General features: G+C 47.7%; 3 protein-coding genes across 6 annotated transcripts; all 3 read left to right on the plus strand.

Annotated features, from left to right (window-relative positions):
• Positions 1-34,152: 34,152 nt before the first annotated feature.
• Positions 34,153-36,983, plus strand: SLC18A3 (solute carrier family 18 member A3). Its single transcript, XM_013983446.3, has one exon. The coding sequence runs from the start codon at positions 35,009-35,011 to the stop codon at positions 36,593-36,595; it is 1,587 nt and encodes a 528-aa protein (XP_013838900.2). The 5' UTR covers positions 34,153-35,008; the 3' UTR covers positions 36,596-36,983.
• A 330-nt stretch (positions 36,984-37,313) lies between these two features.
• On the plus strand, positions 37,314-100,243 carry CHAT (choline O-acetyltransferase). Of its 4 annotated transcripts, XM_084993112.1 has the most exons (17): positions 37,314-37,797; positions 38,538-38,715; positions 40,856-40,958; positions 43,842-44,033; positions 44,721-44,839; positions 46,950-47,003; positions 49,302-49,482; positions 51,353-51,530; positions 78,802-78,971; positions 81,690-81,790; positions 82,925-83,053; positions 86,056-86,178; positions 89,310-89,451; positions 89,601-89,663; positions 94,864-95,001; positions 96,754-96,964; positions 98,392-100,243. In XM_084993112.1, the coding sequence occupies exons 3-17, from the start codon at positions 40,893-40,895 to the stop codon at positions 98,403-98,405; spliced, it is 1,881 nt and encodes a 626-aa protein (XP_084849238.1). In that variant the 5' UTR covers positions 37,314-37,797; positions 38,538-38,715; positions 40,856-40,892; the 3' UTR covers positions 98,406-100,243. The 4 variants fall into 4 exon arrangements, with proteins under 4 accessions (XP_084849238.1, XP_084849237.1, NP_001001541.1 ...); XM_084993111.1 differs by lacking the exon at positions 98,392-100,243 and having other exon boundaries at positions 37,323-37,797; positions 96,754-98,220; NM_001001541.1 differs by lacking the exons at positions 37,314-37,797; positions 98,392-100,243 and having other exon boundaries at positions 38,629-38,715; positions 96,754-97,095.
• A 6,662-nt stretch (positions 100,244-106,905) lies between these two features.
• C14H10orf53 (chromosome 14 C10orf53 homolog) lies at positions 106,906-116,489 on the plus strand. The gene is made up of 3 exons (XM_001926271.4): positions 106,906-107,028; positions 115,054-115,173; positions 116,129-116,489. The coding sequence occupies exons 1-3, from the start codon at positions 106,932-106,934 to the stop codon at positions 116,191-116,193; spliced, it is 282 nt and encodes a 93-aa protein (XP_001926306.1). The 5' UTR covers positions 106,906-106,931; the 3' UTR covers positions 116,194-116,489.
• Positions 116,490-117,196: the final 707 nt, after the last annotated feature.

Genomic DNA, 117,196 nt, shown 5'->3' on the forward strand with positions numbered 1-117,196 from the left:
TACTCACTTAGTCCTCATTGGTTCTGCGTCAGTAGCCTACACCCCTACTCCACCTTCTCCAACCCCTCTATTGAAATGGGTCTTCTCCCTCTTGTTCCTTACGCATGTGTTTGCATGCATTTGCGAGAGAGATTTAAGACACTGCTCTGACCCTGTCTGTCCTCTGCCTCAGACCCATTCCCATAGAATAAAATCCAAGCTGTTTAACATATTATCCGAGCCATTTTATTAACCTGTCCAGCCTGAGTTTTTGCATCATTTCTGTTCCTCTCTCCCTGGATATGCTCAAGGTTTAAGGAACTACTTACTATTCTGTCTGTGGTGTGCTTCTGTGGGCTCCTACTGGCGGGCAAGCCTATTGTGTGCATCTTTTCTCAACTATTTTAGTCTGCTCAGGCAGCCATAACAAAAGAGAGGAGACAAACAATAGATAATAATTTTCTCACAGTTCTAGAAGCTGGGGATGTCCACGATTAAGGTGCAGCTAATTTATTCCTGGTAAGGACTCTCTTGCTGACTTGCAGACAGCCACCTTCTTGGTGGAGAGTTCTGGTGTCTCCCTTCTGTTCTTATAAGGGCATCAGCTCCATCAGATTAGGACCCACGCCACTCTCTTAAAGCCTCATTTAACCTTAAGTACATCCTAAAGGCCGTGTCTCCAAATACAGTCACAGTAGGGAGTTAGGGCTTCGACATGTGAGACAACGGGGGGGAGACACAGTTCAGTCCAAGCCAACTCTGCCTTCAGTGACTTCATATTAGTAGCTTGAAATTGGCCACATAGGAGTATTTACCTTCAGAAATAGACAAATTATGAATCAGGGCTCTTTGGTGGGAGGGGAAAGTCAGTCTTTTCCTAGCATACCCCTGCTTCTTATTCTCAGGCCTTTGTGACTTTGCACATGGAATTCTCTCACCTGTTCCAAACTCAGCCTAGACGTTTTGTGAAGCTTTCCTTGATCTTCTCAGCAGAATTAGGCCCTTGCATCTCCTCCACAGCCCCAAACCAACATTTCCAAAATCTCTGGTATAGGACTTGTTTTGGATTTTATTGCATTCTATTTAACAAGTACTCATATGACCCTGACTGTGGGCCAGGTTTTGTCCTGAGTGCTGTGCAAATACCAGCTCATTTAAATGTGACCAGAATACCTTTAATTTCTATTTAGTATTCAGTGTAAGACACTCTCCCCCTACCCTTACAAAGCAGAAGGACTAAGTTGACTCTCACTGTTAAAAACTTCGGGGCAATACCAATGCATCAGTCTTGTTCTCTATTCCCCATAAACATGAAATTTTACATTCCCCCTAAACATATATTAGAATGTGTTGAATACTGTACAAATTTGATAAATCAATAAATAAAGGTAAGAACATATTGTTTAGGATTATCTTGGCAACCACTGGAAAAACTAATGTTCAATATCTGTTTAATAAATGAGCAAATGATTTTAAGAGCAATGAACAAGAAATGTTATTGATCTATTCTTCATAGTAATGGAAATGAGAGTATGAGCATAAAGAAGAATTTAGCAATTGTAAGAGTAACATGAGGACGTGAAGATGTTTACAGGATACCTAATTCCAGCTAAAATTCATAGAAAGAAAGTGAATTCATGTGATCTTAGTGTGCTGTACACTATGGGGAAGTTTCATTTGTTCATTGTCAGTGCAGCTCCCCAAGCAGGCAACTCTCAAGAATGCTATTAAACCAGTGGCCACTAGAGGAAGCAGAGCACCAGCTAATGGGTTTGAGTAATATCATTTCATCAGATGCATTTTATTGAGTGGCTACTATGAGCCAAATACTCTTTGGATGTGGGGGACACAGGGGAACAAGGCAAAGTCCTTGTTCTCTTGGGACTTACATTATATTAGAAGGAGAAAACCACAGATGCTTTAAATAAAACATTAAGTAATAAGTCTGCTAAGGCAAATAAAATAGAGCAACATCTTAGAGATTGCCTAGGATGCCCCTGTAGTGGCTGTGAAGTAGTATCTGAATAGGAGGCTTTCGAGTTGCAGCCTTAATGATAGGAAGGAGATACCCATGCGGGGATTAGGCTGAAGAGGATTCTTGGCACGAAGTAGTAGTACAAAGAGGACTCGACAACATCAACTTGGCAAATTTAAAGACTAGGAATTGGGGAATTCTCTTGTGGCATAGGAGTTTGAGGCTCAGGTGTTGTCTCTGCTGTGGCAAGGATTCAGCCCCTGGCCTGGGAACTTCCACGTGCCATGGGTGTGGCAAGATAAATGAATAAATAAACTTAAAAAAAAAAAAGACTAGAAATTGGGCCACTGGCTAAAGCCAAGAGGCCAGATATTGAGAGCTCTGTAAACTAGCTATGGAATTTAGATTTTATTCCAAGTGCAAATCAAATCCATTGGATGGTTTAAAATAAGGAAGTTACATGATAAATTATATTTAAAAATTTTTTTGCATAAATATAGTCACATAAATCAAATAGAATTGAGAGTCCAGAAATAAACCCACATATCTATGCTCAATTGATTTTCAGTACTAGTGTAGCAACACCATTCAATGGGGAAAGAATAGTTTCTTCAACAAATAGTGCTGGGAGTTCCCTTCATAGCTCAGTGGTTAACGAACCAATCTAGGATCCGTGAAGACAATCCCTGACCTCTCTCAGTGGGTTAAGGATCCAGTGTTGCTGTGCGCAGTGGTATAGGTTGCAGATGAGGCTTGGATCCTGCGTTGCTGGCTGTGGCATTGGCCAGTGGCTACAGCTCTGATTGGACCCCTAGCCTGGGAACCTCCATATGCCATGGGTGCGGCCCTCAAAAAGACAAAAAAAAAAAAAAAAAAAAGGTGCTGGGACACTGGATAGTCACATGTAAAAGAATCAAGTTGGGATCTACCTCACATCGCATACAAAAATCAACTCAATATGGATCATAGACCTAAATTTAAGTGCAAAGCACTAAAACTATTAGAAGAAAATATAGAGGTAAATCTTCATGACCTTGGATTTGGCAATGGATTCTTAGATATGACACCAAAAGCACAGCAACAAGAGAAAAAAAATAGATCAATTGTACCTTATCAAAATTAGAAACCTTTGTGCATCCAAGAAAACTATCTAGAAAGGGAAAAGACAACACACAGAATGGGAAGAAATATTTGCAAGTCATTTATCTGATAAGGGCCTAGTATCCAGAATATGTAAAGAACTCTTCCAACTCAACAACAAAATGAAAAAAAAATAAGCAAAGTACTTGAATAAATATTTCTCAAAAAATATTTATAAATAGCCAATAAGCACATAAAAAGATACTCAACATCATTAGTCCTTAAGGAAATTTAAATCAAAACCATAATGAGGTACCATTTAGCACCCACTAGGATGAGCTGTGGTCAAAAAATGGAAATAACAGGTGTTCATTGTTGAAGGTAGCATAAAATGTTACGGCTGCTTAGAAAGCAATTTGGCATTCCTCCAAAGTTGAACATAGGGTTAACATATGACCCAGAAATTCCATGCTAAGCATATAACCAAGAGAATTGAAAACATAGGTCCACATAAAAAAATATGTACACAAATTTTCATTTTAATAAGCAAAAGTTCAAAAAATCCAAAAGTCCATCAACTGATAGACAAAACATCCGATAACGATTCAATGGAAAATTATTCAGCGATAAAAAGAACGCAGGAGTTTCCATTGTGGCTTAGTGGTAATAAACCCAACTAGTATCCATGAGGATATGGGTTTGATCCCTGGCCTCGCTCAGTGGGTTAAGAATCTGGCATTGCCATGAGCTGTGGTGTAGGTCAGACACAGCTCAGATCTGGTGTTGCTGTGGCTGTGGTGTAGGCCAGCAGCTACAGTTCCAATTCAACCACCAGCCTGGGAACTTCCATATGCTGTGAGTGCAGCCTTAGGAAGACAAAAAAAAAAAAAAAAAAAAAAAAGTAGTACCTACGTGCTACAACATAGGTGAACCTTGACAACATGATGCTGTGTGAAAGAAGTCAAGGACAAAGAACCACATACTCTGTGATTCCATTTATATGCCATGTCCAGAATAGGCAAATGCATAGAGACAAAAACGAGATTACCGGGTACCAGGGCCCGGGAGAAAAGAGAGTTGGAGAGTGACTGCCAGAGCTTGGGGTTCATTTTGGAGCTGATGAGAGTGTCTGGAATTAGATAGTGGCAGTAGTTGCACAAATCTGCAAATACTGTAAAAACCACTGAATTTTACACTTTAAACGTGCATCTTGAGATGTGTGAATTATATCTCAATAAAACATTTTTTTTAAAGCTCTAGTGACTTGGGACTTGAACCCTTGTCTGTCTTGGAAACAACCATCATATAAATGAGCCAAATGGACATCAGGTCAACTCAAGACCTATAAGTGGGCCCATCTTAGACCATCCATCCCCAAGTGAGAACTGACCTGAACTTCAAGATCAACACAGCTGACCCAGGCCAGAGGAATTCCTAGCTGACCCATAGAACTGTGAAAACTAGTAAGTATTGGTGGTCCATGTGTTTTTTTTCTGTGGAAGGGAGAACACACTTGTGGTTGCCAAGGGGGTAGGGAAGGGAGTGGGACGGACTGTGAATCTGGGGTTCATAGATGCAAACTATTGCCTTTGGACTGGATTAGCAATGAGATCCTGCTCTATAGCACTGGGAACTATGTCTAGTCACTTATGATGGAGCATGATGGAGGATAATGTGAGAAGAAGAATGTATATGTGTATGTGTGACTGGGTCATTTTGCTGTACAGTTGAAAATTGACAGAACGCTGTAAACCAATTATAATGGAAAAAATAAAAATCATTTTAAAATAAATAATAAATAAATAAATATTGCTTGTATTGAGCACTGTGTTTTGGGGTACTTTGTTATGCAGCAAGAGCTAACTGATATGAAATGTGACCCAGAAGGCTGTCACCAGGCTCAGTGCCAGAGATGTGGTAAACCAGATGGCTTCTTTTCGAGGGTTCATGGTACCAGAGGGGAACTTGCCATTTACACAAAGGCACAAACAGCCAGCAGGTCACTGTACTGTCATTTGTGGAGCAAACAGATCCACAGGAACTCTGCAGGCTGCACAGACTGCCAGTATTTAAAGGAGAGGCAGGAATGAGCAAGCTGAAAGAGAGCCACTTCTGCTTCCCTGAGAGCAAGTGGTCTCTAGGTGGGACCCTTCCTCACACAGCCCCAGAGCACTGCACACAGATGAGGAGGAGAGACAGGGAGGAAGGGCAGGCCATATGCTTTCCTCTGCTTCTGGAGCCCTGGGCAGAGGATGCTAACTTTCAAATAAGCTCACTTACACATCTTGAGAATATTTACCTGAAGGGATGCAAAGATTTCAACCCCATATTAGAATACTGGCTAAACTTAGCAGATATAACCTGTTTGATGTTGTCTAACAAGAGACCGAGTGTTCATTCCTCCCCACATTCTGGAACAAAAAAAGGGACCTGAAAAAGCAATGCTGACAGTAGAGGTTTTTAGAGCAGGAAAACTTGTGCATGCACAGTGCAAGATTAAACTCCCCAGTTCAGCCTGTTACATCCTCATTCATTTTTCTCTTCCTCAGATTTGGGGCTAGCAATGCATCTGGCCCCAGGCAAGTGGAATATAAATGTCTGCACGTCTTTGCTCATGTTCTTCTTCTCCCTGGGTTGTCTGTGCCATGGTGTTCTCTGAATCCTCCATGATTTACCTCAAATTCCAGCCCTTTCATAAACCCTTCCCAGGCTGCAGGACATCCTCCTCACTCTCTCAGTCCAGCACAGCACTCACCAGACTGTTTTGTAACTGGCTGGGTCAGCATCCATCTCCCCCACCAATGAGGAAATGGGATCTCTGCTACCCCACTACCTCCCCCTTCCTTCTAGGGATACAGAGTGCCACCCCTAGCCCTGGCCCCTCTCCCAGAACACAAGAACTGTCCAACTGCTGTCTCTCAATGCATCGGCCCCTTGGGGACCACAGATCTCAGAGCCATCGGCTCTTCTAAGGTTGTACCGAGTGGTGACACTTTAAACACTCTCCTGCTCCATCCTGGCCTAAGCCTCTACCCACCACCCACCTCATTTCTGTGAGGGTTTTGTTTAGAGACTCACAGTTTCCTCAAGATGGCTTTTAAGACTTCCTGCTCTTTGCTGGCAAATTGTTAATCAGTTTGTAGCAGCATAAATAAAATTAGAGGGTTTAATTAAAACTAATGAATGAGTGAGTGGAGACCAGCCCAGCCGCTTTGCTCTCTGAGCCTCAGAGCAGTAAATAATGAAAATGTCACAGAGCGCGTGATATGTTTTAGCAGAAGTGAAGGGCCAGCCAAGATGAGGCCACAGAGAGCACCTCTACCAGGGTGCAGTTTGCAAGTAGGTGGAACCCCCATTCCCATGTATCTTATTAGCTAATTCTGTAGGAACTCCTCTGATTTTCTGGCCTTTTCAAAAAGGGGGTGGGGGGTAGCACACAAGATGCCCGTTCTCTGTATAGACTGGGCATGCTTTAATGTCCTAGTCTTCCAGAAGGGAGCAGTGGCAGAGTGATGGGGCCACACTGTAGGCAGTGGACTAGGGTCTGGAAATCTGACTTTCTCAAGGTGGAGAGGGGAGAAGTGTCCCACGTCCCACCTGCCCTTCTGCTGCTTTCCCAGACATTCATGTAGGTATAAACCTGTGCGTCATTGTTTGGACTCAGGCCTGAACTCCATGTAAACATAAAGTCCTTTTCGTACAGCTTTACTAAGGAATTTGCTAGATATGCAACTACCATCTGAGCAAGAGAAGCTGGGACTTGATTTGGCAATATTTTGAAAGTCACATCCCCAATGGCAGCCCTTCTCCCTGTACCCACTTCTCTGGTCTAAGACCTGCATCAGCCTGCTCATCATTTTCAAGGTGATTCTACCCACAGGGGCAGGGTAGAGGCAGGACTCCAAGATGACCTCATGATTTCTGCCCCGCCCCCACTGCTGGACTCACTCTACATTGTCCCCAGGGCTGTGAGTGTGATGGATTTTACCCCTGTGAACTGGTTATGTTATATGGCACAAATGACCTTAAGAAAGGGAGTTTCCTGGGAGTTCCCATCATGGTTCAGTGGTAATGAACCTGACTAGCATCCATGAGGTTGGGGGTTTGATCCCTGGCCTCACTCAGTGGGTTAAAGATCCGGCATTGCCATGAGCTTCGGTGTAGGTCACAGATATGGCTGGGATCTCACGTTACTGCGGCTGTGGTGTAGGCTGGAAGTTGCAGCTCCAATTCAATCCCTAGCCTGGGAACTTCCACACGCCACAGGTGCAGGCCTGAAAAAGCAAAAAAGAAAAAAAAGATAGGGAGGTTTTCCACATGAGCCTGACTTAATCACCTGTACCCTTTAAGAGCAGAGAGTTTTCTCTAGCTGGTGACACAAAAGAAAGGTAGCAATTCCCAATGAGCTGCTGCCACACTGAAGAGGGAGGAGGCCACAGGGCGAGGAGGGCAGGCAGCCTCCAGGAGCAGAGAGCGGCCCCAGCAGACTGCTGGCCGGGACACAGGCGATGGTTCTACAGCTGCAAGGAAGTGAATCCCACAACTGATAAGAATGACCTCTCATAGCCACCAGCTGAGAACTCGGATGCTGACCCTCGCTTTCATCCCATGACGGATGCTCTGCACAGTCATGCTCCCTAGTGGTCAGGCTATGCCAGACTTCTGACCTACAGAACCAGGAACTAATAAATGCTGTTTTCAGCTGCTAGGTTTGGAGGAATTTGTTGTGCAGCAATAGAAAATGAATACAGACTGGCACTATTTTCCTGGGTGAGGTATTTGCAGGGTGATCTGAGGAGCAGTAACTGTAAGGAGATGAAGCCCAGGCCTGAAAGAGGGAAAAGTGAGGCACGGGGGCGCAGACAGAGCCAGAGGCTGGGGAAGATGGACGGTCCAAACAGGGGATAGGAGTTAGCCTTGGTGTCACCAAGTACAAGTAGCAGTGGTGAGTTCTCTTTATTATACAATATAGTAAATCAGCTATTCTTCAATAAAGTAAAATGTTTTTTAAAAAACAAATACAGAGTTCCAGTAGTGGAAATGAATCGGACTAGGGAACCATGAGGTTGCTGGTTCAATCCTTGGCCTTGCTTAGTGGGTTAACGATCTGGCATTTTGCCTTGAGCTGTGGTGTGGGTTGCAGATGAGGCTTGGATCCTGCATTGCTGTGGCTGGGGCATAGGCCAGCAGTTGTAGCTGCATTGGCCCCCTAGCCTGGGAACCTTCATATGCCACAGGGGCAGCCCTAAAAAGCAAATAAAGTAAAATAAAATAAAAAAGAAAAACGATATTTTATTTGTAGCTGGCTATTCTAGGCTGAGTCAATATGGAAGTGATACAGGTAGGGAATGAGGAACAAAGGCTCAGTAATCAGCAAAGGTCCCAGGAAAAAATCCCCAATTAACAAAACAATATTCAAGAAAAGAAGGCAAAATCCCCTCAAACAATTAATGGGTTGGGATCACAGCTTTAATTTTAAAAATGGTAAATCCTTACTGGGGATGAGGGTTGGGAATCATAGGCGGTGTGGTGTGTGTTGTTTTCCGACTGATAACAATTGAGGCCTTTGGTCCAGGAGAGAAAACGCAAGGCTCAGCAAGATTCCAAAGGGGAAGCAATTTGGAAATGATTTGGAGGAGATCAATTCCCTGCCCAAAAGGGCTAAACAAAGCCAAACCAGAGCTTTTTACACAAATGATTAGAAATGAAAGCAAAAATTTCATCCAAGCAAAGGTGTGCGCGTGCACCACATTGGCCCCTTGGTGTCATTTGAAGGAAATTAATGGGGAGGGCCAAAGAGATGGAGCCTGCATTATGCAATGCTCCAGAGACCTGCCTGTGATTTTGTTCCTAGTGTAGCAGAAATAAATGCTCCCAGCAAGCCTTCAGGGAGAAATAAGACGTGTGCATAAGTAAGATTAATCAGTAAAGCTAGCGTCAACCTAATGAGTCATCTTTGACATCATAAAATTTGAAAACTACAAGGTTGTGGCCTGTCAGATCTGTGCATTTTCAGATGCAGCAAAATAGGGCCGCCCAAGTGTACAGCGTGGGCGGCTTTTTATCAGGCCTGGCAGAGAGGAAGTGATAGAAAAATGGTTGCTTTGGAGTTTATTGACCTAGCGTGGGATTGCTCCTGTGAAGACCTGGGGTCAGGGGCTGGGGTGGAGAAAAATGAAGTTATGGGGGCTCATGCACTTTCTCCCCTCAGGAAACCCCATCCTTCTTGTCAAATAAAGCTCCCAGGGAGGCTGTGTTTCCATCCGAACAAACTTTGCACCAAGATTTCCTGGGTGCAGCAAAAGTTGGAAAAGGAGAGGCACAGAGAACAGCCAGGACAAGACATCCATGGGGCTAGACTTCCAGAAGTTTCCAGGCCTGGCAGAAGAGTGTTTGGAGTGGTCTTGTGTTCACCCTTGCTGCCAGTTCTCCATTCCCATTTGTCACCAGATCCTGTGGGCCAGCCCTCACCTAGAATCAGTCCCTCATTTTTTCAGTGAGTCTACACCTGCTCGCACACAGCTTTTACTTCCTTTGAGCCTGGAAATCTCTCCATGGCTCTCCCTTCCCAGTTCTTATTATCCCAAGACTCAATCAAGGACAAGCTGAGGACCATGGTGCTGCAAAGACAAAATTTCATTTTTTATGGCTAAGTAGTATTCCACTGTATATGTATATACCACAGCTTCTTTATATGTTGATGGACACTTAAGTTGCTTCCATATGTTGGCAAATGTAAATAATGATATTTTAAACATTGTGGGACATGTGTCCTTTCAAATTAGTGTTTTTGGTTGTTTTTAAAAATATGTATACACTCAGGAGTGGAATTGCTAGGTGATACAGTAGTTCTATTTTTAGTTTTTTAGAAACCCTTATCCTGTTTTCCACAGTGGATGCACCAATTTATATTCACACCAACAGCGTAGGAGGGTTCCTCTTTCTCCACATCCTCACCAACATTTGTTATTTGTGTTCTTTTTGAGGATAGCTGATCCTGGCAGCTCAGATGGACCACATTCTATCTTTAGCCATCCAGTTACTCACAAGCCTATAAACAATACACCAAGCCCAACCAATAAGCATTTATTGTTTACTTGCTCTATTCCAGGTTCTGTGCTTGATGCTCAGAAGTCAGAAATAATGAGAAATTCAGAATAAAACAAAATCAGATTTTGAGAGGAAATGATAAGGCCAATATTTACTCTCCCACGTGGAAGAATCAAAAATCTTGTCAAAATACATGAAACAATGGATTTCATCACATCAGACACCAGACAGTGAAACATGGAGATTCTCAAGAAATACTTTAAAAATTGAGATGAGCCCTACAATTGCCTTGCCTTACTACCTGGAATTTCCAGTCCACAGTACCCAGAGGACCCAAATAGGGCCAGAAGACTCTGATTTGAGAACATGGAGCTGAGAGTCTGGGACAACCAGGACAGCTAGAGTTGTAAGGTCAGAGCACCAGAGAGGAGAGAGAACTACAGAGACTTAGAAGGAGTCTCTCTTAAGGATTTGGCAGAGTATCGACCAGCACACTTGTGTAAGGAAAGTACCCAGGTCTGGGAAAGGAGCCATTCAAGACTATTAGCGCGAACAATGCCCAGTGCTCGCACAGTGGTTGGAATAGTGCCTGTTCTTACCAGGCAGACTGAAAAACCTCATAATCCGCAATAGAAATACTCAAGAAAATCTTGCTTCAACAAAGCAAAATGATTAACCCAGGACTGGGCACAGCTCCAGACTCACCAAACAAATCATAAATCAAAACTTAAAAGGATCAAACTGTCTCCAAGTGAATTAACTTCATCCCAGAACAAAGCTCCAGAAGATTTGTAATAATAAAAAAATATTCAGCACCTAACAAGGTAAACTCACGATGTCTGACATTGGATCAAAGATTACCAGGCATTCAGAGAGGCAGGAAAACATGATCCATAATGAAGGTAAGAAAGTTATTTTTAGTAAGACCTAAGTTAAATCCCCGAGATTAAAACTACAATGTATGAAATGAAATACATCCTGGATGGGATTAATGGAGGAGTAGGACATTGCATAAAAGATTAATGAATTTTTAAACATTGTAATAAAAATTGTACAAAATGAAAACAAGGGGTGAAAATGAATTTTAAAATGAAAAGATCGTCAGTTATTTGAAGGACGACTTCAGGCAGTCTAACATGTGTGTGATTGGAGTCCCTGAAAAGGACGAGTAGAAAATATTTAAGAAATAATAGCTGAAATTTTTCCAAGCCTGATGAAAACAATGAACCCACAATTCTATGAAACTTAGCAAACACAAGCCACAAGAAACATGAAAGAGGAGTTCCCATTGTGGGTCAGAGGTTAACAACCCGACTAGGATCTGGGAGGAGGAGGGTTCGATCCCTGGCCTTGTTCAGTGGATGAAGGATCCAGCATTGCCGTGAGCTGTGGTATAGGTCATAGATGTGGCTTGGATCCTGCATTGCTGTGGCTGTGGCATAGGCTGGCAGCTACAGCTCTGATTTGACTCCTAGCCTGGGAACTTCCATATGCTGTAGGTGCAGCCTTACAAAAAAAAAGGAAACATGAAGGAAAGTACACCAAGCCATATAATAATCAAATTGCTTAAAAGCAGCAACAAAAAGAAAATCTTAAAAGCAATCAGAGAAAAGGGGCATGTTATTATATACAGAGAAACAAAAGATAAGGATGACTATAGATTTCTCTCCAAAAATGGTGCAACCAGGAACGCAGTGGAGTAATATCTTTCAAGCACAGATAGAAGAAAACCTATCTAGATGTCTATACCCAACAAAAACATCTTTCAAAAACAAAGGTGAAACTTTTCCTGATGTATGAAAGCTGAAAGAATTTATCACAAGCAGACCAGAAATACAAAACATGTTCAAGGAAATCCATCATACAAAGTAAGATGATACCACATAGAAATCTGAATCTATGCAAAGAAACAAAGAGCTCTAGGAATGATGACTATAGGGGTAAGTGTCTAAAACTTTTTTAAAAAATTATTTAAGTTGACTTAAACGATAACAATTTAGGAGCTTCCTGGTGGCTCAATGGGTTAAGGATCTGGCATTTTCACTGCTGTGGCTTGGGTTGCTGCTGTGGTGTGGGTTCGATCCCTGACCCCGGAACTTCCACATGGGGTGGATGAGTATGGCGAAAATAAAATAATAATAGTTTAACCAAAAATGATAATGATATGTTATATTCCATAGGCTACCAGGCGAGGGGATTTGGGAGCAGAGGACAGAGGAACAATAAGAGTGTAAATCTAGGTGGATCTAAAGAAACTGGTCTTGTAGGTTGTCCCCAGGCTGAGACTGAAGAACACATCAGAATCCATATAAGTGGGGTCTATGAGAAGAAGCAAGCCATGCCTGCCTCCTGGTAAAGAGCAGAGAGAAGCATCAGGGGAAGTCCTAGAGGGAATGGCTGCCCAGGATGTCCATGCAGAGGGGAGCTCAGGCAGCTTCTCAACAGAATGATTCCTGAGAGCCAAGAGCATTACCAGAGGCAGGACGGAAGTAGACCTTAAGAAACCATCCAGCAGGGATGAAGGGTGCTCCTCTCCCCACCCCCACGACCTGCACAAGTACATGACCCCAAGGACCAGAAGACCTCTGATCCACAAAAACTGCTACCAAGATTTACTTTTTGCTTCTTTTCCCACATTTCCTTGACTCTCATGACCCAACAGCAAATCAATAGATAAATTCAGTGAAATAAAGCACATCCCTGGCTAGTCCTTCCCTAGGTAGCAGGGTGTGGAGCTGCTGATTCTGCCTGCCACCACCAGGGGGAGAGTCACGGCGGGGGAGGGGGGAGGGGGTGTGGTAATTGAAAGATGAGCCTTGAAAGATGCTTATGGTTTCACAGACCAGAGAGGGTAGGGTGAGTGATTCATCACCAAGACGCTTGAGAAAAGGCTCTTGGGGTGTTCCCTTGTGGTTCAGTGGAAACGAATCCAACTAGTAACCGTGAGGTTGCGGGTTTGATCCCTGGCCTCACTCAGTGGGTTAAGGATCCAGTGTTACCCTGAACTATGGTGTAGGCTGCAGGCACAGCTTGAATCTGGCATTGCTGTGGCTGTGGTGTAGGCCAGAAGCTGTAGCTCTGATTCAGTCCCTAGCATGGGAAGTTACATATGCTGCAGGTGTGGCTCTAGAAAGGAAGGAAAGAAGAAAGAGAGAGAGAGAAAGAAAGAAAGAAAAGAAAAGAAAGAAAGAAAGAAAAGGCTCTTGGTTTGGAACCCCAAGAGTAGAAGCCATGGCTGTTTTCCCCTGTGTTCCCGTTACCCAGCAGAGAAACTGATCCAAGGATACATAGACAGAAAGGTGGATGGGTAGATGAGTCTGTGGATGAATGACTATTTCAAGCCAGGTAAAGGAGACTCAGGGAACCTAAAAGGAGTGAAATAAAATAAGCAGCAAATTCAAGTGTCTCATACAGTCAGGCTCCAACTCATCCTTATTTCATGTTGTTCCCTCTGCTAGGAATGCCACTATTCATACTTTGGTGACAAGCTCCAGTCCAGGCTGAGAGCTGGCGAGGTGTGATGAATGCCCAGTGTCCCTCCATCCTCTCTTACCACCCAACATTCACACTACAACCCTGCCCAACTCCATGCTGGTCTCCAGTGGCATGCTCCCCCTCACATGGCTGTTCCTTTCTGGGCCTGATTAACACTGATTTGTCCTTAGGTCCATTTGAGGGCCCAGAGAGGGGTCTCCACTCTCTTGCATGAGTTTTCTCTCCCGACCACTGCCGGATGGTTGGGGGTTGGTCCCCTCAATTGTACTTCATATCTCCCCTCCTCCAAAACATATGGGGTTATTTTATTCCTTCTGGGATATTCCAAACACCAAAGGAACAATCCCAACTACCTGTCATCCAGCCAAGAGCAGCAGCAGCACCTAAAACCAAAGCGTTAAATGTAACAAAAGGATGAGTTCATAGATCAGCTGAAAAAGAGGTAGCAGGGGTTTGTTCCTTCCTCTCCACACACCTCACAGAAGGCCCTCTTCTGTCCTGGAGTTTGGCCATCAGAAGCCCAGCACATGGCTCTCACATAGCCCAGAAGCAGAATCCAGGGATCTGTTATGTAATTTATATGATCTACAGACCTAAGCTTCCTGATACTAGGCCAGGTTCACCACTTCTGCAGACCTGGGCCACTGGTCCCCTAAATGCCCTCTGGCCCTCACACAGATGCTCCTTCAGTCCCTCAGTGTGGGGAGGGTCAGGGTCACAGACCTCAGCCAGAGCTGGGGAATGGGCCGAGTTTGGGCCAGCTGCTGCCTGGCCTGTGTGGTGTCACAGACACCACAGGACATGCAGGGAGGTCCCAGGGAACTGAGTGTGGCAACCAAGCACAGGGACAGGACAGTAGAGCAAACATGGCCTGGAACCTTATAGGACTAGGAATAGGGATGGTTCTTTTTGCAGAGGCTACTGTCTAGTTATGGGGCAAAGGGCAGGGGCATATCAAAATAGATTTCCAAGGGAAAATGGCAGCCTTAATGTGTGTAGGAACGTGTGTGTGCTTGTCTGTGTGTGCCATGAGTGTCCATAATGACACACACACACACACACACACACACACACACACACACACACACACACACACACACACAGTAAGTATTTACTGCAGGCCTCGGGACTGCACCAGTTCTGTACTTGGCTTAGATCTCATTCCTCAGGGAAACCATCCCTGACTCCCCCAGTGCAGTAGCTTCCTCTTCCTAGTGCTCAAAGAATAACCTCTGCTTCCCCCATGGAGAACCCATCCCACACCTTCTGGCCAGAACCTTGACCATGATAGATCCAATAAGAGACGGAGGGCTCTCAGTCAGTGAGTGACAGTGCTTCCTGTCAATATCCAAGGACCAGCAGAAAGAAAGGTTTGCACTGTCACCTCCCATCACAGCTCTTCTGCATATAAACAATCCCAGCTCAGCAACTTACAGCAAAAAAGCATTTATTTCTCTCTATGGGTGGTGGGCAACTCAAATGGGATTGGCTAAGGTTGGCTCCGGGCCAGGACCAGCAGCCCTGGAGCATGACTTTCTCAAGGTAGGGAAAAGAAGCACAAGATTCTAAATCACATCAGGCAAGGACACAAAAGCCTCTGATCACAGTTCCATCGGCCAAAGTAAGTCACATAGCCAAACCTACTCCAGAGGGGGCAAGAAATTTCACTCTCCCAACAGCAATCTGGGCAAGAATGGGCAGAGGGAAGGTAGTCGGTAGACTGTACCATCCATGCTGTCGTGCCCCCCAGATGGTGGACTGTGTGAAGAGACAGCGTATCTCGCACTTGTGCTGAACTTCACCCTCGCCCCCAGCACCCAGCTCAGTGCCTCCTCACAGTGTGCTAGTGAAGGTCAAAGATATTTTCAGGCAAAGACAAATAAAGCCCCGTCTCCATGCTCCAACCTGACCACCACATTTGGGAGACTCTCTTCCTCATGGCTCCTTGCGAATGGTTAATATTATGTATCAACTTGGCTAGACTATGATGCCCTGATGTGTGGTCAAACAGCTGTCTAGATGTTGCTTTGAAGGTATTTTTAAGATGAGATTAGCATTCAGATCAGCAGGCTTTGCTAAAGTGGATCACCCTCCATTCCGTGGGTGGCTCTCATCAATCGGTTGAAGGTCTTCAGAGAAAAGGATCAAGGTCCCCCAGGGAAGAAAGAATTCCACCTCCAGCCTTTGGACTCAACATGTCTTCCCTTCGTCTTCAACCTACCAGCCTGCCCTGCAGATTTTGGACTTGCCAGTTGATCTTCTCAAGGTGAAGAGCAGGAGCAGGAGACCCTAAGCCACAGCATCACAATCACACAAGCAAATTCCTTAAAATAATCTCTCTTTCCCTCTCTGTATAAATGCACATCCTATTGGTTCTATCTTTCTGGAGAATCCTGATTAATACACCCATCATGCACATTGGTCCTCTGGGGCCCAACCTCTGACCTCCTCCCGCAAGGTCAGATCTTCCTGAGGGCTCTGTGACCTGGGTAGGGGATGATCTATGAATGGTCATGGGTCAGAGTGGAAAAGGTCAGGTCCCCTTCCAGAAACCTCAGAGCACAGAAGGGTCCCTGAGCAAATCCTCAATGAGACGGCCGGCTTGCTCTCTGCTTTGCTCCCATGCCATTTTTTAACCTGACAGCACCTCTGAAGCATTTAATCCCTTAAGATGATCCTCAGGAGGGGTACACATGCTGAGTGGTCACATAAATTTGAAAGACAATAGGTAAGCTTATGACAGGTTCCAACAAGTCCTTCACTAAAATACAACACAACACAACACAGCAATAATAACCAACACCTCCAAAGCCAAAACTGTTTTCCTTTGTTTAACATAGCACAGACCCAGCCCTTCATCCCCAATCTGAAATGCCTGCAGAAAAATGATGTGTCCCCTGCCAGAACTCAAAGAGCTTGCGGGAATTAGAAGTTAGGCAAACCAAAATTAAATTTCCGTCACTAAATAGCTTGACATTGGCTGTCAGCATTCCCCAAGCCCAGATAAAATAATGATGCCTCTTGCTGTGAGAGAACCCAGGGAAATGCCTCGGATATGGCTGGTGCCCATAACACAGCTGGGAAGTGATTCTCCTTTTCCTGGGGACAGATGGACTGTCCCCTTGGCCTTCAGAAAGCATGGCAAGGCCACTATATGTCTTCCAAAAGAAAAGTGGTCTAGGAATCTGCTCTGAGAAAGGAGGACATGTCTCAAGCAGATGTTTGAAAGTCTCTTGCTTGAAAATGACTGCTTTGGAGTTCCTGTCATGATTAATGAACCCTACTAGTACCCATGATGACACGGGTTCAATCCCTGGCCTTGCTCAGTGGTTTAAGGATCCGATGTTGCTGTGACTGTGGTGTAGGCCGGCAGCTCTAGTTCGGATTTGACTCCTAGCCTGGGAACTTCCATATGCCATGGGTGAGGCCCTAAAAAGATGAAAGAAAGAAAGAAAAGAAAGAAAGAGAGAGAGAGAGAGAGAAAGAGAAAGAAAGAAAGAAAGGAAGAAAGAGAAAGAAAGAAACAAACAAAGAAAGAAAGAAACAAAGAAACAAAGAAAGAAACAAAGAAACAAAGAAAGAAAGAGAAAGAAAGAAAGAGGGAGTTCCCGTTGTGGCACAGTGGTTAACGAATCCGACTAGGAACCATGAGGTTGCAGGTTCGATCCCTGCCCTTGCTCAGTGGGTTAAGGATCCGGCATTGCCGTGAGCTGTGGTGTAGGTTGCAGACACGGCTGGCATCCTGAGTTGCTGTGGCTCTGGCGTAGGCTGGCGGCTACAGCTCCGATTAGACCCCTAGCCTGGGAACCTCCATATGCCGCGGGAGTGGCCCAAGAAATGGCAAAAAAAAAAAAAAGAAAGAAAGGAAGGAAGGAGGAAAGAAGGAAGGGAAAGAAAGAAAGAAAGAAAGAAAGAAAGAAAGAAAGAAAGAAAGAAAGAAAGAAAAGAAAAGAAAAGAAATGAAAAGAGAAAATGGTTGCTTGGGTTTCCCCGGTGGGTCAAGGGGTGAAGGATCTGGCATTGTCACTGCTGTGGCTCGAATCTCTTCTGTGGTCACGTTTGATCCCTGGCCCTGGAACTTCCAAATGCTGTGGGCATGGCCAAAAATAAATAGATACATAATAAAAAATTTAAAAATTGAAATACTGCTTGTTTTTTTATGGACCAGTTTGAATAAATTATATATAATAAAGACATGTGTAAGTCATTTTGAAAATCCTGCTGGCTTGCTCTTTTGATATATGCCTTAAAAAATAAACTGGGGGAGCTCAAGTTACTGCTGTGGTGTGGGTTCTATTCCTGGCCCCGGGGAACTTCCACATGCCATGGGTGCTGCCAACAAAAAAGGAGGGGGGATAAAAATAAATTAATTAACCAATAAATTGGGGGGGTTGTCTCCTTATGCCCCATATAGGACTGAGGAAATGTTTTATAGCTGTCACTGTGGATACATGATGTTGTCCCAAAGAAGGTGACAGAGCTCAGAACACTCCTACCTTTTATTGAAACAGTTGCCCCACTGTCCTCATAGGGTTTGACTGAGGCTACAGGAAAATGCAGAGTCCTCCCATCCCACCTCATTACCAAGCGAGCCCCACAAGCTCTGCAGACCAGGGCCACGTGAACCCTGAATCACAGCAGTCCCTGCCGAAAACACATGGGTGCTGCATAGTGCTGTATACAACTGGGCAGAATAAAGGAGGTGTGACACCCTCAGACTGCATTCCTTCTCTAGGGGCCCACTAGTTCCGGTTCAGGGTGAATGAAGCATCAGAGGACAGTCTAGCCTGGAAAAGGGATGCAGTCCAGGTCTTTGCACGCCCTTAAACACCTACGATGTGCCAGGGCCTTTACAGACATTATCTCACTGAATCCTCAGGGAATAGAATATCAGAAACTCACCCAAGATCACACCAGCAAGTGATGCATCCTGAATTCAAATCTAGGTCTTTCAACTGTGAGAATTTCAGATTTCTTGGCTCTGCTTACATAGAGATCAGTTCATAATCCTCAAGTGCCAGGGACAAAGTGGGACATTTTGACCCTGCCATTAAACTCCAGGACTTTGTTCACAAAATTGCCTGAGGGGAAAATAGAAATTTGTTAAAAATTCAACACAAAGTACAGCATAAATAAAAATTTAATTTGCTAAAAAATGAATAAATTCATAACAATGACCCCCTAAAGGAAACACACAGAGGTAGAAGTTATACTGGTGAAACTGGATATGGATTTTTAGCCCAAGGAATAAATCTTCATGGAGAAATTTACAAGGGAAAAAAATGTATCCCAGCGAAGACTCTTTTCATGAAATAAAAAATTAAAGTGAAAATGAATGTCGAAGGCACCAGAGGGAGAGCATGTCATTCTCAAGAGTGACCAGACAGTGGCAGCAAAGACCAGTAATGGACTCCTTCAGGCCCACATAGTCTCTGGACCAGTAAGGAACCAGTAACCAATTTCAGGCCAGAGCAAAGCCCTGCTGAGAACTTGTTAGAAATACAAATCTCAAACCCCACTGAATCAGAAACTGCTGGGGGGGGCGCCTAGGACTCTGCATTTTACCGAGCCCTCCACCTCAGTGCTTCTCACACTGATCATCTGCAAGTAGCATTTTCCCCATTTGCCTTGGTTCTCCTCTGGGAAGGAAGGCCTTTCTGTGCAGGTTAAAGCCTGTTGGAACCAAAGAGCCTGCCCCTGAGCCCCAGCTCTGCCACTTCCTAACTCTGCCATCACTTTACTTTTCCAAACCTCAGTTGGGAGACAAATAGAGACCCACAGTTCCTAACAGGCAATTTAAAAATCAAAAAAGCACTAAGTGCCAAAAGATAATAACTCATGCGGCTGCAAAATCTGTCTTGATCTAACACATTGGGTGGCAAAACCTGCCTGAACTGACTTGAGTCTTTGTATGTTTCTTGGGGTCTCTACTGATGTTGCAAAGTGGAAATATTCATATATTTCACTGCAGAAAATACAGATGCATTTGATTAGCGGGTGCTTCCCCAGACCATGCTGGGAAGTTACAAAAGATACCGCATATGCATTATCTGATTTTTTACTAAAATATGAAAAAATTTCAATTCCAAACCCCTAAAGCCTCAGGGTTTCCGATGAAGATTTGGGGCTCTTTGGTAGCGAGCTGACAGGGTGGCTGAAGATTACATATAGAGCCATGTGGCAAACAGCTCACTAACTTGGCTGGGAGAATCACAGATGCATATGCTGGTGGCACCCTCCTCCCCAGCCCCAGGCTCCCCTTCTCTGGGTCTCACCTCCTTCTGCAGGGGCCCTGGGTACTTTGCCCTCTCCCCAGCCTCAACACCTCCTGTGGGCCTTGCCAGTTCTGTGGTTGTCCTCACAGGATGAGCCCCCCACCCCTGTCAGGGCAGACTAGGTATGGCCCTCCCGCCCACCAAGACACCCCCAGAGTCCCTCCTTCATCTCACCTTGAGCCCTCAGCCAGGCCTTCCAAATTCAGAGCAAAGCCAAACCACCTATGCCTGGCAGCTTTCTCCCTCCACCCCCTTGCTGCACCCTACTTCTAATGATGAAGAACCGATCAAAAGGGAGTGTCTTTCAAAGGTTGTGCTATGTTACTGGTCTCTGTCAGCCAGTCAAGGGCAGAACCTGCTTGTTCAGTTCCACAGCACGTGATGTCTGGTTACTCAGAAGGCTGGGAGGCATGGAGGCTTCTTGGGGGGATTCTCAGTAGCTCCTCTTGTTTTCCAGGGTTTCCAGGTCCCCTGAACAAGTCATTCAAAGACCTTCCGGGCTCCTCCACTGCTTGAGGACCTGGGCCTGCTTGGGGACCTGGACCTGCCCCGTGAATAAAGCTGGAATGTGCATCTCCCAACAAGGGCCAGCTGCTGTGGGTGATGGGTTTCACCATGACATGAGGTTTGATTTTCACCAAGACAGGGCCCCTCAGCCCTCACCCGGGCAGCTCTCAGTTCTGCCAGAGCCCAGTCCCAACCTATTCCCTTCTAAGGGGCTGCAGCCAGCTCTCTGCTGCTGCAGGCTTGCAGCCCCAGGGGTCTTGAGTAGGGTAGGGAGAGCTCAGGAGACAAGGGGTGAGAGCCACAGGCTCTAGGACAGAAGGACTCAGGTTCCCTAGGCAGAGGGCCCCTGGGGACCATCTCAGTGATGGCTTTATTGAGACCCCAGACAAGGTGAAGGGAGCTCTGAAACGCAAATGACTATGGGGTCAGTGGTCAGGCTCCTTGGGCTAAGGTCGCCGTTCAGGACTCTTGGGCTGTGTCTTGGCGGATTCAGGACCAGCAGTAGGTCAGTGCCATTAACCCTCTCTCCTCCTGGCTTCTCTTCTCAAAGTCACACATCATCAGCCCAGTGCATCCCACACATCACCACCTGGCTCCGTGGAAAACGCCTGCATATTACGCTTCCCTCAAACACCCCGTCCACCTCTGGGCTTTCCTGAAGACAGGCTGTCTCTAGGGACACCATTGCCTTCTCACCCTCCCTTTGGATTAACTCAACATCACCTCAAGGGCCTTGGAGTGTCAGCTCCTGTCACCTCCAGTTCCCTCCTGCCCCAGGACACTTCAGGGCCCCTTATCAGAGGGACCGTGTACTCAGGTCTTGCTATGTGTTATGCGTTGTCTCCCAGACGGTCGCTGAGGCAGAGAATGGCTCAGAGATCCCCCCTGCATAAACACGTTGTTGGGGGGCAGTGGTGGGTAAGATGCCCCCTCTCCTCCCAGCCCTCCCCAAAGGGTAGCAGAGGGATTAGATACCACGAGGCCTCCGCATTCTTCCCCCAGTCCCAGCCTCTCTGCCGCTTGGTCTGAGCAGCCAGTGTTGGACCCCCAGGGTGGGAGAGGGCGTGGCTGGCTTCTCCTCTTTCTAGCTAACGTTCAACTCAGCACCACTGCCTTATTTCCCTTTCTATGTGCCTTCCTGGGGCATCCATTCCAGGGAAGGGAGGCAGTAAACAGAGTCTGTGAACTATGCATATGAGGTCAGGCACATTTGAAAAAATAAAGCAGGAGTTCCTATCATGGCTTAGCAGTAACAAACGCGACTAGTATCCATGAGGATGCAGGTTCAATCCCTGGCCTCGCTCAGGCGGTTAAGAATCTGGTATTGCCATGAGCTGTGGTGTAGGTCACAGGTGCTGCTCCGCTGCTCAGATCCTGTGTTGCTGTGGCTGTGGCATAGCCTGGCAGCTTGCATATGCCGAGGGTGTGGTCCTAAAAAAAAAAAAAAAAAAAAAGACAGAAGAATAAAGAAAGAAAAAGGAAAGCATCCAGAGTAGCTAAGAAGCACTGGGGTGGGATTTTAAGTAAGGTGGCCTGGGAAGGCGTTACTCGTATATGTGCCGATAGGAGGAAGATGAGGAAATGAGCCCTGCAGATGGATTACTTTCCAGGAAGAAGGGAGAGCAGGTGCAAAGGACCTGAGGTGGGTGAAGCAGGCATGTTTGGGGAGGGCAGTGTCTAGACCAGAGGGCCTGAAGGCCACTGGGAAGGCAGGATGCTGGCATCTAACCATCAAGGGACAGTAATTACACAAGATGGCATCGTTCTCTGGTTAGCTTGCTGGGTTTTTGGTTTTGTTTTTGTTTTTGTCTTTGTCTTTTTGCCTTTTTTTTCTTTTCTAGGGCCGCACCCGCAGCATATGGAGGTTTCCAGGCTAGGGGTCCCATTGGAGCTGTAGCTGCCAGCCTACACCACAGCCACAGCAATGCCAGATCGGAGCCACGTCTGAGACCTACACCACAGCTCAAGGCAACGCCGGATCCTTAACCCACTGAGTGAGGCCAGGGATCGAACTCGCAACCTCATGGTTCCTAGTCAGATACGCTAACCACCAAGCCACGACGGGAACTCCAGTTTAATGGTTTTTTAAGGTAATAACCGTGGATGCTATGAGGGTGAGAAGAGGCACCTTCCTAGTTAGTAGGAATGGAATCAGCATCGTGCTTTTAGAAAGCTGTTTGGCTTGATGAGTTGAGACATAAAAATGGTCCTACCATTTAGGACAGTCATTCCACCTCTGGGACTATATCCTTGAGAAAAATCCCAAACATGGAGATCTTTATATTACTCTCCTCAATTAGCCATGAAAAACCAATTGGCTTCCTGGGGCCCTGGCATACAGGCCCTCCCCGCCAAGTCCCAGTGTTCTGCACTCCAGCGCCCCACCCTCCCCCCAGCCCCTGGCCCAGCCTCCTACCTAGAACACCTGCCTCAAGGTATGACCTTGGTCTTCTCCCCCACCTCACTGGTCAGGGAGCCTACCTTACCCCCTCCTTCCTGTCACTAGAGGAAGGGCAGGGGCTTTCTGAGCCCATCAACTGTGCAGACTAAATACTCCACAAGGATGGAGGCTGGAAGTTGCTCAATATCTGAGAACATTCCATGTCATACCGTCTGCTACCAGATGGCATCCGAGAAGTTCAAGTGAAGAAATGGCACCTGTCCACCTATCACTTAGTCATTTGCAAGCTCACGGACAGTCCACTCCATGCCAGCCTGGCCAGGCAGGGAGCCTGAGGTTGGTCCAGCCCCCTGCTGGGGCCTCACAGCCCAGAGGAGACAGACACATTCCCTATGAGGGTTGTGCACATGTGCCACCAAGAATTCATTTGAGAGAGTTCCCATCATGGCTCAGCGGTAATGAATGCAACTAGTATCCATGTGTGGACTCGGGTTCAAGACCTGGCCTCGCTTAGTGGGTAAAGGATCTGGCATTGCCCTGAGCTGTAGTATAGGTCACAGACATGGCTTGGATCCCGCATTGCTGTGGCTGTGGCATACGTCGGCCAGCAGCTAGAGCTCCAATTTGACTCCTAGCCTGGGAACTTCTATATGCCACTGGTGCAGCCCTAAAAAGAAAAAAAAAAAAAAAAAAAGGATTCCTTTGAAACTAGTTTAAATGGAGTTTAATTAATAGCATCTCAATTACCTGGGCAAATAGTGCTCTGGTTATTGTTCTTGATTCAAAGTTGGTCATGCTTTCAACTGAGTCAGATGATCTTCTCCACAGCCAACACCCACAGCTGTCTGGTCCCCACACCCATGTGAGGAGAGATCCTTGAACACCTGCCCTCCTGTCTCTGGCTGTGAAGTCTGTGTCCCTGCCCATGTCACCACCTAGAGCTCCAGGGCCATGCAGGGATTCCCCTCCCCCACCCAGACAACCCTGAGTCGGGACTCACTGTAGAATTTGGCTCAGGTGGTCAGTATGGCCACTACACCAGTCAGGGGTTCTGGGCCATATGGCTGTGTGCCCAAAGGGTCAGTTCTTTCCATCAAGATACAATGTTTTCCCCCAGAACCTCCCAGGCCCTCACCAGGAGTTTGGAGGTTGGAATCCTCAACTTAACAGCCTAGACTTTCTTCCTCCCAGGGCCCTGTCTTATCACATGTCCACAATACAGGCCCCCAAATTTCTTCTGTTGTGTTCTAACATCTTTGTGCCTCAACAAGAAAGGGTCAGAACTCAGCTCCCTTTCCTCTCAGCCAATGTCTCCAAAAAAGAGCCACTTTTTATGTGTTTGTTCCATAACCACAGTTCTGGGTGCTGAGGACACAGTGGTGACAAATCTGAGAGGGTCGCAATCTGTGTAGGAGAAGCATTGGCAGTTGTCTGTGCACAATCATAGTCAAGGCCAGGGGTGTTGCTGTCCTAGAGTTAGCTGTCTGTTCTCCAGTCCTGTCCCTCATCCACCAGCCCTCCCTCACACCCTGCTCGGCCTGGCCCCAGATTCAGAGAGGGTCCTGGTACCCACACTTCGGCACAAGCTATCTTCCCCCTCACCCCTGGAGGGTCAAGAGCTGTGCTCTGGGCAGAGACACCCCCAGCTATAACCCAACCCTGGGGCGGGGGAACGTGCCAGCAATTCTTTTCATGCAGGCCATTCCCAAGGGTATGTGGGAAAATGCAGCAGGCTCACTATGGTCTCCATCCCTACCTGCATTCTAAGCCCTGATTAATCATCAAAGCCACATTTGTGAGGGTTGGGAATGTGGCTCTGGGGCCCCGACCTGGGTTCAAACTCTGTCTCTGTTGTTTCCTGGCTGTGTGACCAGAGTGAGTTATTTCATCTCTCTGTGTCTCAGATTCATCAGATAGACATGGGAGAGACTCATAATATCAATCTGATAAGGTTGTTGTGAGGAATCCATGAGCCAGTGCCAAGCTTTTCAAGCTATGGGTCATCAGCCCTGTTTTGGTTACAAACCAGATTAGTGGGTTGTGATAAGAATTTAACATAAATGTAGTGGAAACCAGAGCAAGCTTCATTTTGGAAGAGTCAGTATACATAGCTGTATGTGCTCATTACACCAGCCAGGTCCAGATGTTTTCCTGCCTGCAAAGCTCCACTGTAGGCTTGGGAGATGTTAGATGGATTAAATACAGCCCAAGGTGAAGGAAAGACATTCAATCAAAGCCTAGAATCCATTCTGCAAGTGCTAGATTAGAGGTGTGTGCACGTGGGCAAGGATGCTCTCTACGGTGAGTAACCTATTCTGCTGGGAAAGAAAACATGGATGACAGTGAGACATGGTGTGGCAGGATCAGGTGCACCAGACAGGAAGCCATGCAAGTGTGACAAGTAGAAAAGCAGCATGGGCAGGAGCTGGCATGACACACAGAGGGCCTTGAAAACCAAGGTTAGCTTTTGAATTTGACCCTAAGCAAAGGGAACTTAAAGCAAGATGACCAATTTAACAAATATCTATTGAGTGCCTACTATGGGGAAGAATTATGTTGTAAAAGCTGACTGTGAGAAGAGGTTGAGGGTGGTGTTCAGGAGCTGGTGGCAATACCGAAGGCAGGGAGATCTGTCATGAGGCTACTGCAATGGTCCTAGCATATAATAAGGATGGAGGTCAGAATGTCTGGAGAAGGAAGGGACAAGTACTGCCTCTGTATCTGGGGCTGCGTGGTCCTGGGGAGGATGGCAAATATCACAGAGGTCAGAGGGAAAGAGCAGGGCTTTAGAGGTCACAGAGGAATTCCATAGCCCCGCAAACACGGAAGTCACGTGGCCAAATGGATAAACTCATGGGCATGAGTCAGACGGCCTTGTGACCTTGACACATTACTCAACCCCCTGCATTGCCAATTTTTAAAATAGAGCCCAGAAGAACACTTAGCTCACAGGGGTGTTATGAGATTGAAAGCTAATAAAGGTAAAAGCCTTCCACTGTGTCTGGCACAGGGCCAGGGATCACACCAGGACTCCTTGCTGACCTTTCTTACATCACAGACACGCCTAGAGAAGGTGCTGGTGGGCAGTTTGGGAAAGGGCTGACTTTCAGCCACTCAAACACGAGTCAGGGAGGCTTGGCTGACTTTGCACTGCCAATGCCTTCTCCAGACCATGTTCACAACTCAGACCCATTTGTCCCCAAAAACTTGGAGCCTCGCGGTACATTGTATGCAGGCCCATGCAGGGCCGCCCTTTCACCCAGTGGGGGTTCCTCCTTGCAGCTCCACCATCCACACCTAGGGTCTCTCTGAGAGGGAATCTTTCCAGAGGCTTCAAGACAGATCTTGAACCTGTGGCCGTATTATCTAAACACAGAAGATTTCCCCAGTTCCCCATGAGGATGATCACTGAATAACCATTCGAAGCAATTGGCTCTGAAGCAAGCATCTTCCCTGGATTTCATTTTTTTGTTTTCTTAGGGCTGCACCCATGGCATATGGAAGTTCCCAGGATAAGGATCTAGTCAGAGCTATAGCTGCTGGCCTACACCATAGCCACAGCCACAGCAACACTGGATCCTTAACCCCTAAGCAGGACCAGGGATTGAACTCACATCCTGATGGATACTAGTCAGGCTCATAACACACTGAGCCACCATGGGAACTCCCTCCCTTGGATTTTCACTGAGCCTTTCTATGTGCAGAGAGTGTGCTGGGTACTGGGGATGCACTGACGCAGTGCTGACACAGCCCTGTGCAGCATGCATCTGCAGGGGACACTCTTCCGAGGCAGTCCTCTGCCCTCCCTCAGCACTGGTCTCCACGACTTCCCTGCCTCAAACTTACACTTTTCAGGTCTGAAAAAATCTGAAAATGGATGTGACTCTGAATGATCAGTGCTTGCTTTCTGGATCAAGACAAGACTCCAAAACCAGGAGAAATGGCTAGAAGCCTCCATTCATCTTCTGGATTTTCCCAACAGAGCCAACCCTGAATGTAAAATGCAAAGTTTCTCTTAAACATCTTTTTGCTTGCCTAACTGGTTAATCAGGGGAGTATTTTGGTGAGGTTGCATGTTCAATATGCCTTAAAACAAATCTCTTTCCTGGCTCTCCTCAGGGTATATCTGGAATATTTTTCAGGAACACCTCAGCTTTGCTCTAAGTGCCCCTCTGTCCATCTCAGGCTCAACAGAATCTTGGCATGATGAGGAAGTCTATCCTTTTTAAAATTGATAGGAGTTCCCCTCATGGCTCAGGGGTTAACGAATCTGACTAGAAACCACGAGGTTGCAGGTTCGATCCCTGGCCTTTCTCAGTGGGTTAAGGATCCAATGTTGCCGTGAGCCATGGTGTAGGTTGCAGACGAGGCTCGGATCCCGAGTTGCTGAGGCTCTGGTGTAGGCTGGCAGCTGCGGCTCCGACTAGACCCCTAGCCTGGGAATCTCCATATGCCAAGGGAGCAGCCCTAGAAATGGCAAAAAGACAAAAAAAAAAAAAAAGTAATAGGCTTATTCTTCCATTTCACAGCATCAATCGGGGTGCTGTGTATCAGGTGATGAGCACAATCCAGCCACCCCAGACCCTATCTATAAGGACACACACTCTGGTAAAGGAAACAGACACAGGAACACATTCTCGTGATACAGTGTGACAAATACAGTGATAGACACATTGTACTGGCCCAAGGGAAGGAGAAATAAGTTTTATTTAGAAGACAAAGAAGCTTGATTTTTTTTTATCATAAAAGATGAATAGAAGTCATCCAGGCAGCCAGGGAGAGGTATACATTTTTAAATTTATTTTTCAATAAATTTTATTGAACTATAGTTGACTTAGAAAGTTGTGTTAGTTTCAGGTGTACAACAAAGTAAATCAGCTATACATATACATATAGCCATTCCTTTTCAGAATCTTTTCCCACATAGGTTATTATGCAGTATTGAATAGTTTGCCCTGTGTTATGCTATGCAGTAGGTAAGGAGAAATATATTGGACAACAGCATTAACTTACTTCACAAGAAATCTCACTCCATCAATACCAAACCATGTGATGCATTGTCAATGCACCCATTTCATAGACGTGTAAGTAGGTTTGGAGAGGTTAAGTAACTTGCACAAGATCAGAGAGTTAGAAACCTGAAGAGGAGAGACAACTCTGTACAATTTTTTTTTAAATGACAGAAACCAGATCCAGAACACTTAAGTAAATTTGTTTAAGGCTATACAGGTGATGGAATCAGAAAACCATTCCAGCATCAAATTGAGGCCATAGAGGTAGATGGATTATAGAGGAGCTTCCATGTCAGGCTAAAGAATTTGGACTCTTTCCCACTGATGATGAAAAGGCTCAGAAGGGTGTGGCAAATTCATATCCACTCTAATTTATCCTGCCCAATAAGTATAACCCATAAATTCTAGAAGTGAAGAAGTGACACCAGTTTTAGTCACAATGGACATGTCCAGGGAAAAGATAATTTTATTTAATGATGTTATTCTATTAAATGATCATATTCTATTTAATTAGAATTACTACAACTCTGGAAGAAAAAGACAGAATTTAATAGCAAGCTGGGGAAAGAAAGCACCAGGCAATTTACAAAAAAAAAAAAAAAAAAAAAGGAAAATACAAACGGCCAATAAACATGAAAATGTACTCAGCCAATTAAAACTGTTATATAATTAAAACAATAAGGAATACCATTTTTCACCCATCAGATTGACAAAAGGGAAGAAGAAAAGAGCATGTGTTAGCGAGGGTATTGAGGACTGTATCCTCTGCTTTGTAGGGATATATATTCATACAGCCACTTTGGAGTGAATTTGGAAGTTTCACTCCAAAAAAAGAACACAGATTGCTGGGATCTAAGTTGTTGATGCATCTTAGGGGGGAGCATCCACATACAAGCACAAGCAGATTCATTGCAACATTGTCACACCTAAAAATTAGGCAAAACCCAAATATCCACCTAGGGAAATACTAAAAACACTGGGGTATGTTCATAACAACAAATGCTATGCAACAGTTAAGAAATCGTGCCATTTCTTTATAGACTAAAGTGGACACATTGTTGAGTGGAAAAGGAGAGAACTGCAGAATGATACATACATAACATTTCTGTAAAAATACTTATTTAAACATAAAGAGGCTGTTTATGTTACATTTTCTATGGGTTGAGGTATGCATGGAAAGGGTTTAGAAAGGGCTTGGAAAATACACATAAAAACAGTAATGGTGGTAGTATCTGAGAGGTAACAGAAGGGGCCAGGGTTGGGGGCCAGAACAAAATATTTATAATGCCTTAATTTCTATGAGCAATCTCTAGGAGAAATTTTTATTTATGTACCACTTATGCAATTAATTTTCACTTTAATAAATGTAGAGATGGATTTAAAAACCACTGACTCATCAGCTCCTATGCAAAGTGCAATGGCCAGTGCTCTGTAGATGGCATACCAGGCAAAATCTTGTTATCAGCCATCTAGACACAGATCTTGCCTTCAAGGAGCTCTCAGGCTGGTGTGGGGGAACAGGTCCAACATCATGTGGGATAGATTCCCAAAGAGGAGTGGAAAATGCAATGGGGTTCATAGTGGGGAGGGGCAGGGGAGGTTATTCACATTATTTCAGGAATCAGGGGAGTATTTATGGCAACGAAGAAGAGGCAAACCTGGGCATGGGCCAAGAGAACTTCCGCTCAAAAGTGCAGAGGTAGGAGTTCCTGTGGCCATTAGGGAAGACAGAGAACAGGAAGGCGTGGTGCATGTGTTGTGTAAAGCCGTGAGGCTGGGAGAAGCCCAACCCTAGTCACAGTCAGCAGAGGCCCCTGAAAGCTATTGTCAGTCCCTGAGAACTTGCCTGACACTTTACAAAGAAAAGAAGTTTGGCACCCATGCAGGAATGGGTTGGCTAGGTCAGGAGGCAAAGGACAAGTTGGAAGGTAATCGATTGCCCCTGTGCAGGGTAGATTTGGGGTCTGAGCTGGGGGCAGGTGTGGTCTTGATGGAGGAGGGAGATGAACCTGAGAAACTCATTGAATTGGGCGGGATGTGAGTGGAGGGAGCAGAGACAAGGGGGATTTGAGGCCCTGCTCCCACTCAATGATTCACAACAAGTGTCAGGAGTCAGAAGGAGCGTGGGGAGTTCCCGTCATGGTGCATGGAAACGAATCCGACTAGGAACCATAGGTTTTGTGTTCCATCCCTGGCCTCGCTCAGTGGGTGAAGGATCCAGCATTGCCCCATGAGCTGTGGTGTAGGTCTCAGTCGAGGCTCAGATCTGGAGTAGGCCACCAGTGGTAGCTCTGATTCGACCCCTAGCCTGGGAACCTCCATATGCCATGGGTGCGGCCCTAAAAAAGAAAAAGACCAAAAACAAACAAACAAACAAACAAAACAAAGAAGAAGAAGAAGGAGAGTGGGCGGGGGCAGCCCCTTCTCTGGGAGCTGCACAGAGGAGCTATGAGTTCCACTCAGCGCAGGGGCTGTGGTCCCTTTCTTTCCTCAGTGGAGCACAGCTATGCTGTGCACAAGGCAAGTCTGGCCCCTAAGGACAAGCTGACCAAGGGCAGGCAGGCAGGCACGTAGTCCTTCTGGCTTGCAGCCACCAGACTCACAGGCTTCCGGGAAAGGCTGACAGGGCTGCTCTGTTCCTTTGAATCTGAGAATATGTGGCTGGGGAAGCCTAAATTAATTAAGTGATGCTGAGGCCCTGAGGCCCTCCTAAGGAAGCACACAAGGGAGGGAGTAGTGAGGGCAGGATAAACTGCACCCGCACCCACAGTACTGGAATCCAGAGAGGCTCATGAGCTTCATTGGAACTAAGCCAGCACTTAAATGCTTCCTGGGAGACAAAGAAATAATAAATCAGGAGTGGGTGCCCCACCCACACACTTGCACCACCATCAACCCGCTTCTCCACAGAAACATGGTCATTTCACATCTCTGGGACCAGATGGACCAGATGTCTCCATGAAGCAACAAATGGCAAAGCTCTGGAACTGACTTGGTCCAGGACCATTCTCAGAGCCAGGATGGACTGATGTCTCTCTCCAAAGCATCACTGCCTCCAACATAACTCCCCAAAGACCCTCTCCCCAAACACACACATGCACTAGAACTCACCCAGGCACAGGTGCAGGACGGCCATCCTTCCATCCCCTCCCCAAGCTGCCATATACTAGGACTCCCCAAGTCCCCAACAAGCTTCACTATGGCACTAGTCAAGCATGGAAAGAAATTTGTTCCAGGAGACTGTGGTCACAACTACAGCCAATGGATAAAACGAGAAGAAAGACTGTCAGTCAGAAACCACTAAGCTGTCTCTATTCATACAAAGCAATCATAATGAAGCTTGCACTAAGTGTCAGGCTTTAAGTAGATACTTTCAAATAAGTCATCTCATAATCTTCCTTCATCCTGGAGCAGGACAGCAAGGTGACTAAGACCTGGATGCTGGAGCTAGTCTGCATTTGAATTCTGTCTACACCACTTGTGGGGTCTCTGTGGATAAATCATTATACCTCAGTGTCCTTACCTGTAAAAAGGTTATATGAAGGTTGATAGGAGGATTAAATGAATTAATGTTTGTAAAATGCATAGAACAGTTCCTGGAACCTTATAATCATGTCTATGTGCCTTACAAATAAGTTCCTTCCTTTACTCATTCCACTTACATCAAGTATCAGTTATGCACTCTGTAGCAACGGTTACTATATCTGTTTGAGAAAGGAGAGGGAAAAAATGCTTCCATTTTCTCCAACAGGATTGGAGAGTTCCCCTTTGCCTGGAAGTTATGCTCTGATAGAGGAGTCTCTGGAAAGGAATTTACCAAGAGTTCTGATGAAGAGGAAGCCAGGGGTGCAGGTGGATAGAGAGGCGAGGCCCTTGTTGGAGGCTGTTTAGCAAGATGCAAAGCCAGCGTCAGCACCCTGGACAGCTCTTCACAGGCCAGGGATTCAAAGGTTATTCCCTTGCCAAGGCTCAGGCCTTAGCCTTTTGCTGAGGCAAGGCGTCCTGGTCTCCCTACCAACTCCTATGCCCTAGTCCTTGGGGCTGCTGATGTACAGTGAGGGATGCCTTCTAAGCTGGAAGTTGAAGGATGAGGGAGTTTAGTGTCCCTGGGCTCTCCTTAAGGTGCTGGACCAGGATCCTCTTCCTCTCATGGATCTTTATCTGCTCCTCTCCCTGGCACTGCCAGGGATGGTGTGTTCATGTTGCAGAAAGAGTAGCGGAGGCACAGGAATAGAAAATAAACATGAGGACCATAAGATTGATCCCATGGCCTGGATTTAAAACCAGATCTCTACTGCTAGGAAGTCAGACAAGTGACCTAGCTTCTCCATGCCCAACTTCCTCATCAGTAAGACAGGAGAATATCACCTACCCTGAACCAGGATTGAGTGAGGACTAAAAAACAGCATGGACAACACCTCTGGCACAGATACATGCTTAATAAGTAGGCCCGTTTCCTATCATAGGGGAATGGAAAACTAGAGAGTTAGTCATGAGCCCAAAGATAACTTGCCTTCATACTCAGGAAGAGCCATGAATTCTGTGGGCCAGAGGGCTAGAAGGAATCTGCATCTTGAAGGCCCTGGGAAAGTCTTTCCTCTCTAAGATTCCACTGTTCTTCAGCCACAAGGCAGAAAACTTGTGCCTTAAATTTCAACTACCCTATCATTTAGGTAATATATATATAAAATGGCTCAGCAGGCTGGAAGACTGTCCCTTTAAAAGTCTCATAATGGGAGAGTCAGAAGAGGCCAGAGATCTCAAATCTGAATGACTGGAGAGCAAGGCAGGTGATATGTTTTTAAAACCAGCTGGAGAGGGTGTGTAGTGACTAAAGTCTTCAAATAAAATTTCAAACAGTTCTCTAACCCAACAGAGCCCTTCTACCACAGCCATTTCCCCCTGAGGGTTGCAGTGAGTTAGGAGTCTCCTAACTCCTTACTTAACAGACACCAAGGCTGAAGCCCAGAGAAAGCACGCTGCAGAGCAGCTACTGGCAGTGGAAAAGTTTCTTCTTCTTCCCTTCGGTACCTGGGTGGGTGGAGAGGCGGGGTAATAGGTGGCAAGGCTGCTGCCTCTCATTCTAGCACGCTGGTCTCCATCACCTCATCCCACAGCTATCTCAGGGACAGAAGCCAACTTTCCAATCCCCCCTGGGCCCTCCACCAGCCAGGGCAGAGCCTGGAAACACATTGCCTGCCTAACCAGAAAGTCTAGCCAAGAAGCCAGGGTATTCCTGAGACTTATAAGATTAAAACACCCCCATTTTACAGATGATAATAACCATGGCAAGCACTTACATGGTTCTTACTATGTGTCAGGCATCCTAAGAAATAGATATTATTATCCCATTTTACAGATAAAGAAACAGGGATAAAAGTGACACACGCACACACCCAGGCACCCTAACTAGTGTGTGGCAGAGCTGGGAGTCATCTCATTCCCCTGCCTCTTAAAGCTCAAGTTCTTTGCACAGCATCATGATGCCTCCTTGGGGGTGGGGAGCACCATAAAGGAAGAAGTCAGATTTAACGCTAGCTTACTTTTGAGGCCAGAAAGATGGGCAGAATCCTCTCTGACTCCGGAAGAGAGAAACAATCTACAATCTCAACAGCACCAGTCTCCCAGCCTCCACTGCCTCAGAGCCTCTCTCTGGCCAGTCTGCAGACCAGAACATGGATTCTATGTGCCATCCAGGGTCAGCTCTGGAGATGCATCAGGCCCAGCACACAGCCAGGGCTGATCACCTTGTCTGCTGAGAATGGGGTGTCTCAGCGGGTGTGGCCCTCTTAAGGTGAGCCCCCCTTGAGCCTCTCACGAGGGCAAAGCTGCTGGATCCTTCGGGAAAGTGGTCGCGGCGCCCACACGTAATCTCCTATAGCTCCAAGGGAAGACCCCGCCGCAACACTCCCAGAGCCCACCAGGGACTTGGAGGCAGCTCTGGAGATTGGAGGGGGTGTGGGGTTGGGAAGGAGGCGGGACCTCGCGGGAGCGTAGGGAGGGCTTGGTGGAGCGCAAAGAGGGCCTGGGAGGAGTTACAATGGGGAGGGCACCAGGAGGAGGGAGAGGCGGAGCTGGGGAACCCGGACAGTTAAAACGGAAAGGGGGAGCACTGGTTAGGAGAGGGTGGTGAGGAATTCGGAAGAGTGGGCGGGGCATGGCTGATATTCCGGGGGCCCTGGGCGGGGACAGGCGACTTCTCCCCTAAATCCGCAGATGCTCATAGTCAGGAATTCTCTGCTGTGACATTCTCCCAAAGGGCTGGTAGGTCGGAACCTGTCCAACAGTCTCTTGCCTCCCCCTCCCTTCCCCAGCGTGGAAGGGGCCAGGGGGCGGGGCCAGAGAAAGGGTTGGGGGGAATCATCCCTCCTCGCCCCTCACTGCCTCACCTTCCAGCTGCGAGAACAGATGGACGCAACCACGGCTCACCTCGGGGACTCCTTGCCCGCTGTGCGCCGAGATCCAGGCTGAGGAGGAGATCTGGAGCCCCCTACGCTACCTTTCCCGAGGGTCCGGGGAGGAGCGGCTGCTGTGCGCCCCCTTCCGCGGGGAGAAGAACGGGCGCGGACCCCACGAGTCCTAGAACTGCAGGGGTAGAGAGCCCGCTTGTCGCGAGGCGCACCCTTCCTCAGGGGCTTGGCCAAGACTCTTTCTGCATTGAGACCCTTTACTGGGGCTTCCAGCCGCGGCGCATCTGGGGAGGGGACCCCCTCCCGACAGCGCCCCGCCCCCAGCCCCCGCCCAGCCGACGTCGCATTAGCATGAGCGACGCAAGTGGCCCGGGCACCACTCGGGGGCCGAGACTCACCGCGTCACAGCCCCGAGTGTAAAGGAAAAAAAGAGTAGGCGGCGGAGGAGGAGGCAAGAGCCGACGCGAGGGGAGGGGAGAGCGGCGGGGCGAGCGAGCCGGCGGGCGGGCGGCAGCAGCATGTCCCTCGGCCCGCGCGGGCGGCCTCTCAGCGCTGCGGGGGTGACTCCCGGCGCGCCCAAGGCGCAGCGTGCTCAGTCTCCGGCCCCGGCCCCTCGGCACGCCCTCCTTTCCTGACCGCCCCTGAGCCCAGCGGCGGCGGGTCCGGGGCTCGGTTGCGACAGCGGCCGCGCCTCGCGGGACAGGGCCCTTGCCTTTCCCGGAGCGCAGAGTCCCCCGAAGTACCGCGCCCTCCTCTCGGCACTGCAGGGCGCCCGCTCCCGGCCCAGACCAAAGCGTCTTCGGAAGAGCCACAGGGTGGGGGCAATGGAAGCCGTGGCGCCGGCGGGTCAGGCCCCGGCGGCAGCCAGCAAGCTGTCGGAGGTGGTGGGCGCGGCGCTGCAAGATCCCCGGCGGCAGCGGCGCCTGGTGCTGGTCATCGTGTGCGTGGCGCTGTTCCTGGACAACATGCTGTACATGGTCATTGTGCCCATCGTACCCTACTACATAAGTGCGGCCAACGAAAACCCCACCCCGACTTCCAAAGTGAACGCGCCCATCTTGCTACCGACTACTCCGGCCAATGCCAGTGCCAACATGGCCAACACCTCAGAGTCCTCGACGGCCGCGACGCCAGCGGGTTCTACAGTGAAGCCCCACTATCCCGAAGACAGCGAAGATGTGAAGATCGGGGCGCTGTTTGCCTCCAAGGCCATCCTGCAACTGCTAGTGAACCCTTTGAGCGGGACCTTCATCGACCGCATGAGCTATGACTTGCCGCTGCTTATGGGCTTGGGGGTACTGTTCGCTTCTACCGTGATGTTTGCTTTCGCGGAGGACTACGCGACGCTCTTTGCTGCGCGCAGTCTGCAAGGTCTGGGTTCCGCCTTTGCGGATACGTCTGGCATCGCTATGATCGCCGACAAGTATCCCGAGGAGCCCGAGCGCAGTCGCGCTCTGGGCTTGGCGCTGGCCTTCATCAGCTTCGGAAGCCTAGTGGCGCCGCCCTTCGGGGGGTTCCTCCACAAGTTCGCGGGCAAGCCCGCGCCTTTTCTGGTGCTCGCCACGGTTTCGCTGCTCGACGCCCTGTTGCTGCTGGCGGTAGCTAAGCCCTTCTCGGCTGCAGCACGGGCGCGGGCCAACCTGCCAGTGGGCACGCCTATCCACCGTCTCATGTTGGACCCCTACATAGCCGTGGTTGCAGGCGCGCTCACGACATGCAACATCCCCCTAGCTTTTCTCGAGCCCACCATCGCCACGTGGATGAAGCACACGATGGCGGCGTCTGAGTTGGAGACGGGCATGGCCTGGCTGCCGGCCTTCGTGCCACACTTGCTAGGCGTCTACCTCACAGTGCGACTGGCAGCGCGCTACCCGCACCTGCAATGGCTATACGGGGCGTTCGGGCTGGCAGTGATCGGCGCCAGCTCATGCTTGGTGCCTGCCTGCCGCTCCTTCGCACCATTAGTAGTCTCGCTCTGCGGCCTCTGCTTTGGCATTGCGCTGGTGGACACTGCGCTGCTGCCCACCCTCGCCTTTCTCGTGGACGTGCGCCACGTCTCGGTCTACGGCAGCGTTTACGCCATCGCCGACATCTCCTATTCCGTGGCCTATGCGCTGGGGCCCATAGTGGCGGGCCACATCGTGCATTCTCTTGGCTTTACGCAGCTTAGCCTTGGCATGGGCTTGGCCAACCTCCTCTACGCGCCTGTCCTACTGCTGCTGCGCAACGTGGGCCTCCTGAAGCGCTCTCGCTCCGAACGCGACGTGCTGCTGGATGAGCCGCCGCAGGGTCTGTACGATGCTGTGCGCCTGCGGGAGCGCCCTGTGTCCGACCGGGATGGAGCACCTGGCAGTCCGCCTGGCCCCTTTGATGAGTGTGAGGACGACTATGACTACTATGCCCGCAGTTAGCAGCCCCGCTCCTCCTCCAGGCCACCAACCCACTACCCACCCCCTCCCCAGACCCCACCCTTATCCTTGGGTCAAGGTGGCTGCTCTGTGAGCACCCTGGCCAGCTGAGGCTCAGGACCCGCCCCCTCCAGCGAGTACCCTAGCCCCTCCTCTGTCTTTATTTCCCCTGTCCAAGTCCCTTCTCTTTGAGCTTTTCTGTGTCCAATGGGGCGTGGAGCACCGAGGCACGTGAATTGATGTGCTCCTGGAAGAGATGAGGCGCCCGGGCCGCCACCTCGGGGCTCCCGGGTGTGGAGCTGTGCCTCTGTCTGTCCTTCCTTCCTTATCTCCCAATGCCAACTTGGCCCGCTGCACCTCCGGGCCGAATCAATAAACTATATCTGTATGAGACCGAGTCTCTTTACTGATGGGGGTGGGCGGCCGGGCAAGGGGCTAGGGCAGAGGGGAGGGTGAGCTGGGTCTAGACCCAATCCGGGTCTCAGTCCAGCGGCCACGTAGGAAGCCTGTGGCTCTTTCGCTACCTGGAAAAGGTGATAGGAAATAAGCAAACCCAACAAGGGCTCTCATTCAAGAACACCCTAGTGTACACGGAGCCCTCAGCGCGCAATAGCCCTTCCCCCACCCCAGGCCCGGCGCAGCGCCCCAGGGCGCCACCCGGGGGAGCCTGAGGACCCGCTCCCTCCGGGTGCGCTGGCCCCACCCCTTGAGGACACTCCCTGAATCAGCTACAGAGCTCCAGGGAGCCCAAGCTGGGCTTCCCTTCGAGTCTGGCAGCCTGCCCCGTCCAGGCTTCGAAAGGAAATTGGAACCGAGCTGTTATGGGCAGCGAAAAGAAAAACTAGCCCCATTTTAAAGGGCTCGATTTCTGGAAACGCGCGTGTGTGAAGTGGGTGTGTTCGTTAGAGACCTAGGCTCTATCCTACAGAGCAGTAGGGAAGCAGTTGCCGGTGTTTCCGCTGTGTCCTGGATGTACAGGTTTGAGTGGGGGCTGGAGAGTGTGCGAGTGTGCGAGCTGGTACCAACCCCTACCCTACTCGGTCCTGAGTTGAAGCAGCCCCCTAGGGCTGTCAGAGAAGTCTCCCCACCTTGACAGCGCGTACCCAGAGTCCCAGACTGGCGTTTGTGCACCACTCCCAGACCTGCAACCTGGGTCCAGGCCGCAGAGTCCTCTGATTCCGGCATGGAGAGGCCACTGTGTTGGGGTACGCCTCTGTATTAGACAACGTCTGTAGGGGTCTGCACTGCTCGTGTGTGCACGTCTGTTCTTGGTTTAAGTGTCCGGTTGCGTGTCTGTTTGGGCAGGGTCTGTTTTGGTGGGTCTGTCTGTGTGTGTTCTGGTGTAAGGATCTAAAGGGGGGGAGGGATGCTTTGTCTGGGAGGAGTGTCTGCCTCTGCCTGCATGTCTCTAAGCATCCCCAGATCTTTCTCCCGCATATTCCTCATAATGCCAGACTGGATGAGTGGGAATATAAAAGAGGGACCCGCAGTGATCAACAAACAGGTTTATTACTGTTATTATTATCGTCAGTAATAGGGTTTGAGCCTGCCCTAGACGGTGGGGAGGGCACAGATTTACCCAGACTGAACCCTCCCCAGGGCTCTCCAGACGCAGCCAGGGCTGGGAAAAAGGGGTTGGGGGAGTGCGGGGGAATAGGGAAGGCTGGGCTGAGGGCGATGGGCACCAGCGAAGCAGTGTTCTGCACCCCCTTCTCCGGCCTGGATTCTGATGCCTTTGCGAGAGCTCGAGCTCCTCCGGGAAGCCGTCAGCGGGGGATGGGGGCCGGGAGGTGGGGTCCCGGAAGGCAGAGGGGTGCGGGGAACGGAGGATGGAGAGGGAGAGAGGTAGGGGTGGGGCTGGGGGAGGGAGGAAAAGGAAGAAAGGGGAGGGAGGAGGAACAGGAGGAAAGAGGGGAGGGAACTGGCGCGGCCGTCTCTCTCGCAGCCAGTCGCGAGGCCTCGGGGACCCGGCGACGTCGGAGGCTCTACCTCAAGCAGAGGGAGCAGCCCCTACCCCCGCACTGCTGATGCGCCCCCCGAATCCCTTCCGGCTCACATTCTAGCCCCTAGTTCTGCTTGGTGTGGTGCAGCGGCGGCCGAGGCAGCAGAGCCCAGGAGAGCAGGTGAGAAGGGCTGGCTGGCGGAGCACAGGGCGGGGAGCGGCGCTTAGGAGCAGAGAGCCGCGGAGGGAGGCTCCGTCCGGGGACAGCGCGGGGCCGAGAATCTCCAGAACCCGCGGAATCCTCCCAGTCCTGAACGGCAGAGGCCGTCGGGGGGCACCGCCAGGAGAGTGGGATTCCGTGGCTCCGTTTTTCTACCCAGGGTCTGGACACGGGGAGACGGGGAGCAAGCTGGACAATGAGAAGTTAAAGAGAAAGGGCTTGGACAGGCTTGACTGTCAGGGCTTCAGGGCTTTACGGCTCCACGTGGATGTCCACACTTCTCATGGACCCCCAACTGCTAAACGCCAGGGTCTGCACTTCCTGTGCGTAGTAAGAGGGTCTGCAGGTCTCATGCTGACAGGCTGAGGTAATTGGCTGGAATCCGCCTCTCTCAGACTCTGGTGGAGGCAGGGGGTGGGCTGTCAGCGTGGTCGCAGTGAGTCCCTGGAGCATGCCAACAGCCAATCGCCCCAGGGCTAAGCTGGGTTTGGGCCTCTGGGGCAGAGCAGAGACCCCCTCCAGGCATCCTTCAGAAACTAGGCTGGCAGAAGCATGGACTGGAGGGCACCAAACTGACACAGAAAGACACAAACACATATACACCCTTTAGGTGCCAGCCTGAGAGCCAAAGAGAAAGAACACCTGGCAGGCAGGGATCAGGCCCTTCCCTTTGGTACACACAAAACCATCCTACTCCAATCTTGTGTCTCTCTCTGAGACATGAGGTCTCTGAGGCTTGACTGGTATCTTCCCGCTGTGGCTGGGAGCCAGAGCAAGAGGACACATTAGCCACACTGTCTGTCGGGTCTTTACCAACTTGACCGTGGCCTCGTCACCCCCTCAAAACTCCATTGTGCTGGGATTGACTCTCACCGGGATGCTGCTGCTGCTGCTGCTTTTGCTTTGCAGTGAGTAGCCCCCCACCCCCACCCCTCTGCCGCACTCCAGGGCCAGTGAGGACTCCACATTCTTTGCCCAGTGCTGCCAGGCAACCCTGGGCTCCTCTACCCCTGGGCTAGGATTATCCATCTTTCTGGATGCTCTGTCTTTGGGTCAGCTGTGCTTTGCACCCAGCTCCCACTCTCTCACTTTGCCTGTCCGGGGTTGGGGGTAAGGTGGTGAGGTGGAATGGAGTAAGCTGTAGCTTTAGGCTCTTAGGAAAGAATGGGGATAAATGAGCAGAAACTATGGGTAGGTGTTTATGCCTATGCAGGTGATCTCTGGGAAGAGGTTGGGCCCCACTAGCTTTAAAACTGGCTTTTGGCCCTTTTGGCCTGGCTCACTTCTACCGCACCTTGAAAATTAATCCACCTCTCTCCAGGCCTATTCAAGGGGGCCTAAGGGCCTGAGCAGCTCAGCTTCCCTGTACCACCTCTTTCAGTATTCCCATGCCACCTATACTGGGAGCCTGCAGACCAAAGACTACCTAATTCACAGCCCATCCAACAGGGTCCTCCCTGTTTTGGCCACAGGCCAGTTTCCCATCAGCCTAGAGTGCCTCCTGGAGCCCAGCGCCTTGGAGGACATTGTATTCATTCATGCACACATGCATTCCTTATACTTAGCTACCCAACACTGATTTTACCCCATGCCAGGGAAGGGCTGGGGACCAGAGGTAAAGCACTGAACAGGGCAGGTATAGTCTTGCCCTGAAGAAGCGCACAATCTGGTGGGAAAAAGAGATTTTAATCTGCAAAGCACATATCTATCGGTGCCAGGCAGGAACAACGCAAGTGCTCAGCCAATGACCCCATGGATTTGGAGTGAGCAAGCCCAGCCCTGCTCCCTCCCACATTGCTCTGGTGGTGGTTGTTGGGGGGGAGGGATCAGCTGAGCCTGGATGACAGCAGTCTTGTGGAACAAGGGCCAGGTGAAGGCTCACTTCAGGCCCCACCGTCTCCTAATGGAAGCTCAAAGAGGACACTATGGTCAGGGGAACTGGTCTGGAAGTTAGAAGATTGGAGCCAAGCTCCTGAATACTCCTGCCCAGCTTTGGCCTCCTCATAGGGCAGGGGCAGGGTGCCAGGCGGTGGAAGGTGAAGGGTCCATGGCAGGTCTAGGTGGCTGTCATGTTGATGCTTCTCTGCTTCTTGGTCCTCAGGTCTGCATCTCTGCTTCCCCAATCAGGAGTCATCAAGATGCCCATCCTGGAAAAAACTCCCCCTAAGATGGCAGCAAAAAGTCCCAGCAGTGAGGAGGAGCCTGTGAGTGATGTTTGGAGCTCTCTCTCTCATCCCTGCTCTCCCTACTCAGAAGCCTTTGCTTCCAGAACATTCCTGAGTGAGATCGGCCCCCAACGCTTGCCTGACCCCCAGTCCTGCACTCTCCTGTGCACGAAGTCCACACTGCAGAGCTGCCCCAAGTTTGTTGAGGAGCCCAGGAGGGCCTGGAGGGTCTGGGAGTAGCTTCAGGGGATACTGAGAGAATGCTGACAGCTCACACTTCTAAGCCCCAAAGTCAGGGCAAGCCCTTGACCTGGGCCGGGTATTCTCTTTTCTCTCAGGGCCTCCACTCTCCTTCCAATGGCTTTGAGCCTAATAGAGTTGCCTTAGGATGAGGCTGGATTCTAGAATCTAAGCCTTGTCCCATCCTAGTCCCAGCCTTTAAAGCACCATCTTCTCTGCTGGTTTGGGACAATGCTGCCCCTCCTCCCACCCCAACTCACCTTCCAATGTAGATAGAGCAACATATCTGATCTTCAGGTTGTTGCACATGTTGGTCCCTCTTTTTGACACCTCTTTACTCCAACCCCTGATCAGAACTCTGATCAGGGAGATCAAGGGCATCTCTCCTTGAAGTTGCTCACCACATTGTCCAACAAACACTTCTGTTGTTGCCTCTGGTCTGTCCCTCCTTTTGGACTGTGGCCACCTTGAGAGCAGGCCCTGTCTCTCCATTGTCCCTGGGCTCAGCCCAGGGTGTGGCTCACATGAACTGCCCAGAAATGTTTATTTATCTGAGACCCCAGGGCCCAAAGACCCTGATTTGTAGAAGTCCCTGCCCCTGTACCCAGGCAAAGCCAGAAGTCCATAAGTCTAGGAAGAGCCCTAAGGGGTAAGACATTTGAGCAGAGATTTACTTCCTGCCTCTCTCTTTCTTACCCTTCACTGATTCTCTGGGACAGAGTCAGAGTCAGGCAGGCTGAGTCAGAGTCCCGAAGAAGGGTAGCCTGTTTCTAGCAGGGGCTCCAGCCAGACCTGCCGGCACTCTTAGCCAGACCACCAGCTGGACTGAGCTTTTTGTAGGTGTTTGCCTCCCACTCATCCATCACAAGGACCCCCAGACCTCAAGAGAAGGAAAAAGGAACCAGAGTGGTTAGGTGGGGAGGCTGGTCCTGGCTCTCTAAGAGTGGGCTGGGCAAACTGGACTGCTGCCCAGACCCGTCCTTGAGTGCTCCTCAGGGCAGAGACAGCCCATCCACCACACTGCCATCTGCCTTCCTCCGCCTAGGTCAGTGAACTGTAGATACAGGCTCAGACAGGCGGAGCCCATTCACTCATCAGCGCATGCGCTCCGGCACATGCGCGCTCTGCGTACTCGCACTCGGGGTCCCTTCCGCCCAGGGCGTCTGAGGGTGATGGGGTCTGTCCAGTTCCTGCAGCAGCAGCCGCAGCAGCAGCAGCAGGAGCAAAACACAGGTAAGCCTTCAAAGGACCCCTTCACTCCGCAGCCTGGCCGAGGTGGAAATTCACTGTCTCCACCAGCCCACAGAGGAGAAACCCCTGAAAGAAGGCAGCTCACTGTCCGCCAACTTTGTGAAGTTTAAGTAATAACATGAAAAGCAGCGATTTCTGATTGTGACCAGCTAAGTGAGGAAAAGGAAAAGGAGGGATGGAAATGGAAAAGAGAACAAGGGAGAGAACGGCCAGAGGAAAGAGTAGAAGGGCGGTGGGAGGACCAGACTTCAGGTCCGGCCTCTGCCTTCGAATGGCTGGATGACCTTGGACTACTAGTCTCTCCTCTCTCTGGCCCTCAGCTTCCTCATCTGAAAATAGGACAAAAATCCCTGCGCAGGCAAAGCCATAATTGTTGAACACACACAGGAGAAGCCAGAGTGACCAAGCTGATTAACGGAGAAACCCAAATCAGGAGGACATTGGTGGGGAGTTCTGCTCAGACTCTTGAGACACTCTGGGGGCCCTCAGGTATTATGGGTTTTCTATTAGGAATCCCCCCAGAGGGATAAAGATAGTAACATCACAACATTTTATGATGTGTCTACTTGGGGCTAATAGTTTCCCTTATTTAATTTTCTCTCTGTGCCCCTCTAAGGTGGGAATTGTTATTTATGTTTTATGGATGAGGAAGCTGAAGCTTGGAGGGATTAAGAAAGGAAGGACTTCCATTGCAATCCCCACCCCCACTCCCTCCCCATACCTATGTGGAACTAAATGCCCTTACCTGGGTTTCATAACTGAGAGGGATTTTAACAAGGAGTCTAGGGCATGAGTCACCTTTCTAGAAAATACCATGCAGAATTCTGGCCCTTAGGACAAGCAGCGAACTATACCTCTCACCCTCTTTCACCTGTCCAAACCTCACCCTTTGGATTCAGTCACACCCTTTGGGTTCAGAGATCAATTGGGTTGTGGAGCCCCAGTTGGGAAAAGTTCCTAAATTAAGAATGGCCAGCAGTCAATATGAGTGACAGGACTATTTCATCTTAGACTCATTCTTTATGCTTTATAAGCACATCTATGGTCTCTTTGATGCTGTGAGAGGTATAAATTACTACCCCCATTTTACAGGGGAGGAAACTGAGGCACAGAGATAGGGGTTATTTGTTCAGGATCCCACAGATGGTCCACAGGAGGGTCAGGCCATGAACCCAGGTCTGTCTGGTGTCAGTATCAAGGTCTTTTCCTCTGCACTGTGTCCTCTCCCAGAGGCAGACCTGGGGTGTAGGAGAAAGCAAGTAGGAGCTACCTAAGTCCATAATTCTGCTGAGCTGAGCCCTAGAAACAGATGAGTCCCAGGATAGGGAACAAGGATGGGGCAGATAGAGACAGACACAGGGGATCAATCTGGTGACAGGCACAGACCACACATAAGGGCAAGCATGAAACCCTGTGAACCTTCTCTTCCAGGGGCTGCCCAAACTCCCTGTGCCCCCATTGCAGCAGACCCTGGCCACCTACCTGCGGTGCATGCAGCACCTGGTACCTGAGGAGCAATTTAGGAGGAGCCAGGCCATTGTGCAGCAGTTTGGGGCCCCTGGTGGCCTTGGCGAGACCCTGCAGCAGAAGCTCCTGGAACGGCAGGAGCAGACAGCTAACTGGGTAAGAACTGCTGAGAGGGGCAGACAAGGACTCCATGGGGCGGGGTACAGCAGGCAAATATGGAGACAGAAGGATCTGGATGAGGGGCAGGTTGGTGACAAAGATGGGGCAAATGGACGATAAGGCATGGGGAAGAGCCAGAGGGATAGCAGAGAGCAAGAGTGAAGGACAGACAAGATTGGGGTGGGGGATAGGGTTGGGAACAGAGAGGGAACAGATGGGAATAGAGATGGGATGACAGAGAGACAGGGTGCAGGGATGGAGGACAGGTAGGGATAAGGATGGGGGACAGGGAGGGGCAGATAGGGGGCAGTAATAGGGGGCAGATGAGTAGCAGGAATGGGGGCAGCGGAGGATGGCGATGAGGTCAGGGAAGCAGAGAGGGGTGAAAAACAGGGGCAGGCAGGGGACGTGGGTGAAGCATCAAACAACCAGGAGGAACACTGGGGTGGGAAAAAGGAGATAGTATGGGCCAGAGCTGAAGCACAGGCATGGTGGACCAGGGAGGACAGAGGCCCAAGCACATAACTGAGGCTCGGTGAAATGAATGAATGGAAAAAGTGCATGATCCAGTGAAGAGTCCCTATTTTCCTTTGAGGTCATTAGGACGGGACTGGTGCACTCCACAGGCAAGGCGTGTGTGCGAGCATCACAGGTAATGGCGCCCTTCCCCACCTTCCCTGGCAGGTGTCTGAGTACTGGCTGAACGACATGTATCTCAATAACCGTCTGGCCCTGCCTGTCAACTCCAGCCCAGCTGTGATTTTTGCCCGGCAGCACTTCCAAGACACCAATGACCAGCTAAGGTGAGGCCACCAGGCTCCGGGCTCACAGCTCGGGAGTCTGCCTGAAGGAGGGGGCCTGGCTTCAGCACCAGGAAGGAAAGGCCAGAACTTGTGCCGTCCTGAACTTTCTGAGGCCAAATGACCCTGAGACAGTGGCCCGTCTAGGCCATGGGGTCAGAAAGGAGGTCAGAAAGGTGAGGGGCACATGCGTAACAAATGCAGGATCTGCCTTTGAATGTATATATTTGGGGTGGGCCCTACTGGAAGCCATGGTCCCCTAGGTGTCCCTGTGGCAGTCTGGACCCAGTTGAGGCCCTGGGAGGAAGCCTATACCTTCTGATTGCACCAGTACTTGAGGCTGGGGCTTGTTCCTGAGACACACTGCCCCAGGCTATCTCAGAGGGCTGGGCCTCTACTGTCCTGCAGCCCCCAGCTCTAACCAGAGACTCCGAGGGGGTGGAAATGGTTCTTTCCCACCAGCCGCCGCCACCAGAGTCTCTGCCATCTGCTGCAATTTCAGAGCTCACTGAGCTGCTGGAATGGTCTCAGGAACCACTGATGACTATGGAGGGGCCCTTTTTGCAGCAGGGGTTGTGGGGCAAGGGGTGGGGGTCTCCTTGCTGGAGTCTCTCAGAGACAAACACAGGTCTCTGGCCTCAAGACCAAAGGTGGCACAGCGTGGGCAGAGTTCAGAAGGAGTTAAAAAACAGGAGGCACGGCCCACCTCAGCCTCGGGGCAGGGCTCAACCCTGCCTGCCTCCTTCCTCACCAAAACCAGCCCAACTAACCTGCAGGCCAGGGGCAGCCTTCCCCCTCTGCTGCAGCCTGGCCTTTCCTGGGCAGAAGGAAGTGGGCAGACAGATGAATGACTCCTGGAAACAGTTCTCAAAATTACATAGAAGGGGGGGTGCTTCTCTCCTGATGCAATTAAGCCAGCCAGGCTCATCATCCTTGGGCGATTAGGATGATGCAGTCCCGTGGCATAGTTCTCTGATGCCACCCCCTCCAGCCCTCAGCACCCGCTTTCCTTTTCATTAACAATAACAGGACCAAATTACTGACTTTTCCCAGGAGACTGGATTTCCCAAAACCATGGGGGTCTTGGTCCAGTCCAGCCCTAGCACGCACAGGCTTTCCCCTGGAAGAACTCCACCACCCCTCACTGTCCAGCCCTCTCCTGCCTATTCTGTGGCCTCTCCTGGCTTCCTCTCCGTCCTCCTCCTCATTCACCTTCCAGTTTCCTCTCCTGCTCACAGTTCTCTCCTTAGGACCTTTTTTTTTTTTTAAATTTTTATTATAGGAGTTCCCATCATGGCACAGTGGAAACGAATCCAACTGGGAACCATGAGGTTGTGGGTTCGATCCCTGGCCTCACCCAGTGGGTTAAGGATCTGGCATTGCCGTGAGTTGTGGTGTAGGTAGCAGACATGGCTCAGATCTGGTGTTGCCATGGCTGTGGCATGGACTGGCAGCAACAGCTCCAATTAGACCCCTAGCCTGGGAAACTGCATATGCCATGGGTGCTGCCCTAAAAAGACAAAAAAGGCAAAAAAAAATTTTTATTATAGATGATTTACAGTGTTCTGTCCATTTCTGCTGTACAGCAAAGTAACCCAATCATACACACATATACATTCTTTTTCTGACATTATCTTCTATCATGTTCTGTTACAAGAGATTGGATATAGTTGCCTGTGCTGTAAGGTAGGCTCTCATTGCTTATTCATTCTCAATGTAATGGTTTGCATCTGCCTACCCCAAGCTCCCCTCCCCCTTGGCAACCACGAGAGTCTGCTCTCCACATTCTGTGCCTAGGTTCATCTGTGATCAGGACCATTTTTAATCTAAGGTTTGTGAAGGATTGAGGGCATGGGGGTGGGGGTGGCGCAGCAGGAATCCGATCTGATTAGGGCACCACCAAGCCAGGCATCTGGTGGGTTGTCCATGAATTTGGGAGAGACAGAGGGAGGAGGGAGGAGGGAAGGGAACAGGGGGGTAGAGAGAACAGAAGAAAGAAGGGATGCAGGAAGAAGAAAGGGAAGGAGGGAGGGAGCTGAAGGATGGAGGAAGGGAGGGAGCCTAGGTCAGGAAGAGGAGAAACTAAGGCGTCTTGTCTCATGTCTCTCTGCAGGTTTGCAGCCAACCTTATCTCTGGTGTGCTCAGCTACAAGGCCCTGCTGGACAGGTAGGAGTGAGCCCACTGGGAAGGGCAGTGCTCTGTTCTGGCACAATCTGTTGATTCATCGGTCTCCCTGCCACATCAGACAAAGAGCTCCCAGAGGGCAGGGACCTTGTCTGTGTTCAGCTCTGCGTTCCTGGCTGCGCCCATCACAGAGCAAATAACCTCACGCTCGTGTGCCTGTGTGTGCGCGTGCGTGCGCACGCGTGCACGCACACACACACACACACACACACACACACACACACACACACACTTCCCTAGCATCAGAATGACCTTTCCCCCATCTGGCCCACCATTAACAACTACGTTTCCCGGGGTAAACACATTCCCTCCTTGATCTCTTTAAAATGTTCCCCTCCCTCCATACCTCATATATATACACATGCTATAGATCACTGTGTCAGGAATCTAGAGAGCACATCAAAAGTAGGGAAGGAAAAGTCCTTGGAGCGAAGTGATGGTGAGTTCAGCCTTGCTACTTGTTGCTTGAAGGGAACAGTCTCCCCTTTCTGAGCCTGTTTCCTCAACCTCATCAAGCTTGAGAGCTAACTCAGTGGACACAGGGTGTCCTGATAGCTAGAGAGAGCTGCATAAGCAGAGTGGGTATCACTGATCTTAGGAGGAAAATCCCTCTTTTTTTTTTTTTGTCTTTTTAGGGCTGCACCCATGGCATATGGAGGTTCTCAGGCTAGGGGTCCAATCAGAGCTACAGCTGCCGGCCTACACCAGAGCCACAGCAACACAGGATCTGAGCCGTGTCTGTGACTTATACCACAGCTCACAGCAATGCCAGATCCTTAACCCACTGAGTGAGGCCAGGGAGCGAACCCTCAACCTCGTGGATCCTAGTCGGGTTCGTTAACTGCTGAGCCATGAAGGAAACTCCAGAAGGCCCCGCTTCTGGCCAAGCACCAGGTGCCTGGGAGCAGCAGGAGAGTAAGAAGGTGTGAGGGACCCAGGGACCCCAGAAGCAGGTAATATAAGAGCATCCAGTGCTAGACAGAGAGAAGGGCCCTAAGCAGTGTCCACTGCACAGACAGGAAGCTGAGGCTCAGAGAGGTTAAGGGGGTTGTGCTTGTGGTCATACAGCCCAGAGGTGGCAGAGCAAGGAAGGCACAGGAGCTAACATCACTCACTTTTTAAGTTGGTCCAGTTTAGTCTTACCTAGCCTTAGAGTGGAGGTTCAGACCTGCAGCTCCTTCAGGGTAGGGTGATTCCTCTGGAGAGGAGGGGGCAGAGTGACTCAGGGCTTGGACCCTGGGGTCAGAATTCTGACACCCACAACACAGGATTTTTTTTTTTTGTCTTTTTAGGGCCACACCCATGACATATGGAAGTTCCCAGACCAGAAGTCAAATTGGAGCTATAGCTGCTGGCCTACACCACGGTAATGCCAGATCAGATCCATGTCTTCGACCTATACCACAGCTCATGGCAACACTGATCCTTAACCCCCTGAGCAAGGCCAGGGATAGAACCTGCATCCTCATGCATACTAGTCAGGTTCATTACTGCTGAGCCCTGCCTGTCTCATCCCCCTGTCTCACCACCTGCTTGTTCTCTTTGACCCACCTACATACCCCAGACCTGCTCCCCACTAGAATAGGAAACTAAGGTCTTGTCTGCAGCTATATCACCAGATCCCAGTATGGTGCCTGGCCCAGGAGAATGCTCAGTAACATTTGGTGGCTGAAAGAGTGGCAGGAGGGAAGGAAGGAAGGGAGGAAAGGAGAGAGGGAGGGAGAGAGAAAGAGAAGGGGAGGGTAGGAAGGAAGGAGGAAAAAGACAGAGAAAGAGAATAAAAGGAAGAGGAGGAAGGGGGAAGGAAAGGCAAGAGAGGAGGAGGAAGTGGGGGAAGGAAGGAGGAAGGAGGGACGGACATGAGACATGCTGAGACCACAGGAGAAAGAAAACTTTTGGTCTTGAACTCAGAAGAGGCCTGTAGAAGAGTTGATGAAGGAGTAGACTCTTGAAAGAGTGGAGGGAGTTTTCTAAACACTTGAGTTGAGTGCAGGGGATGGAGGGGGGGAAGCCTTGCCGAGCACACAACACTATAAGCAAAGGCTCAGGGGGCTGAAGTGACCAGATCCATAGCGCATGTGACTGGGTGGAGAAGACTAAGGGAGGCTGGAGAGCACTGGAGGGTCTCCAGGGGCTGTGGAAATGGGGCACTCCACCCCTTTAGAAAGTAGGGGGTTGAGCTCTTTGGCAGCCAACCTAATGCAGTTCTGGCATCCATGCCCTGCTTTGCTTCATCAAATTATGGTAGAACCAACTCTAATTCCCTGCCTCCCCCTCCAGCCACTCCATCCCCATTGACTGTGCCAAGGGCCAGCTGTCAGGACAGCCTCTCTGTATGAAGCAATACTATGGGCTTTTCTCCTCTTACCGGCTCCCTGGCCACACCCAGGACACCCTGGTAGCTCAGAAGAGCAGTGTCATGCCCGAGCCAGAGCACGTCATCGTGGCCTGCTGCAACCAGGTAAGCGGCCCCTGCTGCTGCAACCGCTCAGGCCTGGGGAGGACACACGTGTGCTCATCCATTCCTGCTTCCCCAGGGATGCTCAGCCCCTTCCCAGGGTCACACGCAGAGCTGGGGCAGGGTGGCCCCAAGGTGGGGGGGGGGTCTCTGGATTCCTTGTTAGTTTCATTTCTCTCCACTGGTTGGATTTTAAGAAGGAGGAGAGTCTTCAGTTGAGAATGTCTTCCATGGGCTCCCATTTCAGCCCTGACCAGCCAGGTCAGGCGCAAAGAACCGCCTGGATGGACTGAGGGTCGTTAATGAGACCCATCATGTTTTCAGCCCTTCCACTTGCAGACGCCCAGGCCATCGCCTTCCTGGAGACCACACACAGACAGACAGCTTAACACATGTCGTGACTGTCACGATTTCCATGTCCAGACCGTGGACTTGGCCCCTAATCACATTCATCCCATCTGATCCTATGACGACCCTGCAAAGGGGGCCTTGGACCCTCCACTAGACAGATGAGGAAACGAGACTTAGGTTAAGTGGCTTGTCCGAGTATGAGAAGGATTCCTAAGTCTGCCACTGTCTCTAGCCCATGCTCCATCCCCTGAAGCTCAGGTCCTAAGACCGGGTTCCAGGGAGCAAACGAGAGTCTTTGAGGGCCCAGGGCATAGGCTGAGCGTGAGGACTCTCGACCCTGTACTCGTGCTCACCAGACAGTATATTCTAAATATCGAGGCTCCACGAAAATATTCCATCTGACTAAAAGCTGGGTTCTCTTTTATTAAACCCAAGTTTGACACCTACCACAGGGACCACCCTGGTATTTGTTCTACAGTGCTTCCTTCTTGGGCTCCTCTGACATTTTCAGTCCAAGTCAGGAGCCCTAAGTCTGCCGTCTGAGAGCCCCTATTCCCAGGTTCGAAGCCCACCTTGTGCCTGACTGGCTACAAAAACGAGAACCTTTCTCCCTCTTAATTCAAAAGTCAAACTCAGCATTTCCCAGCCTCCCACATGCCATAGTATCTGTGCCTTCCAGGCATGCTCTCAGGACTCCTGTACCTGCTCAGGGCATGGGACCAGATACTCAGGGCAGCCAGCTGAAAAGGGATCCTGCCTGGGGCTAGGAATAAAACCCTTAACAAGGCCCAAGGCTCTAGCTTCAGAGCTGCTGAATGACAACTCACAGGCCTCACACACAAGGCACATGTTTTTGCCCACATCTGCATAGAGCATTTTGTGTGTTCTTTTTCCATTTTAATCTTCCTCTGCGTGTTACTTGCTGACTTGCTTTTTTTCTCCACTCACCAGCATGTTTGGGATCTGTCCCTGGTTCATTGCTTTTAACTGCTGGACAAATATACCACATTTTCCTTAGCCAGTCCCCTGCTGGAGAAGCTGGGCTCCCTCCACCATTTTGCTGTTGCCCACAAGGCTGGTTTGCACATTCCTTTATATGTTTTCCATGACACAAGAATGTAGGTTTTTCTAAGCCTTGGGCTAAAGTATGTATTAATAAGAGCAATTGCTGAATCACAGAGTATGCACATTTTTGATTTTGATTGACACTGCTCTCCAACAGCAGTTGTACCAATTTCTACTCAATTCCCCACAAACATAATGGTTTGATGTCAACCAGGAACTGCAGAAACGAGCTTTCCTTGGCTAAGTTTAATCTGGCCTTTGATTTGGGGCAGCTTGGAGTCCGGTACATTGGACTACATCGGGCCGGTCCCCACATTGTGACTCTCCCAAACCATCACCTATGCTGGGGACCATGGGCCTGAGCATCCCCCATCCTGCTCCCGTGTGAAGGCTCAGGGAAGGCCTGACGTCTTGGCCAGCTGCCCTGAGTGACGTATTTGACCTGTTTCCCCCACAGTTCTTTGTCTTGGATGTTGTCATTAATTTCCGCCGTCTCAGTGAGGGGGATCTGTTCACTCAGTTGAGAAAGATAGTCAGAATGGCTTCCAACGAGGATGAACGCTTGCCTCCAATCGGCCTGCTGACGTCAGACGGGAGGAGCGAGTGGGCTGAGGCCAGGACGGTCCTCGTGAAAGGTTAGCAGCAGTGCCCAGCGCGAATCCACGCTCATCTCATCCTCCTCATGCCCATCGGCCTCCCTTCCTCCAGGGGCGGGCACCATGCCTCATCCCCATTTGCCACAGCCCAGGGCACTCAGGCCTCCCTCCAGCCCCAGTTGGCCTCGGTGACTTGAAACTGAAGATGACTTTTATACCCTCGTGTTTCACCTGACGATATTCTAGCATTCTGGGTGAGGCTGGCTAGCACTGGAATCGGAGTTATGTCCTGGAATATTGAGAGAGGGAGAGTTTTGAACTGGAGGAAGACCAGCTACAGTGAAGCTGATGTATTTTACTGGTTGGCAGGGATGGTACTCGTTTAGGGGTCCGAGTCACTGGGAGAGCTGTCAGATGGAGACTTGGAATGAAACCCACCTCTGGGAGGGTGACTGGCTGCCTCCTTCGTGTGATGTTTTTGGTCCTAGAACTCTTCATCTTCAAGCTGACCTTCTCCTTCTGCCTGCTGCTCTTATGGACGTTTCTGAGCATTCCCATAAGAAAGCCAGCAGAGGCCTTAAAAGTTTCAAATCATCCTTCTGGAAACACTTTTCAGATCCAAAGTAAGCCCTATTCTCAGGGACTGGATTGAGAGTCTTCCTTTCTTGCCTGCATTAGAGAGTCCTGCATGAGAGGTGAGACTTCTGTAAGCCTCCCTCTGCCGCTCAGGTTTTCGTGCAGCCATGAGTCCATTCAGACTCCCCAAGTGTCTGTAAGCCCGTGACTTGGGCTAGGCCTGGGGAGTGTAAGAGACAGAGAGAATGAAGCCGCTGGCCCTGAGCAGCCCCCTGGATAGGAATTGAAGAGGAGAGTGTATACAGGGGAGCAGATCCAAGTATCTAGGAACGCAGTGTCAACCATGTAAGGCAATAGAGCCAGCAGGTGCCAAATAACAGCCCCAGGACTTCGGATTCAGGGGGGAGCCCTTCCAACTGGGAAGCTTTCAGAAGGCTTTATAGGAAGAGGTGGGACGTGAGCAAAGCTCTCTGATGGGAGTAAGAGGGGCCAGAGGGAGGGACAGCATCCAGGCAGGAGGACCCACTATGGGCAAGGCCATGTCTGCCTGCCCAGCTCCATGAAGAGAGCAGTCTGGCTGGCAAAGATGGCCACGCCAGACGTGCTGGGAGGAAGAGGGGGTAGGGCCGTCAGGGAACAGACCCTTCTCTTTCCCTGGAAAGTTCTTCCCCAGGGCTGGTTAGCTCCTTGTATGATCCAGAGCTCTGCTCAAGTGTCCCACCCTAGACCTTCCTCGAACCCTCCGCACCTACTGCCACCTCTCCCACACACACTCTGTCCCCTTGTCCCGTTTTCTCACCTTGACTGCATTTCTCACTCCCTGAAGTCAGCTTTTCATTTGTTTGATTCATGCCGATTACTGGCCTCTTCACCAGGCTACAAGGTCCAGGAGGATAGGAGCCTTATCTGGTTTAATTTCTGAATATGCTGTGCCAAACACAGTCAGGGCCCCATTATATTTGTTACATAAAACAATGAAGAGCCACTAAGGATACTGGGCTCCAGACTTAGTTCCCACTTCCCAATTAATTTTGCTTTCATTTAGTTATTGAGTACCTTCAAATGCTTGGTTCTCACAGATTTAGGATGCATGGGCCATGGGAAGGTGAAAGAGCCGACTCCATTCTCCCCAACCTCACTGCCAAGTGGGGGAATTAATAACTTATCACTCCAAAGTAAGTTAATTCCCTCAGGAGACCATGGTGTAATCAGATCCCACTCTTCTCCCCCTCTAGGGACAGAGACAGTTCTCAAAAGAATTGCCTCTGTTTCCCACTTTATTAGCAGGCCAGGCCCAAGCCGTCTCCCTGCAGGATTGACCAGGATTGCCCTCGGGTCTAAGTGCTTGGGCTGTGCTAATCGGAATTAATTTGTTAATGACACTTGATCTGGCTTTCTGAATGGAAGTGCTGTTTCTGAGGGAAGCACGGCAGAAAGGAGGAGACACACACACACACACACACACACACACACACACACACGCCTTCCCTTTAGAAATCTAATTAATCCAGTTCGCACTGTCTGTCATCTGCACAGCAGGAAGCCCATCCTTCACAGAGTCCCCTCCTCCCAGGAGGGTCCCTTCCCACCAAAGGGAAACAGGGAAATCACTTAGGAAATGATTTCAGTATGAGAGTGAAAGATTAAGGCAGCTTGGGCTAGAGTTGGGAGTGAAGATGGAAAGACACGGGAGGGGTCTAGGTATATTTCAAAGTAGAAGTGACAGCAAAAGGAATGAGAAAGATTCCTAGGTTTTTGATTTGAGCCACTGAGTAGATGGTGGCACCATTCACCGAGATGAGAACCAGGTTGGAGAAGTGGCCACAGAACGGAGACGGATGTTACGGCTGAGATGCCTTGAGTCATCTAAGTGGAGACATCAAGTTAGATCTATGCGTCTGGGGCTCAAGGGAGAGGTCAGTACAGAGATATAAATTTGAATGCCATCAGCACAGAAGTGATGTTTAAAGTCATGGACCTGCATGAGATCATCTAGAAACAGAAGAAGGGGGCCTCAGAGGTCAGGTAGAGAAAGATGCAAAGGGGATTAAGAAAGAGTAGCCTGTGACGTCAAAAGAAGACCAGGAAATGAATCACAAAGATCCAAGAGGGAAGGAGAGAGCTGCCAACCCCGTGAGATGCTGCTGAGAGCTTGTAGAAGAACAGGACAAAGAGGAGATTCTGGGCTTGGCAACCCTAACTCATCCCCGACCTTCACCAAAGTCAGACTGGAGTGGTGGGAACAGTGAATGGTTATATGCAGATGGGAGCAATTCAACAGCAGGAAGGAAGTGTTGATGAGACGGTCACTGAATGGCAGTCAGTAAAGGTGGATGCTCTTTTTAGACATTTTGGTACTAGAAGTAGCAGGACAGTGGGAGTGGTTTGAAGAGGATGGGAGTCAAAGGAAATGTATTTAGTAGAAGAGGCAAAGGCATGGATGTAATCTAGTTAAGTGAAATTGTTAATGAGAAGTGAGGAGACAAATAGAGGGATGGGATTCTTGCAAAGGCAAAAGGAGATGGAACCCAGAGAGGCAGGTGCTTTTGGTTGGTACAGGGGAAACAGAACCTGGGTCTGAGGTCCCCTGGGTCGTAACTGTGGTGGCAGGAATATGAGGAGGTTCCCAACCGGTGGCTTCTGGCCTCAGATCAGCAGAGCCATGGCCATGTGCCAACAGATGCTGGGATGGGATGCTGGAGACAGAAGAGCATGTATGAAATAGCATCTTGGAAAGTGGGAAAGACAAGCTACTCAGGAAACTTGCTAAGATTCATGGACTATGTTGGGCCCATATTTGAAGGCTTGGGGGTCATGCATTTTAGAAGAAACTAAGTAGCCTTTTAAAAAATAATGATTTTTCTTTTTTTCCACTATAGCTGGTTACAGTGTTTTTCCACTATAGCTGGTTTACTGTCAATTTTCTACTGTACAGCATGGTGACCCAGTCACACATACATATATACATTCTTTTTCTCACATTATCATGCTCCATCATAAGTGACTAGATATAGTTTCCAGTGCTATATGGCAGGATAATTAGCCTTATTTTGCAGTTCCTCCCCCACCCCCCACCACAGTGTTCAGGTTCTGAGGCTCAGGCAAGGAGAAAGTGGGTTGCTGGGTTCAGACAAGATTGCAGAGCATGATGGAAGGAAAGAGGTGTGGCAAGGGAATGGTTATGATGTTGGAGTCTGATCTGAGTTAGGAGGTGTGTGATTCTGCTCAGGCTGCCATAACATGTACTACAGACTGGAGGTACTTAAACAACAGCCTCTCAAGTTCTGGAGGCTAGAAGTCCAAAACCAAGGTGTCCACAGAGTTGGTTTCTTCTGGCACCTCTCTCCTAGGCTCGTAGATGTTGGATTAGGGCCCACCCTAATGACCTCATTTTAATTAATTACCTCTGTAAAGACCCCATCTCTGCTGTACAGTGGGAAAATGAAATAAAATTAAATTAAATTAAAAGACCCCATCTCCAAATACAGCCCCATGCTGAGGTACAGGGGATTAGGGCTTCAATTTAGGAATTTTAGGGAGACACAGTTCAGCCCATAACAGGAGGGAAGTGAAAGACAGCGGTGGGTGATGGAGAGTTGAAATAGGTGGTGGGGCGGATGGGTCTTGGGGGTGTCGATGAGATGTGTTGCCATGGGGATGGGCAACAGAGTGTGTGAGTCAGAAATCAAGAGGGTGATGCTTAAACTGAGACTTCGGGTCGGGGGTTGGTCCCTGGTAGTGATAACTTCCCTGATGTGATTGCAGGAGTGTGGCTAAGTAAAACTGTCAAAGGTGAGGGGCAGGGGGGCTGAGAGTGGAGGATGCTAAGGAGGTTTAAGCTACTAGAAGGATGACCAGAGTGGTGATGGGAAGGAGGTGATCAGGGAGCTCAGGTCCTCGTGGCAGGGAGTTGTGAGGTCACTGGAGCACAGCAATAGGGAGGACAAATGTGATGGGGAGACGAGCGGCTGCCAGCAGCAGTTCCAAAGGGAAAGGGGCAGGGGAGGAGTCATTTAGGAGAAGGAACGGGGGAACGCCACCTACTGATCTGGCCCTAAAGGAAGAGAAGTCTCCTGGAAGGGGGTGCAGGGAAGTGGGCCTGGAGGGGGCCAGGCTCCAGTTAAGGCAGAAGGTGAACAGGTCACTTTCAGAAGAGGTTAGCCGTGTAAGGGGACAGCCAGTCAGGCACCACGAAGCGTCCAGGAAGGAGGAAAGGCGAGGAGGGTGGGTGGGCTGAGTCCGTATGGGGGATACCGGAGCAGCAGTGGGTGGGAGTGTCAGTGAGAGACCTAGGAAGTCATCACTGCAAATGAAGATCCCACATCCCTAACCTCTAGGAAGCCTCTCTCGCCTGGTTCCAGAAGCAGCTGCTGGCTGTGGTTGTGAGGCCGGGGGTCTTTTTGGTTCGCAGTAGAACCACAGTTAACACTACAATGAGTTGAGCTTTCCAGAGTATCTCAGCTGAAATCCCGAGAACTCCACCTCCTTTCCTGGGACCCAGGCAGAGACTAGCGCCCATGGGCACTGGGCCCAGGCTGACACTGTCCAGCAGGAGGCCTCAGCCAAGCTGAGCTCCACTTGTCCTGCTGGGAGTCTGGACCAAGAAGGCGGAGCTCACGGGATCATCTGAGACCCAGAGGAGTAGTTGATTCCATCAACCCTCTCTCGTTAGAGAGATGGTCCCTGACCCTCCCTACGCCCCCCGCCACCGCCATCGTGCTCCATCTCCCAACCAGGATGGCTCCCTCTGTGAGCTCCCAGGCCGCCCATTCCCACCCTCTGCCATGACATTGAGAAGATGTTGCTCTCAGAGGTCCAGTAACCGCCGGCACGGCACAGCCCAGGAGCAGTGAGCCGGCTGTCTGCTGCAAGGCTCATGCTCTTCCTCTGCCCCTTGGGTCCCTCTGCTCCCAGCACAGTGCTTCTCACCAGAGCTCACTGAGATCATGATGCAGGATGAGTGTGTGCATTGTAACCTCTGTCAGCAACCTGACAACCACAGCCAACGCCAAGTGCCCTCTGGGGGTGGGGGTGCCAAGAGCTGCAAGACCTGCTGGATCCCGTCCATCACTGCCCCTAAGGCCTGCCATCTTGCTGGGGAGACTGGGATAAGCAGAATCATTAGAACCAGAGTGGGCAGGAGAAAACCAAAGGAGGGTCTGCAACAAGAGTCTTGCGGGAATTTGGGGGCTGTGAGCCTCTACGGGTCGTAGCCTAGGCCCGCTTCCTGTGCTAAGCGGGACTGGAGGCTAAACCTCAGTGGGTTGAAGTTGATGTGACCCAGGCTGGCTGATGACATCAAGATCATCTAGATTGGAGTTCCCAAGTGGCTCAGCAGTTAACAAACCTGACTAGCATCCATGAGGTCGCGGGTTTGAACCCTGACCTTGATCAGTGGGTTAGGGATCTGGCGTTGCCATGAACTGTGGTGTAAGTTGCAGGTGTGGCTCTGTGGGTTAGGAATCCGGCATTGCTGTGGCTGTTGCATAGGCCGGTGGCTACAGCTCCGATTGGATCCCTAGCCTGGGAACCTCCATGTGCTGTGGGTGTGGCCCTAAAAAGACAAAAAAAAAAAAGAAAAAAAAAAGATCGTCTGGATCATCTAGAGAGCTTCTTAAAAACAAACAAACAAACAAACAAAAAACAGGGGCATTCCCATCATGGCTCAGCAGAAACAAATCTGACTAGCATCCATGAGGATGCAGGTTCAATCCCTGGCCTCACTCAGTGGGTTAGGGATCCTTCATTGCTGTGGCTGTGGTATAGGCCAGCAGCTGTAGCTCCAATTCAACCCCTGGCCTAGGAACCTCCTTATGCCATGGGAGCGAACATAACAAGACCAAGAAACAAAACAAAACAGAGTCCTGGTGATTTTCCAGTGGGACCAGAATGAGACCAAGGTTTGTGTTCTTTTGGGGGGGCATGAGGGGGCCACATCAATAGAATGCAGAAGTTTCCGAGCCAAAGATCCAACCCAGGCCACTGCAGTGACAACACCAGATCCTTAACCTGCTGTGCCACAGGAGAACTCCAAGAATTTGTATTCTTAAAGCACCCTCACATGTAGCCCAGGTTGGGACCCACATATCAGATATTATTGGCTCCTGAGCCTTGTCTTGGGTGCTTTCTGTCCCTTGTGGTTGCAAGTCTTTATCATGGCCTGTGAGGTGGGGATTTTATCCCCATGAAGCAGAGGAGGCTGTGTTTCCCACAGGTTGAAGTAACTCCTCCCTCAAAAGTGGTCATTGGTGGAGTCAGGACTGACTAGGAAGCATCTGTCTCCTAAGCCTGAGGTCTTCAGGGCTGGGCAGGCGGGGGCGGGAGCCCGGCTGTGCACATCCTCTCGGGACCTCCCTCCCTGCTAAACGCGAAGCTGTGGCCTTCCTGAACCCAGGAGGAGCCAACACCGTTATTCTGGGCTGGAAATTTAATTAGACATTCAGTCTTGAGTCTGGAAGACTACAGTGCTTGTCAATTTGTAGGAAAAGGATAGCCTGCTTGGAGAGCCACCCCCTGCCCCCACCCCCGCCCCGCCCCAGCACACTAGCTTTCCTGGGTGCTGCCGTGGAGACCCTGCGAACAGACTTTGGAGGCAGATGCTTCCGTTTATACAGTCCCGTAAATATTTATCCCTAGCAGCCAATTAGAGCTGAGCCACTGCTTTCAAGGAGGGAACTGACAGAAGGTAGCTGCATCTGCAGAAGGCCTCCTTGGTCATGGTTTACAAGAACCACTCGGGATGGGGCATTTTGCTCTTTAAATATTGTCATCCAGAGATAGGCAAGTCTGCTGATTTTAAAACCAATTACACATTAGCAATAACAACCTCTCTGATTTAATTGGCCCAGAAATACCTCCTGGGCTCTCGAGGCGGAATGCTGGTTTTTTTCCTCGGGGCCAGTCTCTCCCGCAGTGGAAGCATCCAGGCTTTTATGGATGAGAGCATCCAGACAGGGAGAGGCATGTGGTCCAAGGTAAGAGACCTGGGCTTGAGCTGCCCCTCTCTGTTGTCCCCTGGAGGCTGGCTTCCTAGGCTAGGGTATGGAGGTGGAAGCCCCACCGTGTGGATAGGACCAAGGCTATGGAGGGGCTGCAAAGCATGAGATCTGGTGCCAGGTGCACAGAGGGTGTTCTCCAAGCTATTGCTCATTTGATTTGGAGAAACACTCTGGGGAGGTTTTTCCCAAGCCCGTAGGCTCTCTGGAAAAAAAATCTGGTGAACTGAAAATGGACACCTGTTGATGGGCACTGCCAGTGCAGTCAGTGACAGTGGCCAGTGACCTCAGACTGAATGACTTGTCCTTGTCCTTGTCCAGCCCTGACGCTCCAGACACCTTTCTGCTTTCTTTTCTGTCTGAGTGCCATCTCTCTGGCTCTCGCTTTCCAACTCATGGGCAGCATGATGATATTTGGTTATAATGCCGCTGTGAGGCATTTTTTTGTTGTTGTTCGTATGTTTGTTTGGTTTTTGTTTGTTTCTCCTGCCTTTCTCCATTCATAGCCCTTCCCTTAATTCAGGAAAGTATGATAGCTCTTTAAATCTGCCTTTGTGGGAAGGGTGGCTAGAACTCAGAGGAAAGAACAATTCTTGGCTCCTGAGTTCTCCTTTAAAAAAATTAAACTTATTTGGAGATAATTGTAGGCGCACATGCAGTTGTCAGAAATAAACCCGCCTGTACCATCTCCCCCACCCCATGGTAACATCTTGCAAATCTTACAACATCACAACCAGGACATTGATGTTGATACAGTCACGATACAGAACATTTCCATCCTCCACAAGGATCCCTTGTGTTGCCTTTACAGCCACACCCACTTCTGCTCCAGCCCCATCCCTCCTTAGCATCTCACAACCACCAATCTCTTCTTCGTTTCTATCATGTTATTTTTTAAGAATGTCATGTAAATAGATTCATGATGCATGTAACCTTCTGAGATTGGCCTTTTCACTCAGTATAATTCTCTGGATTGCTTCTCAGCCTTTTTGGTTAAGACCAAGTATAGTTCTCTGGAGATTCATCCCAGTTGTTGCATGTGTGAAAAGTTCATACGGTATTGTATTCCACGGTATTGATGTATCATAGTGATGGATGAATTCACCACTGAATTCACCCACTGAAAGACATCTGCATTGCTTCTACTTTTTGGCTATTACAAATGAAGATGCTATGAGCTTGTATGTATAGGTTTTAGTGTGATCATAAGTTTTCATTGCAGAAAAAAAAATGCTCAGGAATGAAATTGCTAAGTCATGTGATATCTGCATGTTTTATTTTTTAAAGAAATGGCTAAAACATTTTACAGTGACTGTATGTACCATTTTACATTCCCAACAGCAACGTGTGAGTGATCCAATTCCTCAGCATTCTCACCAGCATTTGGGGTTGTCACTGATTTTTCATTTTTATTTTAACCTTCTGATAGGTAGGCAGTGATCTTATTGTAGTTGTAATTTACATTTTTCTAATGACTAATGGTGTTTAATATCTTTTCATGGGCTAATTCTCCATCTATATCTCATCTTTGGCAAAATACCATTTCATGTTTTCTGCTCATTTTCAAATTGGATTTGTTTGGGTTTGGGGGTTTTGTTTTTGTTCTTGTTTTTTACTATGAGTTCTAAGAATTGTTTATATACTCTTTGCTAACATTTTATTGAATATGTGGTTTTTCTGTTTTCTCCCACTTGTAGCTTTCTTTTCATCTTCTTGACAGGATGTTCCAAAATGTTTTTAGTTTTGATGAATTCCAATTTGTCAATTTTTCTTTTTATGGATCATGCATTTGGTGTCAAATCTGAGTTCTTTGCCCAGCCCTAGATCCCAAAGATGAATTTCTTCTATAGTTTTCCCAAAAGTTTTATAATATTATATTGTACATTTAAGTTGAACATCGCTTTTGAATTGATTTTTTATAATATGTGAGATTTTTATCCAAGATTTTTTTTGGGGGGATGGGGGGAAACTACGGGTATCCAGTTGCTCTGACAGCATTTGTTGAAATAGACCATCTTTTCTCCATTGAATTGCTTTTGTACTTTTGTCAAAATCAGTTGGGCCTATTTATATGGGTCTCTTTTGAGGTTTTCTTTCTTTCTTTCTTTTTTTTTTTTGGCCACACCCAAGGCATATGGAAATTCCCAGGCTAGGGGTTAAATTGGAGCTGCAGGTGCCAGCCTACACCAAAGCCACTGCAACCCAGATCTGAACCACATCTGTGACCTACACCACAGCTCCTGGCAACACTGGATCCTTAACCCACTGAACGAGGCCAGGGATCAAACCCACATCCTCAGTGATACTAGTCAGGTTCGTTTCTGCTGAGCCACAGTGGGAATTCCTCTTTTGGGGTTTTCCGTTCTTTTCCATCGATCTGCCAATACCACAGATCCTTGGCTATGTAGCTATCTAATAACTCTTGAGATTGAATGTAATGATTCCTCTAGCTTTATTCTTTTTCAAATTGTGTCAGTTATTCTAGTTCCTTTGCCTTTTCACATAGATTTTAGATCATCTTGTCATCTACAAAAAGTCTTTCTGGTATTTGATGCTGTGTTAGGCTTGTCTATCAATTTGGGGAGAATTGGCACCTTTACCACACTGAGTCTTCCAATGTGTGAACATAGTTTATCTCTTTATTTACTTAGATCTTTGATTTTTTGCATTAGCGTTTTATAGTTTCAGCATATAAATCCTGTATGTTTTTGTTAGATTTATGCTGGAGTATTTCATTCATTTTACATGATTGCAAATGGTATTGTAGTTTTAATTTGGGTGTTCTGTCTTTGCCATTGGTGTGCAGATTTTTATGTTTACTTCGTATCTTGTGAACTTATAACTCACTTATTTTTTTTTTTTTTTTTTTTTTTTTTTTTTTTTTTTATTAAATTTTATTTTCCCACTGTACAGCAAGGGGGTCAGGTTATCCTTACATGTATACATTACAATTACAGTTTTTCCCCCACCATTTCTTCTGTTGCAACATGAGTATCTAGACATAGCTCTCAATGCTATTCAGCGGGATCTCCTTGTAAATCTATTCTACCTTGTGACTGATAAGCCCAAGCTCCCGATCCCTCCCACTCCCTCCCCCTCCCATCAGGCAACCACAAGTCTCTTCTCCAAGTCCATGATTGATTTTCTTTTCTGAGGAGATGTTCATTTGTGCTGGATATTAGATTCCAGTTATAAGTGATGTCATATGGTATTTGTCTTTGTCTTTCTGGCTCATTTCACTCAGTATGAGATTCTCTAGTTCCATCCATGTTGCTGCAAATGGCATGATGTCATCCTTTTTTATGGCTGAGTAGTATTCCATCGTGTATATATACCACATCTTCCGAATCCAATCCTCTGTCGATGGACATTTGGATTGTTTCCATGTCCTGGCTATTGTGAATAGTGCTGCAATGAACATGCGGGTGCATGTGTCTCTTTTAAGAAGAGCTTTGTCCGGATAGATGCCCAAGAGTGGGATTGCAGGGTCATATGGAAGTTCTATGTATAGATTTCTAAGGTATCTCCAAACTGTTCTCCATAGTGGCTGTACCAGTTTACATTCCCACCAACAGTGCAGGAGGGTTCCCTTTTCTCCACAGCCCCTCCAGCACTTGTTATTTGTGGATTTATTAATGATGGCCATTCTGACTGGTGTGAGGTGGTATCTCATGGTAGTTTTGATTTGCATTTCTCTTATAATCAGCGATGTTGAGCATTTTTTCATGTGTTTGTTGGCCATCTGTATATCTTCCTTGGAGAAATGTCTATTCAGGTCTTTTGCCCATTTTTCCATTGATTGATTGGTTTTTTTGCTGTTGAGTTGTATAAGTTGCTTGTATATTCTAGAGATTAAGCCCTTGTCAGTTGCATCATTTGAAACTATTTTCTCCCATTCTGTAAGTTGTCTTTTTGTTTTCTTTTGGGTTTCCTTTGCTGTGCAAAAGCTTTTCAGTTTGATGAGGTCCCATGGGTTTATTTTTGCTCTAGTTTCTATTGCTTTGGGAGACTGACCTGAGAAAATATTCATGATGTTGATGTCAGAGAGTGTTTTGCCTATGTTTTCTTCTAGGAGTTTGATGGTGTCCTGTCGTATATTTAAGTCTTTCAGCCATTTGGAGTTTATTTTTGTGCATGGTGTGAGGGTGTGTTCTAGTTTCATTGCTTTGCATACAGCTGTCCAGGTTTCCCAGCAATGCTTGCTGAATAGACTTTCCTTTTCCCATTTGATGTTCTTGCCTCCCTTGTCAAAGATTAATTGACCATAGGTGTCAGGGTTAATTTCCAGATTCTCTATTCTGTTCCATTGGTCTGTCTGTCTGTTTTGATACCAGTACCACACTGTTTTGATGACTGTGGCTTTGTAGTATTTCTTGAAGTCTGGGAGAGTTATGCCTCCTGCTTGGTTTTTGTTTCTCAGGATTGCTTTGGCGATTCTGGGTCTTTTGTTGTTCCATATAAATGTTTGGATTGTTTGTTCTAGTTCTGTGAAAAATGTCATGGGTAATTTGATAGGGATGGCATTGAATCTGTAGATTGCTTTGGGTAGGATGGCCATTTTCACAATATTGATTTTTCCAATCCAGGAACATGGAATATCTTTCCATTTTTTTACATCTTCTTTGATTTCTTTGATTAAGGTTTTATAGTTCTCGGCATATAGGTCCTTTACCTCTTTGGTTAGGTGTATTCCGAGGTATTTGATTTTGTGAGGTACAATTTTAAAAGGTATCGTATTTTTGTATTCCTTTTCTAATGCTTCATTGCTGGTATACAGAAATGCAACTGACTTCTGAATGTTAATCTTATATCCTGCCACTTTGCTGAATTTATTAATCAGTTCAAGGAGTTTTGGGGTTGAGTCCTTAGGGTTTTCTAGGTATAGAATCATGTCATCTGCATACAGTGACAGTTTGATCTCTTCTCTTCCTATATGGATGCCTTTGATTTCTTTTGTTTGTCTAATTGCTGTGGCTAAGACTTCCAAAACTATGTTGAAGAGCAGTGGTGAGAGTGGGCATCCCTGTCTTGTTCCAGATTTGAGTGAGAAGGCTTTCAGTTTTTCCCCATTGAGGATTATATTTGCTGTGGGTTTATCATAAATGGCTTTGATTATATTCAGGAATGTTCCCTCTATACCCACTTTGGCGAGGGTCTTGATCATGAATGGATGTTGAACTTTGTCAAATGCTTTTTCTGCATCTATTGAGATGATCATATGATTTTTGACTTTTTTTTTGTTAATGTGGTGTATGATGTTGATTGATTTGCGTATGTTGAACCATCCTTGTGAACCTGGGATGAACCCAACCTGGTCATGGTGTATAATTTTTTTGATATGTTGTTGGATTCGGTTGGCTAAGATTTTGTTGAGAAGTTTTGCATCTATATTCATCAATGATATTGGGCGATAGTTTTCTTTTTTGGTGGTATCTCTGCCTGGTTTTGGAATGAGGGTGATGGTGGCCTCATAGAATGTCTTTGGGAGTATTCCTTCTTCTTCAACCTTTTGAAAGAGTTTAAGGAGGATGGGCACCAATTCCTCTTTATATGTTTGATAGAATTCACCTGTGAAGCCATCTGGTCCTGGGCTTTTATTTGTAGGGAGTGATTTTATGACCTCTTCAATTTCATTTCTAGTGATTGGTCTGTTCAGTTGGTCTGTTTCTGCTTGATTCAGTTTTGGCAGGCTGTAAGATTCTAGAAAATTGTCCATTTCTTCCAGATTGTCAAACTTATTGCCGTATAGTTGTTCATAGTATTCTCTTATGGTTTTTTGTATTTCTGCTGTATCCGTTGTGATTTCTCCTTTTTCATTTATAATTTTGGTGATTTGGGTTCTTTCTCTCCTCTTTTTAGTGAGTCTGGCCAGGGGTTTATCAATTTTGTTCACCTTTTCAAAGAACCAGCTCTTGGTTTTATTAATTTTCTCTATTGTTTTTTGAGTCTCTATTTTATTGATTTCTTCTTTGATCTTTACAATTTCCTTCCTTCTGCTGACTTTAGGACTTCTTTGTTCTTCTTTTTCTAATTCATTTAGGTGGAGGGTTAAGTTGTCAATTTGGGATCTTTCTTCTTTTTTGAGAAAGGCCTGGATTGCTATAAATTTCCCTCTGAGCACTGCTTTCGCAGCATCCCATAGATTTTGAGAGGTTGTGTCTTCATTATCATTTGTTTCAAGATAGTTTTTAATTTCCTTCTTGATTTCCTCATTGACCCATTGGTTTTTTAGTAGCATGTTGTTTAGTCTCCATGGAGTAGGTTTTTTCTCTTTCCTTTTCCCATGGTTGATTTCTAATTTCATGGCATTGTGGTCAGAGAAGATACTTGAGATAATTTCTATGCTCCTAAATTTATTGAGATTCGCTTTATGTCCCAATATGTGGTCGATTCTTGAGAATGTTCCATGAGCATTTGAGAAGAATGTGTATTCTGATTTTTTTGGATGTAGTGTCCTGAAGATATCAATTAAGTCTAACTTTTCTATTGTTTCCTTTAGGATCTCTGTTGCTTTATTGGTTTTCTGTCTAGAGGATCTGTCCATTGATGTGAGGGGAGTATTAAGGTCTCCTACTATGATTGTATTCTCATCAATATCTCCCTTTATGTCTGTTAATATTTGTTGTATGTATCTGGGTGCTCCTATGTTTGGGGCATATATGTTGATGATAGTAACCTCCTCTCCTTGGATGGATCCCTTAATCATTAAATAGTGTCCTTCTTTGTCTTTCTTTATGTCTTTTGTTTTAAAGTCTATTTTGTCTGATATGAGTGTTGCAACTCCTGCTTTTCTGTCATGTCTATTGGCATGAAATACTTTTCCCCAGCCTTTCACTTTCAATCTATATGTATCTTTTGTCCTAAGGTGAGTTTCTTGTAGGCAGCATATTGAAGGTTTTTGCCGTTTTATCCACTCAGCCATTCTGTGTCTTTTGATTGGGGCATTCAGTCCATTGACATTTAAGGTGATAATTGATAGATGATTATTTATTGCCATTTGATCCTCGTGTTCCAGTTGATTCTATGGTTCTCCATTCTTCTTCTTTTTTTTTTTTTTTTTTTTGGTTGGATGGTCTCCTGTTATTATCTGCTTGAGTGTATTTTTTTTTTTCATTTTTTGCAAATGCAATATTTGGTTTTGGCTTGTGGTTGCCCTGTTTTTTAAGTATGCTAACCCCTTCCCATGATTGTGTGTTTTAGCCTGATGGTCCTGTAAGTTCAAACACTTCATTATTATATTAAAATTAAGAAGAGAGACATACATACAAACAAAAAGGATTATTTACCTCCTAACATCCCTTGCCCACATTTTATGGTTTTGATGACTCTTTTATTTTTTTCCTTTTAATTTTATTTTGTTTGAAGCATGTTCATGATTAAATCTGTATGCTGGCTTATTTGAGTGACTGCTCTCTGATTGTATCTTCCTCAGTCCTAGTTCTTCCTCTTCTTCTTCTTCTTCTTTTTTTTTTTTCTTTTCTTTTTTCTTCCCTTTCCTTCCTTTCTTTTTGGTTTAGAGAAGCCCTTTCAATATTTCCTTTAACCTGGGTTTTGTGTTGCTGTATTCTTTAAGTTTTTGTTTGTTGGGAAAAATTTTTATTTCCCCTTCTATTTTAAATGATATTCTTGCTGGATAAAGTATTCTAGGTTGCATATTTTTTCCTTTGAGCACTTTAAATATCTCTTGCCATTCCCTCCTGGCCTGTAGTGTTTCTGTAGAGAAATCAGCTGATATTCTTATGGGGGTTCCCTTGTAGGTAACATTCTGTTTTTCTCTTGCTGCCTTTAGGATCCTCTCTTTATCACTAACTTTTGCCATTTTTATTATGATGTGTCTTGGTGTGGGTCTGTTTGGGTTCAGTTTGTTTGGGGTCCTCTGTGCTTCTTGTATCTTGAATCCAGTATCCTTTAGATTTGGGAAGTTTCCAGCGATAATTTCTTCAAATATATTTTCCATTCCTTTATCTTTTTCTACTCCTTCTGGAATTCCTATTATGCGTAGATTGGCCCGTTTTATATTATCCCATAGGTCTCTTATATTGCTTTCCAGTTTTTTGATTCGGTTTTCTGTCTGTTGACCAGATTGAGTGATTTCCATTATTCTATCTTCCATATCACTGATTCGTTCTTCTGCATTATTCATTCTAGTTTTTACTGCCCCTAGTTCAGTTTGCATCTCTGCAAATGAATGTTCTAGTTTTTCTTGGCTCCTCCTTATATTTTCTAGCTCCTTTCTGAGGGTATCTGCATTGCTGTTCATATCTTCTCTTAATTCCTTCAGTATTTTCACTATTTCTCTTTTGAACTCCAGGTCTGTCAGACTGCAGAGATCAGTTTCATTGTTGACTGTTTTAGGTGAGTTCTCCTGTTGGTTTGACTGGGGGTGGTTTCTCAGCTTCTTCATCTTGCTTGTTGTCTTCTTTCTCCTGAGGGAGTTGTACTCTCCGTTATCGGGTAGTGTTTGCCTTGTCACTGCCCTGGAATATTTCCTGAGGGCTGTCGTTGTTGGTCAATCTTTTTTTGAGGCAGTGTGGCTTTTCTGGAGTGTTGATGGGACTAACAGTGTTTCTTTGAAGCAAAGGAGGACTTCCTGAGGGCAGACAGGACTGGGAGGTCCACCCCACGATGGTAGCAGATTTCACTTGGTTCTCAGCACCCCCTGGGGTCTTGGGCGGGTAGCAGGGCCCTTGGAGACTCAAGAGGTTCCTCCCCAGGGCAGCCCGACTCAGAAAGACCGTCTGAGATCTTTTCCCGATTCGGCCAGGCTTGTTGCAGCTTTTCTGGGCTGCAGGGGGTCCTGCCTGGAGCTGGCAGTCCTATGCAGCTGGTCCACTAGGTCTCAGCACCCCTTGGGGTCTTGGGCGGGTAGCAGGGCCCTTGGAGGCTCAAGAGGCTCCTCCCCAGGGCAGCCCGATTCAGAAAGACCGTTTGAGATCTTTTCCCAAGTCGGCCAGGCTTGTTGCAGCTTTTCTGGGCTGCAGGGTGTCCTGCCTGGAGCTGGCAGTCCTATGCAGCTGGTCCACTAGGTCTCAGCACCCCCTGGGGTCTTGGGCGGGTAGCAGGGCCCTTGGAGACTCAAGAGGCTCCTCCCCAGGACAGCCTGACTCAGAAAGACCGTCTGAGATCTTTTCCCAAGTCGGCCAGGCTTGTTGCAGCTTTTCTGGGCTGCAGGGGGTCCTGCCTGGAGCTGGCAGTCCTATGCAGCTGGTCCACTAGGTCTCAGCACCCCTTGGGGTCTTGGGCGGGTAGCAGGGCCCTTGGAGGCTCAAGAGGCTCCTCCCCAGGGCAGCCCGATTCAGAAAGACCGTTTGAGATCTTTTCCCGATTCGGCCAGGCTTGTTGCAGCTTTTCTGGGCTGCAGGGTGTCCTGCCTGGAGCTGGCAGTCCTATGCAGCTGGTCCACTAGGTCTCAGCACCCCCTGGGGTCTTGGGCGGGTAGCAGGGCCCTTGGAGACTCAAGAGGCTCCTCCCCAGGACAGCCCGACTCAGAAAGACCGTCTGAGATCTTTTCCCGATTCGGCCAGGCTTGTTGCAGCTTTTCTGGGCTGCAGGGGGTCCTGCCTGGAGCTGGCAGTCCTATGCAGCTGGTCCACTAGGTCTCAGCACCCCTTGGGGTCTTGGGCGGGTAGCAGGGCCCTTGGAGACTCAAGAGGCTCCTCCCCAGGACAGCCCAACTCCGAAAGACCGTCTGAGATCTTTTCCCAATTCGGCCAGGCTTGTTGCAGCTTTTCTGGGCTGCAGGGGGTCCTGCCTGGAGCTGGCAGTCCTATGCAGCTGGTCCACTAGGTCTTAGCACCCCCTGGGGTCTTGGGCGTGTAGCAAGGCCCTTGGAGACTCAAGAGGCTCCTCCCCGGGGGAGCCCGTCTCAGAAAAACCGTCGGAGAATTAGGTCGATCTATTCACGGCCTGGCTAGGCTTGTTCTAGCTTTTCTGGGCTGCAGGCCTTTTCTAGGGGGCTGGTGGTGTTTGGTGCTGCTCTGTGGAAGTGTAGCCCCTCCAAAGGGCAAGCAGGCCTGTGCAGGGAGAGCCCCTGCGGTGGTAGGCTTCAGGCAATTGTTGAGGCCAGCCCTCCTGGATGGCAGGCAGCCCCAGGTTCGGCGAGAGCGTAGGGGGTGGCGGGGGTGGGGGGAGGGAATGCACTGGGAAGCACAGCTTTCTGCTAGCTAGCGGGCCTGTAAGCTTGTTGTGGCGTGGGGGGTATTCTATGGGGACCCACCCCTTCTTCTCTCCCCTCCCCAGCACGGGCGCAGACCAGGCTCTTCTCCCAGGTTCCCTCTGAGGCAGCTTTCCACTTCCCCGCCCCTAGAGTATTGCTCCCTTCCTCTGCGACAGCTTTGTTTTCTAGTCTCCCAGGCAGTCTCTGCCCCGTCAAATGGTTTAGAGACCTCCCAAGCAGTTTCCGCTCTTCCCCGCCCCCCTAGCCCGGGGACTAATCTCTGGAGCCGAGGTCTCGGTGCCCAGCCCCCCCCCCCCCAGGCGTCCCCCGGCCCTTTCTTGGGGACTAACCTTTGGAGGCGAGGTCTCGGTGCCCAGCCCCCACCCAGGCGTCCCCCGGCCCCCTCTCGGGGACCAACCTTCAGAGCTGAGGTCTCGGTGCCCAGCCCCCACCCAGGCGTCCCCCGGCCCTTTCCCGGGGACTAACCTCTGGAGCCGAGGATTCGGTGCCCAGCCCCCACCCAGGCGTCTCAATTTTTGGTGACTGTGCCCGTAGTTCAGATGGTCCGTTGGGTTCTTGATCGTTTTTCCGTACTCCGACTTACTGCTACACTCTTCTCTGCATCTGGAGATTCCTCCGGTTCGTTTGATCTTTCCCCCGGTAGGAGACTTTCCAGGGTGCGGGATCCCTTTCTCCTCCGCAGTTCCCTTTCGGGAGCGCCCGTCCCGCTCGGATTCACCTTCTCTCACTCTCCTCTTTTCTCCCGTTCTGCCCAATAATGTCACGAATTTCTTGCCGTTATTGGAGTTTAGGTTCCTCTGCCAGCGATTGGTTGTTGTTCTGTGCGAGTCATTTCTTCTGTAGATGTGCTTTTTTTGTTGTGTTTGTGGGAGAGGGCGAGCGTGTCCCCCTACTCCTCCGCCATCTTGTCCTCTCCATAACTCACTTATTAGTTGTAGGAGGAGGTGGTTTTTTTTGTAGATTCCTAATGATTTTTTACGTAAACAAATCATGTCATGAAAATAGGCAGGTTTTTTTCCTTTTTGATCTGTGTCCTTTTTATTCTCTTTTCTTGCCTTTTTGCACTGTTTTATGGCCTAGGATATGGTCTACCATGGCACATATGTTCCATGGGCATTGAAAAGAATGTGCATTCTGATGTTGTTAGATAAAATGTTCTATAAATGTCAATTAGAATCCTGTTGATTGATGGTGGTGTCAAGTTCTTTTATATCTTGCTGACTTTCTGTAGTTGTTCCAACAGTTATCAAGAGAGCGGTGTTGAAGTCTCCAAATACACTTGTGGATTTGTCTGTTTCTTCCTTCAGTTCTGTTACTTTTTGTTTCACATATTTTGAGAATGTTTGGTAGATACACATTTAGGATGGCTATGTCTTCTTGGTAGATTGACCCTTTTGTTTTATGTAACACCCCTCAACATCTCAATTTTCTTTGCCCAGAAATTTACCTAAACTGATATTAATATATCCACTCCTGCTTTCTTCTCATTAATATTTGCTTGATATGACTTTTTCCTTTCTTTTGCTTTCAACCAACATATATCATTATATTTGATATGAGTTTCTTGTAGATGGAATATAGCTCAGACATGTTTTTAATCTACTTCATCAATTTCTTGTCAGTGTAGTTATTGATATGCTGGGGTTTAACTCTACTACTTTATTATTTTTATCGTTGTTATCGTTCATTTCTCCATTTTTCAATCCTTGCTTTCTTTTTCCTGCTTTCCTATGAGTTACTTACACATATTTTAAAATTCTACTTAATATATCTGCAGTGTTTTTAGTGTATCTGTACAACTTTGTCTAGTAGTTTCCATAAGTATTACCTTATATATATATAATTTATCACAGTCTTTTGGTGTTGAAATTTTGTCTGGTGAAGTGAAATAGAAAGTTTACTACCCTTTACATCTCTTTATTCTCTCTTATTTATAAGTATCCTAAAGATTTCCTCTAATACAAATGTAGAACCAGATCACAGTGTTATCATTTTTATTTCAAAAGTGAAACATAATTTTTAAAAATTCAGGAGTTCCTGTTGTGGCTCAGTGGGTTAAGAACTCAACTGGTATCCATGAGGTTGTGGGTTCAATCCCTGGCCTCACTCAGTGGGTTAAGGAGCTGTGGAGTAGGTCACAAACATGGCTTGGATCTGGCATTGCTGTGGCTGTGAAGTAGGTCAGCAGCTGTAGCTCCAGTCCGACTCCTAGCTTGGGAACTTTCACATGCCACAAGTGTGACCCTAAAAAGAATAAAAAGAAAAAAGAGGATTAAATTTTACTTACTAAGATTTTCATTCTTTATTTTCTTTAGGTTTCTTTTTTCTTTTTTTTCTCACATGTGGGAGTTCCCAGGCCAGGGATAAAACCCAAGCCATAGCAGTGACAGTGCAGAATCCTTAACCACTAAGCCACCAGGGAACTCCTAGAATTCTGGGTTGACAACACTTTTCTTTTAGCACTTGAACAAAATCATTCACTTCTTACCACACTTCATGGTTTCTGATGAGAAATATGTTGTAATTTGAATTATTTTTCCCCTATTGTGAAATTTCATTTCTCTCTGCTTTCATTTTTTTTTCTGTGTCCTTAGTTTTGACTTTGATATGTTTTGGTGTGGATTTCTTTTAATTTATCCTCTGTGGAGTTAACTGAGCTTCTCAAATCTTTAGGTTTATGCATTTTGCCAAATTTGGGATGTTTTCAGTCATTATTTCTCTGAGTAAGTTCCTGTTGGCTCTTTTCCCTCTCCTTCTGGGACTTCAATGACATGATTATTAGATCTTTTGTCCATAGACCCTGAGGCTCTGTTTTTTGTTTTTTTAAATCTATTTCTTTCTGTTTGTGTTGCCTATTTTCTATAGTTTTATCTTCAAGTTCACTGATTCTTTTCTCTGACCCTTACATTCTGTTGTTGAGCCAGTTTACTAAGCTTTATATATTGGTTATTATATTTTTATGTCTTCAACTTTTCATTTGACTTTATATCTTTTATTTCTTTGCTGAGACTTCTTTATTTTGTTTCAAATGTGTTCATAAATGCTTGTCGAAGCATTTTTGTGAGGACTGATTTAAAAAAATTTGTCGTATAATTCTAACATGTCTGTCATCTAAGTGTTGGCATCTGTGGATTATCTCTTTTTCATTCAAATTTAGGTTTACCTGATTCTTGGAATGACAGGTAATTTTCTTTTGAAACCTGGACGTATTCCGTTACAAGACATTGGCTCTTATTTAAACCTTCTGTTTTAACTGGCTTCCTCTGACACTGCTCCAGCAGGTAAAGGGGGTGGATGCTGCTTTGTTAGAGCCAGGTGGGGACAGAAGTCCAGGTTCCTCATGTGGTCTGTATTGATGCCCCAGGGAGGGACTTTTTGTTACTGGTGGTGGGGAGGGAATTAAAGCTCCCCACATGGTCTCTACTGAAGCCCTGTGAGGGTTAACATGGGTGGTGGTTTCCACCCAATGGAAATGGAAGTCCCAGTTTCCATCTGAAATCATGCCTTCTCTGATACTAGCAGAATGAAATGCCTCACTACAGACTGATGATGGTAGATGATGGAACAGCTAGGCTCCCCACTTGGCCTTTGCTGGTGTGAGGGTGGGGTGGTTATTGCCTAAAAGTTTTCTGTCTTGCTAGTCTTCGCCTTCACTGGTCCTTTGGCTACAGAGAGAAGGCTTTTGTTGGGCTATTTTCTCTCTACACTTCTTTGTGTTTTTATGCTGCTAACTACTTCAGCTCCAAGTCTGGGGTATTTTAGGTGCAACAGAAAACCTAGTGTATTTGTTTGTTAGGGCTTCCCTAACAAAATATCACAGACTTATACAAAAGAAATTTATTTCTCACAGTTCTGGAGGCTAGAAGTCCAAGATCAAGGTGTCAGCAGGGTTGGTTTCTCCTGAGGCCACTCTTCTTGGTTTGCAGATGGCTACCATCTCACTGTATCCTCACATGGTCTTTTCTCTGAGCACAGGTTTTCCTGGTGTTTCTTCCTCTTCTTAAAAGAACAATGGTCATATTGGTTTGCAGCCTCACCCTAATGACCTCACTTAACCTAAATTACTTCTTTAGAGACTTTGTCTCTAAATGCAGTCACAATGGGGGTTAGGGCTTCAACATATGAATTTCAAGAATGGAGGGAACACAATTCAGACCACAATTTTAGCCAAAAAACCTACCATCTTGTCCCTGAGGTCCTGAGCACCCTAACTACTTATCCTTCCTCTCTCCATCTTTGAGTCTTCTTCTGTTTGTTTTAAATATAATGTCCAGGGTTTTCAGTGGGAGGAATTGGGAAAAGTCCACCTGATCTTCCTGGAAGCTGAAGCTTCTCCCTCTTGAGCTCCTTAAGAGGCTTTTGTAATTCAAATCAAAGCAGTTCTGATTTGCAGGAGGTAGGTTTCACTGAGCAAGAAACACTTTAGTGATATTCTCATAGCCTCTAGGGACTGAGAATACAAAGATTACCCCATAAGCCATAAAGTAGAGAAGAATAGGGAGGTGTGATGGCAGATAGAATTCCTTTTTCATGGGAGGAAAGATGCTCAGATAGGAGCGACCAATGCTGAGAAGCTCTAAGCCTTTGAGAAGGAGCCCATTGCCTCCATCTCCCCAGAGCTTGTGAGCACGTGAAGCAGAACGGTAGAAGTCTGACATGGGTCATTTTCCCAGGGAATAGATCAGAGAAGGCAAGTGTCCCAGGGGGTGTGTGCAAAGGCAGAGGTGCTGTGTTCATTTTATCTTTTGTCCACCTTAGTCACAGTCTGTAAGGGGTGTCTCCAAAGGCAGAGGTGCTGTGTTCATTTATCTTTTGTCCACCTTAGTCACAGTCTGTAAGCTTTCAACCTCTTCCAGAAGCTCTAGGGCCCTCCAAGTCCTCATGGCCTCTGGAATTTCTGCATCACCGAAGCTGTCAACTCCCCAGGCGTGGGTGACAGAGCAGCAACTCCTATTACTCAACTCTGACTTCTACCCATTAAGCAGGGGCTCCTTGAAGAAGATTGATTCACCACATTAAACGAGCCTCCATGTGCTCGATGAGGATGTCACAAGACAAACGGCTCCTGCCGTGTGCCTCCAGTCCACCGCCCTGTGTTTCCATTACATTTAGGCCAGAGTCATGGTGGATGAGTTTGGGTGTAGTTCGTTTTCTGCCTTACATGATTAACTTGTCAGCATTTGACCGATCAGGTACTTGTATGCAGGGAGTTCATTTGCAAGGCCACCTGGCATCCCAGCTCTGCTGCCCCATTGCACTCTGTCTAATGAGCCAGGACCCGGCTGCTGTTGGTTGGTGCTGAGCTCCAGGGCCCTCTCAACCTGCATGCAGTAGTGATGGCTCAGCCCCTCCTCAGGGGTTCCTCTCTCCTGCCTGGAGGTGGCTGGCCAAGCCTCCACTCTTCTGCACAGAGGCTGTATCAGGTCTGCTCCCCAGCCTCCCCAGGCCTGCCGTGGGCTTCCTGGGGAGCTGCAGCCTGCCCACTCCACACTGGTTTTGGGGCTGTTTCATAGGCAGATCCCAAGCCTGGACTCTCAGACCTCACTGAGACATGGCCAGCAGAGCCAAAATGTGTGACATCAGGGCTGCCCATGGCCCCTTGGTTGGCCTCCAGGCCCATGCCCTCTCCAGGTGGTTAGGCATCACTCAGAAATTCCACTCAAAAGCTCCACCCACAAGCCTGGGTGCCTACTGCCTAGCCATCAGAGCCTTTTCCTGCATGGTTATCTCCCTCCCTCTCCACCTATTTGAATCTGACCCAGGCGTGACCCAGACTCCCCATGCTCTGAAGTCACCAGCCAGCCTGAGCCCTAAGGAACCTCTAGAATAGCACATAGTGCAGGGCTGGGCACCACGGCCATTGGCAGGAACTCCTACAGGAGCAGAGAGGGATAGGGTGGGGAGCCTTGCGGAGGGTAAGGAATCCCTTCCCTGTCTCTGTCTCCTTTCCTCTAGCCCCCTCCATCCCACGAAGCTCCATGCCCCAAAGGTGGTAGTTTCCTAACTTTCAAGGTGCTGGCTGAGCTCCTCTGGGTTCCCTCTCTGAGCTGTGCACACAGATCTTAGCCTCACTTGTCCATGGACACTCAAGTCCATTGCCAGCCATGGACACTTTTCCTGTGCCCACTGGGATGGGGACCCAGGCCCTGCTCTCTGTGAACTCAGATGCCTGGGAGGAGGGGACCAGATTGGAACTCCTGGGGCTGGACTGTCAGTGACTGGGGTCTGGGACGGTGGCAGGGTCACTCATTATAGGGTCACGCACTGTGTGGTAGGAGGCAGTGGGTGTAGAGATAGCTGTTCCAGCACAGGCTCAGGTTCCATGTGAGGCCATCCTGGTGGACAGAGCAGAGGGTCCTCATCTGCCCTGAGCAGGCAGCTGAGCTGACATGCTCCCTATGAGAGGCAGCCTGGAGGGCAGGAGCTCGCAGCTGCTCCCACCCTCTCCAGGTACAGGGCTGGTACCATGATCTGGTTAGGGGGCTCGGAAGGATCTGACAAGTAGGGCTTTGATAGGCAGAGAGCGAGACAGCCCCCCATCCAGGGGGCAGCCTGCACAGCGGTGAGGGGACAAATTCACATTGGTGTCTGGAAGTGGCAAGAGGCTCATGTTGTCCAGAAGGGCAGCAGAGGCGAGCCATGGGGCCTGGGGACCGTTCTGAGAAATTTGGATTCCACTCAGTAGACAGTAGGAGCTGGTTCAGGTTGTAGAGGGTGACATGGTGACCATGGCACACTTAAGGAACAGAGGGAAGGGGAGTTTCCCCCAGGACAGAATGGGGTCTCATTTACCATTAGATCCTCAGGGCATGACCTAAAGCCTTGAAGTTGATCAGTTGAGGCAGGAAAGCCCAAGAGGTCATGGGGAAGGTGATGAGTCCTTCCAGCTCCATAGGGATCAAGAAGGGTCCTGAATGCACAGTGATCCCCAAACCTGTCTTCCAGACGGGAAGGGGGAGGAGATGACCCAAAGGTGGGCTGGCTTGCTCGTCAGTCTCCTTCCCAGAGTGGATGGCCTGCTGTGAGAGGCATCTCGCTCCCCCAGGATCTGCAAGAAGAGGGAGGAAGGGAAAGTGGGAACTGCAGACTCCTTTCACTTGGAGACATTTGCATCCACCTCTCATGAACCTGGAGAAATAACCTGAGCAGAGCAGGGAGCAGCATAAGTGGCCTCAGCATCCATGTGCCAAGCAGGTGTTAAGGAGACCCGGGGAGGTCTTAGGGATTGCTTCACTCGTGGCTGACTATGCCAGGAATGGGGAGCAGCCCAGAGAGGCTGGGGTGAGGCCAAGAGCCAGGAGAAGCAGATGGGACCCCATCGAGGATGACTCCAGGCTCCTAGCTGGACAGAGAAAGAACGGGTCCCAATGTGGTCCCCACCGGCAGTGTCACCGTGTATTTACTTGCCCTCCCCACCCACTGGGGAAGGTGCAGCTATGCCTAGCTTGACCCATGGGCAGGGCCTGGCTGGTGAACAGAGGCTGCGGGGATCCCCTGAGCCTCAGGGTACGGAAGCTGCACTCGCTCCCACACATTCCCTGGACTTCGGGAAGGCAGATTCCAGATGACTGTACACACGATGGGTATATTTTTTCACTTAAGGCTCTGGAAGGAAATAAACTCCAGAGCAGGGGGCGGTGGAGGGGGGGGTGGGCTCTGGGAAGAGGAGTTCCAACTCAGCAGTCTCTGGCGTTCCAGCGCGAGGGGCAGGAGCACATGGCTGCAGAAGCAGAGGGCTTAGTGCCTGGGCTCAGAATCCAGAGGCACAAGGCCGACTACAGGAAAGAGGAAGGCCAGCACTCAGGCAGGACCAGGGCTGGCTGTCCCGATGCTGGGATAGGAGGCAACAGGACGGGGGGGGGGGTCCAACTACCTTTTGGGGGGGAATCTTCAGCCCCTAGAATATTTCTTTCTGACACAGAGAATAACCTTCTGGACAGGGACCTTGAACTTAAATACCTGGAGAGATAAGAGGGTTAAGTAAATGAAAAAGGACTGTGGCAAAGCAAGGGCATAGCTTCTTAGCTCAGCTAATTCCTATAGTGTGGGCATGTGAGTCCAACATAACCAGGCAATGTAAGTTGGTATTGGACTGGCCACATGTGACCCTCTCTGTCTCTCTCTCTCTGTCTGTCTGTCTCTCCGCCCCCCACCCCCCCACGTAAACCAGAACTGAGCCCTCCAGAGCTGATCAGTAGCTAGGATTTGTTCATCTCCCTGCAAGGGTGTGATCCAAAACCAGGCCCATCCTCCAGGTCCAAAAAGGAGGCTAGAGCTCTGGCCATCACACCTGTGTTCCAGGCAGTAGGAAGGGAGAAGGTGTGAAAAAAGGTGAAGCGTACAGGCAAGTTGTATTTAAGGAGGTTTCTTGGAAGCTGCCATACAGTATTTCTAGATCTTGTTGGCAGAGTCAAGACACATGTTTTCCACAGCTGCAAGAGAAGCTGGGGGATATAGCTTTAGTTCTGCTTTTCAGTGTGCCAAGCTAAAAACCACATGTTCTATGACTAAAGGGGCTATAGTTATCGGAACATGGCACATAATTGCTCTTTGCCTCTAAATACCACTTCGCATGCATAGAACACTCTGGGGCTGGGGTAGGGGTGTTGCCCTGAGCCTCGTCCTGTTACAGCATCCAGCCCACAGGTCAGGATGTCTGGGTGATGTGCAGCTCTCACCATTGGGTCCTGATGCCCGACACCCCGTATGAGATGTGGACAAAGAACCCAGTCACCCCAATAGACTCCTGATTGGGAGCAGGGGTACAGAGCAGCATCAGCTGTGGCCACAGTCAGGTCCCACTGGGCAGGGTTTGTGACTCTTCATGTGCTCATGGAGGAAGCTACCTGGGGCAGCCCATCTGGCCAGCCCAGCTCCATGCCCGCTGTCCCCCGTGGAGGAGTCAAGCTCCCTTGGTGACATGTCTCTGGCACAGCTCTGTGGCTTTTAGTCTGTTTGTCCTGATGAGTTCTGCATGCTTGAAATGGCCCCAACAGCCTCATCTGGATACAGGTTCAGAGCACCCTGGCCTTTCTGCCTGTGCTTGGCATAGAAACAACAGCCTGGGGATGGGGAGGAGGGTGATGGGGCCAGGGAGAGAAGCCCCCTTACTCTCTCCCTTCTGAGTATCATCGTTCAGGACAAATAGACTTGCCTGTGTGCTAGATGTGGCTTGCAGGTGCCGGGGTGGGGGTAATGGAGCCCTTCCTCTGCTGAGGGCTGGCCCGAGAGTCTGGCACCCAGGGGAAAGGCCCCGCGTGACCCCCCTTCATCCTGCGGATAGGACCAGTGACCACACATCTGGGGGCAGTGCTGGCCACAATTGGAGGGTGGACTCTCGTAAGGACCCTGAGGGTGAGCTGGCCCCTGGGCTTAACAAAGAAGCTCAGGAAAGTCAGGCTGACTTCACGGCCCACCCCTTGGGGTAGGGGAAGGGGTCAGGACAGGCTGAAGATCTGCATGTCCATGTGTGTCTGCCTGTGGTATGTGGGACTCTGCAGAGGGGACCCCAGGCCCGGGGCAGGGCAGGTGTTAAGTCAGCCCGTGCTTGCCTGTGCCACAGACTCCACCAATCGGGACTCTCTGGATATGATCGAGCGGTGCATCTGCCTGGTGTGCCTGGATGCCCCTGGAGGCATGGAGCTCAGCGACACCAACAGGGCGCTCCAGCTTCTTCACGGCGGAGGCTGCAGCAAGAATGGAGCCAACCGCTGGTACGACAAGTCCCTACAGGTAAGCCTCCTCGTGGCATGGCCAGTGGCCCAAGCTAGCACATGCTCTCTGGCCTCTGCTGCCCAGGATGCTGCATCTGGGGCCGAGGGAGCTGCAGCAGATGTACCATTGGTGTCAGTCCCTGGATTGGCCAAACCTCTTCTCAGGAGCAGGTGGCCAAACCCAACTCAAACTCCCTAACCTTCCTACAGCCTGTGCCCAGCCTCTGGATCAGACTTGGGGCTCACTCCCCATCTCCTGTCATGCACTGTAAGGTGAGGCCGTGCCAGGGGCTCCCACCAAACAAATCTTCAACACATTCAGCAAAGACAATGTCTGATGCCCAGGGATGTCAGCTTTCCTGAATTTCCATCACCCTGGCCTGGCCAGTTGCACACACCTCCCTCCATCCCTGGGGAGTAGGGCAGCCCAGCATCTCCACAGAGGAACATCGTAAAATAAAACACAGCAATTCATATGTTTTTCATTCACATGACATCAACCCAGAAATGAGACCTTCACTTTGGCCTGGAGAAAAATTCGCAGGTGAGAATGTAGGTTGGGCCATTCATTTCCGTCCCCCATCCTTTTTCCCCAGCACACAGAACCTGAGTCTAATCTCGTTTATTTTTAAAGCCACTACACTTTCACAATGACCATTGGTAACACCCAACCTTCTCTATGTTTTGGGTTCGCATTGCTCACGCTGATAAGCTTTTCTCTGCCACCTCCCGTTTTTCTACCTCTCTGTCCCCTGGGTTCGGTACGTTATCCTTTTTATTGGTTTGCATATTGATTCTGCTATTTCTGATGAGTTCTCTTGCTGCCACGCTGGCTGTTTTAGCTTCCACCAGTAGTGCTAATGGCTTGTAATCTTTCATGGAGCAGCTGTGGGAATGAAATGATATAATTGATGTACAGGACCTGAAACATAGCCTTGGTCGTGGTTTTTAAAAGGCACCGATTTCCTCCCTTTCTTTTAGTGACGGGGACAGAAAAGCACTAATGTGTGAGTGGGCACAGCCCTCCCCTTCCGCCTCATGTGGGTGACTGTGCCCCCCTCTGGGCTCTTTTTTGCAGGCAGGACAGATGATCAGGGGAGCTGGGAGAGCCAAATGAGCTCTGTAAACCAGAATTGGAAGGACTGAGAGGGAGTCTGAGGATAGAAAGGCAGAGGCCATGGAGCGGGAGTGGGGAGAGCAGAGCACCTCCAGGGGATGGATCTTGAAAGAAACCCCATGGGAAGTGTGTGTGTGTGTGTGTGTGTGTGTGTGTGTGTTTGAAGAATGGGAATAAAAGTTCGGGTGCCTGGCACATTATGAGAGAGATTGGGGGATGGGGTGTCAGCTCAGAGGTGTGCTGTGCTGGAAAATGTCTCAGTAAAGACTTCAATAGCTTCTTTATTTGTTGGCTTGTTTGCTTATGGATGATGGGCTGGCATCTCTTGAGTGTGACTCTGTGCTGAGACAGGCTTCAGGGAAGCCCCACTCGAGTTGGGTTATGCTTGAAGAATCAAATCTCGGAGTTCCCAGGTGGCATAGCGGGTTAAGAAACCAACTAGTATCCATGAGGATTCGGGTTCGATCCTCAGCCTCGCTCAGTGGGTTCAGGACCTGGTGTTGCCATGAGCTGCAGTATAGGATCCTGCGTTGCTATGGCTCGGATCCCACATTGCTCTGGCCATGCCCTGGGCTAGCAGCTGCAGCTCTGATTCAGCCCCTAGCCTGGAAGCTTCTATATGCCGCACCTATGGCCTCCTCCCCCCAAAAAAAAGGGAAGAAAGGGAAAAAAAGAATCAAATCTCATTCTTCTCAATATTTTCTCTCAGCCCTTTTGTACATACTGAATATGTCCCTTTTCTAAGTCAGCTAAATCCAGCCCTTGTCTAGTCATAGGAAATCATAAGTAATCTTTACAGTTCCCAGGGGCCTTTCATAGACCTTCCCTCTAATCCTCATATCGATCCTGTGCACTGAGCCTTATTGGAGCCATTTTAAATGAGAGCAAACTGAAGCCAGAGAGTTGAAGTGTCTTGTCAAAGCTCCCCCAGCTGGCAGGTGGTAGTGGCAGAACTGGAATCCAGGGCCCTGACTCGAAGCCCAGGCAGCAGTCAGTGGGGCATCCTCGGTACACCTTTCCTTCACTCCCACAAGGGATATTTTCTTTCTCCCTTGGGATCTGCACGCCAACCATATTGGATCAGTATCTTTCATTACCTCCTCCGCAAAATTATCGAGCACTTACTATGGGGTGAACACTGTTCTAAATCCTGGGGATAATATCAGTGGTAGTTAAACACACAGGGTCCATCAGACACATGATCACACAAAGCAGACAAGGATGCTGGCCCTGGTGTGCACTGTGAAGGGAAAACAGGGCCAACAGGAGCTGAGAAGCCTGCCCGCAACCTGGGGAGAGTGTGCCCAGCCTGAGTATGAGCTCTTATGAATCACCGGGCTACTTGAGGCAGGGAACTCTGGGCCCCCACCTTCGCTGCCCAGAGCATTTCCAGGAAGGGGGAACACAGTCTAGAGCTGTCTCGAGGCTCCCATGTTCTCATGCCATGGCAGTTACCTGCAGCATTCTTTTAGGAGCTGATGTGCTTTGGTGAACCTGGAGGAGAAGTCCTCCTGAGAAGTGGGGGTGGGTGGGTGGGGGCAGTCCTGGCCCAGGGCCAAGGGGTTGGTTTGCAATGTTGCCTGTTCCAGGAGTCCACTCACGTCTCTCTTCCTACTGCAGTTTGTGGTGGGCCGAGATGGCACCTGCGGCGTGGTGTGCGAACACTCCCCTTTTGATGGCATTGTCCTGGTGCAGTGCACGGAGCATCTGCTCAAACACATGTGAGTCTGGGGCTGGGGCCCCTCCTGAGCAGCCCTGGAAGGCAAAGCCAGACTGCTGATCGGCCACCAAGCTAGGCCAAGAAAAATGTGGGTGGCCACCGGGGGGTGCGCTGGTCTGGAAAGTGTCTTAGCAAGAGATGCATCTGAAAGCCAACTTCAGTGAGATATCATATGCTTTATCAGTCATGGACACAAGAGGCAGACTGGGCAACAGGTTTAGGGCAGTTAGGGTGAGGCTTGGCCAAGAATTCTTCAGCTTAAAAGGAACATCTGCTTTGGTCCAGGGATTCCCAGGTTAGTATCTATTGCTTGGGAGTTCCCACTGTGTCACACTGGGTTAAGAATCAGACTTTGGCGGCTCGGATCACTGTGGAGGCTCAGGTTCAGTCCCCGGCCCAGTGCAGTGGGTTAAAAGTTGTAGCTGTAGCTCATATTCAATCCCTGGCCTAGGAACTTTCATATGCTATAAGTGCAGCAACAAAAATTAAAAAAAAAAAAATAAATAATAAAAATAAATAAATAAATTTTAAAAAGTCTACTGCCTGTCCGAAGTCAGGGCGAGGCCTGCTGTTGACCCAGCAGTCTCTTGAGTGGCTCGTCTTTCCTTCCCCTCAGGGTGGGTCTCTCTCCCTGGCTCCCAAGTTGGCCACACTGAGTACTTCTCTGTCCCTTAAACACACCAGGCTCTTTTTTCCATTCACAAGTGTGCTCCTTCTCTCCTTCTAGAATCTTCTCCCTGAATCTAAGCACCAAATCTTTTCCATGATTTAGGAACTCTTTAGGATCATTGAGAACCCAAACTAACCCTCATAGTCAAAACAACACAATTTGCTTGTTCCATATATCCCCAAGTGTTTCTGAAGTGTTAGTGGTGTAATATGGTCAAACAGGAAAACGTGAAAAGAACGCTGAGCTTTGGAGTCAGGTGGAACTGGACGGAATCCTGGTCTTGCTGTTTGCTAATTTGGGTGGCCCCTCTGAGTGTCAGGCTTTTCATCTGTGTCATGGTTTCGGGGGTGGGCAGCTCACATGCACTGAAACTCTAACTGCTAAGATGACTGCAGAGCAAAGAAACAAGCTGCCAGCAGCCCCCCAGCTTGCAGGGCCGAAGGAGGTCACCTCTTTGTCCTGCAGGGTGAAGAGCAGCAAGAAGATGGTCCGAGCTGACTCGGTCAGCGAGCTCCCAGCACCCAGAAGGCTGAGGTGGAAGTGTTCCCCGGAAATCCAAGGCCTCTTAGCTTCCTCGGCAGAAAAACTCCAACAGTAAGAATCCCAAGGCTGTTGTGGCTCAGTGGATCCTGAGTTGCTGTGGCTGTGGCATAGGTCTGCAGCTACAGCTCCAATTTACCTCTAGCCTGGGAACCTCCATATTCAGCGGGTGCGGCCCTAAAAAGCAAAAAAAAAAAAACCCCAAAACTCAGGGCTTTTGAGTGATGCTTGGGCGGGGGGGGGGGGTCACCCTACAACTACCCTACCACCCGAGCTGCCAAGGCACCCTGGAAATTTCCAAAGACCCCAGCTCCTCTGCCTCCCCTCACACACCTCCTCCCACTCCTCATGGAAATGTAGTCAAACTAAAGGGGAGTTATAACTCGGGGAAATAACCTTGCCAAAGTATCCGTCATTTCCATAAAATGCAAACGTGGAGCTATTTTTTCCCACAGGTTTCACCTGACTGAGCAGAGTCAAGGCGGGGGACATCAGCCCCTGCTTCCGGGGGAGTCATGAACAACTGGTTTGAATAGGTCATTTGAATCCAAGCTGTTTTAATTTGCTTGAATTTACACTGCAACTTGACAAGAGGGCCTTCTTTTTCCAAGGGCAGTGCAGGCCCTAACGGGACCCAGGCAGGAGGGACAGGGACAGGGGTGGGCCCCTCAGGGTGGGCCCACACTGGTTGTGGCAAGGTGTGCTGGGAGCCACGGCCTGGCAACTAGCTCTGGACCTTGCTGTTAATGCCTTCACTCAGTAAGTGAGTGTGAGAGCATTCATTCTTTTACTCTTTCTTTCTCCCTTCCTTCCTTTTGTTCACCACACCCACGGCATATGGAGGTTCCCAGGCTAGGGGTCAAATTGGAGCTGTAGCTGCCGGCCTACACCACAGCCACAGCAACATGGGATCCAAACCGCATCTTTGTCCTACACCACAGCTCATGGCGATGCCAGATCCTTAACCCACTGAGCGAGGGCAGGGATTGAACCCACCTCCTCATGGATATCAGTCAGGTTTGTTAGTGCTGAGCCACAACAGGCACTCCCTCTTTATTTATTCCTTCCTCCCTTCTTTTCTTTCTTTCTTTCATTCATTCTCAAACATTTGCTGAGCTCTGTTATGTTCCAGGCCTGTGATAAGGCTCTGGAGAGACAGAAATGAATGTGCTACAAGGCCTGCCCTGCCTACTTTAGTGGAGGAAATGGACCTCCAAGCAAAATGTCAGATGTAATAAGTGCTAAAACCTGAGAGAAGCATTCAAACCTGAATCCACAGAGGAGTTCTGGCAGGATGTTCAGGGAGGGCTTTGCAAAGGTGGGCCTTGAAGGGTGGCTAGGAGTTCATGGTACTGGCAGCTGGAAAAGAGATAGGTTCATAAGAGATCAGGCTGGTATGCAGGTCAGCACGTGAAAAAAATGAGCAGAGTTGAGGCACTAAAGGGTCACGCTGTGAAGAGTTTCATGTCCTTACGTTATGGGGCCTGGAAGCTGTCCTGAGGTGGTGAGGAGCCCCTAGAGGATTTTGTGCAGGGGGTTTTGGAGAGCCAGCACAGGGAATAGCACAAGTGAGCAGGACGGAGCATGGCCAGCTCGGAGGATGAGTCCTTGGAGGCACTGGGGAGGTTAACTGGTTTTCCAGGAGGGAGGGGGAGAGGCCTCTGCTGTTCATCTAAAGTTGTGCCTCCATATCTCAACCCTGCAGGGCTATGGTTGGCATACGCAGGCCTCCAGGGGAGTGAGTGGGTTGGCTGGTGAGCCCTGCGCTGAAGAAGGAGCCCTGCTTACCTTCAGGGATTCCAGCAGTGATCCTCAGGCCCCCAGCTCCTCTTCTGGAGGCCAGGAAGAGCCAAGAGTGGCCTGGAGGTGGGGGAGCAGGAGGAGCCTAGGGGTCCTGAGCTGCTGTGAACGGCGGGTGGGTTGGGTCCGAGTGGGCAGGGCTTGGCTAAGAGGTTTCCAGGCAGCTGTGGTGATCGTGAGCTCAGCCTGTTGAGGGGACAGTGGGTCAACAGGTCTGGCTGAGGAGTGCGTTTCCATGAGAACTGGGCCCCCTTCGAGTCCTGTTGGGTCCCCAGAACCTGGCATGGCCCTACCGAGAGCTGAGCCTAAGGAGGCGGGAGGAATAATTCCAGGCTGGGCAGGTGGGGAACATGGAGTCCTGAGGGAGTGTGGGAGTGAGGTTCAGGGCAGCCCACCTAAGGCTCCGCCCACACGCACGGCTGAGGGATGGATGGTGGGTACCTTGCCAGATGTTGCTCCAGCCTACCGTCAGCCCTGACTCTAAACTCATTATGAAGGAGGAGACTGATCAACACAGTGGGGACAAGGGGGACGGGAAGGGGAGACCCATGCTGAGGTCTCAGTGTAGGCTCAGGGAACCCTTCTGCTACTCGGACAGTGATCCATGGGCCACACAGACCTGGGCATGTCACGGAAGGGTTTTCAGTCACCAGCAAAGTCCGGATGAGCAGCTCTTGTGACCATGACCCACAGCCAGGCCCCAGGCCTTTCTTCCCGTTGCATCACAGGGATAGGTCTCAGTGAGGAGATGCTGCTTGCAGCTATCAGAGGAATGGGCTTTTCCCTGGACATAGGGGGTTAGCAGCTCTGGCAGGATGGCCAGGGTGCCAGAAGAATCCACGGGAGTGCTGGACCCACCTTCCCAAACGGGTCAAATGAATGGCCCCTTTCAAGCCTACTTCTGTGGGCCGTGGATTTAGGACTTTGTTTGTGGGCAGGGTTCTCCCTGCCCATGCAAATGTCCCTGGTGCCCCCGTGTCCCTCCCTGAGCCAGGCCCTCCTCCTCCCACCCCCAGAGCAGGGCCACCGCCCTACCCAGCCAAGCCTCACCTTCAGCTCAGAGTCACCCTGGCCTCGCCTGCCCTTGGTCACTTCCATATCTCAAGGCCTGTCTCTGACATGTTCCTGGACGTCAGGGACTGTGTCCTGGACATCCAGAGTGCTAGGACATAGACCAGTCTTGAGAAACTTCCACTCTGCGGTGAGTGGATTCTATTTTACATGCGAGGAAGGCATCTTTTCCTTTTCTTCCACAGAATAGTCAAGAATCTTGACTTCACTGTTTATAAATTTGACGACTATGGGAAGACTTTCATTAAGCAGCAGAAATGCAGCCCCGATGCCTTTATTCAGGTGGCCCTCCAGCTAGCCTTCTACAGGTAAGCACAGCTTGCCCAGCTGGGCAGACCAACAAGCTCCTCTAGATTCTAGAAGCATGTTGGAGGGAGGGATGACTTTTTGTGGGCCCACTGGGTGGAGGTATGACCAGGGTAGGCCGCATGGAAGGAGATGTCCCCTAATTCAGTTTTGAAGTACAAATCCAACCTCAGAGATGAAAAGGAAGGATGTGGCAGTCAGGAGGCTCGGGGGAGACTGCAGGGGCACAGAGCTCATGGTGGAGTGGGGGTGAGGGGAGGACCAGGGACACAGAACTCACAGGGCCAGGCAGGTGATGAGGGTGGCGGGTCGAAGGGCTGCATCTCTTCCTGATCTCACCCACCCATCCTGGGTCCCTATAGTTGTGACCTGTTCCTCCTCAGTCCTCCTGGCCTCCATAAGGAAATGGAACCAGCATCCACCCAGTGGGTCAACTCAAAAATTTGAGCTTAATTGGTCTTTCTCTCTCTTTCCCCTGATTCCCATGTCCATTCTCCTCCAAATGTCTGCCCTCCACCTCCACAGTCATCGGCCCCTCCTGAGCCCATCCTCTCGTGCTTGGTCAAGAGCAGCATGCCCAGGGGTCTCCACTTCCACTCTTGTCCCTTATAGTCCTGTAATTTTTTTCCTTTTTTTTTTCTTTTTCTTTTTTAGGGCCACAACTACAACATATTGAAGTTCCCAGGCTAAGGGTCAAATCAGAACTTTTAACTGCCAGCCTGCACCACAGCCACAGCAATGCCAGATCTGAGCCGCATCTGCAACCTGCACCACAGCTCATGGCAATGCCAGATCTTGAACCCACTGGCTGAGGCCAGGGATTGAACCTGCATCCTCATGAATACTAATCATGTTTTTAACCCACTGAGCTACAACAGGAACTCCTATAGTCCTGTCTGCACAAAGCATAAACCCTGAAATATGCAAAGCAGAGTCTATCACTTACCCCCTTGAAGCCTCCCAATGGCTTCCCATCATACTTGGAACAAAGTTCAGGCTCACAGAGGCTCCCTGTGAACCGGCCTTCCCTGGGCCCTCCCTGCAAAGCTTTCTTCCGTCTCCAGAGCTTTGCTCTGACTGTGCCTCTGCCCACCCACCTGTCATGGCCGCTCTTCACATGCCAGCTCCTTCCCACCAGGTGGGTCTCAGCCCTGGTGTCAGCCCTCAGAGGCCACCTCAGGGCCCCCTTGCCACCTAGTTCTCTGTCACAGCACTCTGTGTTCTTTTTCCTTCGTGGCCATCATTATTCATGTGCATCACCTTGTTTGTTGATTTGCCAACTTTGTCCAGACTGGCTCTCCCAGGCATGATATTCTGGGTATGACACACTTGGGACAGAGTAGGCATCAGGGACTGTCACAGACATGAGAAAATCCACAGGCGTTGTAGCCCAGGGTGGCATGGTCCGGTGTGTGGTTTAGAAAAATCTCTCTAGTGTAGCTCTGCGTACGGTATCAAATGCAGAATAGGGAGGTATGGGTTGAAGGCAGGGTAAGGGAGCTGAACTGGCCTTTTATAGGAGGTTAAAAGGAAAATGCAAAACAGAGCTTCCTCAAGACAGGTCTGGCTCCTGTTGGTCCCAGCATTCCAGAAGCAACAGCCCATAAATTGTCACAGGCAGTAAATAGAACTACGCCCCAGAACTTCCTTTCGGTTGGTAACCTGGTGAAGGCCCATGGATACCCTGGCGATCACTTCAGAGCTTCAGATCCAAAGCCCAGAGGGGCTGGTGGACACTACACAGAGCACCCCCTCCTCTACCCTCCAGGGATCTTTGCTGTCACTAGATGTGGCCAGAGGCTGCAGGGCTTATTGAATATGTAAACTGCTACCAGCTTCCATTGGAATGAATTCTTCAGAGTTCCAACTCTAACCAAAAAAAAAAAAAAATTTTTTTTTTCTTTTGTCCTTTTAGGGCCACATCCACGGCATATGGAAGTTCCCAGGCTAGGAGTCAAATTGGAGCTGTAGCTGCTGGCCTACACCACAGCTCATGGCAGTGCCGGATCCTTAACCCACTGAGCAAGGCCAGGGATTGAGCCCATGTCTTCATGCATACTAGTTAGGTTCATTACTGCTGAGCCACAGTGGGAACTCTAAAAAAAAATTTTTTTTAATTTGCTATGGGGTTCAGCAGAGACCTGAAAGCTGCCTAAATTTGGGTTGATCTTGACTAGCTAATGATGGCATCTACTTTTGCTCTTGGTGTGGCATTTGCCCTCAGGAGCTATAGAGATATAGGAAATGAGCTTCTTGCCACAGTCTTGGGAAGGTGAGACGTAAGTGTACAGTAAATTTATTCACCTTCTTGGCAGGCCATACCGTGCCAGGCATTGTGCCACATCTGACTCAGCCTTCCCTCTCCTGGAGCTCATCCAGTGCCTAAGGAGGCCAAGACACAGGGCCATGACTTGTTGTGTGACTTCAGGTTATCACTGCCTCTCTCTGAGTTCTGTGTCTTTCCCTTCCCCAACCCCAAGCCCCAGTGTCTTTATTGAATGGTGAGAAAGGTGTTTGCCAGCCCAGGGGTGCTGGCTCAGTTTACGTGCCTGAGGAAGACACATGCCCTGGCCAGTGGGGGGCAGTGGCCACTGCACCTCCCATCACAGACCTGTGATGAGGAGTGGTACAGCCCTGGTGCCCATGGGTCAGTTTGGCAGCCCTGCTGCCCTGGATGGTGGGCCTGTGCAGTGGCTGATGCCCATGACCACTAAGGCCCCCTCCCTGCCTAGAGCCATAGGTCATGCTTGAACTGTCTTTAAATAAAATGGGATTCCCTCAAGAGTGTGAATGATGAATTATTCCATGCTGTGCTATTAATCAAACACTCATTGGGTCTTGCAGAAAATTCTAGGTTTCCCACCAGATTGGGACTTAAAAAAAAAAAGCCTACCAGCCACTTCTTCTTTATTTCATATCCACACAGCATCACCCACGCAGGAAAGTGTGCTCAGCTCTTCGTATCATTCATCTTTGGGGAGTCTCCTCCAGAATTCTATTAGCATTAAAATGAAATACTGTGCGGAGGGAAGGCGGGACTGTAAAAATAAAGGCAGTGAGGCTATTTTTCTTTGAGCATTTATGACTCCCTGAGAGGCAGCACCGTCTGCCATTCCTCCTTCATCCTGTGCAGGCTCCATGGGAGACTCGTGCCTACCTATGAGAGCGCGTCCATCCGCCGATTCCACGAGGGACGGGTGGACAACATTCGATCGGCCACTCCGGAGGCACTGCATTTTGTGAAAGCCATTACTGACCATGCATCTGCCATGCCGGTAAGTCCTGCTGGTCTGATGAGTCTTAGGGAGGCCAGCGAGGCAGCTGGGGGCTGCCCATCCACCTGGCCCAAACAAGCTCTTTTGGCTTGTCTGCCACTGAGCAGCCTCTTAAAGCCCTGTGTGCTGCCTCTCTGGTCCATTTTCAGGATTCGGAGAAGCTGCTGCTCCTGAAGGATGCCATCCGAGCCCAGACCCAGTACACAGTCATGGTGAGTGACCTCATTTGAACTCAGGACTGCAGGCTGTGCCCAGAGTGGGGCCAGCCAGAGCAGGGCTGTAGCCCAGGCCCTGGGTAACAGCTGGGACACCACCATGCCTCTTAGACCCTCTTCTTTCTTATTTTTAGAACCTGGGTAACACACCATTATTGCTTTTTTACACAAATTTTACAAGAATACAATGAATGATCTTTGAAACAATAATAATAATAACACCAGCATGTATAGCACTTTACAATTTATACAAGAAAAGTCAGATGTGTGGTGGTTTGCACACCTGGCATAATCGCAGATGAGGCAGTATTATTCCTCCCCAGGGCTGGTTTTGCCTTCTTATTCTCCGTGTATTTATGTATGCTGCCTGTGAATTTTAAAAATATATTTGCTGAAAGTTAATGGTGAAATAGAAATTGTAATGGAAATGTTTTCCTAGTTTAGGGAAATAATGTATTTTCTAGCACTGCAACGTCATCATTTGCATACAAACAACAGAGAATAAGCTACTACTTGGGCTGGTGATCAATATATTAATTGCAAATCATTCTGATACAGTCTTTGAAGGATCATATAATCTATGAAAAGGAGTTGACTGATTTCACTCTATATACTTGAAAGCAAGCACAGCATATGTCTGGGGTGTATAACTAACCAATGTAGGCTTTTGTCTAATTCAATTGCTAGGTCTCTGATTCATCTGAAGAGTTAGGTGTTTGTCTGTTTGGGGAAAATCAAGCTTGCTCTCATGTATTCAGTCGGTGTTCTTTGTTTTCCTGCCCTATGCCGTGCAAGGCATTGGGTGCTAGGAAATATAAAACGAAGCCCTATACTTGGGGAATTTACTGTGTAGTTGGGAGAAGTGGTCCTTAAATGACAAGTCTAATTCTATGTGAAAAGAGCCTTCAGGGAGTAGCAGAGAGCAGGAGGAGCAAGCTCTTTCCTCTTCCTGGGAAAGCCAGGAAGACTTCTCAAAGGAAGTGGTGCTTAATATGAGACTTGAAGGATGAAGAGGTGCTTGTCAGGTGGCCATAGAAGGGAATCATAGCCCCAGGGGGGAACAGCATGTGCAAAGGTAAAGAGTCTTGAGACAATAAGGCAGAGAGAAAGCAAGTAGTTCTGTATGTCAAGCTTGCACAGGACAGAAAAACAGGAAAGGTCATGATGTTGAATTTCTTTGTCACAAAACTTACCCTGGTGACCAGGTAGAAGAAGCACTGGTTGGAGCATGGGGTGGTCTGCCAAGAGGCAGCAGCACTAATTAGGAACCTATATAATGTTTCAGGAGAGCTCGTAAAAGGACTGAAGTAGAGCAGGGGCAGGAAGGCTGAAGAGGAAGACACAAAATTCTAATCAATTATGAGGCATTGAACACAAGAGGTTTTGGGGTTTTTTTGTTTTGTTTTGTTTTTTTCTTTTTAGGGCTGCACCCATGGCCTATGGAGGTTCCCAGGCTAGGGGTCTAATCAGGGCTGTAGCTGCCAGCCTACACCACAGTCACAGCAACACCAGATCTGAGCCACATCTTCGATCTACACCACAGCTCACAGCAACGCCGGATCCTTAATCCACTGAGCAAGGACAGGGATCGAACCCACAACCTCATGGTTCCTAGTCAAATTCATTTCCGCTGCACCACACAGGAACTCCTCCTGAACACAAGAGTTTACTCTCACTCCCTCTGAACCCTCAAAAAATATCAACAAAGGGAATTTTTAAGCCATGAATATGCTAGAGTAGAGAGAATGGGAAAGGAGGTGATAGCAAAATTTCGGAGCTGCAAAGTAGAACAGATGGTAACTGACTTAGCAGAGCAGAGGAAGCTGGCATCCAAGCAAATAGTGAGGGAGACCCAGGAGCCCAATGAACTGCACCACACAACCTCAGAATGGCTCATGTGTTGGAGGCTCCACCAAAGATAGGGGTGTATGTGGGGCTGAAAAGATGAGGATTCATTGACCATCTATATGAAAAGCAGCCCCTCAGTTCCTCCTTTGACCCTAGTATTATATATATATATAAATCTCTCAAAGAGAAAAAAAAGCAAGTACAAAGATCAGTAATAAAAATGCAATTGGACTTAACATCACTGGAAAGTGGATGATTTTAAGTGCGTATTCCATACCCAGCTAAACTATCAAATTTAAAGCTAAAGACATTTTATATAGACAAGGTCTTAAAATTTTACCTATTAAGCTGTCTTTCTTGTAAAACTATTGGAGGATGTCGACCACTAATGTAAAAGAATAAAAGACACACAAAAAATCATAGGTTCTCCAAATCTGAAAATTCAACATAAGAAAGATGTAGAGAAAGAGGGTGAGAGTAAGGGAAGTTTTACACTGCTGACTGAGGGTTTAGGAATCAATTGGTTCTAGATACATAGAAAGGTAAGCAAGTGGGAAAATCATAATTTAATCATTTACAAATTGTCAATTCTAGAGAAAATAAAAAATAACTGAATAAGAAAGGAAATCTAATCCTGATACATTATAGGACTTAGCTGGGAATACTTGCATAATTATAATCATGTAAACACTGAATGTTGATCAAGCAACAAGGAGTTAAAATATAACTCTGCTAGGAGCATAGGAGAGTGGAAGTGTATTTGAGGAGGGGGGACTTATAAGAGCCAAAGTTTCATCTTCTATAATAAAACTGAAAAATGCAGTAACAGCAGTCTAGGCATCTTATTTAGAAGTAAGAAAATCAATCACTAAAAGAATTCCAAGTGATTGCTTCTGTGGAGTGGGAATCAGTGCTGGCAAAGTGACATAAGCTTTGGCTTCTTTGGGTTTTTTTAATTATAGAAATATACAACCTTGGTAATAATTTAGACTCTTTTAGAGTTCCTTCATGGCTCAATGGAAATGAACCCAACTAGTATCCATGAAGACACGGGTTTGATCCCTGGCCTTGCTTGGTGGGGCAGGGATCTGGCGTTGCTGTGAGCTGTGGTATACGGTCACAGACGCGGCTTGGATTCCAAGTTGCTGTGGTTGTGGTATAGACTGGCAGCTGCAGCTCTGATTTGACCCCTAGCCTGAGAACTTCCATATGCTGCACCTGCATCCCTAAAAAGTAAAACAAAGATAAAAAATTATATTCTTTTGAAAAACTAAGAAAAATACCCTCCAAATCATTGCTATAGGGTTCTGTTATGTTAGCTCTTTTCCGTTGGTGAAAATGACTAAATAAAAGCGATAAAGGGTGGGGAGAGGAGAGCTATACAGATGCTTTAGGTAAATCTGGTGCCTGGCTGGCCGTGAGGGGTAAGGGTCAGGGGAAAGAAGCCAGGAAACCTCCAGATAGCTGGCAAGTATGTTTGGTAGTGGTAGTGGAGAAAGGAAATTCCAGGGAAGGAGCAGATGTGGTCCAGACTCCCTATCATATACTCGAAACAACACCTCATGCTTTTCCTTCCTGGCACTTACCTATGATCGTAAGCTTATTTGTAAGGTTGGTTAACATCTATCTCCTCCCACACATAGGCTCCATGAGGTTGAGTCTGTGACTGCTTTGTGCTTTAGCAGCTGCTAAGGCACATAGTAGGTGCTTAATTAAGATTCTCTGAATGAACAAAAGACTGAATGCTGAGTCCTTTTACTCGTTACTACTCATGGCTCTGATCCAGTCCATTAAATCAGCCCCCTTTGCTACAGTGAATTCAGAGATGGTGAAAACAGGAGCAGATTGGCTGCTGCACAGAGTAGGTACATCTGTAGATCTCCCCAAATCAGCCGATAAACAGAGGCAACCAGAGAAATTAAAAATGCAGCTACTTCATAGATGGTCTGTCTCACGGTTCTTCCCCTCCATCCTAACCAGGCATGTCTAAAGTGAGCGGTAGTTGTATAACATGTCTTTTCAGCCTATAATTAGGGGCATTTGGAGAGACTGGGGCCTCTGAGTCATCTTTATGCATTCATTCTCAACTGAAAGAGCATAGCTGTCAAAATCCAAAATGTGCCTTGTAAACCTGAACAGAGTTTATTGTGGTGGGAGGGTGCCTCCTATGTAGGATGTTAACAGCTAAGTGGCCATCTCACATCACCATGAAACCCCCAAGAGTTACTCACAGTTATCTTGATGTTGACCCAGAGGTTATTACTAGAGGCCAGAGGTGGCCCCCATGTTTCCATCAGCCCCCCTGCAATTGCCCCAAATAAACACACAATCCAAGCACGTGCATGCTGCACATGCAGCCTCCAGTGGGGAACAAGTAGAATGAGCCCCACTGCCTGACTTCCAGCCGTCACCACCCCTGGGCGCTGGTGTCCCTACGTAGAACTTCAGGTGTCCCCACTGCTATTCTCTTATCCTTCAATAAGAGCTGAAATGCCCATGAGAAAATGAAGCTTCTCACTCTATAGCACAGGGAACTATATTCAATATCCTATGATAAAACATAGTGGAAAAGAATATTTTAAAAAAGAGTATATATATATATATATATATATATATATATATATATATGGCTGAGTCACTTTGCTATACAGCAAAAATTAGCCCAACATTATAAATCAATAATACTTCAATTTAAAAAAAAGAAGCTTCTTCATTCAGTAGAAGTTTCATTTCTCCTTGAAAATGTGTACTGAGCCTCTGCTAAGATGTCTAGTTCCTGTCTCAACATTTTTCTTAGGTTCTGAATCCAGTTGAGTTGAGTTGATTCTGAATCCATGAAACAGCAGCCAAGATTCAGGAACAGACCTTGGCGTCCTCTACCCCTCATTCCTTGGGCTTCTGCTGGAGGGTGAAGTGTTGGTGGTGGTCAGGGTCTGCCAAGTGACAGCCCAGGGCACCCCTCCACATGCTTGGATGGGGCCCAGCACCCGTGCTCCTGCCCAGACTCCTGCTCTACCTGAGCAGGCACTGGGGATGGCCCCAGTCTTTCCACTTAGAGCACCGAGTGGGTATACACAGTGCATGTCAGCAGAGACCATGCCGCGGGGGACTCAGACTCACCAACTAGAACCCAACCTGCTCTGGACTCGTCCTGTATACATAGAAATGCACAAGGGCACAAAGAGCAGAGGCCACATGGTATAGTGGTCCATTCTGGGTGGCCTCCCACACACACTGTCCAGAGCAAGCACTGGGTGGGCAAGAGTCCCCAGTAGCATTGCAGGCTAGAGAGGAGGGGTGGAAGGGGCCTCCACATCTCATTTCCTGTTCTTTGTCCCTGACCACCCAGGCCATCACGGGGATGGCCATCGACAACCACCTGCTGGGGCTGCGGGAACTGGCCCGAGAAGTGTGCAAGGAACTGCCTGAGATGTTCACGGATGAAACATACCTGATGAGCAACCGCTTTGTCCTCTCCACCAGCCAGGTACAGCCCACGTGCAGCTGTCACCTAAGAGGCCGCTTAGTGGAAACAGTGGGGAGCAAGTAGAATGCGTGCCTGGTGACTAGCCCATTGCCCAGAGTCAGGCAAGTCCTGGCTCTGCTTCCAATGAGTTGTGTAGCCTTCAGCAGAAGGACCTAAATGCCCAGGGTGCCAATCTCCCCATCTTCTAAAGGGGTGTAATCACAAATGCCACCTTAGCAGAGATGGGTGGATGGGAAAACACCTATTCATTCCAGTGCTCTAACCATTAGGTTTACTCTCTCCAGGGTTGCCTGAGAGGTGGTGTTCCACCGTGGTGACCACGGGCTCTGAAGCCTGACAGGCCCAGAGCAAAGTCTTGGCTCAACCCAATGCGACAGTAGGTGGGAAGCCCAGCCTAGCCCAGCACCTGGCACAGACAGGGTCCTCTAGACAGGTTACAGCCATGATTGTAAAGGACCACTGCCAGTCCGTGTCTCCTGACCAGGGCAACATGCACTCTCTGTTGGAGGACCCCTACCGCAAAAACAGAATGCAGTCCATTAGAGAAAGGCAGCAATTCAGGAGAGAAAAGACTTCCCCCCCACCCCCCTCCCCACAAATGTCAGTTTACTAAAACTCCACCTTATCTGCGAAGGGCTGGACGTGGGCAATAAAAAGGGCTGATAAAGTTATGTTTGAGGATAAAAGCCCACTCAGTAATTTCATTTTGTCATTACGGCAGTGAGCTTGCAGACGTGAATAAACGAGGGCAGAACACAACAACATAAATTCTTCAGGAAACCATCCATGGGCAAAAAGTGCTTTGGAACAGCTTTATGGCCTTCGGCTGTTGCACGGCAAATTTATCTGACAATGAGGTGACTCTATTAGCAAGACTAATGGTTTGTTCCGCCCCATTAAAATGGCCAGTGTCATTTCTGAAGGCATGAGCACACAGAACGTGTGGGTTTAAAACAAACCCCACCCTGCACCTGCTCAAGAATGTGCTCTATTTTCCCTCTAACACCAGCGAATACAATTAATTTGGGGTGTGGTGATTTTTTTTCCCCCATTGAAATGAACATTTATGGCTTGACTGCCTTGAATGTGTCAGAAACACATTTTCTTGGTGTGTGATCTGGATTACAAAATCTCAGCCCTCTGAATTCAAAACATATCAGCTCCATAACTCAAACTCCAGTTGATGGTAATCTTTGAAACACCCAATGCTGGGTAATTGTGCGTGGCCAGGCTCTGAAGAAAAAAATCAGACCAGCCAGGCAATACTGACAGTAATTAAGGATGGTGGGAAAAATCGACAGAGAAGACGAGCCAGATTTCCTCCAGTTCATAAATTACTCCCTCTGGGAAACCATCTAACTGTTGGGTGCCACCAGGGTGCCATTTAGTAAATTGCTCTGATTGCCTCAGTGATTCAAACGGCCCCCAGGTGAAGGAGAGTCTCGACCTGAGACCCAGCACCGGGTCACCGTGGGAGCTTCTGACTCCAAATGTAGAGCAGATTTCACACCAGGGAGGGGCTTACGGCCCCTCTTCTTCTGACTTCCTGCAGTTAGATGAGTTTGTTTTGATGACTCTGTCTGTGGCTTCCATGATGAAGCAATCAGTTGATTTGGTTAATTCAGTCAAACACCCAGGTAGAAAATAATCAAAGAGAAGCCACTGTCCTGTTGAGGCCCCCAGGGTTGTTGGCACGTCTGCTTTCTAGCAGATTTTCAAATCAAGCGGCTTCTGACCTGTCCTCTCTGCCAGGTGCCCACCACCATGGAGATGTTTTGCTGCTATGGTCCTGTGGTACCCAATGGGTACGGTGCCTGCTACAACCCCCAGCCAGAGAGCATCCTTTTCTGCATCTCCAGCTTTCACGGCTGCAAAGAAACCTCTTCAACCAAGTTTGCAAAAGCTGTGGAAGAAAGCTTTATTGAAATGAAAGGTCTCTGCAGTCTGTCCCAGTCTGGCATGGGCAAGCCCCTGGCAACAAAGGAAAAAGTAACAAGGCCTAGCCAGGTACACCAACCTTGACTGCTGCCGCTCAGTTTCGCCTCCCCAAACCCAGCACTCTGCAGCTGCCAGACCCTGCTGAACCCCTGCTCTCAACCCTCACCCCAGCTTTCTGTAGCCGCCGCCCCCCCGCCCCCGTAACTCCAGGCTCAACACTCAGACCACAGGAGGCAGCACACAAAGTGAGAGTGTTAGGAGGAATGTGTCCCTGTGGTGCATGGGAATTGTCATTTATCAAGGTACCTCGGGTCTGTGCAATGGGAAATAAGGCCAGCCTGTCTCAGAGGTGGCCTGGTTGAGATGGGGAAGCCACCTCTGACTTGACCCTGGAAGCTTAATGTTGGTATTTGCTTCCCAGCAGCACCTAGTGTGTCCAGGTGATGATTTTGCCCAGAGAAAGAATGAGTCACCTTATTATGTGCAGGGTACCCAAATGAACCATGAAGGAAGAGGCTAACTTTAGGTCATTACCTCCCATCTCTGGGGAAGGAGTAGGGGGCTTTGTTTTCAGATGGTATTCAGGGTGACCTGCCCTGAGCCACACAGTCCTGTAAGCACTACTCTCAATCTACACACACACACACACACACACACACACACTGCAGGTTAATTTAAAATGGAGTGATCTGGGCCCACAAATACATTTCTCCTTTTGCCTCCCAGGGGCAGCCTTCCATTCAGTTCAGAAAATCTGGTCCAGCTATTCTGAAACGGAAGAAAAAAAAAAATGGTCTGCCATTGCCCTGGAGTAGCTGCTGCTCCCTGCTTTCCCCCAGGGGTGTGGTGGGGACCAGTCCACTTCCCCGGGGGTCCTGCCACTTGCATTTTTTCTGGTTGCATTCCCACTCGCCTTCATAAGAAACATGCCCTAGTAGGTGATCTGCCTTTTAGAGGAGAGGAGAGAGAGGTGCTTCAGGGGTTTTCTGCCCATTTGTTTTGTTTTGTTCATTCTTAAGAGAAGCTTTTAAGAAAACCACTATGGGAGTTCCTCTAGTGGCTCAGCAGTAACGAACCTGATTAGTATCCATGAGGATGCAGGTTCAATCCCTGGCCTCACTCAGTGAGTTAAGGATCCAGCATTGCCAAGAGCTAAAGTGTAGGTCACAGACACGTCTTGGATCCTGCATTGCTGTGGCAGCAGCTCTGATTCGACCCCTAGCCTGGGAACTTCCATATGTCTCAGGTGCGGCCCTAAAAAAGCAAAAAAAAAAAAAAAAAGGAAAACTTCAGAGTTCCTGTTGTGGCATGGTAGAAACAAATCCAACTAGTAATCATGACATTGCAAGTTTGATCCCTGGCTCCGCTTAGTGATAAGGATCCAGATTACCGGGAGCTGTGGTGTAGTCACAGACGTAGCTCAGATTCTGGGTTGCTGTGGCTGTGGCATAGGCCGGCAGCTGTAGCTCCGATTGGACCTCTAGCCTGGGAACCTCCATATGCCGTTGGTACGGCCCCAAAAGGCAAAAAAAGAGAGAGAGAGAGAGAGAAAACCTCCATGACATTCATTTCAAAAAGTGATCTCAGGACTCCCTTAAATAGCTGGGCTCCTCTATGTGGAGGATGCTATGCAGAGATTCTGACTAAAACCTGAAGAGCCAAGAGCAAGGCTCTCCACTGGCCTGGGGGCCAAGGGCAGAGCTGGCAGTGAGCATGGCTGGGAGGAGGGAATGGCCCCATACAGAGCCAGCCATGATGGTTGGGCAGGGAGTCCACAGAGCCGAGGTGGGGTTGTCAGGAGAGGCTGTGATTGTGGACGAGATGTGAGAGGCCCTTTTGCTGAGGCATATTTTTATGGGAAAGCAACCAGAAAAATCAAAACTGCAAGCAGCTGAGGCAGCCTGCCTCTCTCCAGAGGAGGTGCAGAACTGGGCTCCCATCACATTGAGTTCTGCCATGCTCCATGCAGGGTTTTCTGGAAAAGCACCCCCCCACCCCTTTCCCCATCCCTGTGCTCTGTGTCATTCCAGCCATCCACTCTGACCCAGGGACCCTGCACGTGTCCTTTCTTTGGGCCACCGTGCAAGCTCTCCGCACCCTGACCTGTATTAAAGCAGGCAGGACTGAGATGGGGCAGGCATTTTGACCTTTGCTGGGCTCTTTGAAAACACAAACAGCCCTAAACAGTAAATTCCTCGAGCCCCTGGTTTTAGGTTGAGGGCATCTATTGGCTGATCTGGGAGATTCTGGCACCGCCCCTTCAAAGGCATTGGTCAGTGTGTCCATGCTCCTTCCTCAGGTGTCCACCTTCCTGCTCCCTGCTCCCCTGGAAAGAGCCCAAGAGTCCCAGGTTTGTTTGGGAGATTGCTGTCCACTTCCTTGGCTTTAGGAAATGGAAATTGCTGTCCACTCCCCAAAGCCCCTTATCTGTTCTCACCAAGTGACCACAGGGAAGATCTGAGTTCTCACTCGGTTTCTCTCCGTGGGTTTCTGGGCAGGCAGAGGGTTCTAGTTTGGGGTTCAGGCAACCTTACTGACCATGACCAAGGGACTTAAATGCCCAGAGATTCAATTCCTTCCACCATCAAATGGGGACAGAGTGACCTGGCCTTTGGGCTGTCAGGATTGTAGACCAGTGTATAAGGGCCTTGCACAAGCATGTGGGCGCTGGTGCCCACCATCAGAATGATGCCAGTGGGCATTGTTCAGGTGATGTTTGTCTCCAACTTTTTACAGTGATTTGACAGATCCACAGTCACATGCGCCATTCTCTGAGCGTAGAGAAAGGAAACTGTTTTCAGACATTGACCATGTGTGGATAGTGGCGGTTTGGCAGGAGGGGCCACCTCTTATCTCTGAGGAAGGGGCTGGAAGCTGGTCTTCCCCCTCCAAGAACAGGTGGGTACACTGAGCCTCTATGCAAAGGCAATGCTGAGCCGTGGCCATGGGTGTCTCTGTGGGGAACCCTGGTAAAGAAGACTGTTCCAAGTGTCCCCAAAGGGATGGAAAATGAAACATGGAAACATTTGGGGGACAGCGATGCATAATAAAAATGTTTGTGGCCACCTTACAATACTCCTGAGTTACCAAAATATATAAAGTTAATATTTGAGTTCTATTTTTATAAAATAGTTCTAGATTTATGGCAATGTGTACATGTGTATTTATAGCCTTTTGATTTTAAGTTATAGTTTTGTGCTTTAAAGAAATATATGTAGGACTAAAGAACTGTATATTGAAAGTACTATATTCAAATTATTTAAAGACTGTACGTCTATATTCAATAAAAAGCAATGCCAAGAAAGATGGTGCTGGCTATTATTTCTGCCCAGAAATGCTATAAAAATTTTGTTGTAAATTTGGTGAGCTGGGTCAACAATTCCTTCACCTTTGTCTGAGGTCTGTCAGCAGTGATGGTGGATGTCTAAGGGGCTGAGAGAGACAAGGGAGAGGGAACTTGGTCTCTCCTAGTGGGTGGCATGCCATCATGGGTGGGGGTGAGAGGCAGAGAGACCTCACAGCGTGTTTGGGATTAGATTGGCAGAAACCTGGGTGCAGAGATGGGTGTCTCCACTTAGGCCTTCCACAAACATGCACAAGAAGAATGGAGTGGAGGGGAAAACGCCATGCCTGGAGGTGAGATGCCTAAACTATAAACTGGCTCTATCTCTAACTTGCTGTGGACTTTGGGGATGTCACATTCACCTCTCTAGCCCTCAGTTTCCTCGTCTGTAAAATGAGGGTGCTGATATCAGCACTTACCCCCTCCAGGGTTCTGGCAAGGTGACCTAAGATGATCATTATTTGAAAACTAAGAAGCGATGTGAAAACCTAACATTCTTATAGTAGGCTTACAGGTACGTGTGCACACAGGTTCTTGCACCTGGCACAGCCCTGCACCCTGCACAGATATATTCCAAGCTGCCAGCCTCTCTCCACAGCAGCAATCAGCCACAGAACCAGAACAGAATTCCTCCGAATGGAAGCCCAAATGCTTTCCGATCAGAGCCTAAAAGGACCCCTCAAGTGGATGAATTTGTGTGATTGGGATGCGGAAAAGGAAATCTCCAAAAAGATAATGGCTAAGAATATTCCAGGAGCAATGGAAGGGAGAGGAAGGAACAGAATGAAAGTAATGTGAGTTTGCTCCTATTGATCACATATATCATATGTGGCCCCAAAATAACCAGATGTAGATGACAGAGAGGAAAGAGTACCAACAAGCAAGCCAACCCCCAGCATGCAAAAGAATGGCCCCCTCCTTGTTGTCTCTGTCCTGCAAGGTGGATGTTGGTACAATCAGGTTAAAATGTAAGGAGTCCCTCCCAGGTTCACATGAGCAACCACAAGTTTCCAAATTACTCCCAAGAAGTTCTCCTTGTGGATAGAGGGAGAACCAGGAATTGGGGTTCCTTTTATAAATTCAGGCACGCTCTCTGCTTTTACATTTCTCAGAGTTTTCTTTCTAGGATGACTGCTATGCTATCCAGGGGAAAAGCTGGCTTCACATCACTAAGAGAACCTTTCTAAAAGCTCTGTTCTCCCTTGTTTCCTAAGGACCAGCTCTCTCCTTGTTCTTTTCCTTCTGCTTCTTCCATCTCCTTATGGGATTTCATTTCTTATTTCTATTCCTTTTACGTCTTTGGACCTGAGCGTTCTGCCTTGGTCTCTATTTCTTATGTTTAAGGAGCTGCAAAGGGTCAGGCTGAGCTGATGCAGAAGGGCCCCCTCTACCTATAAAAACATACAAGGAGGAAAAAATTTAAAACATATAGTCAAAAGAAAGAAAATAGGAGTTCCTGTTGTGGCTCAGCAAGTTAAGAATCCGACATGGTATCTGTGAGGATGCGGGTTCAATACCTGGCCTCGCTTAGTGGGTTAAGGATCCAGCGTTGCCACAAGCTGTGGAGTAGGTCACAAATGCAGCTCAGATCTGGTGTGGCTGTGACTATGGCTGTGGCATAGGCCGGCAGCTGCAGCTCCAATTTGACCCCTAACCCAGGAACTTCCATATGCTGCAGGTGCAGCAGATAAAGAAAAAAATAAAAATAAAAATAAATGAGAGAAAGAAACCCTTAACTTACAGGAATAAAGGATGTCCAAAACAGAGCAGTGGGCAGGAGCTAAAAGTGCATCCGACCAGACACAGACCCTAATGGTTAACAGTGGGCTTTTCCACCCCTGCAAATTGAGAGGCCATATTCTCAGCTCAGCCAAGGTGGGAGATGGAGCTAAATGCCCCACACAAAAGCAGAACCCCAGAGAGATGTCCCAGCTCTCTAAAAAAGACTAGAGGAGTTCCAGTTGTGGGTCGGTGGTTAAAGAATCCGACTAGGAACCATGAGGTTGCTGGTTCGATCCCTGGCCTCGCTCAGTGGATTAAGGATCCGGCATTGCCATGAGCTGTGGTGTAGGTCACAGACGTGGCTCGGATCTGGTGTTGCTGTGGCTCTGGTGTAGGCCCACGGCTACAGCTCTGATTAGACCCCTAGCTTGGGAACGTCCATGTGCCACAGGTGTGGCCCTGGAAAAGACAAAAAAAAGGGGGGGGGGCTAGAAACACTCTTCCCATCAGCTCAGGGGAGCACTGAGAAACCATTCCATTCACTCAGGGCTGCAGAGGGTGGAAAAAGACGTCCATGAGAAATTTAATTATAAGCTTATGCCATATGTGGATATCGAGTCTGAAAGTATTCGATCTATCTATAAAGCAGGAATTCCAAGCCAATCATTTATTTCAATCACCTGGGTCAGTTAGGTCCGAAAGGCCTCAGCAGAATCAAATATAAAACCACTTTCCACAACCTTGAACACACCAAATACCCACATGGGGGGAAACACTCCACTAAAGGAGAGCTCACAGGCAAAAAAATACACACAGCACAAGCAATGGCTCACAGGACAGAAAGCAGCAGATAAAACAAACAGGTGAATAACAGACTGGAGAAAAGAGATGACTCAGAGAGAAGCTATGATATAGATTCATTTAACATTACAAGGAAATAAAAATACAGAAAAGATACATGCAGAAATTCAGAAAGGAGAGATTGGAGAGAATGGAGGAAAGCACTATTCAAAGAGAAAATGGCTAAGAATATTCCAGAACCCAAACACACACCATTCTAAAACTCATGATCAAAAAAGAAATAATCATAGAAATTCAAAATTACTTAGAGCAGAGCAATAATAAAGATACCTCATATCAAAATTTCTGGGATACAGCAAAAGTGATGCTTTGAGGGAAATATATACATATATCAGAAAAGAGGAAAGACTCAAGATTGATGAGTGAAATGGAACTTCAAAAGTAAGAAAAAGGACCAAACAGTAGATTCAAAGAAAGTGATAAAAAGCAGCTGTCAATGAAAAAAAAGGAGAAAACAGCAGAGAAGCTAAATAAAGGAATAGTCAGTTCTTTGAAAAGACAAATGAAATAAGCATATCTCTTGTAAAACCAATAAAATAAAAGATCAGAAATACATAATATTATGAATACAAAGTTTGCATAACTACAATAAAGTAAACAATAAAGAGATAGCAAAAATACACCATCCACTTTATGCCAGTAAATTTGAAAACTCGGATTAAAAATAGAAAAATTCTTAGAAAAATATAATTTACTCAAACCTATGCAAAAAGAAATAAAATTTCTAGATAGTCTTATAAACCTTATTTAAACTGAAGTCATCATTTAAAATCTTCCACTCAGGGAAAAAAAGGGGTGGTGAAAAACATAGTATTTTATATTGTTTATGTCCTACCAAACATTCAAAGTGATCATTTCAATTGCATGCAAAATAAGGGGATATTCCCTCTGCTTCTTTACTTGCTTATTTATTCTCTGAAGCTAGTATAACTTCAATATCCAAACCAGATAGAACATACAGTAAAGAAAAACTATTGGCCCCTTTCTCCTTTTAACTCATGTGCACATATCCAAAAATCCCAAATGAAATACTAGCAAATTCTAACAGAATATAAAAGAGATAGTACATCCATGATCAATTCAGGTTTATCCAAGAACAGAGGTAGTTTAATAGTAGAAGCTAACTAAATGTCATTTACTCATCAACAGCTTAAAGAATAAAAATAATAGAATTATTCTAATAATTAAAATAATTAAGATGCATTCAAAAAATTCAACATTCATTCATAATTTTTTTAAAAACTCATAATAGGAGTTCCCTGTGGTGCAGCAGGTTAAGGATCCAGTGTTGCCACTGCAGCAGCTTGGGTCACTGCTCTGGCATAGTTTTGATCCCTAGCCTGGGAACTTCTGCATGCTGTGGGCAGGTCAAAGAAAGAAAGAAGAGAAGAGAAGAGAAAAAAACCTGTAGTAAAATGACATGAGACAAGAACTTAGCTTGACAAAGAACATCTACAAAAAACATACAATATACATCATCCTAAAGAAGGAAATACTGGAAATGATTTTTATCCTTTAAAATCAGGGTAAAGAGAGGGTATATACAATTATTACTTCTACTCATCATTGCATAGAGGTTCGAGCCTGTGTAATAAGAAGAGAAAAAGAAAGACAATGAAATAAATAAAACTATCATTGTTTGCAAACAATGTGATTGTCTACACAGAAAATCTGAAAAAATCTACAAATAAATTAATAGAAATTATAAGAAAGGCCAAGGTACTTTATAGAATATCAGTATATAAAAGCCTACTTAATTATACACAACAATAATATCACAATGCAAAACATATGAGTTATGATAGAACCTTGCAATAAATCTAACAATAGACATGAAGACCATACTTCGACAATAATAAACTATACGGAAAGACACTGAGCAAGATCTAAATAAAAGAGGTATCTCAATATAACAAATAGGAAAGCCTCTGAAAGATTCGGTTTCCCCCAAATTGACCTCTAGATTCAGTGCAACTCCAGGAAAATTCTGAATGGGGAAACTTCTGTTGCTGATAATGGTAGAGTAGTCTAATTCAAACTATGCTTCCTACATAAAACAGCTTTAAAAATATGGTGACATGTTTTTTAAATCTTCTTGAAAAACATAAAAGAGCGAACTGGATCAATATCAGGGAGAGGATGAGAGTGAGCATAGCATGGAGATGTTTTTTCTCTGGAACTATCTAGTGATCTTCAATAGGAAACCTAGAAGATGAGATGGAATTTTGAGTGTGAAGTCAGGCTTCAAAAATTGGGGGATCCCTGGTAAGCCACCACCCTCACTGGGCTAGGGTCCAAAAACACTGCACTACAGACATGAGAGAGAAAGCATAAATAAACCAACCTCCACATGGACTGCAGCCCAGTTTCAGGCCATCTGGATGGCTCAGAAAATCTCAAGCCCTGAAATTGTGTTAAGATGATCCTGGGTTGCTGGTGTTACCAGGGCCTGGCAAGAAATGGGAAAAAAAAGTCTTCTATAGAGGAAGATAGCATCTTTCTTGGCCTCAAATTGTTCCTACAAATAATTTTTCTAATACAATATCCAGTACACAATTAAAATAAACCAAGCATTCTAGGAGACAAGACAAAATGAGAGCAACTAGCAGAAATAGCCACAGAAACAGACACACGGGTCTCCAGATAGTGGAATTCTCAAACACAAACTATAAGTATTTTTACTATGATCAAGAAGATAAAACCAAGCCTAAAAATTTGGCAAGAAACTGAATTCTATAAAAAGTGGCGCAGCAGATTTGAAAAGGGACCAAACTAAAATTCCAGAATTGAAAAATAAATAAACTAAATAACCAGATTGATGGCTTTAAAACACAACTGCAGAGAAAATTAGTAAACTGGATTACACTTAAAAAAGAGTTCCTGTCTTGGAGCAGCAGAAATGAATCCGACAAGGAACCATGAGGTTTTGGGTTCAATCTTTGGCCTTTCTCAGTGGGTTAAGAATCCAGCGTTGCTGTGAGCTGTGGTGTAGGTCGCAGATGCAGCTTGTGGCTGTGGTGTAAGCCGTCAGCTATAGCTCTGATGCGAACCCTGGCCTGGGCACCTCCATATGCCACAGGTACAGCCCTAAAAAAGCAAAAAAAAAAAAAAAAAAAAAAAAAGAACTGGGGAGTTCCCTGGTGGTTTAGTGGGTAAAGGATCCAGCCTTGTCACTGCTGTGGCTCAGGTCTCTGCTGTGGGACAGGTTCAATCCCTGGCCTGGGAACTTCTGCATGCCACAGGGATGGCCAAAAAAAAAAAAAAAGAATGAATGAATACATGCATACATATAATCCCAAAAGAAGCCTGGAAGAAAGAAAAAGAAAAATGGAAAGAAAAGAGTGTGACAGTGAGAAGATACAGAGGGAATACAGTGAGACTACAGGGAGAAGTCTAACATTTAACTCAAGTCCCTGAAAAAAGAGAAAATTGGACAGAAGCATATGTGTGAAGAGATAATGGCTTGAAAATTTTGCAAAAATAGGTAAAGGATTTAAATTCAGTTTTAAGAATCCCAACAAATCCCCAGCAAGATAGAAAAAAAAGACATCCTTACACGCCTCACAAAGGTTTCAATCCCTGCTGCAGGCCTGAGTTGCCTGGGAAGGTTACTTGGCCTCTCTAAAACTCAACCTACTTCCTAAGAATGGTGAAATTATTAAATGAGATAACATGGAAAGTGCTTAGCTTTCTGCAACATCCTTTCTGCAACTAGCTGTAAAAATTGGCTATTGTCGTCATTTATTATTAACATTTGCAGTACCAGGTTGAGCATCTGTATTTGCGGGGCTGTGAGGGTCACCGCAGCAAGTAAACTCCAACCACCACTGCACCTTTTTTACACCCTAGTGGTGGGCAAACAGGAGTTGGTTCAGACATCCAAGGAGATTCCTCATCCCCAGTCTTCGTGCCAGGCAGAGGACTTGGGGTGCAGAGGATCCTCGAGTTCCACCCCACACTCTGTGGCCCCGCCCACCCACGTGCCACCCCCCCCCCCACCCAAGGGCCTACAAAGCAGTTGCCTAGCAATGTTTATTGTGCTGAAGCCCGGGCAGGCATCCTGGCCATGCCTAAGAATGCCTTGGTGGTCCTGCGCTATGGGCCATATAGCTCAGTCGGCCTGCCGGTGGAGCACCGCACTTACCGCCTGGAGGGCCTGCTAGGTAAGCAGCTGAGCATAGAAGGGCCACCCAGTGTGTGGGTCCAGGAGCACCCCAGTTTCTGGGCATCTGTGCAGGCTGTGCCCTCTGCCTAGACTTCCATCCTTCCGCAGACCCAGACCAAGTGCTACATCCTCTGGAAAGTCTTTCCTGAGCCCCTACTGCCCCAGGATGATTTAGCTCTTCCTCCAGTTTCTGCTGCCTCAGTATTAGAGTAGGGTCACCCTGTGAGCCCACCGGGTGCTGGGTAGTGTGTGTGAATTACTCAGCTATAAAGGATTGTATACCCTGCTTTACACGTCGAGAGAATGAGGATCAGAAATATTAAGTGACTTTTCCAAAGTCATATGGCTGGAAAATGGTGGAGAGTCTGTCACTTGATCACTCATTCATGCAACAAACCCTTGTTGAGCCCCTAATATGTATTAAACCTTCTTCCAGGTACTGGGGGACACACTGGAAGAAGATATATGTCCTTGAAGTGACCTTCTCATTGTTGACTACTCATTGACAATGTCCCAACACTCTGACAGAGGAACATAATCATAGTGGGACCTATCACTGTCTGTAACTGGAGGGGAGAGGAGAGATATTTGGAAAGGTTTACTGGCCTGAATTACATTTGAGTTGAGCTTTAAAGAAAAAAAAAAAAGAATAAGGACAAACTAACTAGGTAAAGGGAAGAAAGAGTTTTCCAGGCAATGAGACTAATATCTGCAAAGGCTGGAAGCGTGAACAGATGACCTTGTTGAATTGATGGGAGGATGAGGCTGGAGAGGTGGACAGCGGCCAAATTCTAGAAGGCCATATAGTTTTAGGCAGGGGAATGAATCTTTGGCTGCTGTGAGTAGAGCAGTCTAGAGAGGAACAAGAATGGAAGCAGGGAGATAAATCAAGGGGCTGTTGGGGTGGCCCAGGGGAGAGGTGAGAGTTGTTTGGACCAGGAGAGCCATAAAGGGGTGGTCGATTAAAGTAAAAGTAATGGTACTCCTTGAGAGGATGGAGATGGGAGGTGAGGGTCAGGAGGGTGTCCTCCAGATCTAGGCAATGTCCGGCTAGAAAACCCTAGAGTCCACAAAACCATTGAGCTAATACACAAAATCAGCACAGGTTAAGGATACAAAATCAATACACAAAAATGAGTTGTAATTCTACACACTAGCAATGAACATGAGAAGGAAATTAACAATTACAATAGCATCTAAAAGAACAAAACATATGTGAACAGATTTAACCAAAGAGGTATAAATCTTCCACATTGAAAATTGTAATAATTGCTAAAAGAAATTTAAAAAGACCTAAACAAATGGGAAATTATACCATGTGCATGGATTAAAGTCTTAATATTGTTAAGATGACAATACTTCCCAAAGCAATATACAGGTTCAATGCAATTCCTATCAAAATCTCAATGGGGTTTTGTTTTGTTTTTTGCAAAAATGGAAAAACTCATCCTAAAATTCATAGGTAATTTCAAGGGACCGAGCCTAACCCAGATGATCTTGAGAAAGAACAAAGTTGAAGGTATCACATTTTCTGCTTTCATAACTTACTCAAAGTTACAGTTATCAAAGCAGTATGGTTTGTAGTGAGGATAAACATATAGACCAATGGACTAGCTTTGAGACTTCAGAAGTAAACATTCATATTAATAGTCAATTGATTTCTGTCATGAAAGCCACAACTATTCAATGGGCAACTATTTGATGTCTCTTTAACAAACTGTCCTGGGAAAACTGGATATCCATATGAATATCTTTTGAATGATATAAAAATTTAACTCAAAATGGATCAAAGGTCTAAACTTAGAGACTATAAAACTCTTAGAAGAAAACACAGGGGTAAATCTGAATGACCTTAGATTTGGCAAGTATTTCTTAAATACCAAAAGTATAGGTAACAAAAGAAAAAGCAGAAAAGTTCATCAAAATTAAAAACTTTTGTGCATCAAAGCTCACTACTAAGAAAATGAAAAGACAATGTACAGAATGGGAGAAAAGATTCTCAAATCATCCATCTGTAATCAGGACCTCTCACTGTCACTGGGAGGCTTAGTAGGCATCTCAGAACTTTATGTCCAAAGTTTCTAAACCAGCCTCCAAATACTCATCAGTCCCTCCTGCACTCTTTTCATCTCAGTTCATAGCAGCACCATTATTTCACTTACTCAAGCTAAAAGCCTTGCAGGCATCTTTTCCTACTCTCTTTCGCTCACACCCCCATATAGTCCTAGCAGGACATTCTGTAGGCTCTATCTTCACAGCTTCTCAGAGGAATTCAACCACGTCTTATCCTTCCTACCACCACCCTCCGCCTCTTTGTCCAAGTCAGTCATCCCCTGCCTTGATTAACTCCCCTGGCGTTCTCAATGAGCTCCCTGCAGCCACCTTGTCCCCTTCAGTCTGTCCTCAGCATCAAAGCAGGTGATACCATTAAACCTGAGTTAGAGCCTGGCCCTTGCCTCTGAGAACATTCCTAGCTCACTCAAGTTAGAAGCCAAAGGCTTACAGTGGCCGGCCAGGCTCCTAATGACCTCCTGGACCTCATTTCCTCCCACTGATGCTTCCCCTCTCCCCTCACTCACTCTGCTCCAGCCACACTGGCCTCCTGTCTGAGCTTGAATACTCCTGGCCCACTTTCATCTTGGAAGAGCTTGGAAGTTGCTCTGCTTGGGATGCTCTTTCCCCAGACTCCTGCAGTCTTTACTCTTCACTCTCTCAGCCTGTAGGTCTTTCTCAAAAGTCACCTACATAGATAGGTCTTCCTTGAGCATCCCCACTGACAATGTCAGCACTTCCCTGTGCCTCATTCTTCCTTATCATCTCTCTTCCTCCTCTTTTATTTCTTCCCAGTGCTCATTGGTACCCAACATAATATATATTTCAACTCCTTATCTTGTTATCCTTCTCTCCCACCATCCTAATGCTTCAGAGGAGCAGGGATTCTTGTCTGTTCTCTGCTGTGTTCTGGAGTCTGGGATAGTGCCTGCATATCTTAAAGATCAATAAATATTAATTAAAATGAACCTGCATGGCACTGAATGCTGGAACCACAGTCGGTGAGACTGTGGAAGAAGAAAGAAAGTCAGAACTGGAAAGACCACAGGACAGAGGCAGTGGTTCCTGTGAGGGACACAAAAGCAGGAAAGAATCTGGAGACACAGGAGGCAGCAGAGATGGGAATTTCAAGAAGAAAATGACTAATGGGCACCAAACTGTTAGCAGGCATTATCTAGAAAAAGATGATGTGTGGTTGATGAAGGACATAGAAAAGGAATATTCTCAAGGATGTGATGGGAGGGAAAGTTGGCACAGTAACTTTGGAGGGCAATTTGACTGTGTCTTAAATTTAACCATATACTGTAGGATCCTACTAGTCTATTTCTCAGTTTCTTATATATATAAAAATGTGCACATGTACATGGAAGCATGCCCATGAAGGTTTTCGGCATTCCTTGATCATTGTGAAAAACTAGAAACAACCAGAAAAACGTGTTGCATCTGTCACATGAAATGCAACACGGCAAATATGTGTATACTGACAGGGCTGGATCACCACAATATAGTGTTAAAGGCGTAAAGCATTTTCCTGAATTTGTACACTTTGAGCCCACTTCCATTGAAAAAGACAAAGGATGGGGCAGGGGAAGAATTATAGGGAATTTTAAAATTTTTGTCTTTTACTTTTCTATAATTTAAGTTTTTTTTTTAAACCATTGGTCTATATTACATTTTTAATCTGATAAAAATTTTAGAGTTTAAAATATTTTCTCTTACCAGCACAAGTATTGTAAGAAGCAAAAGAGATATATCAGCCTGCCATCTGCTGAGATTGGAGGAGAACTGAGTGAGCCGTTGGATGTGCTGATGGGCCTTTGCCTTGAGGGGCACAGGTTCAGGAGAGGTTGGGCTCAAGCTCCAACTGCAGGGGGAAGGGAATGGGTAAAGATGAGGAAACAAAGAGCCCAGGCAGCTCTTTCCACAGTAGGGGCTGGGGAGGAGTATTTTTGAGATCAAGGAGAGCATTTTTATGGTTGAAGGAGACTTGAGTATGGCAAGGTACCAGCAGGTGGTTGATTTTGAAAGTTAGCTTTAATGATAATTTGTGATGATAATTCATATAATACTGGCAGCCAACATTACTGAGGGCCAGTGACAAACACCAGGGTGTTAACAGAAGCAAAGCAGGGAGCATCTGCCCCTCTTTCTCTGTCCAACACTCTACCCATCCCTTTAGACCTAACACTCACATCCCACTGAGCACAGGGGTGCATTTGCAGACCCTCATCTATAAAATCTGCCTCTGAGTTCTGTGTGTTTCTTTAAAAATAATAGCCCTTTATCATTTCCCGAAGTCCTGCTGGTTTTGGAAATGTGCCTGATCTCTCCTGAACTTACCATGCCTTAAGCAATCTTTCTTTATTACTCATGAATTATAATAGCTCAGCAAAAATGTCTATGGCCTCAATACTGATGAAACTAAACGAACTATGCTTAACAAAAAATGCTAATTAATTTCCCTCGCCATGGCTGCTCCTTGCCTGCTGTACTTAAGTCTGCCAATTGACCTGCTAAAAAGGAAAAGACTCGTAAGAATAGAACCCATCCTTATTTAGCTAAGGTGCTATGTGTGCCATCCTCCTATCCCTGGCCATGCACTAGTTGCCCACCATTAGAACATCAGGGAGAGGCCTGTCTATTTGCCTTGACTTCCTAACCAGCAGCTTGTAAATCATTTGCAGATGGTGCACAGTTCCGCCAGTACTGAGAAGAGGGAAGCTTTTCCATGTCCCTCCAATTCACCCAGATCCCCCTTGAAGAATGAGGTGCCACTTCAAAGAGGCAGGCTTTCTGCGGGTGGCTTTACAGCTTCTGGTTGATTTATGCTGGAGTTTAGCCACTGCCTTTGCAAAGACTTTGTTGCATGGAGTATATTTATCTGACCTTTCTTTGAATAGACAACCCATAGCAGCTCATAGGAAAAAAATGGGTCCTCCATGTAGAGAGGTGGCATTTGGATGAGCTGCAGGAATTCTGCAAACTTCTCTGAGTTTGATCCCTTAAGCCTACACAGACCGCCCTACAGCTGGGCTTAACACATCTTGAACTAGTGAGAAGGGGACAGGCATCCCGAGGGTGAATAAATGATGTAAACCTGGAAGTAGCTATTTGCTTTAATAAGAATCAGATTTAGGTCACTCCAGATGCAAAAGAGTCACTGGAGATGCCCGTTATTAGTTGGTTTATTCAACCAACTGGATTAACACCAGGCATGGGGGTGGAGGAGGGAGGCATGGATTGTGGTCAAGTGAGGAATGACATGCTCAGTTCAGAGGATTTCTTCCTGTGGGGCTTCATTTGCTTAGATAATGAGGCAGATTCCCACCATCCTGCACCCCCCAACCTCCATAGGGTGGGTCATTCAGTAGATCAAACCCTATTTCTTAGGTACACCTTGCTATAAAAGAGTGCTGCTGTTCTCATAAAACAAACCCAAAGGCAAATGCTATGTGAAGCTCAATCAAATGGGCCCTGCAGGGAAAGGGCCATGGCAAGCTATAGAGTGCACAACCTCTTGGGGTTTCCTCCTGCAGAGCCCCTCCCCACTTACACTTAGTCACAGGGACCAGGCCCAGAACCTGGACCCCCTTGGCTCCAGAACCCCCAAGACTTAGAGAGTTGGTGTTGAATATTACTAGGATAGAGGTAGCACCTTACCCACAGAGGTGGGGTGTAAGGTAGGGGTGGAGAAGATGTTTTGCTCCTTATTTCTCTCCATCAGATTGGAGTACATGTCCCAGGAGCATCTTCAGAAAATGCAAAGCCAAGGTCATAGAGGCCAAATTGCCTCCTACCTACCAACTGGCAGCTTTTCCTTCTGCTGCTATACCTCCTCTCTCCTATGGGTACGCTGCTGGGGAACTAACTATATGACTCTGCCCATGGACTGCCTTTATGGCTCCTAAAGGATCCACTGGCCATTCCAAACTGGGTGGACTGCTTCATTTAAACAAGTCCTTGGTCTAAACTGAGTGTCTTCCTCCAAAGATGCTGAAGAAGAATACACTTAAATAGGATACAGTAACATAAATATGCCAAAGAAAAAGATGCGGGTGTTCTGTAGAGAGAGGTGTTAGCTGCTGCAAGGACAATTAGGGCCACCACTGGGTGCCCAAGGAGCGCTATCTTGTTAATGGAGATCCTCGCTGAGTTGCTTTCTGAAGTTCCTTTCCAGAAGTGAAATCAAAATCACGCAATTAAAATGTTCACAGTTGGGGCTGGATGTTCTTGAACTGATTGAAGGATGAAGAAGTGGACAAGCCAACATTTCGAAATAGCAATTGTCTCTGTAATTAATTGCAATTAACTGACATAGGTGTTTGCTTTTCTCCACATAGGACTGATTGAAATGCTAAAACTTTAAAAAAACATACTCCCACCTGTTTTCTCTTTCCATCCTAACCCAAGTTCTCACCGACATATGAAGATTGCCACAGGTGGTGATTTAGTGCACTACCTCTAACACTGATGCTGTAGGGTGAACATATCCAGAAACTTGGGGAGAAATAGAGCTACAGGCTATTCCATGAACATCATTTCTCCTAAACCCACAAACTCTTGCATTTCCACAATAGAGAATAAATCTAACAATTTTTCCATAGCTGATCTCTAGAGAAGGAGCCGTAGAATGTAAGTCATAACCAAAATGTGGATTCCCAAGGTAAAGAATAAAAATTTAGTTCATTAGCTTTTTAAAAAAATTTTTTCTGATTATTATAAAAAATATGAAATGTGCTAAAAGAATTTTTAAAACTTTTATATAATTATAACATTTATATAATTACATAATTTTTAAAAGTTACCCTCCACGTACAGTTCTTATAAAATATTGGCCGTATTCTTCCTCATGTACAACACATCCTTGAGCCTATCTTACACCCAATACTTTGTACCTCCCACTGCCTCACCCTTATATTGCCCCGCCTCCCTCCCCACTGGTAACCACTAGTTTGTTCTCTATATCTCTCAGCCTGCTTCCTTTTTGTTATATTCATGCTTTCACTGTATTTTTAGATTTCACATATAAGTGATATCATACAGTATTTGTCTTTCTCTGTCTGGCTTGTTTCACTTAGCAGAATGCGCTCCAAGTCCATCCATATTGCTGCACGTATTCTTTTTTATGGCTCAATAGTATTCCAGTGTGTGTGTGTGTGTACCACATCTTCTAAAAGAATTTTTTTTAACTTCTCATAATCTCACCACAGAGAGATAACTACCAGATGTTTTCTTTTTCCTATTACATAGACATACTTTAACTAGTATTGAATGCATGTATTAATACATTATATATACCCTGATTTTTGCTTACAGATATTTTTCTTGCTATTAAAAATTCATAAACATTTTTTGAAATTTCCAGAAAAATCTCATCATATCTATTTGCCACCATCTACTTGATCATCCTCTCATTATTAGGCATCTAAGTTATTCACAGTATTTTACTATTATAATGCCATAGGGAGGAATATCTTGTTGCAAAAGGCTACCTGTATTTCCGATTTTTCCTTAGGGAGCTTTCTCATAAGTGCAATTTCCTGGGCCAGAGATTAGAATCATTTTTAACTCTAATTTTCATAAGGCATTCGAGGTCTTGGCATGTACCACCAAATTGCCCACCAGAAAGTTGACTGATGTATATTTCCATCAGCAGGGTAAGATCTCCTCCACACTGAGTATCATCTCTGCAAGAAAGGTTCAAAAATTCTTCCTAGGGAAAACTCATATTTTTACATCTCATATGGTTCTGGGGAAAATTGCAACCAAACTTGGAATTTCTCAGACCTCTGGCTGTGCTTCCCAGCAAAGGGGAGGCCACTGGGGCCAGTACCATGTGGGTGCCCACTGGGTTGTTGAGTTATAGCCATGAGCGACTGGGGAGCAGACCAGCTGCTGCCATCCATGAAGACCTCTACAGATTGGGCTCATCTGTCCCCATGGCACCCACCTCCTTCGCCATCTTTTCCAGCTGTGTTGGCTGAAGATGGACACCAGGTCATCGTAGAGAAGATAGAAGACTGGAATGTGGTGGAGCTCATGGTGAATGGAGAAATTATCTTTCACTGCAACATCAAAGACTTGGAGTTTGGTAAGTCCCTCCACCAGCACTCTTTTGTCTTCTCTGGGGCATTTCCTTTTCTATTTGGAGTGGTCCATGTGTCCTGCCCAGATTCAAACTGGGTTTCTTTCTAAGTTTTAACTTCTTACTCAAAGCCCCGCTTTCTGTGACACATGGATGTGGTCATTGTAAACCACACACAGTAAAGTGTTCGATGCCCTGGGCTTCTTCCCAGAGCACTTGAAAACAGAGGAGGGATGGAAAGAAAATGACGTTTTAGCTTTAGACTTCAAATGGGATTATGCAAATTTATGGGTAATAGGTTTTGTTTTTCATTTTAATGACGTGTGTTTTATTATTATGTGACCTCAAAATGGTTTTTTCCATTTGATTAATCTATCTAGGCTGGCTAAGAAAATTAAGAGTCTATATGCCAGCAGTCCGTGGCACCATCAGCTACATTCTAAGGATTCCTTGCCCCAGAGAGCTTCTGGCCTGGCAGGCTGGCATCATGCATGTATTTACTCTGCTCAAAGTAAAGCATTCCCAATCCAGAGTTCCCACAGTGGCTCAGCGGTAACAAATCCAACTGGTATGCATGAGGATGTGGGTTCGATTCCAGGCCTCACTCAATGGGTTAAGGATCCGGTGTTTCGGTGAGCTGTGGTGTAGGTCGAAGATGTGGCTCAGATCCCGCATTGCTTTAGCCGGTGGCTACAGCTCTGATTCAACCCTTAGCCTGGGAACTTCCATATGCCACAGGTGTGGCCCTAAAAAGACAAAAGAAAAAAGAAAAGAAAAACACAATAAAAAAGAAAGAAAAGAAAAGCATTCCCAATCCACTAATACTCTATGAAAGGCTAGTTAGATTCACACACCTGGGACCTTTGGAAATACTCTCCCAGTGGAAGCTGTATATATGTCTTATACGACATGACATTGTATATCAAGCTAACCAAAATATAATTATTATTTATTTCCCTAGGAGGTGATGGTAAACTAGACCCACTGTGCAAAGAGGCCAGAATAGCTGTATTAAACGCCTACTGATCTCATCAGAACAGGCATCTCAAGTCAACAGAACAGCAGCTGCCTCTGGCCATTCTGCAGTGCAAGCAACAGCTGTCATTCCGGGCCATGAGCGCTGGGCTCAGACAAGCAACACCAACCTGTCCTTCGGCCTGCACAACATAAGTTTCTCACCTGGCAGCAAGGAAATGGGACCCACAAAGATAATAAAAACATACCATTTGCAGCATCTCTCAGTCTTAACCCACAGGGAGAGCCCTCCAATATCAGGTACACAGTGAGCTGAAGGAAATAATAAAATGCAATCTAAAGACAAAGCGCTATCCCTTCCTAATAACACAAAGTTGCCAGAAGCGTCAGAGATTCCACTCTAGAGTAAGCGGAAGAAGGGCTAGGAAGAGGTAAAATTAAAGATAGGAGGGGGATGGTGGGAGGGAGAAGAGTGGGCTTTGAAAATCTGAACCAAAAGTTAATGTCAATATTTGGAAACCTGCCTATTCCTACAGTTTTTTTCTCTTTTTCTTGCTCCCTGTAGAATACTATTTAATGTGTTCATGTACAATTTCCTAAAGGCAAATATTCAATTATTCTCCTTTAAAACAAGAAAATGATCTGCCTTCTTTTGCCTTAGCCAGTCCAACAGGCTGGTCTGAAGAGGACCCAAAAGAGGCCAGGGCAGAAGAGGAAAGTGGCCCCCTGTCCCTCTGGAGGAAAACACAGCTGGCAAAGCTAAAGAAGGGTCTTAGTCATGGTCAGCGCCAAACTCAGCCATGTCAAAATATTCCTTATACTTTCAGGCCTTACGCACCAAGCTGTAGTCTGTATTCTTAGCTGTAAAGGAAAGGAGAAGAAAGCAGATATTGATCTAATGACGTTTAACGTGAGGTCATGGTAAGAAGGCATCGCAGAAGAAAGATGGACACCTTTACAGAAGACTCTGGGCGCGGCCCCTGCTCCCTGGAGCCCTGCCACACCTGGGGCGCATCCCCTGAGCTCCAGAACTTAAAGGCATCTGGGACTCTTG

This window comes from Sus scrofa, chromosome 14, assembly GCF_054392235.1.
Source record: "Sus scrofa isolate SSC_HxYL_T2T_F1_AM1 chromosome 14, Sscrofa_HxYL_maternal_Yorkshire_Landrace_v2.0, whole genome shotgun sequence".
NCBI classification, from domain to species: domain Eukaryota; kingdom Metazoa; phylum Chordata; class Mammalia; order Artiodactyla; family Suidae; genus Sus; species Sus scrofa.

Excerpts from the sequence above, each read along its gene's own strand:
- CHAT (XM_084993111.1), top strand. The coding sequence starts at position 40,893 with ATGCCCATCCTGGAAAAAACTCCCCCTAAGATGGCAGCAAAAAGTCCC. Across the intron at positions 44,840-46,949 it reads GACACCAATGACCAGCTAAG|GTTTGCAGCCAACCTTATCT; the intron begins GTGAGGCCACCA and ends GTCTCTCTGCAG. Across the intron at positions 86,179-89,309 it reads CTCCAGCTAGCCTTCTACAG|GCTCCATGGGAGACTCGTGC; the intron begins GTAAGCACAGCT and ends CATCCTGTGCAG.
- C14H10orf53 (XM_001926271.4), top strand. The coding sequence starts at position 106,932 with ATGCCTAAGAATGCCTTGGTGGTCCTGCGCTATGGGCCATATAGCTCA. Across the intron at positions 107,029-115,053 it reads CCGCCTGGAGGGCCTGCTAG|CTGTGTTGGCTGAAGATGGA; the intron begins GTAAGCAGCTGA and ends CATCTTTTCCAG. Across the intron at positions 115,174-116,128 it reads CATCAAAGACTTGGAGTTTG|GAGGTGATGGTAAACTAGAC; the intron begins GTAAGTCCCTCC and ends TTATTTCCCTAG.
- SLC18A3 (XM_013983446.3), top strand. The coding sequence starts at position 35,009 with ATGGAAGCCGTGGCGCCGGCGGGTCAGGCCCCGGCGGCAGCCAGCAAG.